General features: G+C 41.6%; 2 protein-coding genes, 1 long non-coding RNA gene and 1 other non-coding gene across 7 annotated transcripts; 1 reads left to right on the forward strand and 3 right to left on the reverse strand.

Moving 5' to 3' along the window:
* Positions 1 to 10,098: 10,098 nt before the first annotated feature.
* SYNE3 (spectrin repeat containing nuclear envelope family member 3) lies at positions 10,099 to 75,540 on the reverse strand. 4 transcript variants are annotated; one of them, XM_062495521.1, is made up of 18 exons: positions 75,414 to 75,540; positions 54,013 to 54,170; positions 50,804 to 50,976; positions 50,070 to 50,379; positions 44,809 to 44,970; positions 43,739 to 44,083; positions 42,444 to 42,580; positions 40,371 to 40,518; positions 39,459 to 39,641; positions 39,064 to 39,207; positions 37,938 to 38,072; positions 36,835 to 36,996; positions 35,936 to 36,099; positions 34,918 to 35,044; positions 34,586 to 34,741; positions 33,795 to 33,947; positions 32,493 to 32,531; positions 10,099 to 20,927 (listed from the first exon to the last, which is right to left on the reverse strand). In XM_062495521.1, the coding sequence occupies exons 2-18, from the start codon at positions 54,154 to 54,156 to the stop codon at positions 20,730 to 20,732; spliced, it is 2,880 nt and encodes a 959-aa protein (XP_062351505.1). In that variant the 5' UTR covers positions 54,157 to 54,170; positions 75,414 to 75,540; the 3' UTR covers positions 10,099 to 20,729. The 4 variants fall into 4 exon arrangements, with proteins under 4 accessions (XP_062351505.1, XP_062351506.1, XP_062351508.1 ...); XM_062495522.1 differs by lacking the exon at positions 75,414 to 75,540 and adding an exon at positions 54,859 to 54,976; XM_062495524.1 differs by lacking the exon at positions 75,414 to 75,540 and adding an exon at positions 54,718 to 54,757.
* Positions 75,541 to 80,774: 5,234 nt separating this feature from the next.
* Positions 80,775 to 86,067, reverse strand: LOC134045666 (uncharacterized). The gene is made up of 2 exons (XR_009933309.1): positions 84,883 to 86,067; positions 80,775 to 83,189 (listed from the first exon to the last, which is right to left on the reverse strand). It is a non-coding gene; the product is annotated as an uncharacterized LOC134045666 (long non-coding RNA).
* Positions 83,490 to 83,759, reverse strand: LOC134045872 (small Cajal body-specific RNA 13). Its single transcript, XR_009933330.1, has one exon. It is a non-coding gene; the product is annotated as a small Cajal body-specific RNA 13 (non-coding RNA).
* Positions 86,068 to 86,142: 75 nt separating the features above from the next.
* Positions 86,143 to 93,745, forward strand: GLRX5 (glutaredoxin 5). The gene is made up of 2 exons (XM_062495525.1): positions 86,143 to 86,479; positions 92,368 to 93,745. Exons 1-2 carry the CDS (start codon positions 86,179 to 86,181, stop codon positions 92,544 to 92,546), a joined length of 480 nt encoding a protein of 159 aa, XP_062351509.1. The 5' UTR covers positions 86,143 to 86,178; the 3' UTR covers positions 92,547 to 93,745.
* The last annotated feature ends 50,434 nt before the right edge of the window (positions 93,746 to 144,179 follow it).

Here is a 144,179-nt window from a genome sequence, read left to right on the forward strand (position 1 = left end):
CCTGAAATGTGATAAGGGAGACAGAAGAGAACTTACTGCCTTTCAAAAGAGCACACTGGAACTACACAAGCAGAAAATGTATTACTTGATAATGGACATGCTTTTTGGCAGGAATATCTCACGAGTCTACAAGGTCATTTATGTTCTGCAATAGTTGCTTTATAACGAAGAGAGGAAAGAAAAGAGTAATTATATCCTCATGCTTCAGGAAGGCAACAGATCCCTCTTTACTGGCAGATTTCAGATTCTTTTATCCTCTTGTGAGTGCCTAATATCCTCAGATTTCTTTTATATTAAGATTCTTCTCCTCATCCTTTCCACCTTTTTTCTTACTGGGCAATGTACACAGAACTTTTATCTGGTTTTGTCTGAGCTAAGCAACTTGATTTCATTTTTTGTACTACTGACAGCTGTGCGTGACACTCCATGGTTTTGGAGTGCATGGAAAATGAGGACTCCATCCCACAGATTATCTGTGACACTCTCAAGAATTAAAGTAAACACTGTTATGCTTTGCTATTTCAAACAAAGGAAGAAATAGCAGCTGGTTTTGGCTGGTTGAAACAGAAGAGGTTTTTCACGATGTAATGGAATTTAAACACAAATGTTTCAGGCTATGGTATAAAAGGGGCAGAGGAAATGGAGTCTGTCACCTTCCCTTAGGAAGCATGCACAGACTTGTGTGTATGCACACACGTGTGCCCCAAAAGAGTTTCCCATAGCAACAGTGCAAACTGGAGATATAAACTAGGAGCTCAATTGCATCCAAGGTCAGCACACAGGGTCTTCAAGGAGGGTCCTATAGTCCTCCAAACAAAAATCCTTAAAAAATCAGATAATCTCTGATTCTGCAGATCATAGTCTGTTCCCAGCTGCTCTCATTTGGCAGCCTTTCACTCTGGGATTACACCTCTTTGGAAAGGATCTGGGCTCCCAGGCTGGTGGCCCCAGCACACACACCTCAGGGACTTATCTGCTGTGAAACTGCCTGGCTGTTCTCACTGCTGCCTGCCCACCAGGCTCCTCATGGGTGAGATGGAACACAAATGGGTTTAAAACCAGAAGTGATCCTTTTCCTGCTAGCTGCTGGCACTCCTACCTGCAGGTAGGGGAGTGCTCTGAGCAGGGAGCGAGCAGCATGGCATGCATGTCTGGCTGTGATTTTTGTTAGATTTTAGAGATGTTTTAGGTGCCAGGAGGTAAGTTCTGGCTTTCTTCTCTTTCCAATATCAATAAATTTGCACAAAGGCAAGAGCTGTTTGTGCTCTAAAGCAACAAGTGTCCATTTTTATGGAACCCAAGTTTTTCCTCAGTATAAGCAAAGAAATCCAGGGCAATATGATACCCAGACAGCAATAACATGACACCTATATTAATGGTAGCTACCTTGAGTTACCAGCTTGATCCAACACAGCTCTCCAGGATGCTGACTTCCATTTTCCAAGGCTAGGAAGAAAGTGGTACCAAAGAAAACACATTTCTCCTCCTGCTCATCACAAATATTTTCCTCTCAACCCTGTTTCTGTCATAATAAATTAACCCCTTTTTGCTGTCCTGGAGGAATCACCCAGCAATGCACACATTAGCCATTCCCTTCCTGCATGACCCATGTGCCAGCTCACAGGGTCATGCACTCTGCCATGTGAGGTGAGTATGGGACAGCAGTACCAAACACACCACTAAATATTGTTGCATTGTGTCTGGTTCTTTCTAATTGCTGCATTTAGCTCTTCTCACAGAAAAGCCAAGGTGATTGACTAGTGGTTAAAATGCTGTAAAAATAACTCAGACAAGACGTGGCTTTTTTCAAGGACAAATACAAACCATTTGTCACTGTCTGAAAGAGCACTGCACACAAGAGCAGGAATAGCTCTTCTCAAAATCTGGCCCCAGGAAGACAGCTGTGGCCAAGACTGCTCATTCTGGGATGAACCTTGTGTTTTGAGGCTTCTCTGAAGTGAAAGGAGACACCCAGATTTCCCAGCTGCCCTTCCCAGCACAGCAGGCAGCCACTAACCGTGATTAAATACATTCACACAGAAGTTTACCCTTAGTCTACATCAAACCTTTCCCTCTAGCTTTCCTGAAGCTGTCCAGGTGCCCTCTGGACAGGACTGTGCTGCTGGCAGGCAGCTGTGTTGCCCAGCACTGTCCAAGGTGGCTGGAGACAGCCTGGGAGGCAGAGACACAGCGTGTTGGTGCCCTGTGGCAATGGGCATGGCCAGCAGCCGATTTTGGTTGCTCTCTGCCTTCAGTACAACACTGTCAAGGCGATTTTGGGGGGAAATGGGTGTGACTGCTGGTTATAAGGATCCTACTCACAGGTTCCCTGCCAGCCTGCCTGCACATGGGGCTGGGGCCAGCTGCTGTGCAGCCTGTGGCTCCTCTCAGGGGATTGGGCATTCCCCTGTGCCAGGAGCACTTTTCCCCCACCAGCTGTCCTAAGAGAGCTGGAGAGCCAAGCACAGCAAGAGAATGACAACGTGGAAGATCAGTATGGAATTTCTTACCATGAGCAGTGTGACTCTTGATTGGAAGTATTACTAATACGTATCTCTAGACATGTTTATTAGCAGAAGGTGTTTGGCTTTTCTTGTCAGTGCTGAGGAAACAAGCTGAGGTGTAGGCAGCAGATCCCTGGCATGGCTGTGCCCCTCCAGGCTGAAGGCTGTGCCCAGACTGGATCCTCACTGCCTGAGATGCTGCCTTGCTCCTCCTCTGCCCTTGGGAAACCCAGCATGTCTTCAGGGCACAGAGCTGGGGTATGAATTTCAGAAGATCCGTAGACAGGTCTGACTGCAGAGCCCTGCTTATCCCCTTTTTGCAGATCAGCTCCTGGAGGTCTCACCTGAGCTGTACAGCATGGATGGGAGTTGGCATCAGCATCCTCAGCAGCACCTGGATGCAGCTCCCACGTCTGGTGTGTTGTAAGGTTGTGCCTGGGACTGAGCCTTTATTCTAACCCTGCCTCTCATGGTCTCCTGCAAGTCAGGTACCCACAGCTGGTTATGAAAAACATCAGGTTTTCCCCAGTTCCTCTCCTCTTATTTAAAGTCAGATTCCCAAAGTGTGAAATTGCCATTGCACTGTGAAATGAAGGAAAGACGAGGGGAGTTCTGCCAGTGACTTCCTTGGCAGAGTAGGATTTGCCCCAGATTTCCCCTGTGACCAGAAGACACCCATGACCCAGTTGGAAGCAGAACAGGAATCCCAGGTCCATCCAGTGCCTACACAAAGGGTGTGCTGTGTCTTCAGGCTGTCACCTCTGTGTCACCCTCCACTGGACCAGTCCTGTGCTCAGAGCCAGGTGCAGCCCTACCCTTCCTGCCCAATCCCTCTCCCACTTCCTGCCAGGTCCCTCCTCTTCCTCCTGGAACAGCATTATCATCTGCAGCTCACCCTACTTTACGCTTCTCTTTTTTAGAAAACTGCCAATTCATTTGTCATTTATTGTTTTTTTTTTGTTTTCCATACATAAATTATATTGTTCTTTGCTTTTAACCTTACTGCTGCATCTTTCCTTTATTTCCATTTTCTCGTCTAGCCTTGGAAATTTGGGTTCTAAATGATTTTTGTTTTTCCTTGAATTTGATCTTAGTTTTCTGGGAGCAAATTGCCACCCTGTGTAAATTAAGCAATAATGTCAAGCAGTCACATTACTCACCATCATCTCATTTTTTGAAGAATAGCAAGAAGGGCTGAGATAGAGAGGAGCCTACACTGGTTTTACTTACTAACCTCCTGCCTAGAGTCTGCATTCACCAAGACAAGCCCGGCACTACAAATTTTGCTGATCATGAGTACCATTATATTTATACAGGCATGCAAAAAAAGCCTGTTGCATAGGCATAATTGCATTAATAAAAACACATTTCTGCCAGCATCTTAGTTCTCCACTGGAAAAATGAACTGTTGAAAAGATACAGTTCTGCTGGTGTGTACCAAGTCCTGTCACTGAATGTTTTGCCAGTATTGTATAAAAAAATTACACTCAGCATTGTGGGCACTCTGCAAAGTATTTTTTCTGCCATAGATGAGAATGGGTGAGCAAAAAAGAACTAGAATTGTCATTTACTCCATCCCTAGTGAGCTGCGATGTCAAGTTGAAAGCAGTAATGGAGCTGTATTAGCAGTATTTGGCTCACTCAGTGCCCAGGCGAGCACAGTTGGCATGCCTTGCATGACTGAGGATCTGTGACTCCTCTCTAGAGGTGGAAGCTGCACTATTAATGCTCAGCTCTTCCCCAGCCCTTGCTCTGTTCAGGCCCCACAGTGACCATATGAGTCAGGTAAGGTGAGTGTATTTGCCGTCCTTTGAAGAAGAAGCAAAAGAAAGTGGTTGTGTGTGTCTTCTTAATTTCTGCACTGGCTCAGAAGAAAGATATTTGAGGGCCTGAAGCATTAGGATGAAAATGTTGATGCTGTTTCCTACAAGTGCCAGGGGCTGCAGGTGAAGGGCTCGGTGCAGCACATTCCATTGATTTCAGTCTTTTGGCAAGGTAAGTTTCTGCTCCAGAGCTTTGCTGCTTCTCTTGCCTTCTATTCACTTCTCTCTGGTCCAACAGAGCCTGCATGGGGGAGAACATACTTCTCCCTCTGCCAGAAGTCTTCATTAGATGTCCACAGAAAACGATTTTTAGAAGTTTGCAGCATTTCCCTCATCTGCGCAGTGTCACTTTATGAAGAAACAGACCCTGGTGCAGAATGAAAACCCTTCAGCATGAACTTCAGAGTAAACACGAACCCTGCCAGCTGCCATGGACCAAATTCATTCCTGCTGCAGCTTCATTGACATCCTTGGAATTACTCAGGGAGGAAGTCTTGCTTACAGCCACATAACCAAATGGCTGTTCATGAGGATGTGTCACTAATTACAATTACTGAATGTTAACAGCACTACGGAAATATTGAGAGTGCCTTATATATAAAAATATTTTTGTAGCAGCTAAAGTCGTAAATGAATGTACTAATTTCAATTTAAAAGCAGAAGCCAAGGGTCTGTAAGTTTGCGGAGAGGCCTCTTGTGGTCTAACACAAATGAAGTAGGGGCTGCTGGCACTTGGAAAATAACAGATGAAGAAGGTAATTGCTAGTCCTGACCTGTCAGAGCTGCTCCTTTGTGCACCAAGTCCAACTTCCCCTTACACTTCCAAGTTATCTACAGCAAATTTTCTTCCAAACTAAACAAAATCAGAGGCTTTTAGGAACTTAGAAATGTCTGCTTAATTTCAGTGTCGATAAGCCCCTGCTCCAACTCATTCTTAATGTATCAAAATTAAATGTTTTGAACATATTTATCTAGTTGCCATGGCTTTGCCTGGTGTGTCAGACACTTTATCCATCAAATATGACAACTGAATAATATTTTTACTTTTAGATATGGATCACAGATCCTTCTCATCATACTAGTCCCTTCCCCCCTTTCCTGAGTTTTGAACTCACTGGAAAATCTGTTCCATAATACAGTGGGTAAATGAATTACAGTCACAGATGGCCTCTAGAGATTTCATACATGCTGCAATTCATTTATTCAGGACTGGAGAAAAAAAAAGAGAGACCCTTGTCTTTTGAGGGTATTATCAGAGATAGCAGATCAGACACTGTAATGCTGCCTTGCACTCTGGATTCGACCCATTTCCTAAGCTTTTATGACTCGGCATTTACTATTCCTGGGTTTGAAATTTTTGAAGACAAACATCAAAATCCTCAATGAAAATGATAAAATGCAAGGAACTTTGGCCTTTACAATTTATTTGTGCAGCTCTGAGTGAAACTAGTGTATGCTGTTGTAGAGAGATGCTCAAGAACAGCAACCTTCAGCCCTGCCAACAGTATTTCAGCAAAAAGAACTTCTTGCACAGATGACTGTTGAGAATTAGTCAAACCTTGCAGTGAGCCTTGAGATTCTTATAAGGAAAATGCTAGAAGAATAAGAAATATAATATAGAAAGCAGTATATAATGTTACTGCTTGGGTGTCTTGTTTAGCATAAGTCATAAAGCCTATTTGCAGGCAAGCATTAGGGTCAGGCCCCAAGACTCACTTCTGCCTCTGAATTCAGGCCAGCGATTACGGGAGAAAGGGATGGGGTGGTTGATGCATCAGCCATCGGGGAAAAATTAATCCTGCAATAAATGCAAAGAATTTGCCTCAAGAGTGGATCAGAAAACTCATTTCTGTTTGTGCAATGATATAAAAGCACTACTATGTGGTCACATGTAGCATGGTGATTTAACCATCTGCACTGACACACTGCCACTCCATTGCAGGGTCAGGCTGCAACAGGCTGAAAGAAGGGATCTTTTATTTTTCTTGAAATTTACTCTGCTCCCGTGAGACCCCACCTGGAATCCTGTGTCCAGCTCTGGGGCCTCAGCATGCAAACCTTCTGGAGTGAGTCCAGAGGAGGGACACAAAGATGGTCTGAGGGCTGAAGCACTTCTCCCATGAAGACAGGCTGAGAGAGCTGGGGTTGTTCAGCCTGGGGAAGAGAAGGCTCCAGGGAGGCCTTTTGGCACTTTCCAGTACCTAAAGGGGGCCTATAAAATAGCGGGAAAGGGACTTTTTATATGGACAGATAGCAATAGAATAAAAGGTAATGTTTTTAAACTGAATGAGGGTAGATTAGATATTAGGAAAAAATTATGGAAAAAAAGCTGGTGAGGTATTTGAACAGGTTTCCCAGAGAAGTTGTGGGTGCCCCATCCCTGAAAATACTCAAGGCCAGGTCAGATGGGGTTTTGAGCAACCTAGTCTAGTGGAAGTGCTCCTGCTTCTGGCAGGAGCGGGGCTTGGATTGAGATAATCTTTAAAAGTCCCTTCCAACCCAAACCATCCTATGATCCTAGGAGTACTTACCTTTTTCCTAGGGACATTTCACACTTTCATCTCACCCTGCAATTAGGCCTCACAGCTGACACAGGCCACTGGGTGCTGTAATGAAGAAATTTGTCCAAATGCCAGATAAACCAGACAACACCAGCATTCGAGCAGAACAGCATCGGCCAGGCGGCCTCGCTCTGTGCCTGGTGATGCTTTGCTGGGAAAGAAACCACTCAGAACCTTCTTCCAGCATGGCCACAGGCCTGAGGGGAGACTGCACATCCCAGGGGAACTCCTGACCCCCTCCCCACCTCTGCCCTGGGGATGGAAGTCCCTGTGTGGAGCTGGGTCACCTACATCCATCCCTCTGGGGCAGAGGCAGCACCTGCTGCTGGAGATGCAGCGTGCCCACAGGAATGCCTTCCCTCATCCACTTCAGTGGGAGTTTAGGGAACCAGGGGGTTAAAATTTTGGCTGAATCATCCCAGGGCTGCCATCCCCCTCCTTGTAAAGAAGCAGCAATTTAACAGACTTGTTGCCCTGAGGTTTAATGGATGGCTCTGGCTGCAGCGCTTGGGGACCCTCTGACAGGGCGCTGTGAAAGGGCAAAGGGGGACTAATAGCTGCTGTGTTTTCCAGCAGCCCCAGCCAGAGATAGCTCTGTGTAGAGCTGACAAGCAGTCAACGTCTGCTCCCTGTCTCTGTTTGCACTTCATCGAGTTATCTCCTTGCAAGCAAAGAAATCCCAGCTGACTGAACAGCACATTCATCATCTGGATTTCCCCCATATCTTTTCCTGTATCAATGGTGCCATAAAAAGCCCACCAGAAAAGTCGACGGAAATCTGCTCTATCTTCCACTAAAAGCTTCTGCAGAGTTCTGAAGTAAAGAAAAAAATCAAAACAAACCCAAAACTTCTTTTCCCTCCCTGAAATGTCAATCAATGAACATTAAACAAAAATATTAGTTCTGCTCTTATTTGTTTGTAAGACAAAAACCATGAAATATTTAGCAGTATTGTAATGAAAAGCAGATGGGAATAATGCTGGCTTTCAAGGCTGCTGGTAACCACCTCCTTTTCATGTCCCGGCAGCAGCAGGATGAGGCAGGCAGCCCATTAGGACAATTTATGAACTGGACTTCCACAGAGGGAGTTCTAGCAAGAGGTCCACAGCTCGTACAGAGCAACCCTGATAACATCTGTTAGGGTTATTCATTGAAGAGGATTATATTACAATCCCTCTTAATACTACGAGTGCTACAGTAAAACCGGATGAGCCTTCAGTTTCATTTGCTCCAGCAATATGTGTTTATCAGAGCATTTTTCTGAAGTTGGAAACCTGGGCTGCGTTCATGGTATGTCACAGAATGAAGTTTAGAAAGCTTGAAATATTAGCCTAGAAAATAACCTCAGTCCCTGCTTTTAATCTCTCATGGCTGTAGTGCTCAGCTTCTATGTGCAGCATCAACACACCATCAGCCTTTTTCCTTAGAAAGCCACTCCCCATTAACTCTCCAGGGCTGAGATTGATTTTATTTAAATAGTTCTCACTCGCTAACCTTGCTCCATCCTTTATTTAAGACTTTGCTAATGATGTATTTTTTCCCCATTAATTTACCTAAGTATATAATGAACGCTCACATCCGAAATGACTTCATTATACCAGCAAGGACTTTGTGCAGATACGATTTAGTGCACAGACATAAGGCAAAAAACTCTCTACATGGAGAGTTTTTAAACATTCTGTAAAATCCCTGTTGACTACAAACCAGATTCTTATTGCTGTAAATTGACTTAGTTCCAACAGCTTCAATGAAGCTACACTGATTTACTCCACTTGAGGGTCTTACCCTATTATTCTTATTTATTGAACTAGCCACCTTTTGCTGCTACAGCCTAAACTTCTATCCTCTAGCAGAAGGGCTGCTATCTAAAACAGGTGTTTCTGCAGTAATATATGAATAAAGAGATTTATAACTACCTGGAGTATTTAATTGTCCTCCAGAAGTGTTTATAATAATTCTTGTTGACTGTCCAACTCCCACCAATGAGCTGTAGCGTTGTTTGCAGGCTGAACCTGATCAACAAAATATTCATTCTCCATACAAGCATGAGCTGTTTTATCTGCTCATAGGCACTTTTCCTCCCTGCTGGACAAAGGCCTTTCCTGGTCTTTGTACAGTGTCTGGGACAAAATGAAGCCCCAAGTCTTTTTGCTGGTTCCAGAAGAACAGGCCTGCTATACACAAAGCAGGCTACTTTCTGGCTCCACAGAAAACAAACTGCAAGATGAAAAAATGCATTGCAAAGGAAAAACAAAAACCTGTAAAACCAGAAATTTCTTTTGTGCACCAATTGTAGCCCTAATGGGAATGTGACTGTCTCACCATTGACAGTCTGCTGTTCCCACAGCCCTGGGCTTGTTTTAACCCATTATCTCCTGGGAGGAATTTGGTTTGCTGCTCCAACCTTGACACAGCTATGATCAGCAGAAGTGTCTGCAATTGTACTTTTGGGGGCTTAGCAGGAGACAGCTCATAGGAAGGCACAACATCACACGGTTCAAATGCCTGAGAGAAGTCAAAGACCTGCATAAAGCCCTGTGTGCTCATAAAAACAACAGGGAACCTAGCCCACAGATTCATCAAAAAATTGTAGTGGTTTTCTACTTGTCCAGAAATAAGTGCCTGTGGAGCCCTTTGATTTCAGGGATACTAGCAGACTTTGTCTCATAAAGACTAAGGAAAGAAATCAGCAATTACCTGGATGCTAATGAGAGTTGTGTATCCACACACAGACACACACATTGCAGTGATAGCTCTTCAGAGAGATCAGCACTGGTTACACTAATAAACTGCTAGCTCACTACACATGATTGGTGTTAACTCCAAACCCCAGGTTCACAAAAAGTTCCCCTTTGTCTTACCAGGTTTGGGATTGAGGAGAACCCCACAGAGAGTGTCAGGGGCCAATACCATTAGAAATCATACTGAATCCTAGTATGATTTAGCAAATTCACATTTTCTTCAGGTCCAGTAGAATTCTATTTAAATAACTTACAAAAAAGCTGACATTTTCTGTTAAAGGACTAGAGTGAAGTCACAAGATTTAGCACACCATCTTCCAGTGATACCTCAGCAAAGAGGCAGGCAGCAGCAAATTTTATCCTTGCTTCACTTGTTTTGGTTGTTTCTAGGTCAGCCCAAATACTCTTGACGGTATGAAATGAGCACAGCAAAAATGTGCTACCACCACCCAAAATAATCTAGAAGTCCTTAAAAAATAAATGCACATGTGTTTATTTACAGCATTATAACTACAACATCAAATACAACTGTATTTCCATTTCAAAAAAGGACACATGCAATAAAATACTCTGATCTTATAATCCAATTCAACACAGTCCATTGGTAATAGTGGAGCATCACAGAACAGGCAAGGGCTTGGGGTGATGAATTTCCAGTCTCTTGATCCTACTTGCAAACAGCAAAGTCACATCATATTTTATTTGTCATCAAGGGATAAACTTTTGGAATAATGTGGCTGGATCACAGAAGGTTCCAGCTGCCCCTGAACTCCCCTACGAGTCTTGAAGAATCAGATTTTTTTACTTGGGAAATATTATGCTTTGACAAAGATAAGGAATAGACAGTATTTTCCAGACAGAAACAGACAGAATAGACATGAAATCCTTCCATGTTATACCACAGCTGAGGTACAAAACAAGGGCCTCTGCTTCACAGGTGCAAAGAAGCCAAGGCTGTGAGTTTCTTTAACTATTGCTCTGAAGAATGAAATCAGGCCATTTTCTGCATTATTTCACTGCAGCTTCCTAGTATGTTCATCTGCTCCTGGGGCTTCAATCAATTTAATCTGGCATTTCAGCTATGGAATAAATCCACAATACACAGGAGGAATGCACAACTCAGAAAAGAACACAAAGTTGTCTGAAATACTCAAATCATAGCCTCTTAACTGCTTAAAAGGCCCTGTTCTTCATTAGAAAAAGTCCTTATTGCATCATAGCTATTCACACACCACAAACTCTTATTTTTAATATTTCCCATGAAATTTCACGGGACTGATTTTGAAACAAGGTTCTAAAGAGTGTAAAAAACCTACAGACTCAGGACCCAATATGGTACCATTTCTAGCATAAACTCTCCTGACTTTCACCAGGGACTTTTTAGGCAGTGTGACATAACACTGTCCAGTCTTTCCAAACAATGACCTGATTTCTCTTCGTACATCTTGCGTGGCATAACACTAAGGATGACTTAGCTCTAACAACGTACATAAAACATAAAGTCAGTCTTTTGATGCATCTGTGTTTTTATAGAATGTCACAGAGTCAGTATACAGAAGCTTACAGCTTTTTGAGCTAATTCTAGCAAATAGGAGGATTTATCTAAGAAAACAAAGAGTTCCAAAAGTACACGGAAATCTGTAGAGCAAAATATATATCTCTATATAATTTCCCAACACAAGCAATAGGCAGTTTAGAAAAATATGATTGTTACAGTCTTTCTGAACCAGAAAAGAAAGGATTTTAAAAATAAGTTCAGCTTTTCACAAAGCCATATTTTTAATAAGAAAATAGAGTGGTCCACATTCCCCTGAAAAAGTCTGAAAGGTTAAAGAAAGGTCCAAGCAAAGCAAGGAGTCTGACTTGGACTTGATATCAGCTGTGATAACATGCACATGTGCAGAGACAGCTGCTTGGCTCCAGTATTGTTTACCTTAGAAATGAGCCTAATTTATCACAATTGTATTCAAAAATCATAAATAACATGACAAAAGTGGAACTGGTCCCCGCAAGGCGAATAATTATATTCATACAAGCAAAAAGTGACATCAATCCAGTCATTTTCTTGTGACAGTTAAAAGGTATTTTGTACCCAACTGTTACATTGTACAGCACATGTATAAACACAGATTATTATTGCAGACTTTGCTATCAGCTACTATACATAAACAAGAAGAGATGTTCATGCTGTAATTGCCTCTAAGGTTTTTGTTCTACTTGAATATTAACATTTACAAAAGCTGAGGTGGAGACCTGAATTCAAGCCAGGACTTCAACATGCAAAATGACAGGGTTCACAGGAAGGTTTTGTATCCTCCCCATTACTGATATTTGGAAGTGGATAGGAGCTCTGAAGAATTTTAAAACCATTCATAATATAAGTTTCTCTTGTCAACAGCCTTTGGTTTTCCCTGTGCCCACAGGCAGGTGATCTAACACAGGACATGTTGGTGAAGTTTAGATCCACATCAATAAACCTCCTTTTAAGAGAACTCACATTTTAGTTTCAGGTAACTTCTAAAAGAAGGTGGCAATATGTACCTCAGTATTTGCTGCCTTCTAAATTAAAAGCAGAGAACAATTTGATTGCAGAAACTTTGCTCCAGGCTGTTCTTAATGCTATTTAATTTATCAGCTAGAACTTCTTATTAATTCTGTTCAATGTCAGAGTAAATCCCTTCATTTTGTTGCAATTTTTGTGAAATATATGGGATATTTACTCACCCTATATGGGAGTCTTAGCACATTTCTTTAAACTTTCTTCTAGCTTGAAACTAAACAAGAACACAAAAACTGATGGAAGCAAGATTGATGGAATGTTGGTGAAGAGATCCAAAACTGTTTAAAATCCAGGCTCATTAATTAAATTGGGCCTGAGACAGCCCACTGCTCTGAGGAGTGAGGACCTCTGTAGGAACACTGGACATGGGTTATTTTACCAGTAAACAACAAGGCAGCTTCTGGGTCTCCTACAACTTGTCAGTGTCAATGGAGAGTTATGTCTCACAAAAGACAATGACAAAGAAATGCAACACTTGCATTATTGCTTGTGTAATTGTTTCACAGTGGTCCAGTACACTGACCAGTGGTCAAGTAAACAAATAAGAAGAAGATATGCTCCTGAAAGTGAAACTCTGAGGCTGGGCAGATGGAGTGTGCCCTCCTAGAATCACCCGATAAACTCAGTTAACGAAAGGGAAAAGAAGTTGAAAGAGTCACACTGATCAAAGGAAAACCATCTACTGAGGCAAAAATTACCATCAAGGTCTTGGAGCAAGACAAAGGTGTGTCTTTTGCCTTCCAGCCAAGTCCATGTACAAAATGGAGGTCGGAGTTTGAGGACAGGCCCACATGTAGCATGTGGACATCCAAGCACCTTCAGGAACAGCCAATGTTCAAGCACTGCCTCCCAGGTTAAATTCTGACAGGGTTTGATCTGGGAATGTAATAGAGAAATCATCTCGGGTGCTTTTCACCCTAAAGACTGAAACTCAAACTCAAAGCTTATCAAATCTCATCAAAGCTCATTACAACATGTACCTCTAAACTCTTCCAGCTTCCCTTTAAGACACGGTTTCTTTTAAAAGCTGCACTTAAAAGTTACATTGAAATGGAATGTCACTTTATTTAAGCAGAACAATAATTATGCTCCCCATTACATATATATAGATATATATATACATGTATATACACACATACATCTATACTTCATGGCAATGGAAAGTACCATACAGAGGCATTAATTCATATCTGCAGTGAAACAAAGTCTGTGGTGTTCAGTGCTTATTAGACTTGACAAAAGAAATAATTTGATTTTGGAGGTGGGAATCACTTCAGGAGAAATAACAGCTCCTACCCCTGAGTTCCAGTGGGAGGTGACCCAGCAAAGCGCTGCTGAGGGCAGTTTGCTCTCCAAACTCACCTCTGTCTTTTAACACACAGCTTTTCATGGAGCAAAAAGGAGCTAAAATAAATGGCTTGCTATAGGGCTTGAAAAATGAGTTGTGAAATCAGTTTGCAAAAAGCAATAATTTTAGTTTTCTTTCTTTTTAAATTTTTTTCCCCAGGTCAGAAAAAGGATTCTGGCTTATTTAGGGTGTATAACAATGACAGTGGAACACTCCTGGCAGCTCAAGGGCACAGAGCCTGGCTGAGCAGCACCTGGGAGCTCTTACCCAGCAGTGACCAAGCAAGGTTAACAGAGCTGCAGCTGAACACCAGCCCTCTGTGCTGAATGAGGGGCAATTTTCTGCGCACAGTAATTGGATTACACATCAAAACCTGCTTACAGAGGAGAAGAGAAAAAGGCTCTGGGCAGGCTGTGAACAATGCTAATAGAGAGGCTTTCATTATTAATAACTGTTTGTTAAGTGACACCCTCACACTCCTGCCTGCAGATGTGACTATTCAGGGCAGTCCCTGAAGGCAGAAGGCAGATGAGGGCAGGACATGGCCAGGAGACTTGGAAGAGATGGCTGGCCAGGAACTAGAGTGCCCCCAGATAGTGGTGAAGACTGGTTTGACACAGGGGACAGCAGAAACAGAGCATCTGCAGGAGGAACTGCAGCAGGGGAAGAAATGACTGCATTTTAAGCTTATTGAAACTGGACCAGATTTTTTGCTCCAGGTATTGTGGCAGAACAGCCACTGGAAACACTTATGGTGATAGGAATGACCTATGCTGTGGAAGAACTGCAACAGGAAAAGAAAAATAAAATACTGGGACGATTTACTTTGGAAAGGAAGCAAAGCCAAATCTCCTCTGCTTCCATAAAAGAAAGACAAAACATGGCCTGGAAAGGGTAGTGCTGGTCTTTCTGCTTCCTTGGATTTAATACAAAGTGGCCAAAAGAAGGAAAACCAAACCATCCCCACTACCCAAACAAAAAGCTTCTGATCCAAAACCAGTTCAGGGGAATACTTTTCTCACACAACTTGGAATAATGTGGAACTTGTTCCAATGTAAATGGATGGCTCTGATGTAAACGGCTCTGAAGCCAAAAAGCCACTAGCATTCAGTAAGGCACTGTATAGGCTTGCCCCCAAAATACAGAAGACTAAAGAAAACACCTGACATTTACTTGAAAAGGAACAGAAAAACTCCCACTTCAGTTCTACAATGCACTTCTGCCTCCTGAGGATTGAACAGAGACCATCATGACTATCTTTCCATTTATAGTAGAATTTCCTGTATCTTTTCCTGGAGCATCAGCACCCACCACCTACCATTAACCTGTCACAGAGGGGTTTTAACTTAGCAGTTTCTTCTGTATGTAATGAAAAGGGGAAAAAAAAAAAGTGCCAAACACTTCCAGGGCTTAAATCTCAGCTCGAGTGAATCACCCTGAGGGGAGATTTCTTCCACAGTCAGGGACATGAAACTGAACTGTGCTGACAGCCACTGTCAAAATTTTGAGCAGGATGGCAAGCCCTTGTTCCTGTGTCATTAGTCCTGCACTGCTGTCATTATGCCAGACCTACATGTTCCTCTCTTGCATCTGGATATCAGGCTGCCTTTGGAAGAATTAATGTCTCCCGCTGCTTCCACTGGGATGCTGCACCTTAAGCTGTGCAGTTTCACCTTACTCACACTTTACTAGGAAGAGAGTTGTTATCTCATAGGTACAATGAGGTAAAATCTGGCATTTGCTGAAGCGGGTTAGGGAACAGAGGTGCCATTTAGGCTACAGTTTGAACTGGTATATTCCTGATATATATTCCCTGTTTTCCAGATCTACTGATAACTCTCTGGTAGACACATATTCATATTTTAAATTGGATAGAAAAGAGATAATTAAAAAAACAACTGTGTGACAGATTATTCCATCCTGCTTTGTTGTTCTGTTTATTTTTTTTCTTCTTTGTTTTGCTTTACCATTTAACAAGTGTAACATGATCCCACAATTCTTAAACGGACGTGTACAGGTCAAAATGGCTTATGCCTAGAACATCCTGCAGTTACCCAACACCTGCAACTAACTTGTTTATATTCCAGTATAACCAATAGATACCTTTTCTTAAATATGGCAAAAGTAGTAAGATCGATTTCTCAAACAATCATGCTGCCTGCACCAGAAATATTATCTTTAGTATTTTAATAAACTTGTTTCTGAGAGCTGCCAACTGCTGACAGATAAATTAATGCAATAAACTTGTAATGACTCAGAGCAGGTCAATGATCTGGGAACTGCTAAGAGTATCTTCAACAGCCCCCAGAGATTCTGGCAGAAGTTGGTGTAGGTTCTCTGGACAAACATGTTTTCAGCTGCAGCCTAGCAAATTATCCTGTCCATGGTGTAGTAAAGTCTCCAAAAGCAGCTCTTACAGCCAGCTGAGTGCATAACCTATGACTTGAAAGACATCCATGATGCCTGACAAAGACATGTCTGCTGGGGCTTTTATACCAGCATTTCTTGAAAGGCAAGACTGTTTTTTCCAGTTTCCTATGGTAGACAATTTAGTTTCAGTCTGTAATCTTTAGTTATTCCAAAAGGTTTTGATTGGTTTGGGAATCTCTGTCACACAGCAGTTTTGGTGGGGTTTTTCCTTGAAAAAAGAGGACAATGTACTCTCTTGTCAACACAAGTTAAAAGAATTATTGTACATGAACTCACTCTTCAAATCTCTTTAGTGCTAATGGGATGTGTATGCACACACATCAAAGTAAAACATTCCCTATTTAATATTGAAAAGGAGATCAGATGTAGCAAAACTCCTGAGGTCTAGAACAACTAAAGAGAAAATACTATTTCTTCTGATGTCCAAATTATTCAGGGATCACTAGGTGGTTTTATTAGTTAGCCTAGTAGCTTTATTTACAGCCTCAAATGTTTGGGTTTTCTAAGTCTCTCGGTCAGTGCAAATAAAGTAGCATTTGTAGAAATCATGACTGCTCTGGAGATTGAGGGCTAGCAGAGGAATACAAAGTTTTTAATGTATGTGCTTAAAATTGAAGATTTTTTCATACAGAGACTTCTGGAGAAGGCATATATAAATAGTATTTAATACCTGGCTGGAATCAGAAAAGGGCTGTTAATAGACATGGGGCACAATAGCAATTTTCTACCTCAATGTATTGGTGCCATGGAAAATTCTCTGGAAAGCATCAGGCTTCAAAATAAATTACAGTTTACAAATGAAGCTTGCATTCATGCCAAAGGTTGGGTTTGAAGTGTGCCTTCGGGCAATGTCTTACTGTAATGCATGGGCAATGGAGTGCAGGATTTTAACTTATGTCACTGCAGGGTCATTAATGTGGTCAAGCAACTCCTGGGTCCAACAGTGCAGGCAAGAGCTTGGACAGAGCTCTGTGAACAGGCTGGGTGTCTGCATGGAGTACAGGCCAGGTGCACAAACCACTCACAACCTCAAACATAATCAATATGTTTTAGAGGGCTTTAGCACCCTTTGACTGTGGCTGCATCTGGACTGGGGCAAAATAGTAAAAGTCCTGAGCTGCAGACACATCCCAGGTTCTGTGCATCCCATGCTTTGGCAAGGGAAGGCTTAAGGCAGTGGCCCCAGTCTGAACCTGAGCTATAACACATCTCAGTTACATCTGGATGTCAGAGATGTATGAGCTGGGGATTTTATAGGCACAAAAGTGAGCAAATAACCACCAAATCATCTGTGAGCAAAGATGAGGAACTGTGCTCAAGATTGTAAGGACTGGTTTGGAAACAGTATGATTTAGTTTGTGTTTTGAGGAATTGGAGCTTTGTACAGTTTCCTGGAAGCTGGTCTGGGCAGTTTGTTTTCATTATTCCAGTTACTGACTTGATTAATATTTACGCACACTTCCAGGAATAAGTACCGCAAGATGTTAAAAAAAAAGAAACAAAAACCACAAGAGAATAAAAAAGAAAGTAAATTTTAAATTTTGCATTTACATCTCAAATTTACTTCTGTGATTTTTTTTCTTTCTTTCTTTCTTTGCCAGAAAAATCTCACACCTGCCTTGGACAGGTGAGGTAAATGACATTATGGGAGCCTTAAACTGTTTTCAGTGATATGAACATGAAAGTCCTGTGCTTAGGGTAGTTTTCATTGCAAAGAAGTAGAAATATTCATCACTTCTGTGAGATAGCCACATTATTTAAGTTAATGAGAATGGACTGACTGAGATTTAAAGCAAAACTTTCCAAGATTACAGACAGGAGACTTCCAGAATAAACTGATTGCAAACCCAGCAGCAGAAGTGTGTTCCTAATTTAGTTGTTAGGGTTTTTTTCCCAAACCTGCCACAACAGTGAAACATCAAGGTGATGATGCAGTTGTTCTTGTAAGATCCTCTGTGCAGAATATTCTTCTCCCTGTTACACACTCTCATGGTGTCAAACGCATTTGTGAACCCATACAAATCACCCAGATCAGAAAGATTTGTCAGAAAGAAATCTGATGTGAGGTTTTGTGCTTTCGTAGAAAAAAACCTTTTCTATCTCCCTACTGATTTCCATTTGCAGCTTTATTATTCCTCATTTTTTTTTACTTTCTCACTGGCATTTTACTTTCATCACCTGGAACAGCTCAGCAAAACCCAGAGAACTGTGAGGTAGCTATGTCACAGAAAAGTGTGTGCACACCTGCACACAACCACAAAGGTTTTGTTACTGCCCCTCTTCCCCCATACCTCTTTTCTAAAGGAAGATTCAATTTGACACGGAGATGTGTGTGATGATTAAATCCTTGCTGGGCAGCCACAGGGGTTTCTTCCCCCAGGCCTGGCAGCAATTTTTAGAGGAATGGGCATTGCACTTGCACAGTTGATCAGGAGAGGAGGAGGTATGTCCTCTGCCACCATAAAGAATGGATGCAAAGAAGGAATTAATAGGCCCCATTCTCTGACAAGTTATATCTCCCCTCTGTCTGGCTCCTTCATGAAAGAAATCAGTCTTTCCTTCATTTCCTAAAGTGAATATCTTATTGCCCAGCATACACGGACTCTCCTCACCTTTCAGCTTCCAGTCCCTTCTGCCTGCTCTGAGAACTCTTCTGCTACCTCCTGTCAGTCAGGTTTTTAACCCACATCAGCTCAGCTCCTCTCCCTGCTCCCCTTACACTTTGACTGATAGCTTCATCATCCCTGCTGTCTCTCCTTTAATTTCCACTCTATACTTTTAGCAGACTTTCAGCTGATTTTAATCCCACACTAGCAAACCCAGTATAGTCAGAAACATTATTAAGAACACAGGGAGAGAGTCCGGGTGGTGGAAGAGTCTCCTCAGAACACTGGTAGAAGCCCTGTTATTTGCCCCATTTTATATCTTGAAAACTGAAGAAAAGCTGTTAAATATGCAATAATACCAATACTGTAGCAGGGAGAGGGAGCTAAAAAGAATCTGAGATTTTTTTTTTTCCCTGTAAAGCCTGTACTCTTGTCCTCTGTGTTAACTGTGACCCCTTTTCTAAGGCTTTACAAATTGATGGACACCTCTCCTCTCTTATGTTTAGCTGCTCCTCTTCCACACTGCCTGCTTTCCTAATCCTGTGCCTAAATTGAGCTCTGTGCTGTTGTGCCTCCCAGTTCTACAAAAGTTTGCTTCTTTAACAGAACTTTAATGATTTTGTTAATTAAGTGCCTTCCTCCTTCAGTCTGTCAGCTATGGTATTATTTTCAACCCTAAGTGGAAAACAACACCAAGGACCCCATACTAATATGCAGAAGAGAAATTCCTTCTGCAACATAGCCAGGAGAGGTAAAGTAACTGTTTCTTCTGTTAGTTTCTTTTTAATGATTACTACTGTGGCTAAAACCATGAGACAGTAAGGGATAGCTCTCAGAAATCACAAAAATTTCTAAAAAATACCTTTTCTCTCAGAAACCAATTAGGAAAAACACCTCTAAGAATGGCTTGATCACCCTGAAGTGAGAATTGCTTTTACATTAAAAGACGATGTTAAAATGCACATTCAAAAATTTGATAAATCAGGCATAGGGTTAGGCAAATAAATGACAAGTTGCCATAATTTTAGAGTTTAGATTACATAGAAATCTGTGCTTGACGGACTGTGATACAATCACTTCACACAATTACAATAAACCATTAATACAAAAGAATACTAGGTAGGAATCTTGTTTCCAGGGTGGTAATAAAGTACTTCCAACTTTTGTTTTCCTGACACTGAGCCAGGCTGCATCCCACTGTTTAGGCTTTATAATCCGTTACCAAATACATCTTTTTAAAGTAAAAAAATCCAACAAACCAAACCACAAAACCCCACAAACACAAAAAACTTAACAAAAACCCTCCACTCTTTTTTATAGACAAGATTGGTGATACAAGGTTTTGTTCAGTGCTCACAAATTTGTTCAGAAAATTATGTCCTGATTTTAAAAGTTCTCCTGCTAGAGAGATGCTAAAAAAATATATATTTTTTTTTTCTAGCTTTCTTCTCACTGTATTCCACCTCCCCTGATTCAGGTGGGCTGGAAAATACAGTAATTGGAAAAGAAATCTGGTAAAAAATAAGAACAAGAGGAGGTCCACCCCCACTCCTACTGATGTCAGTAGAAACATTTGCAGCTTCTGCAATCCCTATATATCCAGATACTGAAAAACCAGCACAAGATTTCAAAGAGAATCGTCCAAATCTTCCTTGGGCTTCCTAGAATGTCAACCACTATATTCAAACATGATTCTACTGTGCCTGCTCTCCATTTTACACGGTGGTACATGACCACATATTCTCATACTTGCTCTGATTTATGCTGTAAACAAAAATCTGATGGGAAAAATCCCACAACACCATCCTTCAGTATTGCTTGCTGAAAGATGGCAGAAACGTTGCAGAATTATCCTTAAACAGTGGATGAGTGGATGGTGGTTGTTAGTTTGATCGCAGATATGCATTTATATATATATATGTACATACATACACATACACAATCTTTATATACATATTATAAATACAATAACAAAAAATTGTAAAAATATTAATTTTGCTCAAATACCTGATTAAAGTGGGTTAATCTTATGTGGCAATTATGTGAGCTATCCAGTTGCCGTGATGGCCGTGTTAAAAACCCTAAAATCTACAACGGTTGCAATAAAAAACAAAGAGCCTGCACTTCTGCCAGTCACCTCGTGCCATGCCAAGAAGTTACGTTGGAGGTGGGCCCTCGTATCTCAGCATCAGCTTGAAGGAGCGAGCAAAGTTGTTGGCCAGCGTGCAGCTGTGTGTCTCTTCTGCCAGGGGCAGGAGGAATGCCAGGAGCAGCAGCAGCAGGAGGAGCAGCTGCAATGGCAGCGCTGCCCGGCACACGCGATGCAGGTACGAGCACACAGCTCCAGAGCTCTTCTGGAAAACACAAACAGAAGAGCAGCTCAGAAAGGTAAGTTACTGGGGAGGTCTATTCCAAATACATCCAACTGCCAGAGAGCTCAGAACAGCCCCTGTTGCTCTTGGCCTAGGATCCAGTCTAGGGCACACCGGAGCTGACTGAAGTTAAATTATGTCTTTTAGGACAATTTTTCACTACTTATAAGAATTCCACTACTTTCAAGAATTCCCTGCTGGAAACTGTTGCTTTCTAGAAGGAAAACACTGCTGACTTTCTAGAAGAAAATGATTGCTTCCAAGTCCATTTTCCAATTACAAAGTGGTGGTTACACATGCTCATGCCCAAGTTGCCAGCTGGTCCCCCCACACCCACCATACAGCACAGAAGGTCTGTGTTTGCAATTCTCCAGCCAGGAAAATGAGAGTGCTGGTGCTTGGAAGAGAGGAAAAGCTTCTGCTCTCCGTCAGCACAAAGGAACTTCATTTGCAGCTCATCCAGCTCCTAGTCCTCTGCCCTGCAGCATCATGCATTGGCTTTGGGTTTACAAGACAGGAGGTCAGAAAAAAGGCCCCACAGTGCAGCTTGCCTCAGTATAGCTTGTACCTTACCAGGCCCAGCTTACAACTTTGTGATGCAAAAGAATGACAGAAACACAACGCTGACAGTGAAGGACACATTAAAGCCTATCTATTTCTGTGCAGCCCTGGGGGACACAAAGGAGTCCCATTACACCTTTCTTTATGCTGGTGCAAACCTAGAGTAGGTCAGTTAACCTCATAAATTTGATCTGGCTTAGCATGACCAGGAGAGAATGTATCTATGGCTACAAAATTCAGAAAAGATTAATTAAGAAAGGAGATTTCCACTGGCGAGATTCCTGGGCAACTCCTGCCAATGAGCTGAACTATGAGAGTTTCCAAAAAAAAAAAAAAGAAATCAACTCTCTTGAAAAGAAATCTGATAAAAAGGACTCAATAACCCACTTATTTCATCAAACAAGGATTTATACAATGAGCATAAATGCAGTGCTTAATCAGCTACATTGGGTACCAGCCCACATCATAAATGTCAGCACAGAACATCCACTGAAGTGAGACCTGTGTTTTCCACAAAAGGAAATTAATTTATTGTGTTGAAGTCACAGGCAATGTCAGTCCTGCAGCAAAATTAGAGCTTCTGCCCACTATGGGGTGTTTAACAGGCAATGCCTTTGTCCTACTATAGCACTGTCGCCTTCTTCCCACACTGGAAATGAAACGTGAGATAATTTTGGTAAGAAGGTAATATAATTAAAATAAACAGTCCATGGGAAACATCAGCAGAGAATATATGGAGAAGATTAATGGCAGAAGAAAGTAATTATGCCTTTTGCTATTTTTTAATGATCTCTTCCACTGCTTTCTAAATTACTCAGTCCCTTGTAACTCCATATAAATGCTTACATAATTAATTACAAAGGTAAACACACAGCTGCAGTTACACATCATGAGACAGTTGTGCTGCAAAATCCTTCTGTTGTAGTTGGTTTGCTTCCATTATATTGAATGGCTGATGAGATTTAATTATTGTGTCAGGCAGATGTAGAGGCAGCAGAGCAACAGCTGCTTGCTCTGTCATTTCTGGCCCACAGTCTCTGGGTTGTAAATGTTCACTGAGACCAAGGAAAACTCAGATCCCTGGACACTGGAACTGTCAGTGGATAAAGTGTACATGCCAGAGTGTGAATGGGACTGACTTTGAGCACCACTGGGCAAGTTCTCTGGTGATTATTTACCCATGAAATCAAAGCTTCACCAGCCTGGCTGCCTCACAGATGTCATCTGCTCTTACTGTGACCTGTTCTCAAGGTACAAGGCATAAGTAGCTGTACTAATGAGACTTTCCCTTCTCTAGTCCAGACCTGAAATCCTTCTCCTCTCCAGGATATCATCTGCCTGTGGGCTGAACAAAACCTGGAGGGTCTTCTGTGTTCACAGTCACTGCTGAATCCATTGTGCACAAGAGCAGCAGCCACAACTCTTGCTGGGTGCTCTCTGGGCTTGTCTCTGTAATGCCATGAAACAGCCACTTCTTGGTGTGTTTAGTGTAAACCAGTGCACTGTCATCCACAGCTCAGGTTTCACTGACAAAGATTTCTCATTCTTAATTCGTCACTGCATCCATGATATGCAGCAATATGACAAACACATTTATCAGAGTGCCTATCTATCTATAAGATAAAAGACTCTTGCCAGGTTCCAGAAGCCATAAGCAAGTTTGTTTGTAGATATTACCAGGTGTAGTTCTGTCAGTGGAAGATCCAATTCGAGTTAATTCTACATTGGGACAGTTCAAACCACGCTCTTTGTCCTACCACTAAGGCACAGTAAGTCTTAATGCTGATGTTGTTACAGGGTAGGAGTGACTGTTCATTACAGTTCATTAAAACTGGAATCTGCAAAAATCTGCAAAAATGTTCTCACAAACTCAAACTGGGACTTAGAATTCCACCTCTCACTGACACAATTGTGAGAACCACCAGTCTTCCTAGAAACACCTAAAACTTTTTTTTTTCTGCTGTTAATCCTTTAGAATTGGTTTTGAAAGTTACTTCAACCTGAAACTATTCTTTCATTGTCAAGCCAGCTGCAACACGTCTCTTCCCTGTTATGTCTTTCTGCCCATGAACTGGTGGGAAATGCAAGCATTTCCAGTTGTGCCTTCTCTCTGTTCTGCCACAGCCCAGGGAGCAGATATCTTATCTGTCACTGATGTCCTATGATGACCAACCACACTGCCAGTTAGCCACTAGTGTTTTTCCTACCCTGATTCTTCTACCAATCCAGCATTTGATTCAGAGCAGTTCACTGACTCTGCCTTGATTTCTATAGCAAAGACTATTAATGCAACTCAAATAACATTTCAATCTCATCTCATTTCTCAAAGTGCCTTGCTTTTAGATATACTAGAAGAAACTGTAAAACAGTATTGCTTTTCCCAGCTCATCCTCCACAAAGAATTAGTGCAAAATGAATTTATTAACTTGCTCTCATTTGCTCTCCTTGGAGCTTTCAGCAGAGGAGGATACTCAGGCTAACCATAGCAGATCCTAGGATTAGAAAAATCTGTGGAGGGACATCTACCTTGGGGCAGAACTTCAGAGAAGGATAAGTATTTTGTCTTCATCTGGTGCTTCTCTCCTACCTGCTTGCTGGGTTTATAGGTATTTGTGTTCAATGAACTTTTGTCTTCAGTGCCCAGCTTCTCTGTTTTGTTTGACCACACAGCAAGGTCAGAATCTTGTCTTTTAGACTCCATTTGTTGTCATGGGAATGACTCAGCTATAGTAAACATGGTATTATGATGCCTCTGCAGGACTGAAAATGAGGCCCACAGGAGCTGTGAGGGTTTAGTGTTTTCAGCAAATTTGCAATGATAAACCCTTAAACCCTTGTGCCTCAACCTGCACACACTGAAATCCACAGGAGATTTATCATTAATTTCAGTGTCTGCAGCTGGATTATGCACAGGAACAACTAAATAAAGTCAGGATCAGGAACTACTTGTCTGTGAGGTCAGCAGGTATCTTACAAATGGATTCATTAGTTATATGCCCAAGTTGTGACATGAAACCTACATTAGTTCCATTGCTTTGTGCTTGCTGGAACAGATGGTGATTTTTTTTTTTTTTTTGTGGTGGTACTATGAGAGGTGTTAAAGGATAAAAACACCTGAAGGAAGGATGGGCAGTCTCCTCTGGAGAAGAATTCTCCATAACCAACTGGCCATGAGCTTCTACAAGGTGCAGCTGGATCTCCTTATCTGTAAATTCAGCTAGCAGTCTCTGAAATTTTAATAGGAAGGATGACACATTTGGGGAAGAGCATGGAAAATTTGCGGCACTGGCTCCCTTTCTGAGTATGAAAAAATAGCACTTCAATTTTACTAAGTCAAGATATGTTTTTAGATCTGTGATGTGAAAAAGAAATGCTTTCAGAATGTGGTGACCTGAGACCATGGCACCAACAGGAAATTCAGGAGGCCAGGGTTCAAACCTGGACTCAAAGTTATCAGGGTCCTAGAGTCAGGACACACTTTCAACCCTTTAGCACATCATTCAGGGTAAAAAAAAAAAGACAGCCTAACATAGTTCCACCTTTGCAAGAGACAGTTTGAATATATCATTTCCATATGAGATGGAAGGTTGATGATGAGAAAGATGAGAAGGTTGGAACCACAATCCTTGCTACACAGTGGAATTTCCTTTTCCCAATCACTCCAGCTACTGGCATCAGTACAGCTACCACCCAGCACCCACAGTGCCTGCAGTGCATGTGTCAGATGTAGGCTCCACTAAATATTCTGAAATCAAATCTTCCTCTGAGAAAGACTGGCAAAGCTCCAGTGAAGTCAACAGAATTTTAATTTCCACCATCTTAGAATAACAGCTGGAATACCTGGGTATTGAGCCAAAGTGTCAGAGACATTTTTGAAACACACATAGAAAAGGAATAGGTTGGCATTTAAAAAGAAAATATACTTCTAAAGTTCACCATCAAGAATAAATGTCCTCCCCCTTCTCCTTCAAAATGCCAGGACAAGCAAGGACTGTCAAGGGGTGGACGGCTGTGTTTTGTGTAATGCTAAATGCATGCTTGTTTCAAATGAACTGCACTGGCTGTGAACATTCACATTTGTACTTGATTCATGTTGGGGTTTGAATGACAAGCATTGGTTTAGATCTAGGGAGTCCTCAGAACTTAAATCTGTTTGCAGTTAATAACTCCTTACCAAACACACCGTGAAAAATCACTTGGATGGGAAACAGCAGCAAAGCACTTTAGAACTTGCTACATAATATTCCTGTGTAAGTTGCTGAAGTGTTTTACTGAAAATCAGTGCCCCCTACATCCCCCCCCAGTTTGCTATTGACCACATTCCAGGATATAAGAAAACACACAGTTAATCTAGCTATTTGAGAGAGCAGAGCAATATAGCATCTTATACCAGCCTCATTAGCGGGGTTTTGCTGCTGCTTGTATGTCACCAGTGTGCCTGACAAAAATCATACCTGCACCACTGAGTCAGTGATCCAGCAGAGAAAAAAATATTTAGTCTGGGTTTATTCCTCTTACCTCAGAGTATTTCCTGAGAAATGCACTGGTGCTTGAAAACTCCTGCCCTACCTAGGGATAAAGAGACCAGTGCCTTAGTGTCCTACAGACACCAGCAGCCATTCCATTTCATGCCAGGGCTGTACCCAGCCCAAGTATCCTCTAGTCTACAGCAGCTGGCACAGATGCATAGGTAGTAAGGCAAACATAAATAATTTCTCCTTAATATTCTCAGCCTGCAGCTACTTTCCGATCAGGCAGTTTCCTGAGCCTGACAGGGCTTGTTCATCTGTTTAACATTCAGGGAATCCTGCTTCCACATACTTGTGCAATTTCACCTTAAACCTACACAAACTATACAGAGTCCTCAACATTCTTTAGCAAGGAGCTCCAGCTGGCATGAAGAACACATCCTTTGTGTTAGCTTTGAACGTGGCTCCTAGTCCATTCTACAAGAAGAGATGGAGAGTCAACCATCATTAACACTCTCAGCACAATCAATGATGATGTGAAACCGTAAGTTAAATGGGCAGGCAGGATGAATCCAGGCCTACCTCCACAGTGGGAATGTCACAACAAATAGGGCTTAAACTACAGCAATAGGGACAGAGGAAGAACTTAACAGGAAGAATGGATAGGCCTGGGAAAGGATCACCTACCTAGGTAAGGGTTCTACCACTTCATTATTCCTCTGAGAATAACTAGAACTGCCAGGAAGGCTGAAACAACAGTGTGCCATACATTCCTTTCACATTCTTTTCATCCTGGATAGAAGTATACCCGGATAGGAGTATTAAGCACCGCCACTCGTTTTGGTGAAGCAGCTGCCTTATCAGGGGCATTTTGCCTCTGAGAGGCCCTGTGCTTCTGCCAGGTGAGATCCCACAGGGTACACATTCAGCTGTCACTCACAGAGGCAGGTTATTGACAACACAAGAGATTGGTTCCAGGGGATCACAGGCTGATCTCTCAAACCAAAGCAAATTGGTTTTTTTACCTCAGTGTGAGATAGTTTGGAGCTGGGCTTCTCATCGGTTCTCAACTCAGAGCCATGGGTGTCTCCCTCTCCCAAGATACACAACACATTGCAAATCACAGCTGGCCTTTTCAAGAGGGAAATAATTGAGGGGAGTTGGATAATACTGTCACCACAGAACTGAGATCTTGGGCAAAGCATGATCCTATAAACCACAGCAGGAACTAAGATCAACCTCTGCTGATTAGAAGTTATGTGGCCTCTGCAAAAGGACAGTGAGGCACTGAGTTCAGAACTGTATTTTCCTAAAAGCAAACACTGCCTGGGGTAGGCAACCAGCCATGAGGGGGGCATGAGTAAGGGGGGCCTGGGACCCCATTGATCCCTGTGCTTATCATTCTCCTTTGCATAACGAGCTACCAGAATGACCCAGAATGCTGAAGAGAGGTTAACTGTAGTCACATAAGCAGTATTAGCTCTGACATTTTCCATCTTCAGATTGCTTAACTTTTTAACCTTGATGTTCCTGTCAATTCTGAAGTGCATAAGCATATGCATGTAAATAGGAAAGTATACAGGAAAATTAAAGACTTTTTTCTTCCTTAGGGAAGAGTCTGGAGGACCTCAACATGGCTGGGGGATAAGCTAGAATCTTTGATGGAGGCTTCATTTAAAAGAAACAGAAAACAAGGAAGAGCCAGCAGTTCGTATCTGAGATTTCAGCAACCACAAATGGAGGATATTTCAGAAAGTCTGTCGCAAAGTCAGAACTAAGCTCTGTGCCATATGCTACTGTGACACAAATGGATTTATAAAGGTTCTCTTCTTCGTGCATATACAGCATGACATGTTTCCAGGAGAAGCATATCACAGGACAAGAGCTACAGCCTGACCTGTTAAAGTAGCACTGATTTCTATAATTCTCCAGACCTAAGCAAGCAGATAAAGACCTCAGTCTTCTATATTCAAGAAGGAAGGCAACTAAAACAACTTTTCCCAATTTTCAACTTCCACTCATCCTTGCAACTTGAAATAAACTAATTAAAATAAGCATAGAAAGAATAAAAAGTGAAAGAAAGACAAAATGCTCTGGAACTTGTAGAAGAAATTACTGACATCAAAAGCTGGTTTATCATGTCAACAATGTATGTTTCCAGCTGCTTTGCCAGTAACTTCTCTCAAGACAAGATCAAACTTTTCTTAAACTTCAGCAGTCACTATACATAATTTGAATATATTTGCATTTTATTTCAATACTTAAAAATGTGAAAGCTTACTTTTAAATAAATTACAGGTATGAAAATCAGAGGCAATGATTAGAAGAGCTTTTCTTACAGTGCCTTTTACAGTTTTTGTGTTAAAAGCATTTTTTTCAGGTATAGACTGAAAATTGGTTGCATTCTGCTATTGCTCAGCAAATCTCTCTCACTCTCTCTTCCTTTCAGTTAGGACATAAAATTTTATCTGCTGAGGAAAGCATTCTAAGCTATCTCCTTGGTGAAAATCTGCAAATACTTCACAACATGGCAGGCACATCTCTTCACATAAAGCAGGGAACACCAACCACATGCCTAATACCACAGGAACATGAGAAGAAAGTAAGAACCAGGTGTCCGGGGAAGCAGGAGGTCACCTCCTGGCACCAGCACAGCTGTAGGCAGAGAGCATTGGCAAGGCATAGGTGTGGCAGATAACACCTTTAAACACCTGTTTATCTGTGGACCACATAAACAGCAAAGAGCCCCGGTATCCAACATTTGAGGACACTGTAATGTAAATTGGAAAACGATATGAAACCTACAGAAATAAAAGCACACAGGCAGGGAGTCTCACAGATGCAGTAATTTGAAGGGAAGCTTGTGAGCCTGCTGGAAAACAAAAAGGGGATGCTGCTGCCTGGCTCAGCATACTTTACAGTGGGTCTGAGTTAGGAATGGACAGTCAGGATTTTTCTGGAGGTGGGGGTTTTTGGGTTTTTTTGACTAAGTTTCCTTTCTGAGCAAACATCACTGTAGAGAGAAAACAAGTCAATCTGCTAATTTTTAAAGCTAAGATGCCCTTCATCCTGTGTTTGGGTCATGGTACAATTCCTAAAACAGGTAAGCACAGGCTTAGAGGCAGAGTCTCCCAAAAATGGAGAGATATTATCTCTATCTTGATACTGAAAACTGAGGAAAATATACCTTTTAATAAGTCTCTTTCATTCTACTAAGACTGTAATTGTACAGAAGATTTCAAGTGGTTAACACCTAGCAGGAATGAGGAAAACAAATGGACCACACACTTTCAATAGAAAGGCACCACTACCACAAGGCACTAACACAGAATGCTGTGCTTTTCTGCCATGAGGAACTCCCATCAGATCTGCGCTTGGGCAGAGCAGACCACATTACTGTTTTCTTCCTGGCAACTCTTGCTTTGCAGTTTCCTGAATGACTGCATTAATTTGATTGACTCCAGATCAATGGTGTCTCTAAATAAGATTAAATTACATGTTCCTTCTGTCTGTACCTTACAGGAGATTATGTTTAGCAGAATCTCAAAGGAAGCAATTAGCTGACCAGTGATGTAATGAATTCTAATTATTTTGTTTGTACAAACAATAAAGCCAGATCATTTGTTTAGCAAGGAAGTGTAATTACTCTGAGCACCTGAGAAAATAAATCAAACAGTGCTACCTAGACCTGTAATTAATGAGCCTTCGACTTCCTATTTATGCTAAGAATGCTCATGGAATATTTTCAGGTAGCTGGGAGTCAACCTTTGAAAGTAACATTTATCACAGTTATTACTGAGCACTTGCTTGATTATGTTCTTGAGTGTGCTAGGTACCCTGCAGAAATATCCATCTACATTGGCTGTCACTGGCACCTGCTAAAAATTCGCTGCAGCCAGTGCAATTTCCTGCAACTGTTTTCTGTTAATCAACAAGAAGTCGCTCACATCACAATCATTAGGCTGTTCTGCTCCTAAGGGCACCAGTGGCAGGGGCATGCCCTCCAGGGGCAATGGATGAATGATCAGAAAAAAAAGCACATTACTATAAGGTGGAATAGACTCTATTCTGCCCAACATTTGGCCATGTAGGCTAGAAATAGAATAAAATCAGAAGGCAATCAAATGAGAATGGTTGCAGCTGGGTCTTCTCCTTCTCCATGTTGATCTGCTGCTGCTGCAAAATATTCACAGCTCAAACAGGAGAGACAAGGAGAGTCACTGGGGACCTCATGCTGCAAAAAGCAGAGATCAGTCCAAAAAATACCTCAACTTCTGCCACTTCTGCTGATTTTGTGTAACTTAAGAGCAGGATGGAGCTGACAAATTAGAGAAAACCTGATCCTATTTTATGCAAACTCACTGGATGTTGCAAGCACAGTGATGCAGCCATCTGCACTTCCTGCAGATACCAACTCCTGAGATCAGCCATTCTCTTCAAGGCAGTTGGCTTCCTTTACCATAGCTTTTAAAAGATATTCATGCATACAAAAATATTTTGCTTAATTTTTTTAGTTTCTAGCCATATTTTAGGTGTTAAATCTGAATTTAAAGTAAACAGCATAGCTTAGAATTCTGCAGTTGGCCTGGTTTTCCTCTTTTCTTAGGTCAAACAGCAATACACCCAAAAGAGATCAACCTTATTTTCTTGCTCTCTTTAAGTGGTGCTCAAAAATCTTATGGCAACACTGTCTCACATCCTGATAAAACCGGAATGAAAAAAAAAAACAAAAAAACCCACTTATGCTTACAGCACTTGGATTCTTGCTGTAGTGATACTGCTTAAATAGAGAATGAAAGCCCAGAGGTCAGCAAAATCTCACTGAAGTGAGCAGGGTATAACTTACAGCAACATCTGTACTGGCTGAAGGGAAACTGCAAATCACTTGTTAGTGCAGTGGGAGCCATTTCCCTCATACTTATGAGGTATTTCAGTTCTTCAGTCCTTTCCATCCTGAGCTGTTTCTCTTTGTGTTCAGTAGCTACTAAAAACTCACAGAGTGGGTTTTTTTGTGCTCTTGCTGTAGGCCCAATTGACAAATGTTTGCTGCCTGCCATTCTGTTAAGCCAGTATCTTTGAAAATTAACTGGAGACTTTAATCTAATTTGGAGAATTTAAGGTTGAATAAATACTATCTACTCCAAGGCAGGTGGGGCAGATGAATTAAAAATGGTATCTAACTTTAGTGGAGACATGCTTATGCCTAAAGCTTTTGTTTTTTTTTCCCTACAAACAACTTGGCCCAACCAAACAACATGAAATCAGAGAATTCCTTGGTCAGTCTTCTGGAATATCCCTGTGAGCCTCTTCTAGGGAAAGGAAGCACTATTAAATGTTTGGCTGCCTCTACACCAAGTATTATGTTTTTCCATCCTGAAAAATTCTGGTGACCTTACTGGATGAAACAATTAATGCCGAGCCAAACAGGCAAGAACAGAAAGTCTTTGGGGGTCTTCAGGAAGGCTGAACTTCAGCCAAAACTACAGAGGAAAGTGTGAAAACTGCCTTAAAATTGGTCACTACTTTGCCGGGTAAAAATATTGGAGCTGCTACTCCACATTTGAGTATTAGAGGAATATATCATCAGAATGAGGAAAGTTTTGATTTCTGGCTATGCTTGAAGTACACGGTACTGCACTCCTTGAATAGCTTCTACAGAGGTGTTGCAACAGAAGAAATCAAGGGTTTAATATACCTTAAAATGACTATGTGATTATGATCCTGCAACACACTATTCATCCAATCTCCTTTGTGTTGGGCAAATAAAGCCTTATTCTATTCCTTCTAAAAGCAAATGGGAAGTGAGATGACAGTACAGAGTAGAACAGCATCTATAAACAAAGCAAACTGTGACAGAATAATTTGCTGACTTTATGAAAATGGGATCAGAAGAAGTGCTGCTTGGTTTAAGAGAAACTGGCAGTATTCTGTTTTCTTTTAGCTTCTCCTTATCATCTCCTGTACTGCTTCTGTTTCTTATGTCATCACTTCAAAAAGAAAATCCATTACAGGAGGAATTCTGCTGCTTAGAATAAGGATTTAGTCTAATAGCATTAGATAAATCGCTTGCTTTTCCCTGGCTTTCTGCATTAGAAAGAATGTGGGCTGATTGATCCAAAGCATTTTTTTTCACAAGTGTCTAAAGGATTAGAAGTCCCATATTCAAAATTATTTTAGGAACTTAACTAAATCCTTTAGAGAGAGATATTTTGGCTCTTCCTTAGTCTCTTTTGAAAAATGAATTAAATTCATATAGCATGTAGATATATAAAAACTGAGTTTCCCTCCTCTCCCAGGAGATAGATATTTAGCTGCTAGAGATACATTAAGCCTAGTTCAAGAGTAAAAACTCTGCAACATTTTTCCATTTTAAAATCTGAAGAAAATAAAAAAATTCTGTAAGAGTAGCGCTTAAGAAGCAAATTGACTTCAGGAATCTTTAGGAAAGCTTAAAATAATTTTCTACAAAATGTCTGGTCAAACATGTTTTCAGCTTAATAATAAGAAACTGTCTTGCCTTTCTGACTCTGTCTGGTTCCTCCAAAGATCCAGCGCTCTGTTTAAAAGAAAAAAAAAAAGAAAAAAGAAAAGAAAAAGAAAGAAGCATGAAGTTAAGATCCCAGAGGAGCCCATAAATGAGTATTCACCACACAGGGGATGTTCCTTTGAAATTCATGGTCACCTGGACAGAGTGAACCAGCAGGAGATTTTTTTTTAATGGGCTTTTTAACAACATTAGGCAGAAAGATGACATGTTTTTAGATTGACTACTTGAATCAGATGAGCAGTTCTCCCAGAAATAGCTTTGACTTTACTGACACCTATTGACTATGTTAATCCTTACAGGTGGTTTTGGTTAACAAAGCCTGAGTCATTACAACCAATGGCAAACACAGAAATATGCTCTTTATCAACAGGAGTCATGCTTAACTTCCATGCATTTTAAAGGATTTATATTCTAAATAAGCTTTGGATTTCAAGACAAAGTTTCCCAAATCACAAAATTTTAAAATGCCTCAAATTTTAGGTGTTCAAGTTCAGGTATCTTTGAAAGCACTTGTAAACAGAAAGTACCAAATGCAAACCTGTAAATTCTAATCCTTTGATGATGGCATCTTGAAGTTGCTCAGATAATGTGAGTAGTTAAGGTAGAAAAATACTAATTAATAATTATATATATTTATGCTAAGAACATGGAAATATCTTTAGCATGCCCTGAAATATCTCACATATGATTATGAATTCTGCCATCCTTAGCATGTCTTATATATGGTAACTTTAATAATTTGGTTTTTGCATTAAACTGCCTCCTCTTAATTTCATTCCAAATCATTATCAAATCAAATTTTATTATTTCATTAGCCTATAAAGACAGTTTCAAAAAGGGACTAGCTCCCTCTGTGCACACTTACTTTGGATCAGTTCAGTCAGTGACTATTCTGTTTCATAGCAGAAGACACAAATAATGAACAAAGAATACATCCTTACTAAGGCAGGAACTGTCAAAAAATAACCCTATGGAGAATGTTGTGTGGAGAAAGGGCAAAAAATAGAAATCCATGTGCCCAGAACCAGGCACACATCCAAAGTATTCACACACAAACACCTCTCAGTCCTCAGCTGCATGCCTCTTTGCCATTTATGATTCTGCTTTGAAACTTCCATCTCAAGGAATATTTTGAGCACAGCTTACAAAGGGAAAAAGCACTCAACTCTTAATTGAGCAGACACATGTATCCTGTTGATGAGAGACTAGCAATGTGAAGCAAGCTGAAAGAGCAATGGCAGAACTTAGCACCTGTGCACTGTTGTCACCTACCTCAGGTGAACTCAGGGATTCTCTCAGCTTGGATTTGTAGAGCATCCATTGGTAACGCAGGTCCTCCAGGTCTTCAGAATTTCCAATGACAGGATGAAGATGAAGGAGGTCCTCAAAGAGATGCTGACCATGAGGCACACGGGACTGCAGATCCTAAAGGCAAGGGTCAGCAGCAATTCAGGATTTAGGAAGGCCCCACTTTTTAAATCAGCATTTGAAAAAGCAGTGGTTATGCAATAGTACATTTATTTTTGTTATTGTTTTTTTGGCCTGAAATGATATGAAACTCACCTTCTGGATGCCTGAAACCTTGGATATTTCTGTGTTTAGTTTATAACAATCTAACAAATCTAACAAATTGCCATGGAATTTGGCTATACTCAACAGGAAGAGTGAGAACAAATACTGATTTGATACTTGTTTTAATCAGCTTCTTTTAATGAACACCTTTGCCATACCACACTGGAAATGTCCAGCCCAACAGATAAATGCCAGATGCCCCCTTCCCTTCTACTCTGGTTCTGGCAGACCTTTCTTAGTAGAGAGGATGAAATTTGTCCTAAATTCCTGAGCTTCATCTACTCCAGAGCCTCATAAAGCAGAGACCATAGTGTTTGAATTTTTCGTCTATTTATTCTTGAGGATTTTTTTGGGTTTTTTGGGGGGTGGTGGGTTTTTGGTTGGTAGGTGGAGTATTTTTGGGTTTTGTTGTTGTTGTTTGGGTTTTTTTAGTTCTAAAAGAACTTGCAACTATTGCAATATTTTTCTCCATTCACCCCCTGAAAACTAACCTCAAGTTTGCTCTGGTGTGCCTTAATTTCCTCTATGGAAGATGGAGTCCCAGCAAGAATTTTGGTCAGTTCAGTGTTTTCTCCTCGTAGCCACTCTTCAAAGTCATGCAGGAGCTTCAAGTGACTGCTTGTACGTTGCCCTTCTCCCATCTTCTCCTAGGATACAGAGCAATGGGAATAAAAAAAGCCCTTACTGTTGTGTCAGATGTTTCCTCTAAAGGCCTGATTGTGAAATCTTAACCTCCAACTCTGTAACCCACAATATCGGATGAAGGCAATGAAATTGTTCTTGTGAAGCTGATATGAAGGCAGACACAGAGTCCCCATCTCACCTGCTTATGGCTGGGATCAACATCAAAAAGGTGGAAAGCAGGTCGAGACATCCATCTGCTGTCCACAAATGCTCTTTTCTTCTTCTTGTCATCCTTTGGTCTATTCAACTGCCACTTTTTCAGGAGGCTTAAAAGCACAAAACCAGAGATATCAGTTCAGTGGACATCCACATTTTGACTGGGGCTATGGGAGACAGCTCTGAGGAAACAGCACTGTTGTTGTTATTTGTATATCATTATTAATACTAATAACACCATTACGATTGAAGTTATTCCCAACTGGAATGTCTCACAGCTGCACCAGGACTCTAGTTCTAACATTTCCAAGTGTTCTGTTTTCTTTTATTTAGGATAACAAAAATACTACCGTGGCAATATACCTTTCTTTCTGGTTACAGGAGGCAATACAATCAAGCCTTCCTCAATTTTGTAATTTAATTTTTGTGCCTATTCTGATAGTATGTATGAATACAATCATATATGCAGCAGATCATTAAATATTAATACAGACTAGCAAATATAAGCAGCATTTCAACACTGCACAGTGGAGGCAAAATAAATTAAGTCTTCATTTCCCAGCTAAAGAGAAGATTTTTAGCTCTGCTTATACTTCTGCAGGTTTGCAAAAGGCACAAATCCCATTGCAGATACACCCTCCTTGGAGGCATCTCCAAAGAGAACAGGAAAATGAGACAGAACAGCACAAGTCATCCAGTCTATGCCAAATTTCATCTGACACAGACTGGCAGTACAAGAGTGAGCCAGGTCATACAGCACTGCCTACTCTGACACAAGGTAAAGGAAGACTCACAGACACTGAGGTTCACAGAGTCTTAAAAAGGTTTTCTTAAAAGTAATGATTTTCAGTTTACAAACAAATAAAGTCCCATCCTGCTTCTAGCATTATGGTATGGCTGTTCACTTTCACAGCACAGAGCATAAAGCCTCAAGTCTGCCTGTTCCTACTGCAATAAAGAGAACACTGCTGAAGGGACAGGAGGAAGACATGAACACTTACCCAGTTGCCATCTCTTTCAGTGATTTCCATGACTCCTTCAACTGATCCAGCTCTGCCTGGACATGGGCAGTCTCCTCTGGAGAAGACTTCTCCATGACCAACTGGCCATGAGCTTCTACAAGGTGCAGCTGGATCTCCTTATCTGGAAACTCAGCTAACAGTCTCTGAAACGCAAAGCCCTGACAATTATTCCTAGGTATCCTGGGTGAAGCAGAGGCTATGTCAGACTGAAGGCCATGGTCAGTCTAGGACTATGTTGATTTTGTGGGCACTAGCTACAACATACCTAGCAGGAAAAAATATTCTGTGGATGCTTCCAAAGAGGTCCAAGAGCTGATGGCCCAACAGGTCAAAAAAGTGATGGGAAACCTTTGAGGATGCAAGCTGTCAACACACCTCCTTCTGTAGCCTTCCCATGAAAGATTTTGGCCTCCCATACAAAGGCCAACAGCTTCCAGGTGAAGTATCCTACTAGAGTGAATTTAGGATGCAAAGTACTGCTACCCAGGGAAAAACTGGCAGCTTTGGAACAGTTCAGTTCAACAAGAAGGTGGCCAGCTAAAATGGCAGGAATGTTCAATATATTCATGAGTATACACAGGCAAAGGCAGCTACTGTTCAGGGAGATCACCCTGACAGGAACAGACCACCTATCCTTAGATAATACTTCATCCATCTCAACATTTCTTACTCATTTTCACTGCTCTTGTCTGTTACATGGCCTCACATCCCACAGCACAGGGCAAAGCAGAGAGGCAACAGCAACCAACAGTTACTGAAGGAGAAAAACACATCTTTACTCTCCTGAACCAGGAAATCCTCACTAAAAACTCCCACTCTGAATGTCTGAATGCTGCAAAGCGAATAACTAATATGTGAAACCAAGATGCTTTTCTCACCTCCAGGTCTTCCAGCCTGCCCTCAGTGTTCTGCTCTCCATCAGCATCCTGGCAGGAATCAATCTTCTCCCTGGTTACTGAGATCCACTGGTGGAGGTCAGACAGTTTGTCATTATATGCCCAATGCTTCTGAACGTGGTCTTCACTCTGCTCTATCATCATCTACAAATTATAAAAACATGTCAGCAACCAAAGACAGACAAAAAGCACTTTCTTTACTGGCTCTAACACTATGATAGGCACAGAACCTCGTGGGCAAAAAGAAGAAGAAAAAAAAAGGCTATTAATGAGAGGCTAAAAACCTATCCTTTTAGCATCAGTGATGGGGAAAACACCTCCAAGCTCCTGCAGGCCTGAATTCAACCACACGGGGGGGTATTAAGAACTAGAATAGCTCCCTTCCTTCCCAGCTGAAAGAGAATAGAGAATATACATGTCTGGGGCTTTTCTACCCCAGTCAAATCAAATATATCTTACACTCCCTGAATCAGAAATGACTGTACAGACTTGTTTAGCAAAAGCTCATTTCAGTGATAAATGGGATTGAGATTGAAACTAGAATTCCACAGTGCATATTCAGGCAACACTTTAATGTGTGTAATTTTATAGCGAACTACATAGCTAAGGTAATTTATGAGCTCTTCTGAGATTACTTTGGAGGTCATATTATAGGCATGTTTGCAAGCTACAGAATGCCTCAGGACAAAGCAATTGCAGCACTTTTCTCTCATTAACTTTTAGGTCACAAAGCCATAAAAATCACAGACACTTTGGTACAAATCCCTTCTCCTGTAATCTGTAAGGTACAAGCACCACCATGATGAGTTCTTTTGGTCAGAAATCTCAGGCCCACTCCAAAAATAGTTTATATAGACATAAAATCTCTGTGGATGGCATCCCATCCCAAGGGAAATAACATTAAGAGATAATCAGAGAATCCTGGAAGAATTATCAAAGTCATAAGAATTCAGTGCCTTCTTCCCCTGAAAGGAAAATATCTGCCATTCAAAGCATGCAGTGTCATATGCTCAAAGATTTTTAAAAATATTTTAAATAGAAGCAACTGACAACTCCCCAAGCAACTAAAAACTTCCTTATGTTACCTCCAGTGATCTCTTCAGGGCCTGAGAGTCGGATGAAAGTTGGTTCATTTCATGCCTGTGTGTGGTATTTGACTGAACAAGCTTCTCTACCTCCTCCATGTGAATTGCAAGCTCTGCCAAGTCATCTTGGATCATCTGCAGAGGAAAAGACAGATTCCATATGTGTAGTGTGCTAGGTATGGCATGACCTTTCACAAAACATATGCCAAAGGTTGAATTTTCATAAAACATACACCAAAGGTATCTTTGTTTGAAAGTGTGAGGACAAAATACCCAGCAACAACCAGCTGTCATTAAGGAAATGAATTGTTTTGATGCCTAGGAGTAAATGTTTCTGAAAAAAAAAAAAGCTGTATGTCCTTTACATGTTACTAGGAGATAACTAAAAAGATAAGCTGCTGAGAAGTGCCAAAGGAGCTACAGTATAACCAGCAAAGAACTGTGGTGATAACACCCCAGTGGTCACCAAGGATAAAGTGCCACAGCTGAACTCACCATGGCAGAGTCACATCCCCTCTCCCTTCTCCTCCTGCTCTTCTCTCCCCTCTCCTGGGTGTGTAATCCCACTGTATGCCTTGAACAGGCTCTACTGTAAATTGGACTCTTTGCTGAACCAGTTCAAAACACTATCCAAAAAATTATCATCTTTTTCTGTTAATTTTTTTTCTTACCTTGGACAGCTGAATCAGCCCGTGGAGTAAATCCAGCATGTGTCACAGCTAAGTGACAAGGTAAAGAGCAGAAAGAGAAGGATATAGGAAGTGGAAGGAGGATAAAGGAAATGGAACAGTGGAAACTCTTCTGAGGAAGTTAACCTGAACTAATCTATCTCGTGCAGTTTCACTGCCAGTGGGAAGTGCCAGGATACATTTTCTTTAGCAATTAAACTAGCCCAAGGTGGTGTACAACCAACAGCTTCCAGCTGCTTCTTCCTTCCCTCAAGCTCAGTTTGCCAGTGCTTCATCTGCACTGCTTTAATTTCATTCCCTCATGCAATAAACTGGACCAAATGAAATTATCTAACACACAATTGAGGAGAAAGGTATTTAATTCCCAATGCTCATGAAACATGAACAGGAACTACAGTTAGCTGAGGATAACACAGCTTAACAACCCTGTAATGTACCTGGAGTCTCTGGAGTTGTGTCTTTTTACCCAAGAGGTCAGGACGTGGCTCCTTCTCCAGATCTAATTTGGCTTTAATGGCAGATAATTTCTTCTGCAATGGTGCAAAACCAGCATCAAAGTTCTTATGTTGCAATATCAAATTCTAGATGGAGAAATAAGAAAACAGATCCAGCGTTCAACACATGCCCCTCGGCATTATCTTTTGTCAATATCTGCTTCATATTCAGAACACACTAAGCCACACTATGCAACAGATCACAAATTTATTTGAATATTTTGCTCAACCTAGGAAAAGGGATTAGTACTAAATTTATATGTATAACACTGGCTTAGTAAAAACTTGATCTTTGTCTTTATCACAGGCAAAGACAGTATATGGGTTTTGTAGTTCACCTGGAGTTTGCTCTTGCTTTGCAACAGACTTTTGTGTAGAATTTCTCTCTCCTTTGAAGCTTCAGCTACTTCTTGAAGGAAAGATTCTACTTTTTCCTCACCAAGGACATTGTTTAGCAAATCTTTCTTTAGCTGTAATGTCATCAACTTCTCTTTGAACTGGGAGCTTTCAGCAAGAGCAGCCTGAAGGAGAAAAGTTCTTCCAGTGAGATCATACAAAAAAAATCATATAACCTTATTATTCTCACACAGGTAACACAACCAAAGCAGTACAACAGTCAGGTAAAAACAGCATCCTGGGCCAACAAGGGGGAACAGAAGGTACCTGGACAGTGCCCAGTTATAGGAAAAATCTCCCTCATAATGTTAGAGGTATCAGGGCTGCATCCATTTTGTGAACAGAAAGAGAGGTAAGCTGTACTATGGAAAGAGTTGTCTGTGCAGAGGAGAGGTCTAAACAACCAACAGAAAAGAGAAACAGCTTGAATGCTCATCCTGAGGATAAATTCCATCCCTGTTCACAGACACATTTATTTTGGAGATCACAGGGATGACAAAGTAACAAATACACCCTGGCACAAGCACAAATCGTGCATTTTAATTCCATGTCTATATATTTAACAGAGTCTACAAACTTCCCATCCAGGGAGATCAGGGCTAATGCTAAATAATATTATCATCATTGTTAAAGATTTCCAGCACTTTATGCAGCTTACATAGCTGAAAACTCCAGTTAACCAAATGGAGGGCAGAAAATAAGGCAGTGTGCTACAGCTGGAGCTAAGTAAAGACTTCCATCCCTACTGTGGGTTTTCCTGCCACACTGGCAGGACTTTCCAGTTGCTGCTGCCTGGCAGCTGTATGCAGCCTTGGTCCAACGCCCATTTCTGAACTTAGCAACAGCTCTGCTACCTCAATGTGAGCCAGTTCTGGCTCAGGAGTCTCCAGGAGTATCTGGACCGATGGTTTCCACTGTTCAAAACTTTGCAGGGGATTTTGGATGAGTCTTCTCAGTTTGGTTTCTGTATCAGCGCTCATTTTAGAAGTCTTGCCTCTAACACTGTAAGGATAAAGTGACAACCAAGAGAAGGATTATGAAGAAATCCAAGCCCAAACATTCTATTCTTCGAGGCATGAATTAACACAATACTTGGATGTAAACCATATACAGCACAAAAGCCTCAGTCTGTTTTACTGCATGAGCCTGGTGTGGCATACCAACAGCTGCTCTGTCAGTCAGAGACATCTGACAAAACTTTATTTAGATGCTGTAGGACACATTTGTCTTTTGTGCAACTGTGTATCAGGAGCTACATTGCTTTTCTAGTAGCTAGCAGTCTCCCCTTATACGTGATCTTTCTTGGCTGCAGTCACCAGTGTGATTTAACAAATCCCATCATCGGAGCAGTCTCACTGCTGGGACTGATGGGAGGAACATGTCAAGAGTGTCTAGAATATAACTGCAGTTGCCTGTAAAAAACAAGGTTTTATTTCTTTGAAAAATTACATTAAAAAGTCTTTGATAACCTTATTTGAACACAAAAAACTGAAAAAATACATTTTTATTTCAGATACACGATTCTTTTAAATTTTGCAGAACCACTTGAATTTATATAAGTATACAGAGGTGATTCTGATAAAGCTTTGTATTTATGTATTTGTACCCACATACATACACAGCTGTATTATTGGAAAAAATAACTGAATCAGCAAACCTTTGATGAATATTTAGGCTTCTCTTAAAAAGGCTTATCCCAAACACAGCCAAGTGACAAGGCCCAGCAGTGACACACCCCATGCAGCTGCCTCCTGTTTTTCTCGGCTTGCCTGACCTCCCAGTTTGCAGAGTCCTACCTGATATGGCAAAATGCAGCCCAAACTTTCTGTTCATAAGGGAACAGTATCTTGCAAACTCATAAGACAGGCAGGTGAGAGCAATGCCAATCAGGATCAACATTGCCTTTCTAGACAAACAAACAACAATCTTACTTACCTGTGTCACTGGGCCATGACGGGGCTGAGCAAAGGCAAGTTTGCAGAGGCCAAAAACTCTGCAAATAGAAAGTTCTGACTTTACATGTCCTCTGCCATTTGCTCTGCTGCCCCTGCCAGGCTCAGTGGGAAGCTGCCAGACTTCCCAAAGAAGCTTTGGAGAGAAGCTGGCAAAGGATCAGCTGCCATTTTCAACTCAGAGGCAAGTCCCCTGCCTTCTTTGCTCCTCTTTCAACATTGTTTACTTGCTAGTTTTAATACTGAAATCCTTTCCCACAATGACCTATAACCCTTCCAGCAGGACAGCATACTGTGCACAGAGGGAAATAAGCTGGGATACAGGAAAAGAACTGACCTTCTTTTTCCCTTAAAAAAATGATCCTTTCTTCTAGTTTGCAAAATTTGCTGCGGCTTCTTTACTTCCTGATTCCAGGCAGCCTGGAAACGGAAACACTGAAGTCTGGGAGAGGCTAAACTTTCAGAGTTTCCAACCCAAGGCAAGTTGAAAACAGGAACATGCATATAAGCTGCCAGGAGAAGGGGAATAAACTCTGCCAAATAATTGCTAAGGCTGGTGAGTCACGCAGCCAACTCAACAAGGGAGGGCCATAATTCTTCCGAACCGTTTACTACCACTGCTCCTGTCCTGATTTTCTAGTTGCTGGCATGAAAGGCAAGCAAAATACATAAATTATTATCATAAAATGCTAATCAGATCAAATTAGCTGCCAGCAATCTAATTTTCTTCAAACCATACACAACATTAATGATGTAAGACCTTTGCTTGAAAATGACCAGGAGTCTCCAGCTCCTAACAAATGTTTAAAATTACAGCCTTACTGAAACATGGAGGTGCATGTAATTAGCAAAAGCTTTTTTTTTTCCTACCCATCACTTACAACTGGATGGTATGCTACTTTTTCCTTAGGCCCCTGACAATCCCTCAGAGAAGATTTCCCCCCACCTGCCCACCATAATCAGACTTCCCAGTACCTCTGATACTGGTGTATTGCAGAGACAACACTCTCAGCGTGTGGCTGCACATCTTGGGAAAACCGTAGCATTTCCTTAAGCTGAGCCTTCAGCCTCTCAATCTTTGACTCTTCTGCAGCCAGAGCTGCTCTTGTTGCCTTAATTATAAAAATAATTAACAGATCACACTTTATGAAGTGTCTGGCGAATGCAATCAAGAAGTAAGGCTGTGTCTCAGGGTATGTACAAATCCCCTTTCAGTGGCTTTTTTTCTTGGTTATAAGGAATATGGTCTTTGCTAAGACAGAAAACATTTTCAGCAACAGTTTTTCTCCAGCAGGCACTCCCTCCTCTCCTCACAGTGCCTAGCCTCTGCATCTGATCTGCAGGGTTCACTGTTTGAACAGAGTGAATCACAAATAGGCCCAGTTTCAGTTCACTGATTGCAGTATATAACACGAGCTGAATTTTTGGAGCAGTCTTAACAGCATCTGTTTGCCTGAACAGATCTTTCTGAGAGACTCACACAGAGAAAATGTTAATTCTAGGGTGACTCAGGGAAACAAAAACAACTAAAACCCATGCAAATGTAGCTGGATTGAACCAGTCTAAATTTTTGGGGTCCTTTTTGCATATACTTTTCCCAGTTAGTCCTGCATAGCTCTAGACATACAAACAGCAATGAAAGGCATTTTCTGAAAGCTGCAAAACCAGCCCCTGAGAGGAAACACACAGTAAAGATTCTTATCTACTTAATGTGTGACAAATTTTTTGCACTCATTTTTGCAGTAGATTGATTTTGGTGTAAATACTGGATTGTAACAATCTTGGGACTTCTTAGTACTTACGATGTGTCTGCAAGTAAAGGAAGAGAAGCACCTATCTTACAGCAATGAAGGATACTGTACAGCAATGGTCTTACCAAACACCTCAGAAATACGTGTACTAGTGTCTGTGAATGCACTCGTGTCTGTGTATTTATATATACAGTGAGACATTCATTTCCTGCTTCTTTTTAAGTAGAGCAAATTGTGTTGCTTGCTCTGTATTTGTGCTCTTTGTGCATATAATCCCTTTGAACTCTAGGCACAAACTCCAGCACGTCCTCTGACCCTGCTCCTTCTGTGCAGTATAAGATGAAGGTTGGGGCAGTTGATTCCATTGCTGGCAGTCGCATTTTCCTCAGTGTGTTTCACACACACTCATATTCTTCCCTTATCACCTCTAACCAATGGGACAGGCATCTCTTGGATGTCACTATGCACATTCAGTCTATGGGTGCACTTGATCCTCCACACAAAGAGTTAACAACTTACACTGCATTTTTTCCATAGAGTTACCAACTCATCTTCAGTCTTTTCCCCTTCCCCAGGGTCCAGATCATTTTCTAGTCTCTGTAGATCTTTTCTCAGCTTCTGGATGTCTGCTTCTAATTGTCTGGCTTGGGACTCATAGGCACTTTCAGACTGTTGGATCTTGATCAATCTCTCCTCCTCCTGACTACTCAGCACTTTCAACTTTTCCAAGGCTCTTCTTAGCTCTTCAAGTTCATCCTTCAGTCTTGCAGATCCAAGTGGAGAGGTATTCTGAATCACCTCTGCACACTGATTTTCAAGGTGCTTCCATTTTTTCCCACCACTCCTAATGTCTTTGGCAATTTCCTGCAAAAAGAAGCTAAATAAAGATTATCTGCAGGAATGGGAAGCTGGGGAAAAAGCTGAAATCAGTAGGAAAAAAGACCACCTTCCCTGGTTGTATGTATTTTGGTTTTCACTTCTTATTTCAAAATATGTGTATTTTCTTATTTCAAAATATGTGACCAGAAGACAGGGTTAGTCATCTGACTGCCTTCTGAGTAATAATAATTGCCATTGATTCTGAAAATATTAGTTTTCATTAATGCTTATCACTTGAGATCCCTGACAAAGAGAGCAGGAGATGCAGGCACTAGACATATATTAGTAGTTGGATCTCAGAAATTTTAAGCTAAATATGAAAAGCATTGGCACCAAAATAAAGGCTATTGTTCTCAAAACTGGTATTTTCATCACCAGCTCTAAATTCTCAAAAACTGTGAAACTTCAGAGTCTATATGGATCATGTTTACCAAATCTGATTTATTAAACAAGACTCTCACATAACCCTTGGAGATGAGGCTTTAAGAAAAACAAACCAGACCAGTTTGTGACTCCTACTGGAAGAACCATATATAAAAACTGTTTCAGGACCTCATACAACTCATCTGCCCTAGCCCATGCTAAAATCACCATCTATTTTGTACATGTAATTCTTTTCTCAAGGACACCCTTCTATGGTTTGAGCAACACATATGGGCATGAAAAACACACAATCCTAACTCCTTGTTAGAGCTGTAGCGTTCTAGGACCTTCAGTGCCTTTAGCTTGTCCTCTGCTGAAGACTTGGCTGCTTCTCCAATGCAGCAGTTTAATCTCTCTGTGACACCATTCAGCCACGATTGAAACTGGTTGACATTGGCGCTGTACTGCTCATGCTCCTTGGTTATGGTTTCAAGCAGCTTCACTCTGTTCTGTAACAAGAGACATCAGAAGTGGTGAGGACTGTGCTTATCTGACTCTTTTTCCTTTACACTGTAACCCAGAATTTACAAACAAGACTCCCTCTTCACTAGCCCTGATAACACTTGGCCTCCACAGGAATTCAAAGTTTACCTTGAGAAACAGAATGCAAAAGTACACAAAGGCTTGCTACTGTCTAGATTTTGCTGTAGGGTCTCAGTGTCTACGTCCCCAAGAAAACAAACTGCAAGTCCCTGTCAGGTGAACTTCTGGCTTTCCAAATCTTTCTACCCTCTCATTAGAAAAAGAAAAGAAACTGAAGAATGTTTCTGTTTTTCACTTTGAGAGACAAGCAGTTACATTCCTCTTGTGGATTAAAAATAAAGACAAGCACATCTTCCTTGTCTCTCAAAATGAAAATAAAAGAGAAAGCAATAGAAGCATGAAAGTTGTTTTAAATTGTTCATTATTTAAACAAACTGCATGGAAAATGACTATCACCTTCAATTGTGTAGTCCAGGCACTTTTATACTTACTTAGCAGGTCACAAATTATTCTGTGGTGTTATCACAGACTCAGGAAGCAAATTCAAGCCAATGGAAAGCAGGCTTCATTTTTCAAGTTACTGCCTGTGCATCCTATAACCAACAATCCCTGAATTATCAAGGGTCTGCACATCATGAGTTGCTACCTGCTGATCCAGTCTGGCACTCCTCACAAGTTAGAGTCGTATTTGTTCAGACTAGCCTTGTTTGCCAGCCCAAGCTCAGGCCTTTTTGATTTTGATACAAACCACCTGCTCTGTTGTTTCACTAGTATAATACTCAACCAAAACATTATCTTCTGCAAAACCAGACTGATTTTTTCTTACCCTTCTCCAGTTGGCTTGGAGATTGATTGAGGTATACTGTGGTTACATTAGATTTAAAAAAAAAAATAATAAATTCCTTGTGCAATCCATTTAGTGTCTGCAGCACCCTTGAAAACACCCTCTCCTCTCACAGACATGGGGCCAAATTTTATTTTGTGTAATACACAAAAGCAGCTGAGCATTTCTGGTCTCTGAGCAGCTACCCTCCATGGTGGGTAGAGCTTCCAACTCCTCTTTGCAGTTCCCTTGTGCCTGTGAGGCTCTGGACAGGTCCCCACACGTGCCAACCTGCCCAAGGTGACAGTGAGCCATCTCCATTCTGTCAGCCTGTTCTCCAGCCAGGCCAGCAGGATCCCCCATGTGCTGGGGGTGGCATTCCCTCTGGGACTTTGCCCTTCACCTCTGGGACAAGTTATGCCCATGGTGTACTACAAAGCCACCACTCTGCAAGTGGAACACCACCGGTCTGTTCTTCACCCTGTCACTTCAGTCTCTGCTGACTTTTGCAAATCCTGAGTGACTCCCCTCAAGTTAGTTCACTTGCTGTGGGACAAAAGAGGGACAGTTAAGGGACAGTTGTTTCCCAGGGAGGATGAAATGCTGCCCATTTATTAGAGCATGACCTTTAATAGCACCAGCCATACACAGGTTTGGAAGAAACCAAAAGGTAGAATCATGATGGCAGACTTCTTTGGCCAAGATGTATCCAGCAGAACACTTCACTTGCTAAATCCCTGTGTGTCAACTCTCAAATCTGCAGAGGCTAAACAATTCATGCTTTGACCTTAGGTCAAGGACCTGAAGAAGACAACGTTATAGCAGTGTAAAAGGGCCACACATCGAAGTGAACCAAGTCAGGCCAAGCTTATTGACTCCAAGGAATTAGATTAATTTGGTTTACTGGCAGGAGCTCCAAAAATCAGAATAACAAAGCAGATATGTTACTAAGCTCAAATAATCTTAGGCTGATATCCAGGGGTTCAAAAAGAAGTCAAAACAACCTAGCCTTGGCCAGCTAAAACAAAGAAATAAGCACTGCTGGTCTGTGAGGTCAAGGAATAGATGCCATGGATCTGGACAGACTGTGCTAGTTGTCAGACAAAAGGCTTACAAAGAGCTGGCTGAGCTCTCTCCCCCACAAAAGGTAAAGCAAGAAAACTTTCCAATGATGAAAAATAAGGTATCAGATTAGCTGTTTGGGGAGCAGCACAGTGTGAAATTCAACATCCACATTTACTAGGCATGAAGCAAGGACATGGCCATGGAAAGAGTAAGAGCACAGACAGGAAGAGGATGGGCTTGCCATGGGCTGCAGAGAAGGGGATGTGTCTGGGCAGAGCCCAGCCCTGGTACTCAAGGAAGGTGGAAAGAAGCTGAGGAAGCCCTCTACCCTAAGCTCCCTTCACAGTCAGCGAAGGCAAATGAGCCTCTTCTGGAAGGCAATCTAGAGCACTTAAAGGAAGTTCCTACTTTAAATCCCTCTGTAGAGTCTCAAGGAGAGTACAGAAAGTTCCTGTAGCACTTCCTGCTGCTTTAAGTATTACCCTTGGGGTACTTTAGCAAGCTATTCCAAGTATCTAGGTTTCAGTTAACAGAGACAACATGGACTGAAATTAATTTGATGTGCTCAGAAGTATTTAATGTATTTCCTAAACATCAACATCCTGTATACTATAACTTTTCTTACTATCTTAAATAATCATTTATGCTAAAACACACAACCATTTACCTCTCCATATTTTTAATTTCCTGGGCAAGGGAAAGCATGTAGGAAAATGGCTGCCACATCTAAAAATATTCTTGTTGATGTAATTAAAAGAGATGCCTTTAAAATTTGGGAATGTTAAAGACACATGTTAGCACGAGGAAAAAAAAAAACAACAAACCCTCCCACCATTTGCTCATACCAGGGAGGCAATATCACAGGCAAACCATTTAAGAAACACTGTCCAAGAGCCTGCCTTCTGATAGAGCTGGACAACTGCACAGGATCTAAAAATGCTCATCAAACACCAGTGTAATCTACAAACACCAGTGAGTCTCCTCTGCTCAGGCATTCAGCTGGCATCTGCAAGTCACATTTAGTCTGGCCTCTCATCATGTGAGGGGCCAGAGCAATCCCCTTACAACTCCTGTGGCTCTTTCATTCATTCCTCCTGCCCATTGCAGGAGGTGGCAGGGTTTCTCTAACAAGTGTTATATTTTCCAACGCAATTCCCAAGGTGCCTGTAACCCTGGCATTAGATAATAAACTCCTCCTTTACTTCAGTTGCAAAATACAAGGCTTTCCAACTGCCTTCTTTGTTCCGTACCTTCTGAAAGAGGGATTTCTTAGTTGGGCTCTCTAACTCCATCCTTCTATGAAATGTGGTATTTATAACCAATGCCAAAGAAAAGCTTTTTCTAGTGTCTCAGTTGGCTGGAAACATAAAGACATATTTTGTCTAACTAGTAGGAGCCACTTCCTGATCTCATTTACACCAGCACATATCCAAGTCAGTTAGAGAAATCACACTATGTAAAATCAGTCTCAGAGAGGTCACATTCTGGCTTTGAGTATTCAAATTTCTTGTTTGAAAGAACAGCTTTATTAAAATAACTAATGACTGTCTCCAGCTTCAAAACCAAAGACAATTTTGGTGAGAAGGGAGTGAATGATAATTTTAAACAGCAATCTAGATAGACAACACCTGAATTCCCATGAACCTTCTTATTTGTATATCCAAATGCCTTGTAATCAAGCAATCTACCTTTAAAAATAAACAATCACTGCTGAGGCCCAAGTCTGCTGGTGGCTCCTCTGTGGCAGCTGCAGCTACAGAATTTTCAAATATACTCTAGACTTTGGAGAGATATTAGCATTAGTTGTATATTTACAACTAGAAAAGTACCTGAACTACATGCTCACAAAAGTTGCCAGCTTAGGGGTTTTTTCATCACTTTTGGGGTTTGGGGTATTTTGCTTCAAAAGAGAAAATATATCTATGGAGCTAGCAGGGTAATGGAACAAGAATCCCAGTGTTGCTCTTCCAGTGTGATCTGAAGTTAACTTTGTACAATGGCACCCAGGGAAGGAAGGCATCCATCACTGCCAGGCTCCAGTTCTGGACTGGTGTATAGGCGTGGGAATTAACTGAAGGCAGCATTATAACAGAGGAAGAGAGCAGAACCAATATTATGAAAATTATTTCTATTTGCACCAGGCAATTCCAGCCTATGAAATTCCTGAAAGTCACTATGAGCAAAAACCAGGTTTACATTTTATGTGTTTGGTATAGATGTGTGTGTATATATATATATATATCTATCTATCTATCTATATCTATGTATATATGTGTATATATATGTATATATGTGTATATATATACACACACATATATACATACATATACAGACACACAGAGATATATTTATTTATTCAAAATATCCCTTTGAGTATTTCTATTGATTTGTTAAGTAAGAAATTGAGTCCCTCTGCTCATTCACAGAAGTCTACCCCTTGGCCATACCACATGGTCTAATCCTGTCTTTATTTGAGTTTTAGAAATGAAAAGTACAAGTATTTTCCGAAATCTTTACTCAGAAATACATTGAAAGGAAATCACTGGTACTGAAAGATGAAACAGGATGCCTTACACCAGCCTATCTAACAACTGTTCAAGCTGGAAGATTAGTATTGGTCAAGAATTAGTATCTGTGTGCATGAGAATCTTTCAGATAGTGTAACTGGCCACTGAGCAAAGTGATGGGCCAGAGCTGATGCCCACCTCTGTGTTTCCCAGTTCTGCAGGCAGGGAGGGCAGCTTGGGGTCTCAACTAACACTACTTCCTCCAGCAAGGCTGTGTCCATGTAATATTCCCTGGCTCCTGGAATGGGTACTCTACATCTGGTTATACATGAACCACTAATGTGCTGAAAGATGAGGAATAATTCAAACTTCATACAGAGATGACCTAGAGCAACATTCACCAGATCACAGCAAACAGCCTGCAGTTACTTTACAGCAACACAGTAGAAAGCACCATGTAAGAGCATCCCAATTAACATCACTCCAGGACAACAGCTTATCTTGGGCCTTGACAATTGTTTCAAACAGTGCACTGACTGGAAGAACAGGGGTCCTCAGCTCTGCTTCCTTTTACAGTCCTACCAGGTAAGCCCCATCACTCAAGGAGCACGTAGCAAACAACACCATGAACTGGAGGAATTTGAACACCTCTCACTACTTATAAATGTACCTGAGCTTCTTGTCTGATTCCTTCATATTCCACCCGCATTTTCTTCTGAGCATCCTCATCAACGCTGGGGTCACCTATCCTGCTGAACAACGAAGCAGCCTCCTCCAGCAACCTTTCCAGCAGGACTGACTGATTAAGGACATCATTCTGCAAAACCTGAGCATGGCTCAGCTGCCACTGCTTCTCCTTTAAGCCAAGCTGCAACTCAATGTCAGGCTCCAAGGTCACCCTCATGTTGTGAATCCATGTGTAAAACTCATCTTGGGCTTTCAAGTACTCGCTCCAGTGCAGCCAGACCCACTCAATGCGGCTGTTGGGGAGAGCAGGAGAGACAAGTTAGATGAAATGATGATGGGAGCAGGGGAGACCAAGCTCAAAAGGCCTTCAAAGCAGTGCACAAGGTTCTCAGCAATTTTAACTCTCTCTGACTTCACAGGTTTGGATTCACTCCCCAGGTCCTCTCTGCTTTGGGGAAGATATATTCTGTGTAAGGTCCCCATGCCTGACCAAACTCATAATTCCAGACCATGAGGTGGGTGGGCCAGGTTGTGAAGGCTGAGCACTGAAGTCCCACTGATCCTCCTTACCCACACAGTCCTCAAAATACTCATGGGACTGGGATTAGCAGGGAATTGTTATCTACAATCCAGGCAGCAGAGAGAAGCAGGAAGCATTTTATGAAAGCACTGGAGGAAACAGCTGCCTGAACACACCCAAGAGTACGTTTGTCTTACCTGTGACAATGAGTAATGTATATGGCTGTCTCTTCCCACAAAGCTTTAATGTCTTTCAGTTTAGAGAGCACCTCATGCTTCTTATCCTCACCGATGCTGCGAAGAGCAGCATCTGCCTTCACAAGAATCAAGTCCATTTTCAAGCTGCCTTCTGGTTCCAGTGCACGTATTTTCTGTGAGAAAAACAAATTATACTGAAAGCGTGGAAAGAAAACAGGCATAACTGATGAAATGTAAACTTTGTTTCTACCCAGGAATCATGAACTCCTAGATCATTTAGGTTGGAAAAGACCCTCATGATCATCGAGTCTAGTTGTTAACACTACACTACCATGGGATGGAAACTTTTCTTATACAACACAGAGAATTAACCCTTCCCACCTAACTCCCTGCTGCAGTTTCTCCTAAAAGGAAAATATAAACATTTTTTTCAGACATGTTTATTCTTAAAGGACTGAATTTAACTGAAAACCACACAGCAGTTGAAAAACATTTAAGTTAGCTACAAAAAACAGACCATCCTCTATGAAATGCCTGTGGCTGTGTTTCAATTGCTCTTATAAGGTTACAGCACTGTGTTGCCACAGGCCAGCTGTTCTCCCCCACCTGCCAAAGCACAAAGAAGCAACCTCCACAGGCTACACTGCAACCTCTCAATTTTAAGCTATACTGTAAGAAATCATGAAGCATATTAAAAAGGCTTCCTAGTGCAAATAAAAGTTGGCTTAGAAAAGAAGCCAAGAGAAATTAACTAGTGGAATTTTCTGCCTGCTACCAAATTTTGCTTCGACCCTAAATTGCTAAGTTATGAACTGGTGAAAATGTCTATCTTACACAAATAGGAATGCCAGGAACTGAAAAGGGAATAATCTAATTTTAAGTATCCAGAGGTAGGAAAATCAGCACAAGTTCTGTACAATTTAACAGATTAATTACCCCCCAATTCAGATGTCAGCTTTCAACATTACTTTATCCAAACTTCTGATACTATCAAATTAGCTTTTCTTGCTGCTCTTCCATATACTCCTGGCAAACTACAGACTTTCCAGTTTGAAGAAAAAGGCTTCTAAATGAAAATGCCAAGATTTTCAAAATCAGTGATTACTTTTGGTAAAATGAGGCCTATGGGACTTGATTAAAAAAAAAGCCAAACAAAAACATGTCAGCTATTGCAAAGGTGAGACAGGTAAAAAGGCCTTTGGTTATTCAGTCCCACATTCTGGGAAAAGCAAAGCCTGTTCTTTTGGCATGTAGGCAGCACACCTGCACATGATGTATAAACAGTTGTTTGGAAAAATTATTTCCTAAGAAAGGTGTGATTAACAGAATCCAGGGAAGCAGGGCAAAGGGCAGGGCAAAGCAAGAAAATACAAGCCACAGCTATCATCCAACAGGTAAAGGGTAAAAGTAAAGCTGTATTCTAAGCCTGATATTTTTCCAGTATTAGAAGCCAACAACAGCTGGAAAGAAAGCAGTGGCTGTACAGTCATTTTTCTTTTTCGAACCTGTTTTTTACATGATTTTGTCTCATTGGCTGACATTTTCATTAAGAAATTAACAGAAAAAAAAACACAGGAAGGAAGCATGAAAAAAACTGGCAAGCCAGGTGCAAAAAAGGAACTGAAAACTGATCATTGGATTTGAAAACAGCCAATAGGTGAAGCAGTGAGCACATCACAAGGACATCTGAGCTGAAGACAGAAGCCAGGCCCAGAAAGGAGGCAGGATGAAGGAACACGAGGTGGTTAAGGTACACACAGGAAGAAAGAATTTATTAATCTTTAGAATTACTAATCTCCCAAGTATAAGTTGCAAGAATCTCTTAACACGACTTTTTGCATGTTACAGACCTCCTCTAAAGCCCACAGAAGGAAACAGGCTTCAGCAGTTCAGGTCATATCACATCACCAAAAATCTCTAGACCTTATAATTTGTTATCTCTGCCATGAATGTTCTCCCTTTGCCAAACTACCACTCTTCTACTCGAGTTCCTGTGTTTCTTGTGTCTTTCTTGAGACTGTACACATCACAGTTTCCCAGACAAAAGAAAAGGGTGAAAATAATTTAAGGTCAGAAAAATAAAACAATACACCAAGATAAAATGCTTCAGATATTTGTGACTGACATGCAAGTCTAGCCACCATCCATCACTCCATGAACAGTCTATATTATGCCAGAGGCAAGATCCATCCCCCAATAAACCTCAGTAAAGGAAAAAGGCTGAAGAGAAGACATCACTGTAAACTACCTCATCATCCATGCAACATCTTTTGTTAAACTTCATAAGAGGCAGGTCAAATATCAGTAGACACACAAAAGGCTTTCGGGGTAAACAACAACAGGAAAGATCTTGCCATTTAAATTAAACAGATCCTTGGAATTAGAGGTAATAAAAATATAAAAATAGTTTCAATGTTAGTCAGAGAAATATCACCACTCCCTCCAATCATGAATGGTACAAATGGGACAAACAGGAGTGTTTCCTTCTCTGAGATTACAAGGCCTAGATAACATCTAATGAAACTGAAGTTAATGAATATGAAATCACTGTAAGAGAACAGGCACAATCTACAACAGGATCTCTGTGAGAAGAGTTATACAACAGATTAAGTAAAACCAGGAAAAAAAGAAATTTTACCTTTTCATTAAACAGATTATAAAGGGGACCTGTAAACCTTGTTATCATCAGGGTTATGGAAAAAGACAAAGGAATTACTCTAAAACAGCCCATTACCAGGACAATGCAATATTTTTCTATCAGTGCCAGAGTCCTGGAGGGCATGAACACTAACTTAATCTGATTCTCTTATACTATATGCTGGTTGTCTGCAAATTACTATGGTAATTGCAAGAAGCAACCAAATTGTTCCAGGCTTCAGGAGAGTGTAAACATTTCAATCTGCCAAACCTGCTGCTATTGCTCCAAATCAAACTGAAAAGCTTAGAAGCCTGTGATAGCAAACTGCCATCCTCTTTTTATACATCAGTAAATAATTTGCAAAGAGAAAATTTAAAAAGCATAAGAAATTTTTTAAAATTAAAAATAACTAAAATAGAAAATTAAAAAAGAATCCACACAGACCCAGTGCTCCAACAAGTAGGGGCAGCTGACAATTTCCTAATGGAAAACTCCTGAGCTCACAGCAATAACTGCTGTTAACAATGGCATCAGCGAGAGACACCTCCAAATTCCACTGATCTTCTCTTACCTCAGTTTCTCTCAATCTGGCTTCTAGGGCAGATCGAGGTCCTTTGGTGTTGTCATTGATCCTCAGTCTCTCTTGGATGGCCTTCATCCAAGCCTCTGCATTCTCCACGCTACTGTCAAATTCATCCTGTAGCTGCTGAGTCATCGCATTTGAAGAAGCTGGAAGAACAGAAAACAAGAAGATAAGCAGGGTTTGGGTGAGACCTGAACAGGAATGAAAGGCAATCCAAAAGAGCAAGGGAGAAAAGCTAATGATGTTGTGGCTTTCCTTTTGAACAGTAATACCAAAAACTGCAGTATCTCCGTTCAATTGAACAGAGAACATATTCACCCTGCAGCTTTCTCAAATGAAAATATACCAGGAAACAAAAAGAAGGTGGAGAATTGTGGGAGGCTCCATTACAGTAAACAGATTTAATTCAAAGCTTTTAAATGAGATTAATTTGGTGTTTGTGGTGTATTCCAGATTAGCTATACCAAACACAAACACCTTCTGTTTCTTCCCAGAGTCATGTCAGTGGAAAACTCTTCCAGTGCCCTTCTGGGCTCGTGCACTGAGCACCTGACACCAGACTAACGAAGTACTTTGGCACATGCTTAACTTGGAGGTGTATAAACTGCTGTTGTTGAGGTATTACAGCTGCTGAAAACAGCATCAGATGCTTAGATGCTCGGTTAACTTCTGCTGACACCATGCAGAGGTTACCTGAATGCACATGCAGTGAATCTGGGATAAACAGACAACACGAATTGGCCAGCAACTTCCAAGACAAACCACAAACAAGCCTTCAGAGGCAATTATCAACACTGGTGAATGTCTTCTTTTGCCATCTCTTTGACTCCATACCAGGCTCCAAGCTTTTAATTTTCCTCTTGCTCTCTCCAGCTGTCCATCAGCAGTAATGTATGAGGCTTGAGTGCTCTGTTGATGTCTCTGTTTAGAGCACAAGCTCTCCACCACCCAGACAGCCTCCTTTGTGCCTGTAAAATAGAGCAGAGCCATCCTAGGCTCACCCCTAGCACTGCTGAACTAAACTTGACTAATAAGGACGAGCCGTAACAGAGCACCCTGTAGGTCAGTTCCACTGAAGTGAACAGAATGAGAGCCACTGACATTCAATGGGTTTGGATCACATCCTACAACTACTGCCAGACAAGCAGCCAGTGTTCTGTGGAAAATAAAATATTCTTCCTTGTTGTTATTCATCACTGAAAGAATTTTTTCAGCACAAAGTTTTAGAGTTAATTACTGAACCCAAGTTTGTTGTGGACAATTCAGTTCCACAGAGTCCCTCAGTTTCCATGAAACGATTCATGTGGAAGAAAGTGCTCAGGGTGAAAGGCAGAGCATGGCTCCTGGGGAAGCTGAACCAATGGTGTTTTGCAATCACCATAGATCTCGGCAGCTCAGTCTTTACAAAGGAGAGCCATCCTTCTGCTCCCCACCACCTTGCCAATGCTCCTTTCCACGAGGTAAAAGGATTCATGCAATATTACAGGTCCTTCCCTGCAGCTCCTAGGGAGTTTTCTTCCACATCAGACCAGAGAAAACAAAATGACAGCATTCACAACAGTCTGAATTGTTGCTTCCCAGCTGTCATCAGGCTTTCTACTCAACAGGTCCCAGAACAGAACAAAAGAACTGCAGAGCAGCTACTGCACCACCCATGGGGACAGCTGGAGCAGGGTCAGACCTCCATGTGCAGACCAGCATAGCTGCATTTGCATGAAAGAGGGAATTCTTCCCTAAGTGAGGCCTGTCAGACAGGACAGAATCTAAGGCTGTAGCTCTCAGAATTTGAGAGTAGCTTTGAAAAGAGTGACCTCACCTTGAAAAGTTTTAAAAAATAAAACAGGATGTACTGGATTTAGCCAGGGTAGTTTGGCATGGGGCAGCTAGTCCCTCTTTCAAATATAAAAAATATGACAGGATATGACAAAATATGACAAGCTGAAATCATTGACTTTCATCACAAGAGTCCTAAAGATGAAGCCAGCTAATGGAGCAATGTTATTCTCAGTGGGTTGCTAGATAGCTGTGTCCTTCTCCAACTGTGACTAGTTCAGAACTGACATTTCTGAACTATAATAATCCAGCTCTTGGAAAAGAGCACGTATCTCATTGCAGCTGAAAAACTAACTAATTTTCACATTACCATTTCTCACTATATTTGGCAGTTGTAGAGGGACTGTCCCCTAAAACTCTCCTTTTTACATACATTTCTAGGCAAAGTTTCTGAATGCTCAAGTATGAGTTGTGGTGATTCCAAGTTATGCTATTGTAAAACAAAAACTCACAGTGCATTTGCTGGATAGACCCAGATGAAAAGTGGCATTCATTTCCTAGGAGAGGTTTCTATTCCTGGCAATGTCTATATCATACTTAAAATTGGCTCCAGCACTCCAGTCATGGAGCAGCCAATACAGTTTTTCCTAGTCCTACTTCTTCCTGGTTTTTCTAGTTTTCCTAGCCCTACTTTTGAGAAAAAAATGAGGGCAATCTAACATGGTTAAGTAGCAGTGGAAAACTTACTGTCATCCAACAGGAAGAAAACCCCACTTACACTCTGCCCTCATGCTGCTACTACTCTCTTGAGCACAAGGAATTCCTGTCAAAACCTCACAGTAACACAGCCCTCCCCCAACCCACATACAGTCAATCCACCTAAGCAGTCAACACAAGAAGCCATAAAAAAAGTTATTTCAATATTAAGATCACCGGCTTGCAATGGAAGAGAAACACTTTGCTACTCCAACTACAGGCATAAAACATCACTGACTGATTTTGACCAAGCAGTTCGTGTTATCTAGTACCACAAAGATGATAAAATTTAGCATGGACTCAATGCTCAGGTGGATTTCCTAGTAGTTACAACCTGCAATATCTGACGTGGATTTGGGCTGCCTTTTGAGACCTCATGTCCTCCCTCTGTGCAGGGCAGCCAGATGCTGGCTGAAGCAATCAGCTACAACACCAGACTTTTGTTCTGGAACTCTTCCCAAGCACTAACAGCATGATTTATACCTGCAAGGTAAAAGTATGATTTCTGACTTACTGTCTGCTTGGGAGGAAGAAAAGCTGCTGTCTATATGAGATATGACAGGATTTGTAACTCCTTTGCAAATTCTTCTAAAGCTGGGACTAATGATTAATGGATAAAAGTTAACCAAGCAACAGCATTCACCCCATTTCTGTTGCATCACTGGAACTAAAAGATTGAGCAATTCTTCCGGACCTGAAATTGAGCAATACTTCTGGACCCTGATCAGTACAAAAAGGACAAAGGAGATATAGTGGCCCCCGGAACAGACCTAAGCTGTAGAGCTGTGCAAAGCTATCATTCACACACCAATATGCAACCATTAGGGACACCTGTAAAGTGGGGCAACAGCCCCTATCCCAGGCTCAGTCTCTGGGACCCACTGTGCCATGCAAAGTCTTCCCTTAATCACCACTGAGATCCTCTGAGCAATTTATACAAAATTGTTTTTCTCACAGTTATTTTCAAATGCATCCAGCTGTTTAAAACTGCTTTCCATTTAATGCCATTTCAATCAGTGTATTAATTCATACTGTGGAAAGTGCATTTACACTACAGAAATCACTTGGCATCACTGTACATGTTACTAAATGAGGGCAAAAACCACACATAAGAAATTCTGGCATAGATAATGACATGCTGAGCAAAACCAAGTTTTATTTGTCCAGATGCAGTAACAGTTTCTTGGTAGAGGTAACAAAATAAGAGTATTTCAGGATTTTAAACAGAACTGACCCAGGACAGCTCCTGCAGTATATCCACAGGTTACAAAAAGCACATTTAGGAACAGGAAAGTGTAAGACAGGTTACCTGCAGAAACCTGTAGCTGAACTTCTCCCACAACGCTACTCTTCCCACGTTCTCTGAATCACCCTCCATGACCCTCAGATCACTGCTTGGAATTGTCACAAGGTAGGCACACATGTTTCAGTGCCACAGAAGAATGATGCCTCAGCCCTTGGCCAGCTCTGCCAGACCCCCTGCACCCCTACAGCACAACCAGGGCTTGCAGCGCTTCGTCTGAGGCTCAGCTACACGCATGGGATATCGGCACCTTTGGTAGAGGGAAAGGTGAACACAGAAACCCTTTGGAAGAGGGAAAGGTGAACACCTGACACAACACACACTTGTCTCAAGTAAGCATCACTCCTCTCCCACTTGCTCATCCAAGCACAAAATCATTTAGCACAGAGGGAAGTCAGAGTACTGCAGCCTTCTTCCTACTGTACCTCTTCCCAAAATCCTGGAGGAGAAGGGGCAGCAGGAAGGATGCTCTGGGGCACACACACTGTACCCCCAGCTGCCCACAGGCTGAGTACCCAACATGAATTAATGTGATCCAAAGAAGCAGCAAGATGGGTTTTGCTTTGAAAATCTGCTGCATTTGCGCTGGGCTGAAGAGATGCAGAGGCAGCTTTGTTTCAGCTGTGCTCTTGGAGCCATCCTGCTGAAAGAGCAGATAAATGAATTAGCTGATTGCTCTGCATTATAGCTGTAGGAGCTGTGGACATGCCTGGATTTCCACTGCAGACCCTGACACAGACCCACGAGTTTAGACCTTCATGTGACCCACGTGGCTCCCAATGGGCCAAATTTCTCTGAGCAGTTCTTTCCCAAGTACAGCCACTGCAGGAGCCATGCTAGTGCATCTAATAACTCTTCTGGGACACTGCAAGATTTACTTATTTAATATTTTTAATACACTACTGAGAACTTTAAAAATCATTTTGCAAGTGCAGTGTCTTAGGATTATCCTATTACTTTGCAATGTTTCTTAATGTAATGTTTTCTCTCTGCCAGTCATACTGGGGTTAAGTTTTTTTGTTGTTGTTTTTGTTTTTTTTTTTAATCTACATCTCTTAAAACATTTCTTATGACCACTCCCATTTTACACATTCTTTTAAACCCTACATTTATAGAACACAGGCTTTTAAATGGTTTCAATATGTCTTGGATTCTTATATTCACGTACTACTTGACTAGTTTCCAAAACCCAGTTCTTACAAAAATAAAAGTACAAAATGCTCCAGGAAAATTCAAACCCCTCACCATTAGGATACTATTTTCCAATTATTGAAATACTTCAAACTTTTCATAACCCTTTTCATTTGGTTCTGGGCTTGAATGTGGAAAAAAAAATTAAAAAGCCAACAGAAGTATTTCAAATTTTAGACAAATTATGAGTGTGGAAGCAATTTTGGTTCTGGGAATTGTATCTGGGATTATTTAGTAACTTTTCAGTTTCCCTAGATACTATAAAGAAAGCTCTGAGGAGGCACAGAGCTGGGATCTCTGTCTGCTTCGCATTAGAGCAGAGGTCAGGAGTTAGCACAGACCACAGAGCACTGACCCTTGCCTTTCCAAAGTTGAATATCCTTGGTCAGCTCCAGGAGGAGCTACTGTGGATTCTGAATTCAGCCAGTCCTACCAGCCTTCCTGAAAGCCTCCAGGACAGCAGCTGCACCCATGCCAAGCCCAGTTAAACTGCCCAAGTAGGTGCAGAAGCTCTCAAATTTTCAAATAAAAGGTGTAGTTATTTCCAGCATAATCTTTTAGAGGCTCAGAACATAAACCTATCACCTTGGCCATCTTCCAACATGGCCCTCTCCTGTGTTTCTGGCAGCGAATGTTTATGACAGTCAGCAATTGTTTGTCCTAATTAATGAGCTAGACTATGAATAGGGTTTTTTGGAATAAACACATCCATATCCTTATTACAAGCATCCTCTTCAACCAAGAAATGCAACATTCTGAGTGCATACAGCACTCATCCATATCATAGCCTCTTCCTCTCCCTTCCAAAACAATCCACAGGAAACCTATGGCTAATGCAAGGCATTCTGCCACAACGTGATCACACCTGACAATATTCCCTTTGTTACCCAAAACTGAAAAGCAGAGACATGTTCTGCGCAGGCTGACTTAAAAACATGCCTGATTTTTTTAGCCATTTGTTTTAAAACTAATTTCACACTTTGATGAGAGCTAGTACAAGTGGGATATCTTTTCATTTCCCAAGACTGCTGGGGAAAATGTGTAATTCCCAGTTCTAAAAGGCCATTTCCTTGAAAAAAGGGATTTAAATTTAAAAATAGTTTTATACCCAAATGGAATCATAGCATATGAGTGAGGCAGAACTGGGTCCTGGGGCCATCTTCCTTTCTAGGGAATGATAATCAATAGATCTGATCACAGCATTTTTATTTTTTATTTCAATCTTCAAGTCATTTTGAAGTAAAAAGAGTAAATGAGTACTCTTAACTACAAATCTCTCCCCATTCTATACACTCCACACACAAACTTCTGCATTTCCAGGTCACTCTAGGAGATGGGTTGGTCTGTCACGATTCCATTAGATACGTAAAATGCAGGGTTTAGTCTACAATTTTTTTTAGCATCAAAGAGACAGAGTATCTGTGTTAGATAGCTGTCTGGTTTAGATTTTGCCTTTCTATTCCCACATTATTGACTATGAACAATCCTTAGAGCATTTATTCAGTCAGCCCTCCTGAGAAGTAAGACTATCCTTTTACAGATAACAACTTGGGTTCAAAAGCACTTTGTTTCTTGCCCCTAAGCAATAAGGAAATACTTGAAAGGACAAGAACAAAGTCGAAGATTCTGTTAATAAATGCTGCAGAGGGCGATTTTCAGCCTTTTCTAATCTGCACCACTTCAAGTGTCTCTGCTGAGATGCAGATTATCTTCTTAGTGACTTCAAACTTAATGACAAGATCCTTCATTTTCCTAGTTACCATTCACAGACACTTTAGTCTGGGAAATCACAGGTTAAACAGTTCTGCTCTACAACTTCAGCAAAGATTCTTCAGGTCCAGGGAATCTGATGGGGAAATTACCTGAAAGGTATCTGTGGGTTTATCAGCAATCTACATCTTGAGCAGCTGGGGACAAGTTCCCTAGTAGGTTTGGTTTCAACTTTTGTCAGCTCTGAAGTTTTATCAGCAGTGATCCAACAAAAAAGTCCTGCCAGCCCACAGCATTAGTTTCACAGTCTCTGGAGACAAGAATTTATGTATTCAATTGTCTCCCACTTGTCCTCCACAGACTGTATGATCCCTCAGTACTGGATGCCAGTCACACCACTGATATACTAATAAACCTCTGTGGCATCTGCCCACTGGCTAGACATCAGTGAACAATTCAGAGTGAATAATATATCTGATAAATTCCTCTTTTGCAGGTCATATTATTGTGTACAGACACCCTCATTTTCTCAAAGGTGTGGTTATCCCTATTTGCCAAATATACTTTGCAAGTTAGTTTTGCTCTGCAGACTCTGCCCAGCAACCCATAATACCCAATCTTCCCTGGCTAGTTGGGAACAGCTCTCCTAGTTTGTGTGCAGTTTGTCACACAGTAGCTCCCAAGGGCCAGTGTCATAATGAGGACTGCAGAGTGTTCAGCCACATATGATGAGTGTGCTGTCACAGCACCCTCGGTGAACAGAAGTGCCCTACAGTTAAAAGGATAATACCTCTGTCCCAAAGAGATTACAGAGGACAAGTTGGAAGGGGTTTGGCAATGAAAGCAAGGCATCAGTGTGTACTTAAGGACACGGAGTGATGGAAGGAAGAAAAGGCTGTCAGAGCCTTCAGGTGCATTGCCACTGCTCTGTGCAAGCTGCAGTGCTTCCACCACCTGTGCCCTACACCCACCCCTTGGAACCAGAGATACTCAGAAAGAGACCCTCAAGCCCAGCTGGGGCATGTGGCCTGAGCAGAAGCTGGATTTCACACTGGGAAAGGGGATTCACTGCACTGAACCACAGGCTGCTGGTGGGACACCCTGTGGTAGGAGCCCTGCGATTCCATAGGGAATCAGTGTGAGAGAGGGGCACTTCCAGGCAAGGAACCACACCAGAGATGGGATAATTCACCTTCTTCAGGAATCCTGTGTTCTGAAGCAGCCTACAGTTGTAATATGGATGCTCATGGCTACAGGATGTCAATCTGTCTGCAAGTCTGTATTCTTTCCTATTCCACATCACTGCTTCCACATTTTGATCAGGGGAAGTTTTTACACATGCCATTTTTCCCTTGCAAGATCAGTGTTAAAATCTTTTTGACTATTTCACCTTTGAGTGTGTAACTTGGAGCACTAAGCACATGGCCTTTAAATTAATAAATCTTTAGAGTCAAGTATATATCGGAAATATTTCTTAGAAACAAAGTCACTTGCAACTACTTTGCAAGTATGCTCTAAGGGCACAGTTCTTTTGTCCCATTTAGAACAGCTGAAGGACTAACTCTCCAAAACAAGATTTCTCAGATATATCTTTCAAAACATTATCAGTTCAGTCATGCTAATGATATATTTATACAGTGAAAATGAGACTTATGGAATTGGAAACAAAAAAGTAGCAAGTAGGACAATACTAATTTTAGATACTAAAGCTCTTGATTAAGAGTTATTTTCTTGGGCTCAAAGCATATGGTTATGGGGGGGAAAAAAAAAGCAGATTTTAATTTGCATGGAACAGAAAGATCTGTTTATATGAAGAAAGAAAAAAATGACCCCTGAAAGAGATGAGCACTTGAAATGCTGTCAAGAACATACAAGAGGCTATACCTAAACAGTAAATAGCTATACCTAAACAGTCAGCACTCTGTACATAATTAAAAGTAATATTTGCATTAATCTGATAATGCCAGGCTTTATATTGCACAACAACACTGGTTTGTGTTCAGAGAAACCCACAGGCAAACAAGGCCTGACTGAGTCCCAAACAAAACAACTATTGGAACTGTCAGCAACCTCATCCCCAAGCTCAGGAACAAAAAGTAGACCACTGCAAAAAGCTGGCTATAAATTAATTTTGAGTGGTTGAGAACATTTTTGGAATTGAATTAAACGGGCTGCTTTCTCGTGACTCATTTTTGCCTGAACTATTGCAGTTTCCACATCTTTGTCACCCTCCCACAGAGTGAGCTCACCAGGCACTGTGGCTTACAGAGCACGGCCACATCTGGTTCCAGCTGCACAGACCCTCCAGCCAGCTGGAACAGCCCAGCACTGCCAGGACTCAGTGCTCTGATCACTCAGGACTTCACAACCAGGAGGAAGAACGCCTTTTTAGCATTCTTTTATGCCTGATCAGGGACTGGAGTCCTGTAGTCTATAAACCCAGAGGGGATCTGAACCTCTTCCTACTGAGATTCATCAAACCTCAAGCAAAGAGTAAAATGGCAGCAGGACTCAGCAGTGAGCTGTGTTTGTCAGCAGTCATCCATCCCCCAGTGAGGAAGACTAGAGAGTTATTTAAAGCTATGATTACAGATAATTACTGTGCTGAGCAGCCCAAGTAAAGCCAGTGCTTTTTCTTCTCACTTGTATCCTCCACTAGCAACTGCCTTTTAGAAATGGAGTACTACGACAACCAAAGCTCTTTTTTTCTTGCAAACGTCTGAAGAGATCAGGCAGCTCCGCTCCATTCGGACCCCAAGGAGGCCTCAGGGCATGCTGCTGCTCAGCAAGTTTGAAAATTCCACCCTAAATATTATGGGACATATCCCTGGGACTGCCAGAGAGCTAACACAGAGATACATTTAGAGCAGCAAGGGTCCATATCAGCCAAGGATTTGTACACACACTCTGGCAGACATAGCACTACCTATTCTCAAATAATTGAAGGAAGAAAAAGTTATAAAGCTATGGACTTGCTTAACCCAAGTAATATATAATTCTTCTTCAATAAGTAATAGACATCATGGCACAAACTCAACTTTGGTCTGAAAGAAATAAAAATATCTCCCCACTAGTCTCCAAAGCTATCTTCTAAAGATACCACAAACACCTGCTGTATTTTAAAGGCGTTTCATACCACTGAAATCTTTCTCCACTTTCAATTTACAGATCAGGGTACAGCAGGCACCTTGCAAAAGGTTGATTTATAAAACAGTTATCTTCCTGAAGGAAAATATGTCCAGCTCTGATGAGGACAATTGCTGAAGTACCACAGAGCAGAGCCTCCCTTGACCTTGTTTGGGTTCAATGAGCACAACAAAAGCAAAAGTGCTCATGCAAACTATGCTCCCTAGTTAAAAAATAAATCTGAATTTCTTTTGTCCCCTTTTTTACCTTTTGCATACCCCCAGGTCATGTTTCAACAGTTATATATGCGACCTTAAACCCACACTTCAGGGAAGGGATCTCAGCAGTCCCAGTTCAGCAAACATTTTGGGGCTGTAAAAGCTGATATCATGTCTTGAGCACCAGCCACACTCCCAGCTCCCGACAGACTCTCTCTATTAACTTCACCGACTGTCCCTTATCTCCAACCCTTCTGGTGCACACCACACTAGGGATATTTTGGCTTCCTTTCTCCTCGCCTTACATCAAGGAGCTCCCCATCCTCGCCTGTTGCTCACAAAACAATTTATCAGGCCTTCTTTCATTGCACTGGGCCCTCCCCTTGGGCCCCCCACCCTGTGGTGCTGGCAGCAGGCAGGAGGGGAGGCACCAGCTCGCTCTGCAGAAAAGCGCGCCAATGGGCTGATCTTGGAGCCCTTCACCAGCTGGGTGCTGCCAGAACCCTTGGTCATGGCTCTCCTGCAGCAGGCCACTGACTTCTACTTCCCCTTTCACTAGAATTCAAATCCTTGACATTTCAAGACACTTGATATCTTTAACACTTCTATGTCTCTGGCAAATCTAATGCAAAGTAGAGTGCAAAAGTTACTAGGAGCCAAAAGACACACTGCCTGTCACAACCATCTCACTACATTATGAAATAAAAGTAACCTTGTAAAAATCTTACCAAAATCCCGGGAAATCTGGTAAAAAGGGGAGGTAAAAGTCTGTGGTAATTCCATCAAAGTTCCCTGGTGGGTTCCCAGCATGGAAACCACAATCCAGCCTGGCCTCCACTGGGCTTTAGAACAGCAATTTGGCACAGCTGGCAGCACGAGCAAGTCTGGCACTGAGAGAAACCAGTGGTTTCCTCCTTACTGATGCAGGAGGAAGCACAGGACTTCCTCTCTACCTCCTCCCATGCTGCGGGAGTGAAAGAGGAGATGGCAATCCAAAGCTGTACCAGTGCAGAAAAAAAATTAAAAAAAAAAAAAAAAAAGAAAGAAAAGAAACCCGGAGCAGGGCATGCTGCCACTGTTTAAAACGTAGGTGAGATTTAAATAGCATTAATCCCCAGAAACTATCTAGTTCAGGTCATCAACTAACAAGCTGGTTAATTCCTGTAGGGATTAATGCTTGAAATTATTATGCCTGACAGATATTTGCTGAATGGGGACTAGTCAAGAATACACAGGATGAAGACCAGCAAGAAGTAAAAGTGCAGACAGGTACATCAGAGCTGAAATTTTAGAAGTCATTCACTCAGGCTCTAACATCATAATAATCTTCCTTACTTTCTACTTTTTTTACTCACAAGGTCTCTAGCAGGAAATTCCCTTCACAGATTGACACACTAATCTAAATTCTGCACTCAGGAACAGTTATACAAAACAAAAAGGAGGCTAGCTGGTATTTTCAGGAAATACCTCTGCTGCACCATTTGACTGAATGGAATATACATTGTAGGCATTAGCTGTCCCTCACAATGGAGCACATGATGAATTCTCCTTTCCCAATTCCCCAAAACTACTGGAAAATATAAAGCAGCGTTCTTCCTTGATTAATTAAGATCCTGCTGGGCATACCTGCTTTTAGACATTCAGTAAAACCCACTGGTTTGTTCTATCCATCCCACTACCATTTGCATCATCCTAATCGTGTAGATCTAATACACTCCAGGACCAAAACAGGTGCCACTTGCTCAAGTTGGTAAGCAAAGTGCATAAGGCCAACAATTTCTCAACTTTTTTAGCTGCTATATGTTATACCTTATACCACACTAAGCAGCATTCCTAGAATTACAACTAATATGAAGGAGAGGCAGAGAAATCAGTGAAAACAAAACATGGAGGGAAAAGTTGGCTTGAATTCTACCTCCAAATTAGAAGCTCCAGATAAAAACAGGGATAAAACTGTGATCCTCTCCATCCATTTTGGAATCAGGCAGCACAACGAAAGAGCATGGGGAAAAACTGAAGAGAGGAACAAAGATGGATGAAAACCTAGATGGAATAGAAAATGTATATCAAGCTAACCCTGTGAAGTTGCTAATACAAAGAATTAGCTAAAGACCAGTAGCCTCAGAGAGGCTGACCCCCTTGTGCAGTGGTGACCTCAGCACAGCAAACCAAGCAGAATTTTGGTGATAAAAATCCCAAGGGGACAGAAGAGGAGGAGCATCTTAATAGTTAGCAATGCTGATTGTACCTCTAGAGAGGGAACTGATATACGAGCTATTTTCCAACTGTCTTGTTAGCCTTTGCTAACATGAATAATCCTTAGAACTATATTAATATCTCAGAATACACCAGGATAAGAACATCTCAAAACACATAAGCACGCAGACTAAACTATACAATTCCTAGGGAATATAAACTAGCAGTTGGTCCACTTATCTGAAAGTCAAATCACAGTTGTTTTAGAATTGTGCTGTTTGAATGGGGGGTTTACGTGCCTGTAAGTGAACCCCTTTCACTTTTCCCTTGTTCTCTCTCTTGTGGTATATCCATAGTAACTGGAAATTTGCCATAGTCCTGATAAAAAAAATCAAATAAATATTTTCTAAAAAGCACTGAAACTACTAGTACTGAGGAAGCTGAGCATACGTGACTAACATCAGCTATGCATAGCAGCTTCTAAAACAAGGTAAAAGTCAGTCTCTTTGGATGACCAATCCAGAAGGCAAAGGAGATCCCCTGGTGAGTACAGCCAGCCACAAGCTAGAGGCAGCAATGAGAGGATCAAACTAACAGTGAAAAAAGTGCAGCATTCCCCACAAAACTTTCTCTAAGTTAGTATCACAACTAATTTAAAATATATAAATAACACATTATCACTTGAGCATAATTCCCTGTAAAGCAAACTTGATTTTACATTCTTCCATATTTTTAAAGGAAACCAAGTTCAGCAAAGTATTCCAAATGTCACCACAACATCTGACCTGCCATTCTCTTCTTTCCCATACAACGAAGTCCATTTTCAGTTTCAATGAGAGATGAAACTGTTTTGCCCACTCTTCTGGCCAACTATCATTTCTGTTATGGTAGTGGAAAGCATTTGAATGGTCCTTTCTTCAGGCTGATTTGCCTAAATTCAAACATGGATTCAGTTACATCTGTAACTGTGGTAACATCTGCTGTAGCTGTAATTCTTGTAACACATCTGTTGGATGATCTGAGATTACCTGGCAGCCTGCGGGCACTGCAAAGGAAACATTTCTGCACTGCAAACCCGGTGCAGCCCATGGAGTGACTACACAGCCCCACTGATTAATCCACTGTAAGTGATACTCTGGCCTCATTGCCCACTAACAGGCTGCATCTTCAGGCAGGCAGTGATGTATTTGTTCCCTAAATGCTCAGGAGACATGTCATCACCTCAGCAGGGTTGCAAGGGTTATAAATTATAAAGTGTCGTCTGATGTCTGACAAAGAGCTGTGAAACCCCTCAGATAGGAAACAGAACAGCAATATAAATTTTCTTCTTCAACCATAGCAACTGTGTTATATATTCTTACTACTCTGCAGATCATACTTCTAACTACATTTTAGTTGTGAATTAGAATAACATTGGTATAAAGGGACTATCAGTGCAAGTGCTTCTCACCAAAGAATGTGATTTGGAATTGCTGTGAAAGGACTTTTCAGAAAAGAAACACATCAAGCAATCAGGTTGTGCTAAGTACTGGGCTTGGAGGTACTGGCAAGGATAGCACAGACAGGTGTCAAGCTCTTGATCTCTCTGGTTTTACACAGTTTCACTCTGTAAATAACGAATCTTTGTGAAGAACCTAATCATTATGTACAGCCTAATGATTCAGGTGTCCCATCTGGCAAGCTGAGCATCTTAAAGGTCTGGCTTAGGTCATCAGTATGCTCTATTCCATTCAGCAAGGAAAAACAACAACAAAAGAAAGGATTTTGATTTACCAGTTATCATTAAAAGAAGCAAGCAAAAAAATTCAACCCACACACCAAACCAAACTCTGAAAAATGTCAGATCTGATCCGAGCAAGACTAAAAGAACTAAGAAGCTGGATACCTGCTGATACAGTTGCTTAAATGAGAAAAACATCTACTGCAAATCCCCAAACTAAGGTGTAACCTCCTAGTAGCAACAACAGCACTTCACAAATACCAGCGATAGCTGGCATAGGAAGGGCACTATAGAAAACAACCACCTGCAGAGCACTGAAGCACATCCAGGTAGATTCCTCAGCACTGACTAACTACAACTACTCAACAATAAAAGGACTTAAAAAAAATAAGGGGGGGCTGTGATATTTTAAGTATTGGGATTAAACGTGTTGACATAATTACCTATAAAAATGGTTTCTATAAACATCTTCAGCTCTTTCATCAGACAGCAAATACTACTTCACTCTGCAAACCAGAATGACAGCACCAGCTCTCCTCTATCATGAGGTATTCACAGAACCACAGAATGGTTGAGCTTGGAAGGGACCACTGGAGCTCATATAATCCAACCTCCCTGCTCAGTCTGGGTCCCCTAGTAAAGAATGTTACTCAGGATAGTGTCCAGATGGCTTTTGAGCCTCTCCAGAGGAGACTCCACAGCCTCTCTAGGCAACCTATATTATCACAATATGCAATAGCTAGACATGCAAAGACCCGAGGTGAAAAATAAAGTAACACTGAAGGCAAAAATAACTTCGGATGGTAGCTCCATCAGAAACAGGAATTTCTCTTGTAGAAAAACCAAACAAAAACATGAACCAACCAAAAGAACACCCCCTCAAAACAAACAAACAAAAACAACAAAAACACAAAAAAAAGCAAACATCCCAAACAAAAAAACACAACCCAGAGACAGCTGAATTATTTTCTTTTTTGTTAGGCTGCAGACATTTTCTGTAGATTGGCATTTCACACCAGCAGCACAACTAATGGAGTTGGCAGGTTTATAATCTGAGAAGACAAGGGAAAAATCCCAGACTCTGGTAAAGCCAAGGGCAATACTGTCACAGAGCCAAGATTTCTTCTACCTCGACTCCTGCGGACTTAAAAGACAAGGTAACAAGTAAGTTTTTCTTTGGGTGCTCTCTTAATCTGGAGATCTAAATTAATGCGCGTCTGTGGTGTTTACTGATCCCGTGTTATTAGCCAGTGCTAGTTTTATACTTCACACAAAGCCTGTGCTTAACCTGCTGCACTACAGACCAGTTCTGCTGACTTACATAAGAAGCATCACCTACATTTGCCAACTGCTGTCATTCACCATTCATATAACCACTACCAAAGATTCAAGTGTTCATGCAAAGACTCCTGCATTAAATAAAAATCAGTCATCTAAGATAAAGGAAATGCACAGCCTGGAGGAGAACTGACAGCTTCAGAACTGACAGAATTTATTTCTTTTATTTAGTCACAGAAACTTTAAGCCAGGAGTGTATTTTCTCACATGACCCCATCTTTGCCTGTAACCGACTTGAAAATGCAGTGGGTACATCAGTGCTTATACACTTTCAGCTTCCCTGAACTCCTTCAGGCTGCACTGACAATGGGCTACAGAGCCTGGATAAAGACCAGCTGTTACATCTCTCACACTATTCCTCAGTCAGAAACAACATTTGTTTTTATGATACAATTGTCTCATTAAAATAGCAGGGAAGTAACACAAGCATGTAATGCTTTAAGTCACATAATCACTTCTATGTGAGATAGAGATAAAACACAGCCAAAGTAAGCCCTACACATTTTTCAAAGTTTAATTTATTATTGTTGTTGTGTCAGTCCAGATGAGTGAGTAGGCGAGTCAGTGTGTGAGATAATCTTTTAGGCTGAAAACTCCAATCTTGGTTTTTAAATAAAACCAAGCACCCAAATCCACCGTGGGTGGTTTATTCTGTCACACCTGTGGCACCCTCCCACCTGGTACCTACAACACAGCTGCCACACACATCAAGTGTATCCTACAGGATAAGATGTTAGTGTCCCATTTCACAGATGAAGACGCTGGTGCTCTAAGCAGCATCTACCTTTCAAATGCAGCCTTTGACAGACCCAACAACACACAAAAAATCCAACACCACTGGTCCCATTTTAACCCTCTGACTGTACATGCTCCTTCAAGATCACAGAGCAAACTTCTGGCAGGCAAAGCCACATTAAGGGAGGCTTAGACTGGACATTAGGAAGCACTTCCTGCCTAACAGGGTAGTCAAACACTACAATAGGCCTCCTAGAGAGGTGGTCAATGGCCCAAGCCTGTCAGTGTCTGAGGCATTCTGGGCCTTAATAATGTGCTTTAACTTTTGCTCAGCCTCAAAGTGGTCAGGCAGTTGCACCAGGTGATTGTTGTAGGTTCTTTCTATTCTTATTGTAGTTATAACAAACCGCAAGGGGAACAGCATGTAGCCTTCTGTAAAGTGTGTCTAGGATTCCCTGGTGACAGACACTATCTACTACGTGTAACACTAAGTTCCCCAGCACAAGCTATGCCATGTGGGGCTCTCATTCAACTTGTGCTCCCAGGTATTACTGCCACATTTCTCAAAAGGCTTTCTGCATAGTACAACTGTAGCAGCAGCCATTTCACCTTTCAACACCACTAAATAAACACTCATCAAGAAAAAAACAAACAAGCCACATCTTGGTACCTGAATTCCAAAAAAATTACAATCTCCTGGTTCTCCCAGTTTCCTGCTATCTCTTAATTTATTCCAGTATGCAGCTGTTCAGCGATATCCCACGGCCAAGACTGCCCTGTAATCCTCAGTCTGTTATAGTCAAAGCAGAAATTCCCTTGACATTAGTCTATATGAAGGACTTCATATCAACTCCATGTCTTTTATTTACGTGTAACATAAAAAGAAGGTTGTAACAGCAGAGGTATTAAAGTCAGTTCTGTCTGAGGGAAAGAAATGTTTCCACAACCCCTTGAAATCAATGCACTTTCCCTGAAATACAATTAAGCTGTATGCACAGACAGAGACATCAAAGATTGCTTATTAACCTGATATAGGGTGTCAGTGAGAACCACCACCCCTGTCAGATCTACCATTCTTTTCTCAACACTGAGGAGGGGCCACTCCAGACACCTGAAGTTAAATACCCCAGGGCTCTACTCTCTGAGTAGTTTTTCTGTAATTCAGGCAGTACCATCCTGTGATGCAATTTATCAGCAATACAGGAACATATGATAAGCAACAGTTCATGCTACTTTAAGTCTATGAAGCAGTGAATCCACAACAGTGTCTAACAGACAGCATGTTGCAGTCATCAGTCCTTGTGGAAGACAAGGACTGACTTGGAGCTCCAGCTCTGCAGAAGAGCATGTAAGGAGCAATCTTTATATAAGGATCTCCACTTTCAGTTTAAAAGACTTCATTTCCTTAATACTTCAACTGCTATGCACTCAACAAACAGTGGAAAACAAACAAGAAGAGTAAACTTTCAAACAAAAGAATAATACTGTGTTTAAGTTGATGCTGACAACACTGCAGCTAGTCATAGAAGTATTATAAGAAAAGTCTGCATATGCCAATATCAGCCTCAGGCAATAAAACTGTATTTCCAACCAAAATGTAAGCAAAATTTAAGGCTGTGACATTTGGGCCCTATAACTAATAGAGATTGGGCTGTTTTGAACTTTAAACACTCCACTGGATGGCAATTGATGACAAAATTACACTTTTCAGTTTTTCTCCTGTCATTTCAGACTACTTTAACCAATATTGACTAAAGGCACTTAATTCCTATCATTCAGTTGTTTGTAGAGCAGAGTTGAATGATCAAAAGGGACCCTGACCACCTGTTTTGCATGTTTTAATTTCATGGAATTGCAGCCTGAAGATGCTGAGACATTACTGACCATCAGTAAGCACCACCCTGAAAGATATTCTCCTTCAAGACTAAGAGTATTCTACTTACTGCACTCCAAAGACACTGAGAAAGTTTTCAGCCAGACTCAAAGAGGTATTGAAGGACCTGGTATTTATTCCCGTTGATCTCAGGTGCCTGATACCTTTGTCCTCATACATAAAATGCAGCAAGTAAAAAACTCTCTTGCCAGTTACACGCTCTGTCAACATTCCTGGAGTTCAAGAATTTTTCCTGCTACAATGTGTTTTTTTTCCTTTCACATGCCTGAATTACCAGGATTCACACTTGGCCCACAATCCTTATGTGGACATACACAATCCAGTTAAAAGGGGACCCTTTCTAAGAACACCATTTCACCTGTCCATATGGTAGAACACGTTTGAGAGGACACATCAAAGCTGTGCCACAAAATCCCATTTGCAACTGACAAGGACTAACAGCTAAGAAAACCCAAATCAAAACAGAAATCCAGTATTCTGTCATTGCTACAAAAGACCTGGGATTTGTCCTGCCAGAACACATTCTTTTAAGTCAGGATGAATAGTCACTGGTTTTGCTTGGTTTCATGGGAATTATGCTTATATGATTGCAGTCTTGAAACTATTGGCCAATTTTGCCAAAATAAAATAAATCTAAATACACTAGCAAAGATTATAGCCCTTCTGTACTTGTGCAAATGTGTGTCTGGCAGAACAAAGACAGGAGTTGTGCCCTGGAGATGCAGGGATGTAAAAACAAAGTATTCTGTGACCAGGCCAGCTCAGGAAATCAGATCTACAGAGCTGTATTCCTTGGTTGATTAAAAGTATACACTGAACTGTAGCAAGACTTTCTGTTCCTACATTCAAAATGCAATGTATCATATCAGTGTTACTGGTATTCTTTGAAGTTTTAAGGGAGATGCCAGTTCAGAGGCATTTACTCAGAAAATCCTTCTCCCTTTCTCTTTACAGATTCATTTGGACCAAACACATTATTTCCAAACAGAGGCTGTCAAATATGAATGTATCACTCAATCACTGACTTGGGAAAACTAGCAAGTGTCTGATTTTAGATTTGCTTTTCCCTGTTGGCCTGTTTCTACCAAATTTGCACGAACTTAATTACCTTGGAGCTGTTCTCCTTATGTCATACTTGGCTGAAACTGGGAAATGGCAAAAACATATTATATGAGGGACACACACCAAGACTCATGTGCATACATATATTAAGTCATGGCAAAAAACTTTGTTTCCAAAAGATGCCAGTTATCTTTCTGAAGCTGCAATGCAGGTGTGGAACATCCCCTCTGGCAGTGGAATTGCTCTCCAAAGTCATGTGCATGCAGCTACAGCCACATTCTGAGGCCAAGCATCCACAAGCATATATACAACAGTTTTGAGGATGATTTGTAAGCCACAGGTAAGTGGAGGAGCACAAAAAAAGGCTTATTCCCGAAGAAAATCTAGACACTCTTTTCACTGAGGTTAGTGCAGAGGCCACACAGAGGACATATGTGCCAGGAACAGATTTAGAGGTATGGTAACAGTCCTGACCAAGATGAGGGGGAAAGGAGGAACAGTGAAATATGGCTGAAGGGAAGAACTGGAACTATCAGAAGAAATACAACAAGAGAGCCGAGTGCTGCAATACCACACCCTGAATGGTAGCTAATTCTGTTTTCCTTGGGAATTTGAGGGGACTCCACATCTGATGATTCACAAACAACACGGAAACAGCACTAGGCGTAGGGGAAAGCTGCTTTTATAGAGACCATCGGCATTGTCAGACTCCATTTCCTGACAACTAGTTTGTAGGGAACAATGTTACTGTGACTCACCAAAATATGTTTGTTTCTTGTGGAACAAAAAAATCGCCACAGGATTGAGTGCAGTAAGTTACATTTCCTTGAGATCCAACTGGCTCACACATTTGACAGCCAAAGAGACTGTGCCAAGCTGATGTGCATTTCAACAACTGCAGATTGAGACTTTCAAGAAAAGAAGGAAAATACTTGAAGGCAACCAATAAGCTTTTAAAGTTTTGTGGCATTTTTTAAACTCTTTCCCCAGAAGACAAGCACTGCATACAAAGATTTTCAGATGACAGGCACCATGCCAAAGGCTGAAAATGAAGATCCAAAACTAGCAGCAAGGAAGTGGAAAGAGTAGCATAGTGATTTTATTTTTCATTAATGATCCAAGACAGCCAGGCTTAGATTTGAGGCAAGGGAGAAGACAGGCATCTTTGCTCTGATGAACTTGCAAAATAAAGCAGTATCTCGCAACCATAATTTTCACCTTTAGTCATCATATACATGCATAATCCCTGCAGATTTCAGTCTGTTAGAGTAGATCTATTCCTATGAATAAAATTTTCCTGGACAAAGGTCTAAACTCACACAAGGCCAAGCCAATAAGGATGTGCAAATAAAAGAAATGGCACAAAAGTGGTATGAGAAACCAAAGCTTTAGTATACCTTGGGATGTGGGGGAACTTTACCTATGGAAGTTATACAGAATGTTAGTTGCTCATATAATAGAGAAACTGGGAAATTTTCTAACTGTTCAGGAAGAAAATATGAGACAAGGTCACACCTTTAAGGGGAATCAAAGCCAAGCTAGGATGTATCCAAGAGGAGAGGAGAGGAGAGGAGAGGAGAGGAGAGGAGAGGAGAGGAGAGGAGAGGAGAGGAGAGGAGAGGAGAGGAGAGGAGAGGAGAGGAACAAGGACCTTGCAAACCGCAGCAGAGTCCTGGCAGTGGCGACCTACAGGTTAAGAAACGTGACAGTAGCGCTGAGCAACCGGCTTTGGCAAGAGCCCGACATCTATCTGAGGAAGAAAAGTTGCAGAATGCACCTAAGTGCTGAACCAGGCTGGCACCCGTTCGCAGATGCGATTTTCTGAAAGAAGCGAAATAAAAGGTTTTACCCGTTTAACATATATTAGTTGGGGAGATATGCTGCAGTTACCGCAGCTACGGTATTACGTATATCGGGAGTAGACGGGGAGCCCTCGTAGCACCCAGGGAGCCGTCCTGGCAAGGACAAGCGCTGCCGGCGCTCCCGCTCTGCGGCCCGGCGGTGCCCGCTACCCCGTTACACGGGCGGCCGCTCCGGGGCCCGAGAGGGGACCGGGCTGTCCCGGCCGCGGTTTGCCCCGGCGCGCCGAGCAACAGGAGGCGGGTCTGGAGCCGGGCGGGCTGACAGCGAGCCCCGCAGAGCCCGCAGCCTTGTGCTGTGCTGCGCTCCCGCCCGGCGGGACGGGACGGGACGGGACGGGACAGACAGCACGGGACAGGACAGACAGGACAGCACGGGACGGGACAGCACGGGACGGGACGGGACAGTGCAGTCCCAGGCACCGCCGCCCAGTCGCTTCTCCCTCCCGCAGCCCCCCCAGCACCGGGAACAGGCCCCGAGCAGCGCAGCAGGGCCCGTCCCACTCACCGCCGCGGCACCACCGCCGCCGCTTCCCCCGCGGGCAGCCCCAGGGCCGCGCTGCCGCTCACCCCGCCGCGCTGCGGCCGCTCCCTCAGCCTCGGCGGGGCCGTCCGGCCCCGGCCCCGCCGCTCCGGGGCTGCGCGGGGCGGCGCGGAGGGCCCGCCCTCTCCGGCGCGGCCCGGCCCGGCGGGCGGTGTTATGTAACCAGGGTCGGCCCGCCCTGCCAGCGCCGCCGGCCGCGGAGCCGCCGGCCGCGGAGCTCCCGCCGAGGGCAGCGCGGCCGGGCAGTCCCTGCGCGGCGGCGGTGGCCGCGGATGCCAGGTGAGCACCCGCACTCTGCTATTTTTAGCAGAGTAAAATGCAGCAGAAGAGGAGAAGCCGAGTTTCTCGCAGTATCGTGTTCTGGGGGACTCGGAGCTCTGGGAGTCACCGAACACCAGGCGACAAGCCCCGGGCGATCCTTACACGTGCCGGTAGCTCCGGCGATCCGTGCCAGCACGTGGGGAAGTTTCTTACGTTTCTTTTGAATGGCCAGCAAGCAGGCAGGCAGGCAGCTGCACCTCAGCAGCTACACGGGCATGAAACAACTCCAGCTCATCACTGGCAGTGCCAACAGGAATTCATTTGGATGCACGAAGTGATATTTTGGGGAAAAAAAATCAACTAAAACTAGGGAAACAAAACCTGTTTCCACTATAGTACTGATTCAGGCACAAAGTCTGTTGCGTGTGCTCAATTACGGGGAAAAAAATTAGAAGCAAAAGGAACAGCAGTGGAGGTGCATTGCCAGCCACAGCGTCCATTCTGTAGCCCAGTGAGAGAAGCTGGAGTCATTAACATGTGTTCCATCTGCAGCATCAGAAAGCTGTAGTCATAGGAGAATCTGTGTGCTGAGCCACTGGGAGGGAAGGAGGAAAGAATGAACAGCTTCTTCATATTTGAACAATAATATAATGTAAACAAACTGAGCATGTGAAAAGCTTGTATTTCATGAAGCACTAAGCCATCCTCTTTGGCAGGGGTTGTATTGCTGCCCTCTGCTGCTGGGAAATTGGGCGGTTCATCTGCCTAATGAGCAGAAAAACGGGCTATTTGCGATAAAAATTTCTGATTACACATAACAGTTCTGTGGCCAAGAGCCTCGAGATACACACAATTCAAAACTGAAGAAATGGGAGCTCCCCAGTTCTGCGAGAGGCAGGGTTCGACAGCTCTCTAAAGCCAGGTAGGCTGGCTGACTCACACCAAGTGTTCTCTGGGCCTTCATGGGCTCACTTCTGCCCACAGCCAGCAAGGTGATGTGCCATCCACGTGCCAACAACTCTTAACTGGAATAGCTCTGCATTTATATTGCTCCCAAGGCATCAGGAGTCCCTATCCCTCACCAGCAGTGGAAAAGATCACAGGAAGTTTTGTCCGGACTTCCTGTGAAGGAGTGCACATTTACAGCTGGTGTTGACATTGAAGCTTTGAATGCCTGCAGTGCATACTGTAGTGGTACAATTTGGGGTGACTATGACCTTTTAAATTGTCACTGAGAGGGTAACTGAATACTGTAATCCCTTTATGTTTCTGGGCAAGCCCTTCATCTAACTTGGAAAATAATTTATTCGCTAGTTTGGCTTTGACAGACCGTTTACTTGGAGGAAGTTCATAAAGACAGTGTGTAAAACTGAATCTATGCCTATGCAACTGCCCTTGCCCATGGTAATTCAGAGCAGACTATCTCTCAATGACCTTGGAATAGTGTGAGGAAATGGATACAATCCAAAAAGGCTGCACTACAAAGGAATGTGTCTAGAATAGATAGATGACAGAGAATATAAAATCTTGTGAATTTGCCATAAGAAAGTGGGCTCAGTTATCATGGTGAGTAGATGAACTGCTTTTATTGACAGTGATTAATTCCTTAGGAAACCACCCCCTAAGAAGTTACTTTGCATACTTAAGACTTTTTAAACCCATTGTATTCAGAAGGCTTGCTGGTGGGGGACAATACATCACTGTATCTAAAAATTGCTTGAATTAAGCTCCTCTTCTGTATTTCCCCATGTGGAGGCTTTCATGGCTCTGATTCTACTCCCTCAAACAGCTTTTACATGCTGAATTAGAAAAATCCCTACACACAGGCAAACAGCAGGCATTAAGTAAATGAGCATTCGGTGCATTACCCAAACAATAAAAAGCTGCCCACAAACCACACCTAAATGACAAAGGAGAGGTTAGAATGACTGCAAGCAGTGTGGAAGGGTAGAGGGGCTTCTAAAAAGGAAACGGCAGCCCTAGCTCTCTTTCTTTGGAAGAAAGGAATATATTTTTAGAAGCAGTTAGCCCAGCCTCTAAACCAAACCACAAGTATTTAGTAAGTGAATATACAGCATTTTCAGGCATTTCCTGTGATGAGCAGAATGCCCAAGAGACTGGGTGGAAAGCACCATATACTACCAACAAGAATGGTGTTGGCATGGTTTACTACACAGAAGGGCCTGCATGACGTCTGTAGAGTATCAGAGAACCACTTAAAATGCTGCAGGGTAGCTGCTCTCTCCTATTTGTGTGACACACCCATTTATTCATGCTTATAACTGATGACAAACTAGTATTACAAGATATTAGGATGTTTTCCTTTATGTTTGCTTGGGTACAGCAATAAATTGTTATTCAAATAATGAGTCACATGGCTGTCAGGGTGGGAGGGACAGCATTTGTTGGCAGAGTAACATTTCTGTGCAGCATACCAGTGACATCTTTAGCATGAGAAGTTTCAATTTTGGAGCTTCTCAGCATTTTTTTGTGTGTTGTTTTATAGCTACTAGACATTGCACGTTGCCTGATAGAAAGCTTTTGTGAGTGGTTGGGTGAGTTGCTACACAAGAAATCTCTCCTCAGGGAGGAATCAAGAACTATAAACTCTTAAGTGCTGATGCCAAAGCAACATATCCTCAGGAGCACTAGGCCAAGGACCACAATGGCAAACAAGGCTAACTTCCTATCTTTTTTTCACCCAGAGACCACACAGACTTAAACTCAGCATTTCACATTCTCCCTGCTGCATATGTTGGACTCTACTTTTTGTCTAATTTGGCTCCACACCTGAGCACGGACTACTTCCATGGAGAAGTAAGACTGTGTTACTGGATCAGTTCTGACACTGTCACTTCATGACTACAGCCAATTTTTTGTTGCATTAAATTTGGCAGAAAAATAACACCCCTTTAATCCCAACTGGCCTCAGCTATCAAGAAGGGCTGGGGAAAGCTGGGCTTATTCTGAGAGAGAGCAAATTCAACACTACAGAACAAAAATGCAGGGCATATCAGACACTGTAATTCCAATTATGTTCCATAAGAACTACCACCTTTTCAAATTCACAAATGGGGTCTGTTCACATCCAATGAACACTCAAAGATGGCCTAAAAGTTCAGTCCTGTTCAATTACTTTCACAGCCAATTGAAACATACTGTAATCTACTGAGCAACACATAGGCAGGACCATATCAGAAGAGAAGGCTCCAGGGAGAACTTACAGCACCTTCTAGTAGCTAAAGGGGGCCTCTTCAATGTGCTTTGAAAGTGAAAAGGAAGCAGCAGTAAAATGGAAGGCTGTACATTTAGGAGGATGCAGTGCCAACTGCTATAACCAACAGCAACGCCCCCATTTGCACTCAGCAAATGAGCCAAGGGAAGCTGAGATTCCATAAAAATCAAGATTTGAAGCCAAATCTCCCGTGTCCAATTCTACTGGATTAGGTTTTCTTCCTTACTACTCTCCACAATTTATTTTAAATTACAGAAGTTACCAACAACTAGTTTATGAAAATATTCTCTGAAGTCCTCTGAATACAGAGCAAAGACAACTGTTGATATATTACATTCCAGAATTAAAATTATTCCTTGCTTCCCTTCCCACCACAAATAGTTTTATTATATCAATTTCCCCGGTTTGTAGGACTAGATCTATTCTTTTAAGAGACAGGAAATACATGCTGCACCAAACAACTGTTGTATGCCAGTGTTTAAGAGCCTGTCAATCTAGGAAGTCTTTAGTTTTACTTTCCCCCTTCCATGGCACACAGACCTTAAATTATTCACCACAGTAGTCAAGCATGAAACTAAAACAGAGCACAGATCTACTTGTCTCAAATGAAAGTACAGTGACAGAAAGCAGCTGTGAGGGTATACTTTTGTCTCCTCCTGTCTCCCAGGACTAGCAAGGATGGAAAGTAGTATGTGAACAAAGAGCAAAAGGGCTACTGGTAAGAAAGGGAGTCCAAGGATGATTCAGAGTGATCTGAACATCACCGTGACAAGGAAAGTGATTGTTCTGAAACTCAGAGTATTTCCCAGGCTGAAAATGCTTTTGTTTGTCTGTTTAAAATGAAGTCAAGCTGATTATAAAGCAGGCCTTTATACATTCCCAAGAACTGCTACAATTAAATGACACATGACTTTCAGGGCCAAAGTTATTTACCCTGCAAGTTGCCAGCTATGTCAAAGAGGCTGGGGACCAATCTCAGCAGCCATGGATATTAGCAAGGGAAGAAGGCTACTATGAACTTAAGAGGAAACACAGAGTACTGCAGGATAGAAGCTTCAGTCACTGAATTGCAAGAAATTAACTTAAAGGGAAGCACTATTTTAAAGGAAATTTAAGAAAGATGCATATGCTCACATTTTGTGGACAAGCAGCCTGTTCTGTGAAAGAACTGCTTGCCCTCTGAAGTGCATAGTTAATAATCATCCCCAAAACAAACCTGTTTGTGTGATGCAGTTATGAGCAATAAAACCACTGCATGTGCACAGTGAGAGTAATGAAAACCACTGTATCTATATGGAACATTTGGAAACATTCTTTGAAAAGTCAGATTTTCAAAGTATACATATTTTCATACTTCAAAAATGGAGCAAAAACATTTTAGGACATCAAAAAAACCCCCACACCTACCCCATCTTTATATTGTTATTTCTGGTTTTACAAGATTTTAATTAACTGCAGTAATCTAAAAATTCAAGTTTCTGGGCTCCCCTTTAAGAACTTGCATTTTTACCTCCCACAAGAGATACTTTGACTCCTTTATTCATCTTTGAGTCCATACATTACAAATGCAAGTATGCCAAAAACATCCACTCTTTCTCTCCTGTTTTAAGTTTCTGCTACATGTTTGGGTCTGATTTTCTTTTCATCACGTAAAAAAGTCTCTACACCAAGTGATAAAATATAGTCCTACTGTACTCATGGACACTTTTAACATACACATGGCATCTATATCTGTGGTCAGCAAGCAGGAATTTAAAGCACAGCAAGTTCAAAGCACCTGCTAATTTCACAAACACATTCCTAGAAAAAAAATGAAAGACTAAAGGATGGGCAGAGAAAGAAATCTTTATTGAAATATTTTAGTACCAAGCTTAAAAACTCTTTAAGATATACAAAAAACCTTATCATTAAGATTCTTCATACCAATTCCTTCTACTTTACAAATACAGTAATGTGTGCAAAACTCTTGAATTTTTACTTGGGGAAATAGCTGACACAGATGAAACTCACATGTGATGATATGCTTGGTACTATCTGTCTTCTGCCACAGAGAAAATCAAATAGCCAGTGCTATTTATTAAAGCTGAGTTTTTGTGCTGAGGCAAGTTTTTGTAAGGAGATGCATTTCTGAAAGTTACATAGGAAAATTCTGTAATTTAAAAAAAAAATAAACAGAAGAGGTAATTCAGAAGCGCTGAACAAGAAGGGATGTAACCACTGAAGCTCCAAGGAATCAGCCCTGCCCTTGTACCAGTGTGTAACTCCGGGCTCACCCAGACCGAAGCTGCCGGGCCCCCTCGTGGTCACGACATACACGATAATCGCAGATGCTCTCGTGCCTCACTGTGCCTGCACGTTTTTAAAATGAACTGAGCCAATGAGAGCACCTGTCACCGCTGCTGTGACAGAGCATGCCGGCAGACCTTAACTGGGGCACAAGAATCTTTCTCACAGGCAGTGAGTGCCCTGGGGTTCTCCCAGCCTTACTAAAGGCTAAGGCACTTTCAGCACTTCAAGTAAATTACAGCTGTACCATTACCACACCAGAGACCCGGACCCTGTTTCTGTGACACTGGACAGAAGCGAGCGCACAGGAAGCAAAGAACAGAACATCCATATAGTCACAATCCACAATCCCACTCCCTAGCCTTCTATGGCTCAGGACTTGATACTATCATCTTTATATTTAGCAGATCAATTGTTCTCTTGAGCTTGCCCAGTCTTTTTCTAAGGCCTGTTAAAGACTTTAGCACTCCTAACTCCTGGATTAAAAGAGGAAAGAGGTGTTCTCATTAGAGGCAGTATTTCTCAGTTCTGCATGGAAATAGATGCATATAAAACTATGCTTCCTCTAATACTGTAAGACTCAAGAGTCACTACTATCTGCAAATCAGAAACAAGGATCTAACAGATTTTCATATGCCAGAACAGTTGCAAGCAGTTTGCTTATCCCAAGGAATAAATCTGCTCCTCTTACAGAGGTCATGGTACTTGTCCTTGCTTCAGGACAGTGTCACAACTCACAAAACTCACTGAAAAGAGGCACGCAGTGATATCAGCATCATTAAGAAGTAAATGAAGTCTAAAGAGTGCCTCATTTAAAGGCCCACACTCAAGCCTCAACATGACCCTCTGTTTCTGTGTGTTAAATGTAGGGTTTAGACACTTCTCCTTGAATGATTACCATGACCCCTCTCTACCAAAGCTATCTCTACATGGCTTAAATAAAAAAGCTGCCTTAGGTCATGTTTATCCCCATCAGTTAAATTGATACAGGTAATTTTTTAAATATTCTTCACTTCTCTCATTTATAAAATGGACTGTTGCATTATAAGGCTAATGCAAACACCCTCTTAGGAATATGCCATAAGTCCATGTATATTATTTACCTATCCAGTTCAGAAACAAACTTGCTCATATATCTCCAGGTTAGATTCAAAATAGGAAGGTACAATTCAGATTCCAAAATGTGAATTTCCCTGCAAAACCCTCACAGCACTTCTATATTTCTGCTGTTTGTTGCACAACCTTTTAAAACTACCACATTTCCAAAACAACCAGGAATTTTTCACAGATGTATTTTCAGTGTTCACGATTTAGGCAGCCCAGAACTGTAAGTACATTTTAAGCATTCATAATGTTCTCAAAACTGAGGATATGTTGGTGCTGCCAGATGTTACAGTGATGGTACACTGAGATTATTTACCTGGCATGCAAAAGAGCTGGAGCTCAAGCTATCCCACTTAAAAACTTCAATAAACAAAAAAAAAAACCCACCTAAATAGAGCTCAATTGTTAGGGCACAACAAGGGACTCCATTTTCAGTCACTATCACAACTCAGAATGACACTGAAATATCAGACTTGAACATGAAGATGTGTCCTGTTCTGATAAGCTGAAATGAGACTTTTCTTTCTCACTAGCTAATTTATCCCTCCCCTTTTTTAAAAACAAATAAAAACCTTTCTGCTAACAGTATCATTCTTGGTGTACAAGGAGGTGGACATCCATGTGAGAACCCACAAATTTATAAATCACAATTCTGTTCTGCAGCAGAATGCCTGAAGTTAACCCAGTTTATGACTGACTGTGAGTATTTAAGCCCTGCAGTTAGAACACTCATGCTTTTATTAATGTTTTCAAAATGAGGTGATAGGTCTTCTAACAGGAACATCAGCAAAATGGCAGGAGCCTTATGGGAATCCCATTAATATGTCTTCTGAACAGATGATTTAAATCATTATCTGGAAAACACAAGAAGTTTCACTTAGACTAATAGAAAACAGGACCTGGTGACATAATTACCCGTTTCTAGAGTGTACATGGACAAATTGTTCTAAATATTATCAGTAGGTAAAAGTGTTTATCCTCTAAATGAGTGCTGCATATTGCATAACCCAAAAGCATTTGACCATATTAAATATTTTATTAAAAACCATTCTTTTAAGCTTACTATCTCATAGGCCAATCTCATAAAACTACAGTAACTACAAATTCAGTACTTCTATTTAACCTAGTACACACTTCTGAGAAGCTTTCCAGCATTTTATAGCAGTTTTTTCAGTGTTCAGCAGATATTACTCTATTTGCTAAACAATATCAGACTGCAAAATTGCTCTTACTGTTGATAGATAAATAATGACATGGGAAAAGTCATTATCTCCGTGGCAACAGAGTGGGACCTGTCAGAGGAATATTGCGCATGCTGCTGAGCTCTGACAGCCATGCCTCGGCTTCCTCACGCTGCTGCTCTCTCTGCAAGCCTGGTATGCCCAGGGTACCAACAACCAAGGGCACCTCTTAGACTACAGAGGGTTAAACTACAGCTGTGGTTACATGATTTCAGAATTTTTCTGAATATATTTCTGAATATATACTCACAAGGTTTATTACACCTGCGTCTGATGTCTTTATATTACTTATTTTTACTGAACCATCCATTTGTAGAAATATCTAGGACAAAATTCAGGAAAGCAAATACCACAGTATTCTGTTCATAGCCCAATAATTCGTTGAAAGGAAAAAGTTGTCTTTAAGAATAAAATTATATCTTCCTTGTCAATCAAGTTTTATTTAATTCCACTTTGACTCCTCAGGATCTAAAAGTGGCAAGAGTCTTTATACTTGATTAAAATAGGAAGAGACCACTTGGGATATTACATTTAAAACTTGTCATGTCTTTGTATATTGAAACAGTCCAACAAATAGGAAAGCATAATTTTGCTCTGCTAAATTACTGCAGTTTCATCTAGCATGAACAGGACATTTGTTTTTTTTCATACTGCACAACCTTCACCATGTTAATCACAACATATTAACCACAGAAAGCAAACACTCCTCTCTGTCTTGATCACCATGGCTGAGTCTGGCTTGTGATGTTTTGTTGAAAGCAAAACATACCAACTCACAAAACACATGGTGCTCATCAGCAATGTAACATATGACCTTTGCCTTCAGATTAAACATGGAAAGTGTTTTCTCATAAATACATCTCCTTTTTACCACTGCAGCAACACTGTATTTATTCATAATCTATTCACATGGGATGACAAAGGGCAAATTTGCAACAATTCCGTTTGGAATCTGTTCTTAATAAATTTCAATAAAAGGCAACAGAAGTGATGAGGGTGGCTTAAAAAAAAGAAAAGGTTGTCACTCAAGCATCATCTGGATTCCACAAAAAACGAGAATTAGGCAAGCACTCTTGTGAATGCTGAGAGCAAGCTGACCTTGTTTACAAAGCTCTCACAAGAAGAGAGCTGGATGGCAAAAGTCCTTTTCCTTACAAATGTAAAGACAAATGCTCATTAATATACCAAAAGTCCAGATGCTACAGCTGCAATATACATTAGCACTGAAGATACACTGTGACTTGTTATTTGTGAGAGGCTGTATTTTAGTACAGAGAATAACTCTTCAACATTTTCTTCTACTTACAGGACAGGCCCTGCTTCTTTAGGAGACCACCACGCTCTGAGCCAAGTTCTTGGAAAGAATACTGCATCTGCCCAGACCACCGAGCAAGGCTGGCTGCACAGGCGGCCGTCTGCAGGACACGTTCCAAATCCAGCACTTCTCCGGCTAACATCAGGCAGTTCTGCCCTTGCTCCAGCACCGACTGAACCATCCTTTTGCGCAGGCAGCCAGTCCAAACTAGCTCCCATTTTCCATCCCGCTGCCACCCCTGCCAGCTGCTCGGCTGGCAGGTCAAGCTGTGCTAAACTACTCGGGTCTCCCCTCTCAGCACCAATTGCAAAGCACCGCTACTTCCTCAGGTACAAACCGCCTGCTTTATCCCATCAAAAAAATCAACCAACCCCGGACAACTGGACGCAGTCAAATCGGTTCCCGGCCACGGCCAAAGCCAGGAAGGAGACAGACCCATGCAGCACTTTGCCAGCTGCTCACATACAGCATCCGCCGCCTACGGGGACAGCAGGTGCCGCCTGAACCGCGCTGCTCGTCCGAGAGCGGCCTCCCCGCTGCCCCTGGCGCTTTAGCAGCGCGGCTTCACCCCGCACACCCGGCAGCAACCCAGCGGAGCTCGGCTCCATCAGCCCTTTCTCCACGGATTTCCCTCGATCCCTAGACAGCCCCAGCCCGAGGGAACTGCACCACCACCTGCACCGCCAAAGGGCCAGCGGGGTAAAACCAACACCCGTCGGCACACCCAAGCGCCGGCCCGGCCCGGGGGTCTTCGATGGCCCCCAGGCCCGAAGGAAGAGACTGAGCACAGCAGCGTCCACCCGACAAGCCCTCCCCGCCGTGCCGCTCGGCCCTCCCCGCGGAGCCGACGGTGGGGCGCAGGAGGGGAAGCGCAGCCCGTCCATCCCGAGGATGGCGCAGGGCCCGGACGAGAGGAGGAGCAGCACCTCCCACGTGCGGCCGCTACCCGGAAGCGGAAGGAGCCTCAAACCACTCGCCCGCCGAGCATCCCGAGAAAAGCCCCGCCCCGGGGCAGCCTGACCAATCGCGACCGCGGACGGGCGGGATTGACAGGTCCCTCTCCCAACGCAGCCACAGCGGCTCAATTCTATCTACTAGGAAAGGGAAGTCACCTCAGGATTGGTGGGCGGGACATGTCCCACTGTATCTCAGCACTATTGGCTGTGGGTGCTGATTGGCGGGTGTCTGCGCCTATGCGGAGGAAGCTCCCCGGCGGCCCGTCGCGCCGTGCGCCAATGGGCGGGCGGTGCGGGCGCGGTGCGGTGCGGCGGTGCCGGCGGCAGGGCGATGAGAGCAGCGGTGCGGACGGGGTGGCGGATCGGGGCCGCCGCCGCTCTGCGGGGCCAGGCCGCGCGCCCGCTCAGCCAGGCGGCCGGGGAGGGCAGCGGGGCTAAGGGCGGCGGCGGCTCGGGGTCGCGGGAGGCGGTGGAGCGACTGGTGCGGGAGCACCCGGTGGTGGTGTTCATGAAGGGCAGCCCGGCTCAGCCGCTCTGCGGCTTCAGCAACGCCGTGGTGCAGATCCTGCGGCTGCACGGCGTGGAGGATTACCGCGCCCACGACGTGCTGCAGGACCCCGACCTCCGCCAAGGTCAGCGCCGGGCCGGGCCGGGGTCACCTTTGGGTGCCGCCTCCCCGGGGCCTGTGCAGCCCAAGCCGGCTCCTGGTGGGGGACAGAACCAGGGCCGGTTCCCCTGTGGGAGGAGCCCTCGGGAGCTGCCGGGAGGTCAGGTTTGCCTTAACGCCCCTGACCTCGGGCACTGAGAGGGGCCCTGACCCCTTGTCTCATCTGTAACTTGCCTCTTCGTGCTTTGTTGGGTGGGCTGGGTTGGGCTCTGTTCTTTTTTTTAACGAGGCCAGCATCGTGGGGAGAAGGGCATGGGAGTTGGGGAAGGGTCTGGAGCGCATGTCCTGTGAGGAGCGGCTGGGGAAGTTTGGCGGTGTTTAACCTGGAGTTAAACTCCTGGAGGGTTGCCATGGTGCATGGCACGGGTGACCTTATTCTTATTCTCTACAATTACGTGAAAGGAGGTTGTAGCCAGGTGAGGATCGGCCTCTTCTAACAGGCAACAGAACGAGAGAGCAGTCCTAAGTTGTGCCAGGGGGGCTTTAGGTTGGATACTAAGAGGAATTCCTTTGCAGGGTGATAAGGCATTGGGATGGGCTGCCCGGGGAGGTGTTGGAGTCACCGTCCCTGGAGGTGTTTAAGGAAAGGTTGGACACTACATGCCACGGTCCAGTTGTCAAGATGGCGTTCAGTCATGGGTTGGACTCGGTGATCTCAGAGGTATTTTCTAACGTAATTAATTCTGTGATTCTGTTTGGGTGTTAGAACTAGAAGCGTATCACAGAGATGTGCCATTGAAGTTGCTGCCCAAATGCCTTGGTTTGGTTTTCGTGACCCTCCCCATGTTCAGGAGGTCTCAGTTATCAGCTGAGCGCAGTTGTGTGTGCAGGGTGATGATTGGAGATCGGGCTCTTTGTGCCACACTGCCTCGCCTGGTTCAGAGATAGAGAGATGCATTAAAGACTTATGAAATACTTCGTTACCAGGTTTTGTCTTCCCTGTGAACAGTATGGTGAAACTTCATGTATGACTTGGACTTATACTACTTGATTCCCAGCTGGTACTGCCTGCTGGGATTCTCTTGATAAAGTACAAATTTATGGTACTCATTTACATAAGTACTTAGTAATAGTTTCACCATTACTGCACAAGTGGTAGTAGCTATTCTATATAAAGTTTTTTTACCGGCTGTGGAAAGCTAGTAATCTGTTCTGGTAATGCTTTTCATTATCCCTCTTCAATGTGCATAATTGACTGTTGAGGTTCTGTGTGGTTATTTGAGAAACTTTAAAAACAAAAAAAATATATATACAAGTACATAGTAATTAGTCTTGTACTTGTGTGGCATTAACAGTTCTTGCCCAGAATACAGTGAAATGTGCTGTAAAGCCACGTGCTGGCATGTATCAGGTGACTTTGTTCTCCTTTGTTTTTGGTGTCATCTGACTAACTCAATTTTTCATTAACTGCTAGCTAAAAGGTTGTTTTTTCCAGTCCTTGTTTGCTTTTCAATTCACTACTGTAATAGTTGGTATGGTATAAAAGCTTAGATGCTGGAATTTCTGTGCAATGACATCTTTTGTTAATGAAGGTTGGTTTTGTTCAAGTAAATCTTCTTCTGCCTTTGCAAGTTAACTAATCATAGTAATTTTCTAAACTTTGTTTACACATCTGAATTTATTAATTGTACAGTTTACTAGAACAAGCTCTTGTCTCTTCTCACAACTCATAAATTAAAAGGAGGAAACAAAACCCTGAAATCAAACCATCAGAATTTCACTTTTGGTTGAAGGGGCTTTCGTGAGCCTTTGAATAAGCAGTTCATTTATAAATTACAGTCTCTGAGCACTTGACCATGTGAATAGAGAGTATTTTTTTTTCTGCGTAACTTATATTTTTCCTCCACATGAACTCGGGCTTGTGCTATGTAGTGAGAGAGGTTATTGGAAGCCTTCCTGCTTCCAGAGTTTTAAATTGAAATTAGTGTCTTGATCCAGCCCTCTGTGTCTAAGCTACATGGAATGCAGTTACGGAGTACCCTTGCACAACATTCTGCTGGTTCTCAGGTGCTTAAAGAAGTTGTTCTGTTCCTTTCCATGCACCAGCTTTGGCAGCTGCCCGACTGTGCAGAGGGCCAGCTCAATTTATTAACTGGATCACTGGATCACTTCAACTGCAAGTTGAAGTAGCAGTTTGTACTGAACTGAGTGAAGAATGGAGCTTTATGAAGAGTTGGAAAATGACACAGCCATTTTCAAGGGCAGCAGAATTCTTGTACTGCTTCAGCTGTATTACCTACTGCACCCTAAAAAGCCAGGATGTGCCTGCTTTTGTGGGTGGCAGTCTCTGACAGAGGAGAGGACAAGGCTGCTCAAAGCTGTAGTTTTCTATGTTGCCAACTGTATTTCAGCAGTGACTGCCTGAAGGCCAGGATCTGGCCTGGTGTGCCGAACAGTTAGATTGGCAGCATGTGAGCCTTTTCTAGGCTCTCTCTGCGAGTGTAATCTGCACTGCATGCATGGGTTTAGTGAGGGGGTGTGGAACTTTTAGCTGTGAAAGTATCAAGTTCATCAACAAAAGACTGATCTGCAAGGAGATTGCTGTATGAGAGCTGGCCACAGCTTTGTGTTCACCTGAACCTAACTTCAATGTTTGAATATATGTGTGCTTATACATTTAGTAGGGGCAGGCTGTTGGAGAAAGGGTAATTCAGGCATGTCTGGTTTCTTGCCTGTTTCTATTGAAACACCTTATTTTTAGCTAGTTATAGTTCAGTTGGTGAAACGTACCCTGTGCTGAAATATGGCAGGCTGTAAAGCTGGAACAGCTCCCTTGCTTGCCTCTACCTAAAAACTTAGATCTGTGAAACTAAAGTTATTGGTATTTCACATGATCTATCTGAACTTGAGCTGAAGATACACTTCCCTGACACAAATCCTTCCTTATCAAGGCTGGTTTAAGAGATCTTGGCACTCTCTTGGGCCACATGGCAATTCAGGTTTCTCCAAGTTGGCTCTCATCTAATGGACAGTGTTAGACTGGTCCCCATCACTGAGGCAAAGAAGTTTGGGATTGCATACTGGAAAATTGGTGATTTAAACTGTTGGGGTAGTTCACCCTCAAATTATTTTCTTTGTTGTCTGTATGTTATTGAAGCATGGCATGCTGCTGATCAGATGTTCTTGATCCCTTCTTCCACTCTTGGCTAGCCTTCCTTCAGTAAAGCTTGTATCAGTGTTAACGGTACTCAGGCTTTGAAATAGGCTGCACAGGGAAGTATTGGAATCTCCATCCCTTGGAAGTGTTTAAAAGGCATGTGGATATGACACTTGCAGCTATGGTTTACTGGTAAATTATGGTGCTGAGTTAACAGTTGTATTCTCTGATCTTAGAGGTCTTTTCTAACCTTAATGATTCTGTGATGTCCATGAAAACATGTTACTTTCCTGGAGCAAGTATGGTAGGAATGATCGTTGCTTCATTCAGTTTTTTGATATGGCCCATCCTTCATTAGTGCTAATGCTACCTAGAGAGGCTGAGAATTGGTAACTGGAGCTGGAGAGAGGTGTGGGAGTGTGCCATTCCAGTAGCTCTTTGCACCAATCCTGGTTTCACAGTTACCTTAAATGTGCTACCGCAGCTGTCAGACTGAGCCCTGACACGTGGAGTGTTTTTCCAAAGTAAACAATGGTTCAGAGCAGAAGCTGCAGCTTCTGAAGTACAGCAAGGAACCAGTCTGCAGAGAGGGGGGGATGGAGATCCCTTGGGATCATCACAAATGGGCATCCTGAGTGCAGCAAGAGTAGTCCAGGCTACCTTGCTTTAACATGGCTGCAGCAGTGTTGATAGCTGCTGCACTGAGGTGAGGCTTTGGTGGCCAGTGGAGGGAGTGTTCAGTTTGTGACCTGGGAGAGCCCCAGCACAGAAGAATTTAAAGCAGCTTGTCCAGCCCATGAAATGTAGCACGCAGAGCAGCTGAGCTTGATGGTATTCTTATTTTTATCTGAAGCTGGATAGGTCCTTGAAAGTACTATCAGTGCTTGTATGTGTGTGCAGTTTGGTCCTTGAAGAAAATATTTCTGTGAAAGAATTATTGGCGTTAATATTACCTTGGAGTGCAGTAGGTTTATTATGCAGAGCTCTTGTTTTTCAGTTCATGTTTAGCATTGCAAAATCTTAAGAAAAATGAGCCCTTTCATGTCTGCATGATAAAAGAGCAGTGGCTCTTTGACCAGGGTCATCCTTAAGCGTGTCTTAATCATGGAACACAGTTTTTCATTGAAACTTCAATGTGTTAAAAGATATTTAGGACAGTTTAAGCAGTTTCAAGTACTCAAAGGCCAAAGATCATTTAAGAAAATATTGCTAAGTGCATCTTGACATCAAAGCTTAGAGGTTCTGCAAACTAAGGAAGAAGTTACAAGTGGTGATGATAGAGGTTAGATGGTTATGGGTTCTATTTGGCCTTGATTTATATGCTAAACTTTCTGTTTTGGGCTTATGAAACATTGATTGTCCATGCACAAAATCTGATGTCAGAATACAATCTCTTAATTGATGTATGTAGTGGTTAGGAACACTTAGTCACAACAATAGTTTTTTTTTTAGGTTACTATTATTTTAGTGGATTTTTAAAGCATGTCATACTTTGCTAGGGGGAATTACAAGCTATATTGCATCTTTTATACATTAAAGTAGCAATCCCACTGTATATTTTTTATTAAAAAAGAAAGTGGTTTAAGTTCCAAAAAAACATACACAATTTCCTTACATGGTTATTTTTTTACCTCAAGTATTTTGGGTTTTGCCTTTTTTTTGTCCTTAGAGACTGAAATGTTTTCTAAGGGAAAAACAAGTTCTCTTGTGCTATCAGCCACTCAGGTCTAATATTTGTTGATGGGGAATTGCCTACCAAGGTGAGTGGGCTCTGATGTTCTGAAGAGGTACCTCTGTAGACTTACGTTTGCTATATGGGCTTTCATGCCTTTGGCAGAAAAATTCCAGGCACTACGTGTTGAAAATACATAGAGATGTTGAATTCAAAACTTTTCATCTAATCAAATGTTTGTGGTTGTGTTATAAAAGTAGGCAGCAGTAGGTTTTAGCTATTTCCTCTGCCACAGAAATAATGGCTTTGTGTGAAGGGTCATTTAAAAAGTGGCAAATTAGATATAAGGAATCTTCTGTGTAATGTTTTGTGGGATGTCTAAGTGCAAGCTAGTTGCAGTGTGAATCAGCTGATCATTTTATATTTTGGGTGGTCTTACATTTGCCTTTTGCCAAGTATAGTTTTAAACTTTAATTCTGTAGTTCATAATTGTGACTTGAGCTGTGTTTTGTTAAATGAGTACTTTCAAAGAGACTTCTGCCTTAGTGCCCCTCCCATGTGCTGTAGAGTCTGGCACTGAAAGATAAAGCAATTTGAAATTCATAAGGCCCCTACAGGGGCAAATGTATCTTGCAATTAAAATTGCAGTGAAATACAGTGTAACTGTATGAGTTCAGTAAGAACATAAAATATTTTAAAGTCCCCCTGGGAAATATAACAGGAAGTAAACAGTTCTCAATATTTTTCAATACTTCTCATTTCTGTAATTGATTGAAAGAGTCGTGTTTTCGTGTTGGGAGTTAAAAGAGATGCAGTGTTTTTCCAGTTCCTGCTTGAAGTCAGTATAGGAGCTGACTCCATATCTTTCAGCCCACATCTCTGAGTTGGGTGAGAAACAAACCTACCTCTAACATAGTCTCTTTTTCTGATAGTGCTCTTGTTACATAGATATCTTTCTTGCTTTTATGGCAAAGAAATTCAAATGTCAGTGGTAGAGTCAGGTGGAAGTAATGCATTCCTTTTAAAATACCATTGTATTAGGAGAGAGGGGAAACCTCTAATAATTTTTTTTCTTCTTATTCAGGAATAAAAGACTACTCCAACTGGCCTACCATCCCACAAGTGTACCTCAATGGTGAATTTGTTGGTGGCTGTGATATACTCCTCCAGATGCATCAGAATGGAGATCTTGTAGAAGAGCTGAAGAAACTAGGAATCCGTTCAGCACTTCTGGATGCAGAAAAAGACCAAGAGAAAAAGTAAAATGAGCGAAAAAATAACTGTGATGAGAATACAGCAAATCTTCGATAAGAACTTGTTACCCATAAAGCCTTACATACTTTAGGTCGAGGAAGGCATCTCTCTGAGCTGACACTAAGTGAATGTCTCTTAGCTCATGTTAAATGTAGTGATCTTGGTATTTTGATTTATGGGTATTGTGAAAATTTGAGTATAACCACTGCACTGTAAAGCAAACATTTGTGTTTTAAAGAAGTTCACTTCTAAAAGCGCTCTTCTTCATTGAGGTGGGAGTAAACCAAAAGAACTAATAATGTTTTTATGGATTTTACTTGTGTGATTCTCTGTTCTTTGATACATGAACCTATACAAACAGCATTTGCATTCCCTTGCTTCTCTTGAAAAAGTATTAAATAATAGTGCATCTGTTTTTCTGTTTAATTCCTGGTGATAAGAGTTCCTGAGAGCCTGTAAAACCTGTGTAATCACATACAATGTAGGAGAAAAACAGTTTTCCAACAATATAGGAGAAAAAAAGATTATATGAGAGTGCATGAAATATACTTTTATTCCAAAGGGTAAAAATAAACAAAACTTGTGCAAATACATACATAGTGGTCATTATTACTTTGTAACTTTCTGATGGCTTTTAAAACTGCTAAGAATTGTGCCTAAATATTTTGTAAAAACCTTTTCTACCTCTTGCAAAACAGCTTTTCCCCCTGCTTATATACTTAGTGTATGACAGTTCTATGTCAGTGCTAAAATGTGGGAATTGTTTAAGACTTCAGTATTCTAGCTTGAAATAGTACAGGAGAATACTTCAGTTATTACTGTAATCTTGTATTATTTGCTTGTTATCATTTTATATTTGTTGTGTTTCCAAGTGTCTTCTCGTGACTGATGAGCTCAGGAGAATATAGTCTTCAAACATGGGATTTACAGATTGAATGTTCATGTGGGTAAGATGAGTGCAGCAAAGAGGTTACTGAATAGATAAATATTTCTTTGTGAGTAGTCTCTGAAATGTTCAGTACCTACCTAACCACATTTCTCTAAATGAAAAGAAATTATATTAACTAGTGTAGCTTTAGCTTTACAGCAATACTGCTAAGGTTAAAAGCTAACCAAGCTATTTTTAAATGCAGTTTAATTAATACAGACCACTCTGCATGTGAATTAGGCAAATGGTTGGAAATAAAATGTGTTTTATGTTGATTGTCTGCAGTAGTTGCTCTTTATTTTAAATGTCTAATGAAACTGATACTGCTTTTGATTTGAAGCCTAAGGTGTTTTCCACTGCATAGGATATAAAATGTATTCTGGAGAAAGAAGAAATTATAAATGGTCAGTGAAAGATGAGAACAGAACTGGAGCCTGTAGACAGTAGAGATTTGGTGCAAGTTCTGGTCTTAAATCTCTCATGCCCACTTGAAGAAGGAGTGAAGAAACTATACTGGAACATTCTGCACAGGATTTGCCAACCTGATAACAGTAAGCTTACTGTATAGTTGCAGTGCAGTCAGGGTCAGCAGGATTTGATACAGCGTGTGTGTTGTGTGTGTTCACTTGGTCACCACAGCAGGTCTGAGGAGGTCTCTGTGTGACCACTGTGTGGGAGGAAGATCCACTTGGGGCACTCACTTTTGGCTGTAAGGCAAGGAGGTGTGAGTGCAAGATTTTTTCTGTTCATATGCCACATCACATCGTGCAAAGCTTAAGGTGTTGATGAAGGTTTGTTCTGAGCATTTGAATTCAGATTAAATCAACTTTTCTTATGGCTAATCTCAAGTAGATTTTGCCATTCTGAATGTAAAAAAAGTTTTACATTCGCTAAATGACATGTTTAGAAAAAGAAGTAAATTTCAAAAGTCTGGTTATTTGTGTCAACCTATTGAAATGAATGTACCCAGTAAACAAAAAAGTTATGAAGAAAATTTAATTATTTTCTGCTTCAATAGTTAACTGTTAGTCCGACTACTAAATAAATCTATTAAAGAAAAGAATCCCCCAAATTTGCTGTTGCATAGCTCTCTAGTTTTCTGCACAAGGTAAATATTTTTCAGTAATATCTGCCAGCAATTTAACATAAAGAGAACTTCAGCTTTGTCAGGTACATTTATCCTCTAGGCAGCAAAATTTTGCTCCCAGCATGAGTTCCTGCTTTTAAAAACCATGGAAGTTTTTGTACTTATTCTACTTTAGAATTTAATTACTTAATTAAGCCTTTGTATAATATACATAGTGTTTATATCAATCTTTACCTGACTGGAACATGCTACTGAGCAAGTAAAAGCAACAGTGATTCTTTAAAGTATGTGTAACAAAGCCATAGAGGGGAATGAAACTGGGACTTCTGCCTGCACCCCCATGCCAGCTGTAGATTTCCAGCCAATGTGTGCATGAGCAGTCATACTTTTATAAAAATGATCATGTTAAACCAGCTGCAATAAAAGAATTACCATCTACTTAAATTATAAACTTCAGATGCTCACAAAGAGCTTTATTTTGTTGTTGGTTAAGAGTATTTTCCCCAGTAAACTAGTTCTAGGGAATCGTTTTAGAAGGTGGGCAGTATTGTGCACTCTGCTCATCATCCTCTGCTGTCCCTCCAACTATAGCCAATAGGGAACATGTGCTTCCACTCCCAAGGAGATGCCACAGATCAACTGATTTTTTGAGTAAAAAACCCATGCCTCTCTTGAGGAGAGATTTCCACCTGCTGTTCTCATGCTCTTAAGCAGTGGGGGAAGGCAACTGATACTACTGGAGTATTGGGTGACAACCAGTGAGTGTACTGAGTTAATACTGGGGGGCTGGTGCCAGCTGGAAGGATCCGTGAGGAATCCTTGGTCAGGAGGATGTGGCAGGTTCTGCAGAAGAAAGGGTGACTTTTTTTCTCCCCAGGAGGAGCAGCTTGTCACAGGAGGTGAGGGAGGGAATGGGGGAAGGGGCTACAGCTACTTATTCTTCCTGGGTGCCTCTGCTGTAAAGTGAAGACCAAAGAGGTAACGGTGGTCAAGACCATGCCCTGTGGAGGCTGACTGAAGTTGCTGAGGTCAGCCAAGAGCAAAAACGGGGACCTGCCCTTGCCATCTTTGGTGAAGAGAGAGGCAAAAGTGCCTGGTATTGAGCTGAGTCTGCTGTGGTAAGGATAGGGCAGGAAGCAGGGCTGTGCAGAAGCATGGCCACCTGCAGGGCTTCTATGGATCAAGGTTGGGCATGTGGAGCTGCCAGTCCCATTCCTGTAATTGTTTACGTTTTATTCTGAGGATGCCCTTGGTGTTGCTACTATGTTAAAAGGCTGAACTGAGTGGCCCAACCTATCCACCAAATCATAAGATAATCTTTTGTATTTGCTAGCACTTCACACCTCTTTGATATGAAACAAGGTGCTTTGGTTTAAGCAAATGGGATTGTTCATATTCCAAAGCTGATCTACTGTCTTAAGCCTTCACCAAAGTATAAGGTTTCTTTGCTCATCTTGAACCGATCCTGATGAGGAGCAGAAGGGAAGCAGGTTGCAAACACTTGCTGTTGTGCTGCTAATTTTGTGTTGGGAGCATTAAAATCAACACAAAAGTTGTTTTCCTGAGAAAACAGCTGTTAACAGCTCAGGGCATAATAACGGGTTATACAGCAAGTGTCTTATTCAGCCCTAATGACTTGCCTTAATTTTGCTAGCAAATGCTTGGACATGGTCAATATTCTTCCTTGCTAGTCTGCTCTGAAAAAGTAACTTTATACCATCCAAATGCCCTGAAATACTTAAGTGCCTTTACTTTAGGTCCGACAAAAATGTAGGCTTATTTTCACATTCTCACTGAGTTCTCTGGTTCTCTTTAAAAGTAGGCTAGAAATCTTTGGCAGGACTTTTCTGTGAGTCTGTCAATACTAACAAAATGCATAGAAAACAACCAAGTTTGAGAACACGAAATCGAAGAATTGTACCAAGGAAAATCTCTCCTGAGATGTCACCAAGAATCCCAGTAAGATCCTGCAAGTGCCTGCATCTAAGAAGGGCAATATTAAAAGCAGAGCTGGCAGCCTGATCAATAAATCTCTGTCTAATCTGATTTGCATGTCCTTTCTGTAGAAACCAGATCTTCTTACATAGGGTAATACCCACATTACAGGACTGTGGAAGGAAAAAACAGTCATTAGTTACAAGATACGTGTCACCTGTAAGTTAAGGAATCTGTAAGCAAAGGTGGAAAGACAATGAAGAAAGGTAAAGAGAGTGGAAAGGGTTTGGATTGTTAGTGCTGGGTGGTAGGTCAAGCTTGCTTTTTGGCTGAAAGATTTGAGATGAACAGAACAGCTCTGTGAAGGATTGTGGCTCATGATCTGGTTTTGGATTTTTCTTTAGGATGCTGCTTGTTTTGTTTAATAGCTCTGTCAAAGTATTGCTGTTTCTGATGTGACCTCATCATGGCTATAGAAAGTCTTTACTGATTTAACTACTTGAGGCCTTTCCTGGAATCTCCCAGGGAAAGCAGGCTTTAGTTACACAGAAAATAGGACTAAAATGGCTAAGTGGGTTCAGGATTTATTCTCAACGATTTTTTTTTTAATCATCCAGATTCTTGTTATGCCTTATTTCTCTGAAAGTAAGGGAGTAGGCCAGGAGCAAAGGGTTTTAGTTAGAAAGACCATGGTACTCTATAAAATCCATGTAGTCATAGGGTGTAACTGAGATGAATGCTCAGTGCTGTATGTAATCAACAAGCATTAGTATCTTCCCAAATTTTTGAGGATCACATCTTAATTGGACCACTGAAATGCTGGCAGAACAGCAGGCTGCTGGCCCTTTCAAGAAGAAACAAAACTCTTTAAGGGTGACTTTTATTCTCAAATGACATTAATGTTTTAAGACCTATAGAATCAGAATAAATAAACACATAAACAGCCTTAAAGATGGAGGGAGTCACTAGAAACGTTTTTCTAGCTGTAGAAAAATCTTTGGAGGTTATATGTTGTAATCTCCAAAGGACTTTTTTTAACCTTAAATATGTGTAGGTGGTGATGGTTCATAACTACCTAAGAAAAATCCAAAGGCCAAGTTCAATATGAATTTTGAAACAACTTTGCCACTAAAATATGTTAAATTAGCAAACAACTGGGAAAATGATTTTTTTTCTTTTCATTGTTGCAGCAGTTTTGCATAAAAAGCCATGAGACTGCTTCTGCAGAGGTGCAGGAATGTGTGTATGCATTTATAGTTACCCTCCTAACTTAAAGCTTGCACGAGACACCTACTTAGCATCTTTTAAAGATGAGCTTCTGTAAAATTTTGCCAGGCATTTAACAGTAAATTAAGTTAAAAGGGGCTTTGGTTAAGTATTGAATTAGAAAAAAAAAATCATTCACTTAAACTTTTTTGGCTTATTATATAAGCACAATCCTTCAAAGCGTGAAGGATTTTATGTACAATTTAGCCTCAAAACAGTGAAACAAATCTTCACTTTGCAGACTAATAAAAACTAAAATACAGGAATTATTTGTTACTTGTATGGTAATAGCTATAGAAAGAATAAAGTTTTGAAGCCTTTAGTCTTAAACCTATGATCTAGTGAGTGAAAACTTTTACAGGGGGTATCTCAACAAAAATTTTAGTGCTTTCATATACACACTACAAGGAGTATCTTTGAAATACTACTTGTCAGACAGGGTTTCCCCTCTGAATGGTAATACTATGACATCTGCTGTTTCTGCTCTCTTCCATAATTTCACTTGTCTAAAATCTGAACAGCTCTTCAAGTAATTTTTTTTTTCTTGAAGAAAATAAAGATATTCTGTGCGAAGTAGCACTTTTTTATTAATTCAAAGAGGATGTGCTCCATGAAGACTGGGTACATATTTAAACCTTCACAGCTCAGGAAAGGAACTGATTTAGGGCTGGTATTCAAGAATGTCTTGTCCTGTTGACTTAAAAAAAAAATAAAAAATATATATATATATAAATATACAAATTCTAGAATTCTTCAGCATTTAATTTACTCATCCATTTGTGGTACTTCATGAGAGACAAGCAATAGGATGTGAAAGGAAACATTGCAAAAATACCGATAGCGCCTGAAAGGAAAGCAAATTGATGGCAGAGGGAAGCTGCGGAGGGTCTTCCCGGGGAGATGCTCCGGGATGAGCTGCCGGCAGCCGGGCGTGCGGCCGAGGCCGCCCAGGAGATGGTGCTGTTGGACCGGAGAAGCGGCGCAGCCCTGACCCAGAAGCATCTTTCAATGCGGTCCTCCCCGTTTTCCATCTGTGTTGCATGTTACTCTTTGGGGTCCTCGTTTTCTTTAGGGAGAAGAAGGTGCCGGTGTTAACCGGGTCCGGTGCGCGATGCCATTGCCATTCCCAGCCAGCCAGCCCTGCGCCCTCGGTGGAGATGACGGCAGTGCTTGAAGGCGATGTTTATCGCCGGGACTGCGCGGCTGGCGAGGTGGTAACGCCGAGGCGGGGAGCAGCTTCACAGCTCACTGCCCTCGCCGGAGCCGCCGCCTGAGCCGCGCTGTGCCCAGCCGGGCGCCCGCAGCCTCGCCTGGGGAGCAGCGAGCCCGCTCCGGGGACTCCTAGGGACCCGCCGGCTCCCCTACCCTGCCGGCTCCCCTGCCCTGCCGGCTCCCCTGCCGGCTTCCCTGCGCCATCCTCGGCCGCCCGTCCCGCGCACACGTGCCTGGCCAAGGTAAGCGCCAGGGCGGCTCTGCGGGGGCGCGCCCGGGGCGAGCGCGGCTCTCGGGAACCCTCGGCCGGGAACCCTCGGCCGGGAACCCTCGGCCGGGAACCCTCGGCCGGGAACCCTCGCACGGAACCCTCGGCACACGAGGCACCCGCCTCCCGCCGGCACCTGGCACCTGTGGGCCCTGTGAGTGCGAAGGTCTGCGGGCAGTTCAGGGTGGGAAGACTGGAGGTGGCAAAGGGGAATTTGGGGTTCTTTCAGTCCGTAGTGTCTCAGCAGAGTGAGAGGTCACGGGGTTGTGATGACATTTTCTGTCGATTTGCTATTTTATTAGCATCCTCTCATCTCATTTGGTTCAGAGGCTTCAAATCTGGCCAGGAAAGATCAGCAGGAACTGGAACAGGTTAGTGGATGCCCTGGGAGTGACTGTAGCAACAAGAAGCCACCAGACTGGTTACTTGAAGAATACTTAATGGAAGGGAACATCAAAGGCTTTTCCCCACTTGCAGGAGGGCTTCTGTCTCTGAGTACACCTGCATGTGTAATCAGGCAGTGACCAGGGTTTTTTATACGTGATATAAATCTAATTACCTAGTTCTTCAGCCTAAGGTCTTTTCTATCCGAGTGGATATAACCAAAGTAAGGTGTTGCTACATGCAGGCAGAGAGGCCAAAAGCAAACCTCTTGCAGGTATCTGGGTGGGTTACAAGGCCTCCCTAATTGCAGCCACCTCTGTGTTGTGTGCAAGCCATTTTGAGTTTGTTGCACCCATTTCTCTGTGGCTGAAGTGAGCGTGACCAGTGGTGGAGATGAAGTTGCTGGTGAGGAAAGAGCCATCAGAGAGAGGATGGCCTAACCTCCTTTGGAGTGGAGCCATTGGGGAGGCCAGTGGTGTAAGGATTTGAGGGTTGTGTCTGTTGTGCTGCATTTCTAGTCGTCTCTTTTTAAATCATTAACAGCAATTCAGTGGCCAGTGGTAGGATTCTATTTTTTTTCCTTAACTATAAATTTTGTGGGGGGCTTTTGCTACATGAGTAATGATTTGGCATGAGCTGGGTAGGGAAGTGATTGAAAAGCTCTGCTGTCCAGCCATGCTTAGGTGTGTCAGCAGAAGGAAACCAGAAGAAAATATCAAAGAACAGCAATTCAGGAAGTAGTATAACAAGCCCAAAGCAAGCCTGTTCAAATTCCTTTGCTTTTCATGTGAACTTGAGGTACAGTTTAGCTCATTCTGCCAAACATCTGTCAAGTTTTCAGGCAAGAGCTGGATGTTCCTTGGGCTTGAGGAATGAGTGCTCTGAGCAGCAGATGGCTCAGGACTCAGTCCACAACTTGAGCATCATCCCACACATCTCTGTCTCAGTGAGATAAGCTCCTCCTACATACTGAAGAGGAGTCTCAGCAGGCACCAGGCAGTAAGTTACACACTTTGTTTCGGTGACCATTTTGCACTGAGCTCATGCATAAAATAAAGTGGTTAGGTTCAGCACACTCAAACCTAGGAGACCTCTCTGCTCTGAGACCCCAAACCACCAAGCTATAGCATCAGGCCTCCTTTCACCCCAAGAAGCTTTGCAGTTCTTTCTGAGCCAGGTACTCTGTCCTTACAAGCGGAAGGGTGTGCCCTCTTCCCTCCTAGTTCCCTACCAGGTGGCCAAGTGCTTAATTTGAGATGGGCAATGATGACTTGACCTCCCTCCCATGCAGCCTTTCCATGTCTGGAAGAAAGTACTCTAATCACTGCACTATGGCAGATAAGCAGTTTGCAACACCATGTTGCTACTGGTATGGATTGCACAGCAATTATTGCATTTGGAAAGTATTAAAAAAGGGGTAGGTGCCTTTTCTTCCCAGCCTGGACCAGAGCTATTAGTCAGTATGAACTTTCAGATCAAAATGCCACCTTTTTTAGGTGCCTACATCCTGATAGTCTGATTTTTGGTTCTTAATCAATATGCAGGAAGGAATTCAAGACAAGATTGCATCTGTAGCTGCTAGCAGACATATTAATGTAATATAGTCCTGTATCTTAGTGGGAAATAAAGTACAAAAAAGCGTCTGAAATTTCAGAGCATCTGGGTTTGGGTTTTGTTGAGAGGATTTGTCATGAAAGTTCCTGAGGGAAGAGTAGAGGAAGATGCCATGAATTCCACTTAAGAGCAATAATAGAGTCTGGAGGGCATGCATGTTGCCAACAACAGTAATACTGGGCAAACAAAGAGGAAATCAGTACAACTGAGTGTCAGGGATCCCTTCCAAATGTGAAAATCTAACCTTAGTTTTCCGATACATTGGTCTATTAATTAGTGTAATGACTAGATGAAAGGTAAATAAAAAGGAAGTATGATGGACTGCAAAATACTGAAGTTATAAAATAATAATGCTTCAGGTTTGTCAGTCAGAAGAGTTGGAACAATTAATTGGTAGTTCAGAAACTGGATCACTGAAGATTAAAGGCAGAAATTAAAGAAGATAAAGATATTGCTGAGAATCTAAATGATTTGTTTGCAGTGCTATTCAGCACAGAGAATATCAGAGTGTTACCTACTGGGACTTGCTCCTTTCTGGTAATCAAGATGTGTCAGAAGGAAGAGCTGGAACAAATCGATAATTTAAAAAGCAGCAAATCATCAGCTCCAGATGGTACATTGAAAAGTTTTGAAGGAGCTTAGTATGAAATAGCTGATCTGCAGCAAAAATATGCTTTTCTTAATTAAAAACCGCTATTTCGCTGGAGAAGTGGAAGGTAACAGTTGTACCCAGAACTGAAAACAGGATTGAGATAATTTGAGGAAGCACACACTCTCCATACCCAGATATACACTTCCGTTTTATAAGATGGTTGAAGACAGAATATAAAGTAGGGGAAAAAAAAGAAAAATGATAGTATCTAAAGAGTAAAGTTTCTGCAGGAAAGAATCCTGCCTCATCATTAATCTGTTTTAACTCCCACTGGGACACGCTTGTAATGGGCAAATAAGAAGGAACCACTGTAATTTAGATAAACCTCAAAGGACCTTTGGCCTAGGCAGGATACTATGAAACAAAGAGAGGGGAGCTTGCTGGAAATCTCTTGGCTGATGAGACTGTGCCAGGCTGCATGTCCAGAGGAGCCCTGACCACCCTTGACATCTCCATGCTGCATCAGGCCTGTGACTTGTTCCTGCTCTGTACCAGTGCCAGCCTGCCCAGGTGATGCCAAGCCCTGCTTCCAGCTGTTCTGGGAGGTGAGGAGCCAATGAGGGGATGAGTGACCCATTTCCAGCCTCTCAGAAAGCTGAGCAGAGGTTGTTTCTGTGTGTCTGGCAGAGAGTCTGAAAAGGTGAACACTGTTGGGAAAGATTACACACTGCTTTTAAATTTTAAGTCCTACAGAGGATGAAGAGGTTGCTGTGGGCAGCTGCAGAAGGCCAGAAACTAGGAGCTGAGGAGCATCAGTGGCAGCTGTGGTAGGAAGCTCTTCCTATGGGTAGCACCAAGGTATCATCTTTGTGGTGAAGGCATTCATGGGGAAAGAAAAAAAATTAAGACCCTCCAAATTGTTAGGTAAAGGCAGAGCTGGATGGCAGAATGCTTTTTTCTACTGTCACTCACTAGAAGCAGGTTTAGCACAACTAAAAAAAAAATATCAAAGGAGGAATTTGGTTGTAGCAAAATAGAATATTAATATGGCAAAGCATCTAATTTCAGAAGAAGAAATAAGAGGGAATGTTTTAATTTTCCCTGCCAATGCTATGTGTGAATTCATTGCATACAATACCAATGTCAACATTGTTTAGCAACAAGCCTGTATGTTTATAGTGAATACTCTGGACGCCCTGAGAGGAAAATCCATACCATTTCCCTTAGAGGGAATCCATAAGAATCCATACCTTTACCCTTAAAAGTGTAGTTTTTTCCTATCTCAGTTTTATTCAGATTGGGACCTTTTGTGGACTCCTTATTGTGTTCTTTGTTCCCACATCCTGCTTCAAAGGTATTTCCTCGTTTCTATTCTGTCAGTGAAGGTTGACAAACTGACCATGGCACTGGGAAAAAAATTCAGTAGGATTTTGTACAATAGCTTAAAAAACCCAAGCAACCAACCACCAAAACTTTAACAAGTATTTCATGTTCAGAAACATGGTTAATACAAATAAACAGCTTTCATCAACTTCAGCCAGAGGTTCTTTGCTCTTTTAGGAGATCAACAGAACTACTACCTCCTGCTTTTTCTATGTATTCTTCCCTCAGTCCTAGAGTCTTGCCCAGGAGTGTGATGCTGTTGTTACTCATCTTGTTCTATACCTGTTCCTGCCTCCTCACAGCCTTGTCAGCTCACAGCTGTACCAACTCTGGTGCCCAGCCAGAGTCAATTATGCCAGCAGAGCTAATTAGAAGGCACAAGATGCTGTGCCTCATTCTTGAGATTTGTACAGCTCACCATCGCAGTGTGCTCTGCTGATTAGAAAATACTGATTTATAGCAACAAAAATTATAACAAAGAAAATTTAAAGGCTTCTGGAATAACCCTGCTGTTTTTATCTTTGCTCTGTTCTGTGCAATTATTTTTGCATTAATAACCTCTAGTATACAGCACTTCTAGGATTTCACTGGGTATTTGGTGGGGAACAGCATCAGCCAGGAAATGCCTGGAGAAGTGCTGTATTTATGGATTATAAGATAGGCTGTAGATTTTAGAAAGACTGTGTTTTGCCTTTTCCTTTAAATTTTCTTATGCAGTCACATAAGGGAGGAAAGGATGGTGCAGAGGTGCCCAGGACACTTTTAAATTAGCTAATTTAGATGCAAAGTCAGTTTTGCCACAGGAGCATGGAGCAGAGCAGCATGGCTGATTCACTCAGCTCCCAACAGTCCCGAGAGTCCCACTGCTCAGCTTTTTCAGTGCTCTTTTCTGCAAGAAAAGTCTCCCCTCTCTGATGCCATGGGATGCTGTGGCTCATGTCATCACACAGTAATTCAGCTGCTTGATGTGACAGTTTGCTGATATACAGGCTTGTGGGCTTTTCCAGTTGCACGATCTACAGTAGAGTTGAATGGCTAACGCTTCAGGGTCAGTAGGTTTGGGTCCTTTCTTTCCATTTATGAAAACACCCATAACTGTCAAAGCTCAAGAGAACCAAGACCCTACAAAAAACCTGAACCACTTGCACATCAATGCCATCAGCAAATGCTTCTTTGAGCTGGTTTTCATGTTTGAGACTCAGACCAACATGCAGTGATCTTGTTATTTCGACATCAGCAGAATAGCAGACAGCTCTGACATTTCTTCCCTTACCCAAGACTACTTTGAGCTACCTAAAACTATAAGACCTCCGTGCTGGTTGCCCAGAGCGGTTCTCAAAAACACTTTATTCATCATTAAGACAAAGAAAATTGGCTTCAGTCACAGGACGATGGAGTAGGAAGTAGAGATTATAGATACAGTCTTGGGGAAAAGCTTTGTGTTAATTATTATTACATCATGTGAACTCCTCTAAGATGTCCAAGTTGAAACTGTTCATCTGGGCTCCACCTAGCAGAAAAATACATATATGTTTTCTGATCATCCTGCCAGCATAAGGCAAATTGTAATTATACAGTTTACTTTTTACAGGTTACTTTTTTTCTTCCTGTCCCCTTCCCCTGAGGCTAAATGGTCTTTAGTCTGGTGGAAACTTTTTTTCATATTTTACCTCACCAAAAAAAGTTGTAACAGGAGAGTGAGACTTCAAATCTCATATCAGGGGGAATTTGCTATATAGTTTTCTATATGGAGAAGCCAAAGTTAAAAGAAAATTAAATCAGTTTTTTTTTTTTTTTCTCAGAAGAGGGATATCATTTTGTCTGGTCAGCTATTGTGAGTTTGTTTTCCCAAACTGCTGAGTTCAGCTGGAACTTTAGGTGCTTGGTCTCTTTGAAAATCAGGCCTGGGGTTTCCAAATCCAGGCAAAGGGCCATGGTGGTTTATATAGTAGCTCTGGCACAGAGGATGAAATAGAGCCTCTTTCTTTCAGAGGGACCTTCGTACTTCAAGGACTTCAGGGACTATGAGTACTGAACCCTTGCTTGTTTAAAGTCCTTTCTGCTTTAAGGTATTCCACCAGGGAGTGCAGTGTCCAAGTTCATCACAAAATGATGCAGTCCCAAATAGGACACTGCACCTGAGCCTCCTCTAGGTTATTATCTGACACTATTATTTTTTTGGTGGAGATCATAAAGAATGCACGATGAAGCCCTACAACATCTTTTCTAAAGAGTACTGGGAGCTGGTATCCTGAGAATGACAGGAATCTCTCATAAATAAACCTTGATGTTTATTAGGGAGCCAGATCCATGTTCCACTGTAGTGTGGTGGGGTTAATGCTTCATTCTGTTCACTGTCCTGCTTTGACTGGAATTTCAAATGCTAAATCTAGTCTGATCACTGTAATTTTAACTCCTGGTTTTCATATATCTGCTTCTAGTTGATGATGCTATTGCTTTCTTGCTTTTTGTGGTTTGGATGTGTTAATTTAGATCTTCTGAAAACAAGTTTACTTTATTCTGGCATGCAGAACTTTGCCAGTGAGTCCTAGAGACTGATTTCTGGAGACTTACTTGACTTTGAGATCACATTCTGGAGGATGGTGGTATTGAACTATAATTGGTTTCTCAGAGTTGATTTTCTCCTCTTATTAGTTCACAGAGCAGATGAGTGATTCACTCACTTAACTCTAGATTGGTTCATGTGATTGAAGAGCCTGTCCTTGCACTCATATTTTATACATCTCCTACCATTTCTTTATAAACAGCCAATTGAATTATACTAAGTTTGAACCCAAAGTACTTATTTTCTTTACCACATTGAAGCACAGCTCAGAGCACCCAGAGTCTGGTGTAGCTATTAAGGAAATACACTGTTCCAAACATGTTGCTTTTGTTGATATGCCACTGGAGCTCAGCAAATGTGTATTACTTTTATCACTATGATAACACAAGTCTCTATGCTTTCTGATGAAATTCAAAGAGGCATTTACATTTCTCTTCTGCTTGTAATTAGGGCAGAGCAGACAGGAGGAGACCCTGACCTTTTACATCACTTTGTACAGGCACTGTGGTCATGATACCAGAACAGAAATTGTGAGACTCTAAGCTTTGTTAATGACTCTGCTGGAGATGCTTCCTCCAGGGCTCAGGTTCTGTTCTCCTTATATCAATGACTTAACCTATTTTTTTTTTAAATCAATGAAATAACACTAATTAACCCACAGAACAGGGTTTGTCCTCGAGCCTGTTTCTTCAGTGCCGGTGACAAGTGACCAGAGCCACTAGGTTTGCTTGTGCTGTCTGTGTGTCCTCCTTGGGGAAATGGGGAGTAAGTGCTGGGATACACATCCTGAAAACCACTTTGCTGTGGTGCTGCTATGCCCCAACCCATGTGTAAAACCTGTGTAGGTTTTAACAGGAGTTAGACAAACACTGACAACTGCATGGAGTTGTCCACATGCGAAATGGCTGTCTGTGCTTGGTTTGTAGTCAATGGTGGTCAGTCAGTCCTTCCAGAGTGGTCCAGAGCGGTGTCCAAGCATCAGGGGCTCAGTTCAGTTGCTTAAACATACATGTTTGGTGCCATTTGAGATGCCCTGGAATAAGTGGGACATCCCCAGAGAGCTGCAGATTTAGCACAGGACTTTTTCTGTCCTGGAAGCTGCAGGCTACACCAGACACCTCCACACAGTCAGACCTGGTTGTCTGCTTGAGGGTAGGCTCTCTAGGGTCTGCTCACTGTATTGGCAGACTCTCCCAGTGATTGCAAGCTGCACCAGCACTCACATGTAGGCACCTGAATGGAAGCACCTACACTTCCAGCTGCACCCAGTCCCTTGTAGCTGAAGATACAGGTCTGGCTTCCAGAGATATTTAGACTTAAATATGTTCCTGAGGGCAAGGTGTTCAGCCTGTTTTTAATAGCTACTATAGGAGCAAAAGAAGTGCCTTCTGAAAATGTCTTTCATCAGGCTGGCTGCAGAGGGACACTAGGCATGTAGCTGTTTAACTTTCAGGTTAAGAAAGTGAAAAGCATCCCACCTTTAAATGAGATGTAATCCTTTTAACTCCACTGACCCAGAAACAGTTTTCTCCAGTTACCTGCAGGAAAGGCCATATGGGAGACACAGTAATGATATTCTGGACCTCAGGACCACCTTGAATATTTCTGAACTTCGCAAAATGATGTTGGCTTGAGCTATGCACAAGCTAAAAACTTACTGTTTTTTTCCTTTCTCCAGAGAATGGTTTGCACCTTTGTAGCCCAAAAGATCTGTGGAAATGAGCATAGTTTCACACTCTATTTCCCTGGACAGTTTGAGACTTCACCACCTGGGTGATGTTTTCTTGCCCCTTTCTCCTGTTTTCATTCCTTCTGAAAGATGAAAAGACCACAGTTTCATTTGGTTGCTCTGGGAGGCATACAGACCATGATGGCTGCTGTGGGATTGATTGGAGAACTTTAGTGTGGGAGTAATGACATTTTCAAATTAAGGCTGGCTGACCCAGATGCTTGTTATAGAGGTATCTCATTTAGAAATGTAAGTGAATTATATGGTCAAAGTTTTAAAAGGAGATGTGAGGGGAAAAACTGGGACAACTAAAAAAGTGCAGCAACAGTGAAAGCCTGAGAAGTGCAATAGGGTCTGTATAAATCCACAATTCATCACCCTGGGGACATTTGAAAGTGGAAGTAATTGTAGAAAAGTAAAAAGTAAGTCTTCAATGGATGTTGACTAAGTTAATTCCAGTGGGATTAATTTTACTTACATCAATGAGATTCCAACTCTCACCAGTGTGGGATGATGGCTCTGATGAGAAGGTAATAGTGTCAACTTGATATATCATGAAACAATATTATTTTGCCTCTATAATTGTCCAAAATCTTATATTTTGCAGCTGTTTTAATTAGATTTAGGTTTTTATCTGTATCTAGGTGGTGTGAATGACTGAAACTTTGAACAGAACCCACTTATTTTTTCTTGATTTCCATATATATATATATATATAAATACATATATATGTGTATATGGAAAAATGCAAATTTATATATCAAGTAGAGTCCACAGAGTTATTGGGATGAAAGAGCTAATCAGCTTTGCTCTGAGCAGTTTCCTCATGATCATTATTCTGTGCTTAGATGCCTGCAGAGGGGCATGTGCATTTGTTTGGACTTCTAAGGAGATCAAATGACGAAAGGACACTGACAATTTGGTGTGTGTTTCATGCAGTGCCTTGTTTATAAAGATCCTAAATGACCTTACAACGTGTAATAAAGAGAGGCTCAAAGCCAATGTGATGCCAGGAGCAGTACCAGGGTGCTGCAGTCCAGCATGGGCAGGGGATTTGCACAGGAGCCGTGTGGCAAAAGCAGGAACAGAGTTGAGATCCCCGGGTCTCATTTCTCCACAAAACAAGGCTCCCTAAGGCAGTCTCTGCACACTCCAGGTTTCCCTTCACACATGCTGGCTGCTGCAGTCAGGAGTGCTGCATAAAGCTCTTTCCAAGGTTTGCTCTGTGCAGAACAAACTGCAATGCCATCACTACTTGATCTGCTAGGTTGATAGGGTACAACTGCAGCGTGAGCCCAGAAGTGAACTCCACTCCACTGGGGCCAACCAGCTACTGCACTCATGTTCATTTGAGGAATCCTCTCCTGTTGGATGCCATGTGCTCTCGGGAGAGGCCCTGGCACCCTGTGGTCAGCCATACCTAGTGGTGGAGCCAGCTGTGTTCCCTGTCTCTAATTGTCATGACCTGGAGCTTGGAACAGAGCAGAGATTATTTTGCTGCATGGAAAGTATCCAGTGTTCTTTGGGGAAACACTTGGGAGGGTATCATATCCTAGAGAAGCTGCTGAAGGCAAGTGCCCAGACGAAGGTGACCGGGATATTTTGGGCATCCTGAAGTGGGAAATAAACAGGTTTTACAGTGTAATTGAAGGTGTGATACTCCAAGTCCATGTGCCTCCCTCAACTCAGCTCTCTGTACTTCTTTCTTTCTTTCTTTGAACCAACACCAATATCTCTTACTTGCAAATTTTCATAGGCAAAATTTGATTAAAATAACCAGAAATCAAGGACTACTGCCTTCACACCCACTTCTATTACTTCTTGTGATTGCTTGAGTTGATCTTTATCCTCCCTTTGCTCCTCCAGGTGCTGTCACATCTTTAATATATCAGTATAAAGCTTAGGCAACCTTAGCAGCCAGTCATCCTGCCTCGGGGCAGCAGGTGCCTCAGCAGATGTTATTTGCTGGAAGGAGAGATTTCACTTGGGTTAGCCTGATGGGAAGAACAGCTGATGTTGGCAGTGGCATTGGAGGAAAATGATGGTCCCATTCACACTGGGGTTGGCTAATGCTATCACTAGAAAATGTCCCTCTTTTGGAATTCATCTGACAAGTGAACCCACCTTCACTATTAGTTTGGCTCATGACAGGAAAAGAAACTCTCCTACATAGAAGACACTTGTCCTTTGCTTATGTAAATCGAAGCTATGGCTTCTGGGCTCTCACTGAATGCCTCCTTTTCTCTGTACTTTTCCAGCTCATTTGATACAGTTTTGAATTGTGGGTTCTTGGAGGATTTTTTTTAAGGTTTTTAAAAAAAGATATATTAATTACACAAATGCTTGGTGGAGAGCAGTGCTCATGTCAAAAGGTTTAAGCTTTGGGTTTAATTTGGATGAATGCCTGAAATTTAGCTCTGAACCAGTGGCACTCTTTGAATTTATAAATACTAATATCCACCTGAGATTCTGGTCCAAAGCAAGAGCAAGACTTCTATTCTGTTCAGGTTCCCCATCTCTGCTTATCACTATAGCAAATTAGGCCTTTTCAGGCAAGCAACAAGTGGTCTGACTAACAACCTTGCAGTGCTTATTCTTTCTTCCCAGCAGTTTCAGTGAGAACAGCCAAGGTCTGGCCATTCCAGTCAAGGACTTCAAAAAAATGTTTGATATTTTTGAGGACTCTTGCGAATTTTAATACAAATTATTTTTGTTCAGGAATTTGTCTGCTCTTGGCTGGTCCGGATGAATCAAGTACAGGGAACAGGTTCAGGATCCTTCCCATTCCCCAAAACCACAGGGTGAGTGAGAGTCTATATCAAGTATTTAACCACAGAAGTCAGTGTCTGGGAACAGAGTGATCAAATAAGATAAACTGGAGTGATAAATCAGTTGAAGGCATGACAATAGGATAGCAATAATGCTTTAGTTATGATAAAATTGTAGAAGCTAAAATTTTGCATTTAAAAATTAGGAATTTATGTTTTCTTGCTGTCTTGAAAAGAATTTTAAAATGACATTGAACAGGTAAGTGAAACCTGGATTTAGGATTTTGTATGTGATAAAATTAGGTAACTCAGCAGGGATTTTTTTCTGACTAATTGGTAAGACTGTGGGTAGAACTGTGTGTGGTATTGTGTGCTGTGTAAGCAAGCACGTCTGCTTACTGCACTCGCCCTTCCCTGAAATCATGTTCTGATACATGTTTGCTGATCCCTGTTCCAACACAGATAAAGTCATGCTGCAATCTCTTGGTAACAGGCTGTCTGGGTGGGCTTGGGAATTTTCACCTTATGGTAAAGTCTGAAATATCACCAAGGCAGGGAATTTTATGCTAGTTGGAGGATTCTGTTTCCAGGGTAAAGAAAGACAAGACAAACTTTGTGACTCCCATACACACTTGGTCTGAGCACAGGGCTGAAGGTACCCAGCTGTACTTAGTCTGCAGGAACTCTGCTTTCACCTGCTAAAGGTGAGCAGAACAGGGAGCATCTTTTCATTACCACCCATGATTGAATACTGATAGTATTTAATACTTGTATTGAATCTCAGATAATTGCTAAAGTGCTGAACTGCTGTCTCAACTTATCCACATGCAATTAATGATATTGATCACCCCACACTGACCTTGAGAGTTAATAACTGTTTTTTTCCTTAGTTTACCTTGATGAATGGTGCTTTCTACATGCCAACTTAGAATTTTGTCAAAGTGTCAGATCACAGGGTCTGATCCTGCAGACACTGAAATGCAAACAGTGCTTTCTGCAATGGTTTTTCTTTGGGACCAGTAAGAATATTTATGTCTAGGCTGAGAAAGAGAAGCACTTTTTTATTTTTACAGGATTTTCCCTGGGGGAAGCCTATAATATTACACAAATATTTGTGTAATAGTCAAATTACTTGAAATCAGTGTAGCATACCTGCACAAAGATTTGAGGCTCCAAAAGTCAGGCCTTATTTCCTCCACTAAATAATTATGTGGCTCTTTTCTTCATCTAATGATAAAGATGTTTTTCCTTTCTGTTTTTCCCAAAAAATCCTTTCCCAAAGTAAACACCCTGGTTAAGACACAGAGAGATAATTGAGGCAATTTATTTGTCTCATCTCATTTGGAGAGACCTTTAGAAGTCTTTTTGCTCTAGGTAATCTGACCAACATCTTTTTCCCGATTACCTTGAACAAACTGAAGAATTTGTTTATGGTTATCTTTTACTAATAGGCTCCCCTGCTTACCTAATCCTCATCTTACTAGTATTATCTGATAATGAATCAACAGTACTGCTCCTGTTTTGTATGATGTCTTTTTTTCTTAGGCTCCTGCTGCACTATGTGCCTTTTTGCTTGTGAATATCTCTCTGCTGAGGTCCTTAACAGAGGGATCAGAACCACTGCAGGCCTGGAAACAGAGAATGTAGCAAAAAAGGTTCTGCTAAAGTCTCTGAAATATTTTTATTCTCTGCTGCAGAGAAAATCAAACAGATCTGGAATGTGTGAAGTGGTACTCCCAGCCCAGAGCTTGGCATCACAGAGGAAAGCTTTGCAGTGCTGTATTATCCAAGAGACACATAGGGAGGGAGTTTGGGGGAAGAAATCTGCCTCCACATCGGTTTTCTCACATCAGCTCTAACACTCATTGGTGGAGCAGTATGTGGGAATGGTGTGTGATAATCTCTCTGCTCCTTCTGCAGAGCAAAGGGAACACACTGTCCCATAACAGCCACCACTCAGCACTTTAGCTCTGATTTACCTTCCTCACAGACACATATAACTACCCCTTCCTTTGGACAGCTGGCATCATCTGAAGACACCTGATCTTTGTAAAAAGCATGAGAAACTCTTCAAACACTGCCTCTTCCCTGCATTTGTACTCATTCACCCCTGTCCCATTACATCCTCAGCTAATGCAGATTATTGCAAAGTCCATTTAGAAAACACAGCAGTTTTATACTGAAAGATATCTAGAGGGCAGTAAATCCAGAGGGAAATATCCTTCAGTGCAAATGAAACCTCCTCTTTTATTTAATTTCTGAAAAATCAAACACAGGGTTACATAAAGCTTTTTATTTTTTTCTCTCTCCACAAAGCAGCAAGAACAATAAGATATCTCTATAAGGTTGAGATATAATCATACCTGGGAGCAACTTTTTAATTTGATTAAAGCTTACAGTACTGGGCAAAACCTCTAAGTTCAGGTGTGAGTTATGAAGAAACTGCTCGGCCATCCATAATCCCATTTGAAAGCAAATGTACTTTTAGAGTACTGCTGTGTGACATGGAATGCTCGTGACTTGTGTATAACTCTGCTTGTTGTGAAAGATATATTTAAATTTGTATTAAGATTGTGTTATTGATTGCAATTTTGTTTTCCTTCACGTTTGGTTCAAATTGTAGTTGGCCAAACAGCAGCTGGGTTCCATTTAACTGTTGGAAATGGAAATCAAGGCTTCAGTGACATCTTGCTTTATTGCATACTGCCTTCTTCAGCACATTTTGACATTCTTTGAGAAGTGTTTCTGCAATTACCCTTCCTAAATTTCATCACCAACAGTTCATTGGTTACAGTAATAGGGATGTTGGAAGCCCCTATCTCTTGTCCCTAATGTCCTGTGTTTGGTACTTGAGGTTTGGAACTTGGCCATCAAGAAGTTATCAGAATGCTTAAAAAAAGGGAAAAGTTTGAAAATAGCCATGATAATGGTTTAAGTTTTTACTCAATTTTTGAAATTTTCACTTTGTGTATGAAAAGAATGGCATCTGCGTTTTGAAAGATGTAAGTAGAGGCAAATCAGTGCAGCTTTTTGTGGATTCTCAGTAACCACAGGGAAAACCAGACAGGCTCCTTTGAGCACACTTGGGAGTACTAGTGTCTAAAAGTCAGAAGGGACATCTCCCATTCCCCACTTTCTGAAGTTGCAAAATGGGGTTAATGAACTGACCTCTGCTGGTCTGACATTTACACTTACTGATAAAAAATGTGGTATAAGAGTGGGTGATTCTTGTGGTCGGGGGTAACATATTTGCATTGAAATAGGATAGGATATGGGAGAGAGGAGGATTGGGACTGTGTGATGACTTTCTTTGGTGGAAACTATGCCTGAAATGAGAAGGATTTGCATGGTACCTGAAAGCATTTATGGCAAATGCCATACAAGAACACAGGCAATTTCCTGCTAATTGCTTCTCTTATCATGTGCAACCACCCATTCCTGTATCATACATGTGATTTTTCCACAGCTAGTATTACATTAGCATTGAAATATCAGGGAATTTTAGTCACTAGAATAGTCAGTCATTACTGAATATGCAAAAGGCATTACTTTCCTTACTACCTCTGAACATCTCTGTGTTTCCTCTGCAGGAAGGGAAGATTCCCTTTCTTCCTTCTTCTTCACTAGAGCGTTCCTTTAGGCTGAGTTATTGTTTATAAGTGACCACTGGGTGGTTTTCTAAAGCAGCAGCAGGTTGTGAGGTGCTGGTTGAGAATGATGCAGCTGACCTGCTGCTGCTAGGGTCAGAGAATGGACCTTAAAGGTCATCCAACTCCAACCCCTCTGGCATGGGGGATCCTGTTGGCCTTCAGGGCTGCATTCAATAGCAATATATGACTTTTTGTTTGTTTGTTTGTTATTGTGTGTACCCTGCTCTCTGAGTAGTGGGTATATCTGAGCCATGAGAGGTTAAACTCTTTTGGACTCCTTTGGTTGCTCAGAAGACTCTCGCTGCCCTGGGCTTCGTAGATGAAATATAAACACCATTTACATCTACTTAAAATCTGAATTGAACTTGTTCAGTCCAATGGTGAATGTAGCTACTATTAAATTGCTCCATTAACTATAAAGCAAAGTTTAATCTGCTGTGTTTTACTTTTGTAAAATGCTTCTAAGCACTGATAATGTTCCTTTTTATTGTGTTCCTTTGACTTTATAGAAAACTGAAAGCTTTTACAATTAAAAAATTAAACAATTAAAATAAAACATTTTTTTTTTTAAAAAAAAAGGATTAAAATACCTATGGAAGAAATGCAAAGGTTCAAAAAAGACAGAAGAAAGGAGGAGCATTACCGGGAAGAATTAAGAGGAACAACACTGGAGTAACTTGCTGTTTTGTCCTTTCCTTTCCAAAGGAAAAAGGTGGTCGAAGAGCTTGGTCAAAAAGCCCCACTAAGCAGATTACCTCAACTACTTGTGGAAAAGACTATAGATGTAATCCAGAAAGGAAATTACTTTTTTTTTTTTTCATTCAGATAGAATTTTTCAGCTTCTAACATGGTGTTAATTGCCTCCTTTTTTTCTTGTAATGGTCTTTTGCATAGGTTCAGTCATCCTTGAGGGCAGCTGCTTCCAGTATTCAGCAATTGCCAGATGATTACCTCTTTAATGTTTTCACTGAGTACTTTGCTGGTTAACCTCCTTATCTGGAGAGCTGCTTATTGTTATTTATGTCTTGTCAGCATAGAGGTTCATTAAGCATCGGTAAATGACATGTTTTCATATCTGCTGACACTAGAAATGCAATATGATCAATTGCAAATTGACTTCAGTGCAGCAATAGAGTGCATTTAACACACATCAGTGGATCATTTGTACAAGCAGAGCTCGAATTTTTATGGCTGTTTATGTCTTTGTAATATCCAAGTATAAATTCTCCCAAGCCAGGCAATTCTTAGTAAAACCAAATGCAAAAGTCCGTCCAACGAGTGACCGTGTATCGCAGGCTGGGTCTCAGCACAGGAAGTTTTTGGATGTCAGGAACCTGAAAGTGGTGAAAGAGCCCTGATTGCCTCAGCTGGTCCAGGAGGCACAGATGAGCTGGGGCATCTCTTGTGAGCATTCCCTCCCCTGCCTCAGCCTGCACCAGGGCAGCTCCCCAGAGCTTTGGGAACACTGGGTCCTGCCCACACCCCAGGGAAGGTCTGGAGATGGCTTTGTGCATGTGTGATTCCCAAAAGATGAGCTGATGACACCTCTGTGTCCAGGTCCTGTGGGGCTGGGGATGTCAATGATGGGGAGTCAGGACCTTCCAGTCTCCCAGGTGTCAGTGGTCCTTTACTGCTCCCTGCTCATACTCCTGGAAAGGGAGCTGAGCCCACACTAAGTTGGGTCCCAAGTGCAGCTTTCTGGGTTGCTGCAGCAGCAGTTCCTGAGGAAGCTGCCCTTGCTTTGAGTGGCTCAAGCCCATTGTTAAATGGACAGTCTTGGGGCCAGAGGGCAGGACCCTGAAATCTGTCCTGCTGCACAGGGTGATAGAACATCCACTGCAAGAGCACTGTCAGGCACTGGGGATCTCCTGTGCTTCGAGGCCTGGGGTAGTGATCTTCCTTACCAGTGCTTGGATCTCCTCTCTAGGATGAGCTATGACCCCATGCCAAAGGCAGCTAAACAGTGACTGTACCCCTCCAGGTTGTCTCCTGCCCAAAACTCTACATTCCCTCACATCTGGCTGCCTGTCCCTCACTGGAGTACAGGCTCTCTGTCTTGTTTCCTTCTCACAAAAATTTCTAGGAACTACTGATATTTCTGTAGTTCTGAGACTACTCTTGTGTACTCTGTACCAGTGTACTTGGATTGGAGTATAGCACCTTCACAGACACCTCTGAATTTCTAGACTTCTATCTTCAGAAATTTGTCTCAACAGCAGAGGTAAAATTGTCAACTCTATGGATCCAGGCAGATTATATAATAAAGATTTGCCTTCAGAGCTAGGAAAAGCATATAGTTATCTTTATTACAAAAAAAAAAAACAAACCCAAACAAAAAACAAAAAACCAACCAAACAAAAAAAACCCACAACAAACAAGAAAAAAAACAACTCCATAACTCCAGAAAGCAAAAAGAAAAAGCTTTTTGAGGAAAGGTTTTCATTAAAAAGCATCATCAGGTCTCAATTTAACAAAACACTGCAAAATAAAAGAAAACCATGAATGCAGGCAGCAGCCCTGAGAGCATTCAGTGCTGATTTACTATGCCAGGACATATCTCCTGTAGAGTTAGATTATTATATTTCTCTGCTGTTCCGTCACACATTGTTTCATGTCTGAGATTCCTTGCTAGTAACTGAGCCAAGGCAGAAAGGATTTGCTCACATTAAATCCATTATTTTATGTACTGGAGAAAAAAAAAAAAAAGCTTGCATTGAAATCCCTTAGGGAAAAAAGTAAGATCTTACATTGTTTTAATTGGGGCAGCTTTGGCAATTTACAATCTATACATAAGTCAAAACATTTTGACATTCACCTGGAGACTCTTAGCTTATGCTTTTCTTCTGTTGGAATATTTGCAATATGCTCATGGCTTTATACGCTACAATAACTTTCTTGTTTTGTCTTATGAAAATGAAATTAAACTTCAGATTGTCTTTTCTGTATAGAAAAGATAGGAGCTTCTGATCTAATCTATTTGATTACTGACCTTCCTGAGGAAAACTGTAATCTTCCTTGTTACACTTATTCTCACTAAATATCCAGAACCATTTTTGCTCATGGACAGCTGAAGTACTAGTTGTGTTTGCTCCCTGTCAATTGGAACATGTGAAGCAGCCTTTTTTCAGCTGAATAACAGAATTCTGAATTAATATTATGACCCCCTAACAAAATTGCTTTGATATAAGATTCCAATATCCTTATTTTGTTACAGAGCCATAGTACTTATTTTGTATTCTGTTATTCATGTGCTGAGATGATACTCATGGACCTACTAGGAGTCCAGCTATGGAGTTAAGGCAAATTTCAGTCCAAATTTAAGACTATAAGGTGGAGCACATGGCAGAGCCAGTTATTTCAATCTTTGTTATCAACATGCTGATTGTCTCTGCACCTTTTTCCCACCTTTGTTGTTTTTTATCACAGTGCAATGCCAGATCCTGCCCTGGGGAAACTTGCACTGTACTGGCAGCAGAAGCTGCAAACTGTGTCTTAATAAGGTGTATGTTAAAAAAAGAGTACTTGTTGATCACAAAATATGACTTTTTGTTTAAGGAAAGTAATGATAAACTTGACAAAGGATAGAAATATGAAGGAAAATGGGCTAAGAGAGTAAGAGAGGTTTGAGTGTCTAAGCACAATGTGGTGATTCCACTAAAATCTTGATAATTTAACCACATTCTGCTTGTACATACAAGTATGAATGACAATTGAAAGGAAAAAAGAAAGAGCAACTGCTCTGTGTGTCTTAAGATAGCAGATACATTCCTTATAAAATTCACCTGGAGCCATAGTATATAAAATATGGTATGCACTAAGCGAGTAATAACCAAAAATTTTAGATCATGCAAAGTTTTACCACCTCTCTTTCATTTCTTAAATTCAATTAAAATGTAATTTTATTTCGGGAACATTGAATGATAATTTACAAAGAACTATAACTCCGGATGATGATGCCCGCTAACAACAAAATGCAAGAATATAAGATTCCAGAGCTCTTCAGAAGGATCTCTTAAAATCTGCTGGAGACATGTAGGGGTCAGGCTTTCTCAGAGGCACTGCAGACTCCATTTCTGCCATCTCTGGTTGTCCAGATAGCAGTGCCAGGCTGTAAGACATAGAAATACTTTTCCTCCAGTCTGCCTCAAGGTCCCAGGTGCTCTGCAGACAGAGGGAACTGCCTCTGACATCGTGGTCCAGCAAAGGGGTGGGGGCAGAGATGTATCACTGCCCAGCTTGCTGTGTGTGTACAGAGGCTGCTGCCCATCCCAGAGCTGTAGCCAGAACCACTGGCCCATCCAGGGGTGCAGGTGGACGTGGAGCTGGAGCCAAGCAGAAGGCTGTGGTCCTGCTCTGCAGGGCTCCTCTGGTTTTGATAGACAGGGATCTTAGTATTAAGGTTACAGATAGTTGCAAGGATGAGGATGAAAATTGACCAGAAATACCAAAAGGACAAGTATTTCATTAAGGAGGATAGATTTATTGACTGTCTAGACCGAAGCTAGTTTTGTATTCACACTTCAAAACTTTTAATTAAGGTTTTACACTTATAATGTCTAGGCATTCCCAGGTTAGTTTTATGAAAACATTAACCTTGACATTTTGACAACTTTTTTCCTTTCATTTAGTCTCTCATTTAAAACTGTTTTCTTTGTCTGTGATTCCCTTGGTCTGCTTACACAACCAAGCTCTTTGCAGAGTGACAGCTCAGTGTGCCCAGTGGCAGCTCCCAGCACAGTGTTTAATTCTCAGTTCAAGCTGAGCAGTGGAGCTCTACCTCTGTGGCACTGCACCAGCATCACTCTGGGTTCTGCAGGCAGAGATGTGAAATTTGCCTCCTGCACACCTGCACAGTGCACCTGTGAGAACAGCACCCTGGTGCCTTCCCAGCTTGTGGGACCCAGGGGCTAGCAGAGGATCTGGGGCTCTCCCTCACCTCTGTGTCTTGGCAAGAAGCTCCTGCTGTCCCTCCTGCCATCACATGCACACACAAATTCTGTACCTCCCAGGGCAGTCTGTTTCTCTAGAAGATGCTCCAGTTTCTGCAAGGGAGGCCCTAAGCAGTTCCCAGTAGCTTCTGTCACTGGGACCAAGCAGTACAGCATGCAAAGATGTCTGACAGTGCCACATGTTGATTTAGAAAATCCAAGTTCAGCATTGTTGTATCAGGAAATGCCCCAATCACCTAAGAACTCACTGCAAGACAGACTTTTCTGCCCCAGCTCTCCAAAGATACTTAGGCAGAAATGTATGTAAACTGTGTATGTTTACAGTGATGCAGGGAGGTGCTGTGAAAATCATACAGGAGTGTTTCCATGGTTCACACCAATAAATAAGCCCTCAAATTTTACTGATGTATTTCTTCTCAGCTGCTTTTCTCTGCAAAGCTGCTGTGGTTATTAACTCATTGGAGCTCACAGGGGATGAGGCAAGAAGACATTTGGGTATTAATGGCAGCACTTTGACAGACAAGTAGAAAGAGAGAGAACTTGTCTCTCCTCAGGAAGACAGGAGAACACATCAACTCTTAAGAAAGGAATAACCCTCACCTCTGCATCCCTGCATATCTTTCTTTAAGACTGCATTGTGTTGGGGAATTTCCATTCCAGTTTCACTGACTGCATGTGATAAACCAGTCTTTCAATTTTACTGGAAAAAAGGAAAATGTTTTGTTGTTTGAAAGAACAGAGAAAAAGTAGTAAGATGGCATAGTTCAGACAAAGCTCCTGTGGAAGGAAGGAAATATTGGTGAAAGAAATTGCCAGAGAACAGAAATGCCTGCAGAGAAGCAGGAATGTAAATAGTGCGGTTGTGCCCAACCTTTCCTTTAAAAGATTCCTGCATGTCCTCCTGCTTCTCTTTCAAGTATTGTCCAGCATGTTGTTGACTGGATAAACTGAGTGCACCCTCTGGTTCCAGTTGTAGGAGCTCAAGATGAGAACACTGAGTCACTTGCTCTTACCAAAGGTGACTTTGTAACTCGAGTGTGGATCAGAAACTAAGCATGGTGACATCTTACAAAGTAGTGCTACCCAAAATGTGAGAGATTCTGCCTCGTGTAAGGCCGAGGGGAAAAGAAGGCTGTGGCTGCATTTTTAATACTGTTTGGGAATCCAGGTTCCAAGAGAGGTGACGCACATCCTTGTGAGCACGAGGGAGCAGTGAGGAGAGTGCGTGACCCTGTGTCACCGTTTCCCTGCTGGAGATGGTGACAACATGTTTATAGCAGGAACACAGTCCCTGCTCCCAGAGTGGGACCTGAGGAACCAAACAAACACCACTTCTACTCCTGAGCAGCAATACATCTCTCTGTTTGCATAAAACGAGCATCTGATGTTTAACTGGAAAAGGATAAATGTGGGATTTTGGTACTGCAGTTGGGCTTTAAAGAAAACTGATGAAAAAAGTAGTGTATAGGGCTTGACATAAAATAGGCCTGGCAATGAAACTGATAAGGGAAACCCCCTTGGGAATCCTGGAATAGAAATCCTCATTGATCTCTTCTGGCACTGAGAAGGAAGAATGCAGGTCTACAGATTGACAAGCACTATGTGAGGAAAAAAAATTAGATTACACTCAGGTGATAATCCCAAATCAAAAGGAGTTCAGAAGAAAGAAAACTGTCTAAGCCTTTTTGTTTATAACTGTACTTTACAATCATGAATGTTATTCCCTTAGGACATGACTGTATTTATAATTCCAAAAATTAAATTTAAAAGGAAAAAAAACCCCAAACCTAGAAGAACATATACACTGAGTTATCAATAAATTGTTTTCCTGCAAAAGAAGGAAAAGACTGCCCAAAAACATCTTGATTAATTCTGTAGCATCCTGAGGTAATGCTGTGGGACAGAAATGTAAATATTTTCCTCAAAGGAAAAGATTTCTTTAATCACTCTGAAGATTAGTGGTACTGATTTCCCACTGACAATTTATGTATTGTTTATTAACAGTTTATTAGTATTATAAAAATTGAATCTGTTTTTTCACATTAGTTTTCTTTTCTCACTTCACCTACATTGGATGGCAAAATTTGGCCCACCAGACCATCTTTTCAACATATTTGACCCTCACTGATAAGAATATTGATTTTGTTTTAGGGAATCTGGCCTGGGATTTGAGCTTACAGTATCTGATTCCCCTCCTCTTACACAAAACTTATATTTGAATTTGAGGCCTTAATTTTTTGGGGCTCATTTTCCTTTTCGTAAAATATGCCTTTTGGGAAGAGAGTTCCTCAGCTTCATCTTCCTAATAGCTGGAATTCTCCTAGTTTACAGGATGGATGTGATTGTGGCAAGTTTGCATACAATATCTTTGTCTAAATAACTCTATTAAATAGTTATTTTACTCTCATGGTAGTTATTTCTTGGAAGCCTTACAGACTGCAATTGCCTCCTCTTTCAGTCTGTGTTTTGCTGTGCAAGACAAGATTTCCAGCCTTCTGCCATGAGAAAATGCTCCCCTGATCACCTCCATAAGCCCTTCCATGTCTCTCTTTTGATGTGAGCTGTGGCGTGCAGTATCCAGATAGGATTTTTCTCTGTTTTGTATAAAAAATTCCAGTAAGAAATTTTGCAGAAATGCTGACCCCCTCAAAAAAAAAAATATATATATATATCTTTCTAAGCCTGTTCACTTATAAAATTAAATACATAGGGCATGAACATGTGGTTATGGTATCCCAACACCATGTTTGTCACTCTGTCCTTTACCCCCAGCACACAAGGAAGGTCCAGCTGAACAGCCAGCATTTCTTGAGGCACAGCCTAAGTAAAAGACAAAACCAAACTATATGGACCCACATTCCTAATCAGATTGCTCTCAGTACTTAGCTGCATCTTAGTGCTAACATTAAATAAACATAAAACCCCACTTGGAAACACAGAATAGTGTTTTGCTTTCTGTATCCTACTGTAGGTGAAGTCCTGGGTACCTTGCACTCCCAAGTGTCTAATACCAGCAACACTGTACCACAAGATGAATGTATCTGAACACAGGTAGAACAAAAATGCACTTTATCCTTGAATACAAAAATGACTCTCCTGTAGCAGGAGCTTATATAAAATGTTTCTTGGTTCTCTTTTCATGCCATCAATTCTTTCTTCTTCCACTAACAGAATAAAGAATAAAGGTCAGAAAAATGGATACTAAACTGCAGTTGTGAATACAAACACTAACTTTATTTGTGTGACTTCATCTTTTGCAGAAACCTCTACCCATAAAGTCAAAATTGAGGCCAAAATCTCTCAGAAAAGAGGAACTATCTTAAGTCTTGGCCCATTGTTCATCTCTTTTCCAGGCCAAGCAGTTCTTTGCTACTGAATTATTTACTGGGAAGGAGAACCAGCTTTATTCATCAGAGGAGCAATAGAACCCAACAGGACTGTGAATACATATTTAAAATGTTTACTAGTGTGTTTGAGGATATTCATTTAAAGCCTTTAGAGATTAGGTTGTGCGTTACAACTTCAAATGAGGTTTGCCCTAACTGTTTTTTAACTTTCCAGATGCTTGTCTTGGCTTTTTGTTCTGCCCTGAATGCATGGCTTTTTGTTTTGTGCTGAATGTATCAGAAGCAAGATGTTATCTGTGATATGGGATTATCTTATAGAGACATGGTGTGTGGTATTTGAGGCTTGGATTTATCCATGTTGGATGATGGAGGGCAGGGGGAATTCCATGAATTCACTGAGGGGGAGGAAATTCCAGTTCTCCTTCTGTTTACAGCTGCAGTGTCATGGTTGCAGTGGCTTTGGAATATTATCCTAATATGCTTGAGGAGCATTTAATAGCACTACACTGGATGTCTTGCTCATTAAATCACTCTTGTAGATATTCTGCTCCAGGTGCAATCAGAGATAAACAGTGCTAATACTTCCTCATAGCTATTAGCATCTTGATATCTTACACTTCAAACAGTTCCTTCACATTTCCTCAAGATTTCAGAGTCTTCTTTTGGATTACTTCTCAGAATGGAACACAATGAAATATTTATTAAGCTTTCTGGAGAAGCTCTGGAGGCAGGATTTATTAATAGTGAAAATTCATTACTGATGCTGTTGTTCTTAACTGATAAGAGGTTTTACACCTCTGTATGTTATATTTTTACTTTTTAAAAGATGACATAGCTTCCAACAGCTCATTATCAAAAACCTTTCTCTGTCTCCTGAGCTGGCAGAAGACTGAATCCTCTGTGTTTAGGGTTAACAGCCCAGTCTCCTGACCTGCACCTATAAACTCAGCTTTGCTTGTATCAGTTAAGGCAAAACAATTTATGTAGTCTGCTATTCATATATTTCTCTCAGGGCTGTTTCTGATTGTTCAGATCTGACTTCTCTTTTGATGGCCTGAATCTTAATACCAATGCTTCACAGAAGTAGCTCCATCCCCTCTGCCTGTGCCTCTGCCACTGAGTTTTCTGTGTCCCAGTACAGCAGTCCATGATCCAGCACTTCCAGGGTGCATGAGATGACCGAGATTAGGGGTGTTACAGTTTTAATGGGGTGGAAATAGAGGGGTTCTGTTATTGCTGTGATGGTGGGCAGAGTTTCTCTTTCAGGAAAACTAGATCCCTTTCAGAGCCTTTCTGAATTGCTTACCTCAATTTTGCATTCTTACTGTGCATTTGAAGCACCTGTGGCTAAAGGGACACTTTTAGAGATTAAGTGGTGCAGAGCTAACCCTTCCTGGTGGTCAGAAACTCTTGAGTGTCATCTTAAAGACTCCAGCCTATGGTGCTCAGGGCTCACCATGATGTGGTAGGGATTAAGGAATTTGTGTGAAACATTCTCTGTATAAAAGGATAACACAATCCTCAAACACATTGATGTTAAATCCTTTGTTTTACGTTGGCAGTCCTAAGTATATAATTGCATTTCAGTACAAATTGCTTGTTGCATTTAAATACAGTAAGTAAATCCCACATAAAACTCACTGTTCTGAATGCAAAACATTTTAAGTCAGTGTTTCTAAAACAGCAACTCCCAGTGCTCCATCAACAGTGTGATTTGAGCAGGCTTTGCCTTCCTGTAACCTGCAGAGAATGAGAGAGTGGGCAGAGACCTGATCCTTCTCAAATCCAGCTGTCTCATCTGGAAGAGAAAAAAACAGCATAATGTGTAATAATATTACAAGTGTATTAGCCAAAGCCTGGTCATCCCTTCTGATTTCTTTTCCCACAAATAACATTAGTTGTTTTCTTGTCCCTAAATTGCCTTCAAAATATACTTTCTTCTAGTGAGAGGCACAGAACCCTTTTAGAATGCAATGCCAGCAAGCCATATGCTGCCTGATTTTCATTAAAGATATACTCTGATGAAACCCCTCACCTTAAACCAAACCTTTTCTGTCCTGGGTGGGCTGGAAGTCTATACTTGATGATTGCAGTCAGTGAAACACAATCCACTCTGACGTGATCAGAGTTCTAGCACGTGCAATCACCACACATCGCTGTCTAGTTTGTGATGGGAAATTACTTGCTAAAATGAAATGTTCTGTTGTGCCCTAAAATGAATAAGGGGTTATGGGCAAATCTGTAGAAAATTTCTTTGAGAAAGGCCTTGTTAGAGTAGCTGAACTGTCAGTAAGGAGAATGATGGTGGACTACCTTTATCCCAGCTCCTTGTTCTGTCTTGATGTTTGCTAGTTTGCTTTTGCTATCTGTCTAACATTAAATTATTTTGTCTGAGAACAGCAGGGTTAGTTGGAATCCAGAGGTCTCTGCACTCCTCCTCTGCTGCGGTGAAGGGATAAGACATCCCTTACTAATTACCTTTGAAATTGCAAAATACCAGAGCCTTTACCTCTCATTAATGTTCAGATCTATTTTGACTTATTTTCCTCACTTTGTCTAGATTTAATTAGAATTTTCTTTTAGAAAATGCAGCTTTATGGCTGTAATAATCATCCAGGAACAATTTCTGAACCTTGTCATGAGTTTTGCTGCCCCTTACTGAGCTGCAGCTCGTTCCAACCTGCCGCAGCAAGTCTCCTCTTCTTTGGGCAAACAACTATCTCCTCTCAGAGCATTTTCATGCCGAGAGAGAGCAGCAGCCAGAGGAGAGCTGCAGTAGGTGCACAGGGAGGAGAAATTGCCGTTCCTTGCAGGTTGCTCACAGCGCGGGGCTGCGCTCATCGCCCGCAGCGGGACCGCGCGCGCCGCGGGGCTCTGCGTGCCGAGCCAGCAGGATACAAGTTATTATCATAGAAATGAGAGAAGGTCATACATAACTGCAGACTGAGAGTAAAACTGAACTGCACTGCTCGTGGCTGGAAATTTTAAGTGCACCCTTCTATCTCCAATTAAAAAAAAAAAAAAGAAAAATGAAGACTATGTTATTTTTTTTTTCCTTCTACCCATTAGCACAATTATAAAATGACATAAAGAGCCCTTATATTATTCAGTTGTGATTATTTTGGATCTGGAACTTTGCTGGTGCCTTTCCTTTCTCCTCTGCTGGTTATTATGAAACCTGTATGCAGAGGTAATAAAATTGCTTTGAAGAGAATATGAATGTGAATCCCTTTGACCAAAATAATCTAGTGCAGTCACTTTATTTCTTTTTCTCTAAGAAAAAGTAAAATATCTTTGGCTGAATCCTTCTCTGTCTGGCCGTGCCAGAGGTTGGGTGGCTCAATTTGAAGGTACTTTTGACTCTGGGTTAATATCTGTTTTCTGTTCCCAAGCATCTGACTGCAGTGTGAATCCTGAGTAGGGCATAAAACCCCAAGGAAAGAAGGAAATATTTTCATGTATCTCACCAAGGCATGGTATAATCTTAAGGATCCCTTTTAGTAGCCGAAAGTGTTTTTTCAATTGGCAGTCATCAAACAGCTTTTGTTACAAGGGAGAAACAGCTGGAGAGACAGCCAAGCAAACAGCACCAAATGTCTCCTTTGTTGTGGTGATCCAAATTTACAGGCCAAGCTGAGGCCTTGCACACTCAGTTTGGATAAAATCCAGTCTTTCACTGAAGTCTGGGATGACCACTGTGTGCTTACACCCAGGAAAGGTGCCTGGAGCAGGGCACAGGACTTGTGCTGGATGAGGCTCAACTGGTGAGCCAAAGGGCACTTGCCAGCAGCACTCAGGAGTGAAGTCTTTGTGTCTGCTGATAACCATGGGAGGCTGTGTGCCTGGTAGAACATCCAAAGGGACACAGTCTTGCATCTTCTGTCTCTGCTGGACTAAGCATGTTCTGGCTAAAAAAAGCAGGTACAGGAGGGCTTTTCTGCTCACCAGACCTGTGGTCCTGCAGCTGGAGGCAGCTGCCATTCCTCTTGCCAAAGTGTTTTTGCCTGGAAGTTAATTATTGAAGGCTTTTCCTCTCATTTCTGCAATAGTGGCTTTGTTCCCAAACCTGTGTCCTTGGATGGTTTGAAGACTTCCCATTTCTAGCCTTAAGACCTTTATGGGCAGTTTATAACCCTTTGACTAAATCAGATAGATGACAAAAAAGGATAGCTACAAAAATGCTTTATACTATGAACATTTTAAAAATCTATGCATTGAATAATTGCATATTGAAAGTAAATACCAATTTAAACTCGGTCTGAATGCCAGTCCATCTTGAGATACAAAACTTTCCAAAAGATGAACTTTCCTGAACTGAGTCTTTCTTTAAGTACCATCTTTCTTGGTTTCTAATGCTATTGGTTCAAAATTGCTGCTTATTCTTGCTATCCACTTTCACAACATCACTTCAGTCTGATCCCTTTTCTGCACCAAGGGGATTGTTAGGGGACTCATTTACTTTTTTTGTGACTTTGCAGAGCAACTAGAGAAATAAGAAGCCCAATGAAAAAAAAAGGTAATTTTTCACCTAAGGTACCTACAGTATTACAAAATTTAATACAAATAGATCTTTAAACTTGAAGAAGTGATGTTTGAAAGACAGGTGGGATGTTTCAAAGAAAACTAGCTCCATGTGAAGAATAAGGAATGTATTCCTTTGGAACACAGTGTGGCTTGAAACACAGCACTCCCAACATCTGAATCATTCTGTGGATGTGATGATGTCCAGAGGATATTGAAACATAGACAGAAAGAAGAAAAGTCAAACAATAGAGGCAGAATGAAAGAAAAATGAACACTAAGATTAATATTTCAGCAGTCTATTTAAAGCCATGTTATTACAGTGCTTGAGGCATTAAATTTGCTGGTCTGACTAGTGTGGGAAATCATTTTATTTTAAACATTGTGCAGTCTTGGAGAACTCACAGAAGTTTTCAACCAAAGTAATGCATTATACATCTGAATCGGACAGAAAAAAAGTGTAAATCCTACTTATAATAAAAATTGATGGAAGCATAAAAATGCCTGGAATTTAGAAATAAATTATGAAGAGCATTCAAGTGAATGAAATCATGTAAAGAAAGAACAGTGGAGACAAAGCAAAGTTTACAAAAAAGAACAACTGGGAATTTCATCACAAGATTGCTCAAAGATGTTTAGAATACACTTTTCCCACTGGCTAAAGTTAATCCACAAAGAAAAAACTAAATCATCTACTTGCAGGAAACCAGAAACAGGGCCAGTGTGTTGGTAACTCCAGTCCTCACTGCTACTGATAAACAGCGAGGTACATACGGTAGCTTCTAAGAGGACTGTGAGTGCTGATGTCCTCTACACCACATTGTCTGCTGTGGGAGAGAAGAGGCTGCTGGAGGGCTGAGCTACAGTCTGCCCCACATCCCAGCACAAAGAGATTTCCCACTTTTCTCATTCCCAAGGTGAGAGGACATAGGAGTGGCGATCATGACAATGCATGCTGATCCATCTTTCAAAATGCTTATATATACTATAGTGAGGGTGGGACCAGAGATCTGATATATTTATTGAACATGGAAAATAAATGGTGTTAGAAACATCCTCCTGCAGCTGCTACAAACTGGTTCTTAGTGCTGAACAAAAAAGGAGTTTATCTCCATTTTCTTTAAGATTTGGTATTTGGGAACAGTAGGATTTCACTTCTCTAGGCTCCTTTAGATGTTGTGTGATTAAGTATAGTCCATTATGGTTTTTTATGTGATTCCACAACAGAAACCTTTCATTCCTTCCCTTTTCCCTCCCTCCTTCTCTTTCCCCAAACTGCCAAGGGAAGCTGTTGCCTGGGTTCTATGTGTCTGGGCAAGCTTTCTCAAGGAGAGCTGGAAACAGAGTCATAGTCTCAGTTCTGATGTGCTATAATGAGATGTTTTCGGGTTTTCCAATTGCCACTTCTGTTCCTTTGCTGGCCAGATGGCCCATTTGAAACTATCTCATCCAAGTTATAGCTCCTTGCTGTCAGCACTTGCTTTCTGCCTGAACTTCCAAATACAGCCCTAGAGTGATATCCAACCTTTAATTTCTGAACACAATATAGTTATTATTCACCTTGCAGTTTGTTCTCTGATGCAGGATTTTTTTTACAGTGTCTGAGTATTTTTTGGCCCTTCCTTAAGGAATTCTTCAAAGTATTTTTCTAATCTTCTAAAGTTTTTTTTTGTTTCTTGTTTTTCCAGGGAACTTTGTTTCACAAGTTTGTTAAGATCTGACTGTGGAACAAAACATTAGCAATCATAACTACTGTGGTACTGAAGTCTTTGTAGCCTAATTAAAAGTAAGCTCGAACTGGAGAGTTTGGGTTAATTTCATTAATGAGTGCCTGAAGTGTCACTCTGAACAGCACTTCCTTCAGTGCCATGATGGATCAGGTTGTCCTGTGTTTGATCAGCCCACATAAACCAAAGGGGGTTTGCAATCATGATGGGTTGGTTTGTGGCTGGGACAGCTCTCCCCCCTGATCCCCACCATCCCTTCTTCCTCAGCCATGGGGGAGCTCCATCCCTCCCCACGTACCTGAGTCTCCTCTTGGGAGGAGACACAATGATTGTAAGGACAGGTGACAGTATTTCCTCACTTAAGGGTAGGGCATGGGGTAGGCATGAACCTAGAGACCAGAACAGTAGGATAAACCCCTCTCATGCTGAAGCTATGGCTTAAATTCAATAATCAATATTGTCCATGTGCTTAATGTCTTTTGTTAGAATAGTACATGCAAATACATTGGTATTTGGATTACACCAGAGCCTGATTCTGGAAACCCCAGTCAGTTTGTTCCACTTTGTTCTCTGACTCTGAGATTTTGTTTCCTTTCATGAAATGAAATTCTTCATTTCATGCAAGGAAAGGAAATCTTGTGATTTCAGTGAATATCGATTTGGCAAGATTTGGTCCACTGCAAAAAAAGAACACTCCACTGCCCAAAGATTGCTCCCTCCACACATTTTGCTCAGCACCACCCACATGATGGACATCTCAGAATAAAAGATGCTTTTACTGTTACACTTAGGGTTAGGCTTGAAAAAGCCACAAAGCCCAGAGCTCCAGGGATGCTGCAACTACAAAAGGCATGCCAAGGGGAAAAGGGCACTGCCCCAACATTGCTCTCTACACATCTTTCTGCTTGGCACCACCCATGTACTTGGCACCTCACCAAAAGGCTGCAGTATTCTTAGATCTCCCTTTCATGGCTTTAGCCATCTTTTTCATCTAACTTTTGCTATTTTCTATAATGATCCAAAGACTTGGGACAACGTGTATGTCTGGAACACGCTAGCATGTGGCTTTTGACTATTCCTCTGATGTATTGTTATCTGCAGAAATTGCAGCAAAGATTATGACATCAGAGAACCGTAGAGTGCGAGAGGTTAGAGGTAATCTTGGCACTTGCAAAGAAATCTACATTGCAGTTTAAACTGAGCCAAGAATCCCCTTTTGCCAGCCCTTATGCAACCTCTGTTTTCACCTGAAAAGCTCCAGATCTAAAAATAACAGAGAGGAGAATGTCAGTGTGGGATTACATAGTGACTTTAATATTAAAAATATGTCCAGGATGATTTTGAGCATTTCTGAAAATGCCTGACATGTACCATCTTAAATACCTTCTTACCCTTTTGCAAGTTGGAATTTCTCCTGTGGTAGATCATTGGGCTGAATACCCAGGGGCCTGGGTTAAAACTTAAATGGCAAAGACATCAAACAATGAAAATGCCAAAGCAGGTTTGGTGAGTGGAAAGTTGTTATCTCTGCTTGCATGGGTTGTAAGGTTTTACACAGCCAGTAATAGATGGTCCATCTCAAATGCTTATCAATATGTCTTTTTGGTCTATGTACATAAATGCCCATGGGTTTAGTATTTGGAACCTGGCTCTCTAACCCTTCTCTGGGAGGTTTATTTTGCAGCACTGAATATTTTCTGAGCTATCTATGTTCACTTCAGTGTTTCAGGGCAGAAAATCATACAGGATATTTTTTTCCTTTTTTTATGAACTTTTTTGCTTTCAGGTGTTGATAATTTATGAAAGGAAGTTTGAGTGGAACTTGTGAAAAAATGGCAAATGTTTTGCCAGAGATTGCAGAGCCAGACTATTCCAAGTCCCAAACAAGGAACAAGTATGTATCATGTATGTTTACACTAGGATTAAATCTTAAAAAATGCACTGAAATTAAGTAACATGAAAGTAATGAAAAGTCTTCATTCCCAAATATATCTGATGTTTATAGTGTGGTTCTGTATTTTAGCAAATAAGAGAAAGCTTGTGAAATATTTGGATCATGAAAGAGTAAAAAAATACTAGGTAACTATAAATATACCTATCAATAAATACTTATGCTTTTAAAAGACCTTGAGAGCTATTGTTGATTATGAAAACATTAGCTGCTGTCCAGAAGAACAATATTGGAAACACTGATTCAGTAAAATGTGCAACATAAACCCCTCAGAGTAATAAACAATGTAATAAAAACTGCCAGTTCATAATTGTTTAAAAGGTGCCTTCAAACCTGAAGCTGAGACCATATAGTTAGAATAATGACTGAAGATGTGAGAAATTTATGCTGGTGCCTCTCCTTGCCTGTGGATTTTCCATGTGACCAATGGTCTGTCTCTGTGTAGCTCATCTCCCTGAATGCTGGCTCAGAGTTCCAGCTGAACTGCTGCTTCCTGAGGTTACTGTCTGTCAACCAAGTGTGTGCAGGCTTTTTATTTCACACTTGCACGAGGTTAATAGCATCAGCTTCAATTAAAAAGATCAGACCTTATGTATTTTTTATTTTGCATGTGTGACAAGTGCACACAGCTTCACTGGCAAACAGGACTTTGTCAAGTACTGACAGCTTGACTGGGTCCCAAAATGGGGATGATATTCCTTTTTGTACTGAAGATAGCAGCCACATCATACTGGAGACAAGTGTTTTTGGGTGGTTCTGGATAAAGGTTTATTTTCCTACTGAAGTACTTAGTCATGCGAAATATTTTCTTGTTTGAGTTCAGCTTGCTATTAGCCACTGCTCTGTGCAGTTCACTGGATTTGTGCCTGTGGCCACATCTCCCTGACCAGAGGCAGAACACGCCGTGGCCGTGGCAGGCGAAGCTCTCCCTTTGCTCTGTCTTTGCAGGGTGCTCCCACTGAACGTCCAGCCCTTGCTCTCTGGTGCTTGTACTGCACATGAGACAGGGGCAAACTTGTTAGGCAGTTAGTGAAGAGGAATTACTGTGAAAGGGAGACTCAGGATTAAATTACATCTTCACCTGCAGGTGCTGCTGGGGAAAAAATTGTCACTGACAGAGATGTAGCTGGGTTTGATCAGAGGAAAAAGCATTCCAGCAACTTAAATGGCCTGTTGTCTTCCCTTGTCACAGCTTGTTCACTGACTGGCAAAGATATGGTAAAACATTTGGTATGTTCTTTCCCCAGCCATGGATGATACCTAAAAAATTTAAAATCCTACTTGTCTTAGCATTTTCCCCAAGGAGTTATGCCATTGAAATTTCCATGGCATTTACAATAAGTAAAAATAATGTAGGAGCTCACTACTTATATTATAAATTAATTTGTGGCCAGTGAGAATCAGTAAAGCAGATTCTGTTGCACAAGTGTAATAATATGAACAAATATTTTTAATTTCCACTTGAGGGCCATGTGGATGTAGATTAAGGCTGTGTTTATTCTTTGGCTTTTTTGTTTATTTCTGAGTCATTGTCACTTCAAGCTGTCTGATAGAAATGCAAATATTGGCACCTGTTAAACATAAGCAGTAGCAAACTGGATTTCCATCAAAATAAGCAGTCCAATGATTTCACCTGATAACCTGTGCTGAGACAGACATGGCAATGGTAAAAAGCTTTCCACCAGTTGTACAAGCATCCCATGAGAGGGACAGAGCTCAGGCAAAATTACTGACCTCAGCAAGAACAGATTTATTAGTCTCTTGTCATGTCACATATGAGAGTGAGGTAGGAGGTTGCTTTAGGCTTGCCTAGTAGGAGGATGCTTTTTGAGAGCCCGTACACAAGACACCTTCCCCTCCTTACTCTGATGTGGGAGTTTTGCTGGTGAACATCACTGCAGAGAAGGTAAGGGTTTATTACTTTCTCCCTCCATATGGACAGCATGCTGTATGCTGTCTTGCTTTCACACATGTGGAGGAAGGGTATGAAAGCAACCAGCACAAGGTCTCAGAGCCTTGTTCAAACCTGATGATTCAGGCTAAAAGCAAGTGCTATATTCCCTCTGACAGGTCCCCCCATGGAAGGGCAGCCTGTGTGAGAGATGGTTGAAGGGATGTGATGGAGAAGGGGCAAGGGAAGAGACTGGAAGTGTCTGGCAGGCTGGAAATGTGCATTTTAAACATGCTGTTTTGTAGTGCTTGAGCAGCAGCTCTGCCTGGCTGAAAGCAGTGAGCTACAGAGTGAAGAGCTGTGAACATGTGAAGTCTAGACTAGCTGATCTCACATGTGTGAGGTCACTTGTTATGTAAACATACAACAGTGGCAGCCTTTATTGGGACAAAATAGTTAGAACCTTAAAGAAGTTGGAGATAGGAGGCTTTCTGCAGAGATCTTTTGTTGTGGAGGCCCTTCAGGAATTTCCTCCATACCTTAGGCTGGACTGCTTTTGTTGCCAGGGCAGAGACTGATGGAGAAGCAAGAATGGCTCCTGGGGCTGAAGAGGCTCCTCTTACCAGATTGGTGGCCATCCATAACAAGCATCCCCACCCTGCGAGGTTCAGCAACCTAAAACTATGAGTACAGTGTTATTTTAAGAGGGGTTATGAAAGTGAAAAATTGAATTAAGTTAGTGGATCTCTTAACTATTGAGATGAAAAGGTTGTGAAATTAATTAGTTTGAGAAGGAAATATTGTATACCATTCTGTTCGTCTACACTGCTAGTGGTACTTTTTAAAAAAATAGTGATTGGCAAGTTAATTACTTCTCTTTTTAGAGGGGTTTCTGGATAGAGGCTTCAGTCCAGTGTTTTAGAAGCAAACGAACTTTGGGTTTACCTCCAGACAAGTCTGTGGAAGGACTACATGTAGGTGAATAAGAAGGATGCAAACAGAAACAGAGAAACACATGTGAATTTGTAGGGCACTTTGCTGCAAGCAAGCTTTTGTTGATGGTGATGAGATTAAAGAGAAGAAATCCTACTTAATTTTTTAAACTAAGAAAAAATATAGCCAGTAGGGAACTGTATTGTGTTTTGCAGGACGTTTCCCTTTCCCTTGAACACTGAAACCAAGAACCTCCCGAGCCATTTACAGGTGAATTTCACTGTCCTTCAGGAAGCCCAGCTTTGTGAGCCAAGTAATGCTCTAGTGCTGCTTGTGGTCTCTTTAGGTGGTTACAAATTTCAGCAATGCATTAATGTGACAGTGGATCAGCCTGCAGCAAGCAGGTCAGGGATGCTCAGTGCTCTGTCTGCAGGACCCTGTTTCAGAGAGAAGTGCACAGAAAGCAAGAGGGATGAGAAGTCTTGCTGGGGACCACTCTGTCACTGGTCCATGCTCACAGGGTGAAGTGTGTGCTTTGGGTGAAATTGGTATTGGGAGAGGCAGGAGGCATCTTCATTCATCCACCTATGAGTGAAGTTGGGCTGGAGCTCTGAAAATGCAGCAGGAACATATCCAGTCTCCTTTATCCCTGCTTGAAGATTATAGATTTATTTTTTTGGAAGAGACTTTGTCAAGTTTAAGTATTGATGTGAATACAAACACAGGCAGTAATTTAGGATCCCGGATACCCCCTTTTAATGGCAGCAAATTGATGTAACATTTATTGCACAAACAACAGGGGAGATACAGTAAGATTCAAACATCAGCCGTTAGTCCAGAACACCCCATGTCTTCCAAAACATTGTAAGGTGTAGAGAACTGGAAGAAGGGAAAGCATCAGTCTTGACCCAATACCCTTTTCTGAATTTCCACTACTGTCATCACTTCCTTGAGGCTCTTCCACTCCAGTGAACTTTTAGTATCAGGCCTGATATGATGGAAATGTCTTGGCAATTGGCACTGAGCCAGGGCAGTTCCTCACAAAAGCTGTCATGATCCTGTCTGTTGTCATGTTGTCACCACTTATTTTCTTTGGATACGCTTTTGGGCAAGATGAAGTGTAAGCAGGTATAGCTTTAGATGGCTTAAATTTAAAACTGATTAAAAATCTACTTTCACTTGCTCTGCTGGTAGCCTAAGATATTACTTATTTTTTCCATAAGACAAGCTCTGGGCAAAAACTATCTATGATTGTTATTCAAAATCTAGAGACTAAACAATTACTTCAGTAAAGATTTCAATGTGGCATTTGACACACCACAAATTGCCTGGTATATATAATCCTATTAAGTGGAGTGGAGGCATGAGATCCTTTTATGCTTAGAATCAACAAACACTGCACGCTAAACACTGTTTATCTCAGACACTAAATAGGCACAGAGAACTGAGGCTGGTGGTTGGCTGCCTGACTCACCACAGCAAATACAGATAATACCACATGTTCTGAAAATACAAGAATGAAATCATGCTGGCTGCTTTTCCCAAAATATCTCTAAAACCAGTTTGTTTGTTTTTTTTCCTTGCATAACTTTTGTCTTGCTTGCTTTTGCTTAATTCTCATTAAAATTTTCTTTGTGTTTGTCCTGGAGTGACTTTATGATGCCTGTATCACCAATCATCTGTTCTGTTTATGCTGGATAAGTTCTGCAGCTTTAGGACTGGTTCTGAGAGCAAAGGGGGGAAAAGAAGCACATGGTTTGTTTGCAGAAGTTGTACTTGCTCCCCTGCATCCTTCTCATGGACTCTGTTGTCTGCATCACGGACAGACAGCGGGAGAGAGCTCTCCTTTTGCTTTTAGGTAGTTTTTTTTCAGTTAGCTGAGGCCAGAAGGTTTTTGGAACTCTTCAGCTATTGTCTGGTCTGGGGACACTGGGACTGTTGTCCAGGGGCCCCCAAGCTGCTCTGTGGCTGGGACACTGGACAATGCTGCAGTATCAGCAACCTTATGTCACTTGCTAAATTCATGCCAAAACTACTACTTCCCTATTTTTCATCTCTTAAGTGAAATTGAGACCCTGCTTAGGGATGAGCTCTCACATGCTACAGAAAATAATATTTCTGTAAAAAAATGCTGTACTAAACAAACACCAACACATTTGCAACATCAAGCTTACAGAATGTTGGGAATAACAACTGTGAGTGTCCTTTGCAATCTTTCTTCAGTGCCACTGTGCACATTTGCTGTGATGCAGTCTTCAATTAATTGTGTGTTCATGTGGTCCTTTTCTCAAAACATGGTAATATGCATTTAATAAGAATTTTCATGCATAATCTCCTAGGGATTTCAAAGTGATAATTTTATTTAACTGCATGTTTATCTTCTATTTTGTCTAAGGACGCAACTGGCACCAGTGCAAAGCTGTCTATATCTGGATAGGCCCTAGAAGGAGATGGCACCTCTCTCCTTCAGTTGTTGATTCTGATCTCATCTCACTTCTATACCAATAGGATGCATTTTTTTTTTGCAATTATTCCCCACCTTAATAAAATTTCTCATCTTGCTGTTTTACAATTGATATTTGCAGGTTTCATAAGTTGAAATGAACCACTGGACTCATTTTTGTCAATGTGCTCCTATGAACAGCAAACACTTGTTCAAGTCAACCAGCTAGTGTTGCCTGTTCTACTTTAAGAGAACTCTGAGCCAAATAAATCAAAGCAAAGCTAAATACTGGAAATAATTGAGATGATACACGTGGTTTTTGTATTAGTGGCAAATAGTACCTACATCACTGGGAAATATACTGAGAAACATAAAACCTTAATTCAGTCTGGAAGGGACCTCCAGAGGTTGTCCACTCCAATGGAGTTTTGACTAGATAAGGCTATCTAGTACATCTCACATCCCCTCACTTCAAAAGAGGTCTGACTAGATAAGGCTGTCCAGAGTTATGTCCAATCACTATCCTGAGTGCAGTGAAGCCTGTGGATTGCCCCAGAACATCTGGGACATCCCAGATTTGCTGCAGTGTTACCAGTGACTCCTTGCTTTAATGCAATGAAACAGGATGCCTGGATGAGCTTCTGAATAGACAGAGGAATAAAACTCAGTTAAATGTAAGAAAAACGACACTGCAGTTTTTTTCTTGGAGAAAAAGGCAAGAATAAACCCTGAACAAATTAAAATCATGAGGATGTAAAACAGGGGGGTGTTGATAGATGCTCTGAGTTCTCAAGCGCTGAGCTGGCAGAATGTGAAAGTTAACTCCGTAGGTTACAAATTTTTGCCAAGGAATTTCAAATCCTTCCTGGAAAACTTGCCTTTAAGCTGCTACTGTGAGCTGTGGGCATTTATTCTGGAGAGAACCCACAGTGTTTCTAATGCGTTCTGTTGCATGTGGTGCGCATCTGCCGTGGTGTGATGTAATGTAACATGGCATGTGGTGTTATAAATAGAATGATGAGATCTTGCAAAAACCTGCCTGGCAGGCAAACTCCCTGTCTTTCCTTCTGAAAGGCTTCCTGAGCTCTCCACTACCCCTCCCTCTCTTGCTAAGTACCTTTCACCCCAGCACCCTCCTGCTCGGGTTCCCAGGGAGAAGTTGGGATGGAATGGGTTTTTCTCCAAAATTCCTTCTGCTTGTCAGCAACACAGCAAAGACTTCATGGGGGCAGTGTCTTGCTGCTCTCATTTGCTGTCTCTCCTTTCATCTGTGTCCATGCATTTCTAATTTGCTCGGTGCTATGGGCAGGATGCTAATTTTAGCAACCTTGTGTAATTACTCTGAAATCACTGGGGTTAATGCATGTGTTCAGTATAGCTCCAATCAGAATCTGGCCTTATGTTGTCTTAATATTTTTAGTATTTTTAGCTTTTTTCCTTTTTTCCTCCCTGCTGCCAGTAAATTAAATCTCTGTGGCTTTAGTAGTAACACTAATGTTAGAATAATATTCAGACATGATTTAAAATAGGCCAGGGAGTGAGAGTTACCAACAGGACAACGTGGGAGCAATTCCTTGAGCTCTCTGGCAGGGATGCTGGTCTGCAATTTTATGGTCCCCAGCTTGCTCTCTGGAAGAATGATGTGTTACTATATTTATACCAATCTGTTAAGAATAGTGCTTCACCAGCATTTATTTCTAGAACTGTTTGGGTTTCCAGGCAGGCTTTTCCTCTGACTGCTTAAGCAAGAATAGTTTGTTTTAGCAGCATCTTGTACAAGAGTTGAAGGTCATATCAGTTGCCTGATTATAGTCATTAGTCTAAACTTCAGCTGTAAAACTGAACTGATCAGGACTTCCACTTCTTTTATGTTTCATATTCCAGTGTATGACAAAATGCACAAAAAGGAATTTAAATGCATTTTTCACTAGCAATTTTAAGGTATTTTGTCTTCAATTTTTATACAGACTGAAATTATATTTCTGAAACTCTGTTGATAGAAATATTAAAAATTAGGATTTTTTTTTTCACAGAAAGGATTGTCAAGCATGGAACAGGCAGTCCATGGAAGTGATGGAGTCACCGTTGCTGGAAGTGTTCAAAAGAATTATGGAAACATTTGAAATGCTGTAGTGTTACAAATTAAAAGCATGTTTATATACATGATTGGAGGCATTATCAGGGGACAGTTTTTAGTAGAGTCTTTCTTTCTTTCTTTCTTTCTTTCTTTCTTTCTTTCTTTCTTTCTTTCTTTCTTTCTTTCTTTCTTTCTTTCTTTCTTTCCTTCCTTCCTTCCTTCCTTCCTTCCTTCCTTCCTTCCTTCCTTCCTTCTCTTTCTCTCTTTCTCTCTTTTTCCTTTCTTTCCTTCCACTTAATCTTTCCAGCTATGCTGAAACATCCTTTATTAAACTTCGTCTTGTGTGGTATCACCCTGCCTCTAGTTTTGTGCATCTCACATCCCCATTTGCATCTGGAGTGTTATTTGCTTTCTAATTACTTTGAGGGCTCTTCTTTGCATCCAAATTTATTCTCCTCCAGCTCCAAAGACTTATTTCTATCTGCAGGACAAAAAATAAATCAGACTAAGCAATGCAAGAAAATGTTGTTCCCCTTTTCATCACGGAATATTTTTCTTCTAGATCTAAATGTGTGCTACTCGTCAGAAAGAAATGGATCTTGTGTTGGCTGCAATCCAAAGTTTGTACAGCAAATTCAGGAATTTTGAAATTATTTAATTGATAGACAGGAATTGAGATAACTGCAGGGTCCTTTGATACTACTTAAGGAGCAGAACAAAATGCTCCAGTACAGTAGAATGGACTTGAGACACATTTGGTCTTGAATTTCCCTCATTTGAAATGAAAATACGTGATAAAACACGGAAGTACTGAAAGAAAATGCAGTTGCTTATAAAACCTGTGAAACATCTTTTAGTCACCGTGGTATTTTGTCTTTAATTGCTGATGGATAAGCATGAAGGGCGGGCTAAATGAGCTAAGTGGATGCTGTGGGATTTTTGAATCCTCAATGTTTATTTAAATTGCATTTTAAATGTGCAGCTGTATTGGAGACGGGATTCAGCAATGTGACAGAATCTGAAATCAAGCATTGCTTTAATAACCTCCTGGTGTTAAGGGATATTTTCTAGAATAATTTGAATATGTTTTGTGAAATTACTCAAGGCTTATTTTTGTTAAATGCCTTGTAATGGGGCATAGAGATCAGCAGAAACTCTTAATAGAAAGGTGAGGAAAAACTAGTTGCCCTTTATATCCTCTTCTCTTCTTGGACTGAATCCACTGGCAGAAGGTGTCTAAAATGTCTTAAGGTGTCTCCAGGTTCTCGTATGTTCTTCACTCCACTACCACTTGCTCTTAACTGCACAAGAGATTGGTACTGGAAAGAAAAGAGGAAGCATTTGCAGTTGGTGTAATGCTTTTTTATCAGCCAGCTATCTAGTGAAATAATGTTTAAAACAAATCATAATGGAACAGCTTTTATGCCTTTTAAAACAAAACAAATAAACAACAACAAAAACTAAAACCCAAAACCCACCACATAAACTTTTCTAGTGTATTCATAGATTTGTTCTTCCACGACACCCATGAGGGTTTCTCTTTTACTGAAAACTTAAGATTAGGAACTTAACAACACAAGGGTTTTTTTTCTGATGTAGAGCAAGCTGTTCCTTATGCTACATTTGCCCACATCTAACAATGTCTGGCTGCAGCATGAGCCCTCCTTTCCTGCAACCAAGTGTCTCAATAATCCTTTCTTAAGTGCTGGAGAACTGTGGATGAATATGGGGAAGGAATTAAAACCAAATGGTGTGGCTGTGTTTTCGGACACTTCAATGCATTTTTCCTACAGGAGAAACAACTACATAGTCAAGAAAAGTTCACAAGGAAACTAGAGAACACTGATATGTAGCAGCTATTTTACAGCTTTGCCTCTGAGCTGCTGTGATAGTCAAAAGTCTGGATCTGCAAATAAATGCATTATGGAATGTGGGGTAGTAGACCACAAGGCAAGAAATGCATTGTGCTTTGGTCAACACAGTGACAGCAGCAGTGTTGAGTGCTGCAGGGACTCAGTATAACCATGTTTCAGTGATGCTTTCTGAGATGTAAAGCCTGCCTGCCTGCCTGTGACTGTGTTTATTTGAGTCTGTAGTCTAAGGATGTGCCTTTTTTCTTTCTCTTTTAATAAATCTTAAAAAAGGAAAGCAAGGGGGAAAAAATTCCTTACATGATCATGCAGTGAAAGTGAAGGACATACAGCACACCTCACTGCATCAGAGGGGGCCAGCATCCTTAAAGTAAGTGGTGAAACAAAATTTAAAACACAGAGCGCTTTGCACTTGTGCAATGAAATTTATCACTCATGAAGCTTGCTTGAGAGCTGCACTCTGGAGTTTGTGTGCAGTTCTTTCACAGGTGTCATTGAGCTGAACAGTCTTCTGAAGCAGCTGAACTAAGTGCCCAGTAGACTTTCCTTTGCCCAAATATACCTTGAATATTGGAATAGCTGAGGTATGAGCTTGTGCATTTTCTTGTCTGTAAGCAGCAAGATGAACTTAAGGAGAGTCTGCCTCTGCTCCAACCTGTTCTATACTTGCCAAGATTTTCTCTGGTGGAAGTCAGTCACCAAGTATTTTGCACAACTTCCCTAACCAGAGAAGCAAAGCGCAAAATAACCTTAAAGTCAGAATTATATCAAGAATATTGTGTGCAATTGATTAAAACATAAATTGCTTTATATTTTTAATACTCAATTGAATTTCTAATGCTGCTTGCTAGATGAGAAGTTGGTTTATTATCCTGCAGGTTCCTGATGAAATTAATTAGCTTCTCTCACCAACAAGACTCAATGCAATAAGCTATTCTTGAGAGCTATTCTGCCAAAGATACATGTTTAAAAGCCTTCTCTCTGTGAGTAATTGTTTTCCTTGTTGTCTGGAGAGAGAAACAGATTTACATACCAGAAACAATTGCTGTCTGCTAAAATTGGCCACTTTCACAAAAGCCAATTACTTTTTCCCTGTTTTCTACCTAAGAGTTCAATTTTGATATGGAAGCTATCCTGCATTACAGTGATATGGGGGTCAAACTTATCAGAATGTATTTTCTGGTCATTCATCATTGTGCTGTGTGAGTCTTGACTTCCTGCACTTCTTCTCAATCAGAACATGAGCTGCCTACTTATTTTCTTAGGCTTTGTGTTGGATTTATTTTGGTTTTGTTGGGCTTTGGGGTTTTATGTTTGTTAAAGTCCTAACACCAAATTTGGATGAAAGATCTTTAATCTTCCATGCTTTCCCTGTTTGAAGTTCTCCTGTGTCTGGAAATTCTCCTTAGGGCTCATTGTGGGGTGTTGTGGTGCTAGATGAGAATGCCTGCTCCTGTTTTTTTAAAATGGACCAATTCTTGTGCCCATGAGCAGTAGTGTTGAGTCTTTGGTCCCTGTGGTCTCCTCAACTCCTTTGCTGTTTTTAGGTCTGAAAGAATGAACACAGATCTCAGCTTTTGAGTGAATATCATATATGTTTTTTTCAAAGAGATAATATTAACATTGGGATAAATGCGAAGTTTGTGCTGTATGCCTGAACCCACAAGATGTATAGGGCCTTTCTTTTGGTCTGCACATACGTTGGCTTTGAATAGAGAGATTAATGCCCTACCACTCTTTGGAATTACAGACCCAGGTACAGCTCAAAGCTCAAAGGGTTTCTTAACAAAAATTCATAGAATATCCGGTGTTGGAAGGGACCGACAAGAACCATGGACATCCAACCCCTGGCCCTTCAAGGGACCCACAAGGAATCACATCATGTGCCTGAGGGCATCGTTCAAACTCTTCTTGAACTGTGGCAGGCTGGTGCTGTGACCACTGCCCTGGGGACTGTGCCTCTGTGCTCAACCACCCTCTGGGTGAAGAACCTTTTCCTGATATCCAACCTAAACCTTCCCTGGTTCAGCTTCAGTGCATTCCCTGAGCCCTGTCACTGGTCACAGGAGAGCAGAGATCAGTGTCTGCCCCTCCTTTACCCTCAAGGGAAGCTGTAGCTGCACTGAGGTCTCCCCTCAGTCTCCTCCAGGCTGAACACACCAAGTGCCCTCAGCTGCTCCTCAGCTTCCCCTCCAGAGCCTTCACCATCCTTGTGGCCTCCTTTGGGCTCTCTCTAACACTTTGATGTCTTTGTTACATCGTGGCCCCAGAACTGCCCAGCCCTGAGCAGAGCAGGACAATGCCCTCCCTTGTCTGGCTGGTGATGCTGGGCTTGAAGCATCCCAGGACACGGTTCTTCATCTACTGTGCATGAGTGTGACTCCAAACACAAACAAGTTTCCAAGGCTTCATTCACAGGAGACCCAGGAATGGTTAAAAACAGTAGAAAAGAAGTACACAGTTCATTTATGTTATTAAACTCTAGATGAAGTAATTTTGACAATCCCAGCTGAGAAAAAATGAAAAATTAACTTCAAGGATGGGGGTAGGTGAGTGAAGCAAGAGATAAAGTTGTTAAAATAGCTTTATTAAGAACAAGCTAGTCTATTAAGGAAGCCTTCTGCTCCTGTACTTCTAGCTATGTGCTGTTGACAGATGTAATCTTTAAAAAAACAAGACACATAAGTCCATAAATGTAAGTGCCAGATAATGATTTGCAGTTTTTGTGGTCATCTTTTCTGTTCTCAGTAAATGTTTTCTCCTGAAATGTTTGTCATGGCAGTTAATAATTTAAAGTTATTATATAGCTAAGGGCTTCTCTCAAGGCTGATGTTACATTAGGCAATGCAAAACACAGAATGGACAATGATCTCTACTGAGTTTACTCTCTGAAAAGCCGAGACAGACTAATAAAAACAGGCATCAAATAGAAAAATGGTACAAATGGATTTCTGTTTGAAGCATAGCCTGTGCCAGGAAAAGAATAAAGTGTTCTCAAGTATTTATTTCCTTCTTCAATAATCACTAAGGGAATAACCTTCATATGTGCAACAGCCAGAGGTTTTCTTCTAGCTATAACTCAAGTAAGAATCACAGGGATCTTTTCCATGCCTAAACCACTTTATTTAAGTGTATGTTAAATGTAGTCAAATGCTGTCCTACATTTCCACTTAGAAATAGTAGCTAGATACTGAACTTCTTTTAAGAGCAATATCCTAGAACACCTATACTCAACAAGTGGTGCTCAGAGGTCCAAAGTTTTCTCTGCTCTTTGAAAGGGGATACAGCACTGACTGCAGTAGAAAGGGGAACAACCCAAAAGGTTGGATAAATTTGGACAAATGAATACAAAACCAACTATTGACTTAATTTTCCACAATAGGCCTGCAGCACGTGTGGACACTAGTGAAATTAATTTGGCAAGGCAGAATGCAGTAGGTCTATTATTTTTTTTCTACATTAATATACATGCTGCATCTGCAAAGACAATGATGAATCTAACAGAATTTCAGTGGCTGATGTCTGCAATCTAATGCAAAGATGAAGTTTATAGATGTATAAAAGAACCTTCTTTAGGAACAAGTAGTAGAAAAGGTGTATATTAACACCAGTGTGGCTTGTTTTGAAAGCAACTGGGGAAGAATTCCAGCTTCAGATGTACAAAGTAGGCAGATTCCAACCCACCAATACATAGTATGGGGTGGATGGAAATTGAGTCCACTTTCAAATAAATGCAAGTACAGTCAATACAGAAGAGGTTTTGATGGATCTGTTCTGATGGGATGTGTGTTAATAAAAACTGAGCTATATTGGTAAGCTGTATGCTTCTTGATCAGGCATGGACAGAATATTTTTAGTGCACATTAGAGTCCACTAAATTAACTTGTGATATGGAGTCCAGTGAAGCATGTGGCATTTGAAGTCTAGGAAATTCTGCAAAAATTTTGTCTAAGAAAGGTTCTTCTAGTGTTTAGTGGAATAATTAAATTGTATTCTGGCCGGGCTCTGAGGCATGATGCAATATAATTGGGGAAAAAATCACTGGTGTGTCCACAGAATTTCTCACTCCCCAGACCCTTGAACTCCATGTTTGTGCTTTCCTGACTGCAAAATACTCTCTTTGATCCATCATATGTTTCTTGTAGAAATTTTCCAAGTAAAACCAAGCAGCCAGTATCCAGCCAGTATCCAGTTGACCCAAGTAAGGAAGGAAGCTACCAGTGATTACCTGGGAAACTCTCACCTGCAAAGTAGAAATATGGACTTACAAATCGGGCTTGAGAGCATTTTTGTCTTCTCCCTGTTCTTACTAAACTACTAATTGCTGAGGTGTGTGTTGGCCCTGTTCTTCATTTGTTGTGTTCTTTAATAAGATCTACACCTTAATTTTGAAGATGTACCGGCTAAATAGGCAGGCAAATTCATAGAAAAATCTTTTATTTTTATTCAGTGACTTAAACTTGAATTGCAAAGATAAATCTTGATCATAACTTCTTTTTAGTCAGATTAATAAAGGGCTATATTCACTAGTTTGGGATGTATCAGTGGAT

The sequence above is a fragment of the Cinclus cinclus genome, chromosome 6 (genome assembly GCF_963662255.1).
Source record: "Cinclus cinclus chromosome 6, bCinCin1.1, whole genome shotgun sequence".
Classification (NCBI taxonomy): Eukaryota; Metazoa; Chordata; class Aves; order Passeriformes; family Cinclidae; genus Cinclus; species Cinclus cinclus.

Coding starts and splice junctions, on each gene's coding strand:
- SYNE3 (XM_062495521.1), bottom strand. CDS start 54,156: ATGACTCAGCAGCTACAGGATGAATTTGACAGTAGCGTGGAGAATGCA. Junction 50,977..54,012: donor CCAGATTGAGAGAAACTGAG/GTAAGAGAAGAT, acceptor TTTTTCTCACAG/AAAATACGTGCACTGGAACC. Junction 35,045..35,935: donor CTGAAAGAGATGGCAACTGG/GTAAGTGTTCAT, acceptor TGTGCTTTTAAG/CCTCCTGAAAAAGTGGCAGT.
- GLRX5 (XM_062495525.1), top strand. CDS start 86,179: ATGAGAGCAGCGGTGCGGACGGGGTGGCGGATCGGGGCCGCCGCCGCT. Junction 86,480..92,367: donor GGACCCCGACCTCCGCCAAG/GTCAGCGCCGGG, acceptor CTTCTTATTCAG/GAATAAAAGACTACTCCAAC.